Here is a 144,179-nt window from a genome sequence, read left to right on the forward strand (position 1 = left end):
GTGTGTCCATCCCATGGCACTTCTGGTGCTTATTGCTCCCACAGCTTCTCTCTTGGGCTGACTCTCCTCCTTCCTTGCAAGTTTCCTTAGATAATCTATGCTCTGGGGTTCTCCATACTTCTAGGTTCTCCACTGCACTTTTGACTTCACACTCACAGTGTCACACACTGCTCTTCCAGCAGTGCTCTTCTTGGGCACCCAAGCCTTCTGAAATTGAGGTGCAAGCACCTTTACCTCAGAACTCTTGCATCCTGCATGGCCTTAAAACCAGCACTACATGGATGATGTTGAGGTCTGCTATCAGTTGGAGCAGTAACCAGGCTTTCATCTCTCTTGACTAGCAAAGCAAGTCAAGAGACTGGTGGGCACTCTGAAGCCAATTGTGAGGGACAAATTCTCAATGTTGCCATCATTCTGAAACTTGGTACAGCTACTACTGCCATTCTGGAACATGGTTCTTTGTGTCTTTCTCCTCAAAGCAAAGTCTTTCAATTTTGCAGTTTTGAGGCTACAAAGAGTGCAAACTTGCTGCTCCTTGTGATGACCTCAGGCCATCCTTTATTTTTTTTTTTTTCTGTTACTCATCAGCAATTGAGATCTTCTCAGTTCTATATTTGCAGTTCACAGCTTTACTGGAGCTTCTTTTCTGGCCAAATGCAAGTATTAAATTATCCTGCTGGGCTCTTTCTTCTCAATGCACAACACAGTTCTGGCTAAAAGCTCCCAACAGTAATCATACCACCATTTTAACATTTGACTGCTTTGAAATTTCTTCTGCCAGATTAGCTAGCCCATCATCTTTGATCTTAGTCTCAGGCAAAGTCTCAGAACAGGAGCAATTGCAGACAAATTTTCTATCACACCATAATTCCCATCATCTGGAGTTCAATAGCCAATGAAGTCTTTCTTCTCAGCAGAAACCTTCCAACTCTGGTTTTTACTGGCAGGATTTGTAACAAACTTCTGGTCTCCTGAGCTCTGACAAGAATCTCCCTTATAGAACAGCCTAGGGGATTCCAGTATTACTGCTTCAGGAGACATCTCCGTGTCTTTCCAAACTCTTCCCAGAAATTATTCCCAAAGGCTCTTGAACCGTATGGTAAGGTATAGTTACAGCAACAACCCCACTTGGTAGCAAATTCTGTGTTGGTTACTTTTTTTCTTTCATTGTTGAGACAAAATACCCAACACCCAAAATTAAGAAGGAAAGGTTTATTTTTCCCAGAGTTAGTGAAGGTTTCAGGTACTAAGGTAAATGGACTTTCAATGAGTTGATTTATGTGAATATAGTTACGAATAGCACTGTGTTTAATATTTATTATAGTTATGTATAAAAAGCCATCAAACATTTCTAACTTTCTTGTTTTATGTTTCTATCCTTGCCTTTTTCTTGTCTTTATTTCTTTTCCTCTCCATTGCTTGTCATGGAAAATTTGTGGTTTTCAACTGTAGTTCATTTTTAAAATATTGTTGACTTATATGTGTGGTGATATGGTATGAAGAATATTTTGTACTCACTTTCCCATTATGTGCATTTTTTTTTCACTTTGTGGGTGATTTCTTTTGAAGTGCAAAAAAAATTTTAATAAGATAAGGTCCCATTTATTGATTCTTTGAATTAACTCCAATGCAATTTGCATTGTGTTCATGAATTCTCTGCCTACCCTTACATCACCAAGATTTCTAACAACTTTGTCTTCCAGTAGATTTTGTGTTTCTGTTTTAATATTTAGATGTTTGGTTCATCTTACTTTAGTTGAATGCATGGTGATAGACATGTGTCTTATTTCAGTCTTCAGCATGTGGAAAGCCAATTTTTCCAACACCATGAACATGGTTAGCCCCTTTGTCAAATATAAGGTGGGTGAATTTTTTTGTAATTGTGTTTGCATCTTCTAATTTGTTCCACTGATCCTCAGGTCTATTTCTTGGCCAGTACCATTCTGATTTTATCACTTTCACTTTGTAGTATAATTTCAAGACAAGAATTGAGATTCCTCCTGCCTTGCCCTTTTTGCCCAGAATTGCCTTTGCTATTCTAGTTTTCTCCTTTTTCCAAATGAATTTTAGGAATATTTTCTTTAGATCTATAAGGTATATTAATGGTATTCTGATTGGGATTGCATTAAATCTGTGTAACAATTTTGAGAGTATGGCCATTTTCACAATGTTGATTCTTCCAAACGAAGAACAAGGAATATCCTTCCATTTTCTAATATCTTCTTCAATATCCTTTCTTAGAGGAGTATAATTTTCTGCACATAGGTATTTTACATTCCTCGTTATGTTGATTCCTAAATATTTCATTTTTTTTAGATGCTATGGAAAAAGGCAATATTTCCATAATTTCTCTCAGTGAGTTTTTGTCTGTGTACAGGAATGCTATTGATTTTTGAGTGTTGACTTTGTATTGAGCTACACTTCTGAATTTGTTTATTAACTCTAGTGGTCTTTTAATGGAATTTTTGGAGTGTTCTATGTAGAGTATCATGTCATTTGCAAATAGTGATAACTGAAATTCTTCATTTTCTATCTTTATTTATTTTATTTATCCTTCTTGTATGATTGCTCTGCTTAATATTTCCAGAACTATATTGAATAGGATTGGTGATAGTGGACATTTTTGTCTTGTTCCTGATTTTATAGTGAAAAACTTCTGTTTTTTTACATTTATTATAATGTTGGCTGTTAGTACATACCAACTATTCTGAATTTTTGTAGGGACCTTATCATGAATAAATGTTGGAGTCTATCAAAAGCTTTTTCTGCATTTATTGAGATGATCATGTGTTTTTAGTTTTTGACTCTGTTGATACTACATTTATTGATTTGTGTATGTTGAACCATCATGCATTCCTGGGATAAATCCCAGTCAGTCATGATGTATAATCTTCTTGATTTGCTGCATTCAGTTTTCCAGTATTTTATTGAGAATCTTTGCATCACTGTTCATTGGTGAGGTTGGCGTATAGTTCTCCTTTTTGGTTGGGTCGTTCTCTGATTTCAATATCAGAGTAATACTTTCCTCCAGGAATGAGTTAGAAAGCATTGCTTCCCTTTCAATTTCTTTGAAGAGTTTGAGGAGTATTGGTGTTAAACCTTCTCTAAATTTGTTGTAGAATTCAGCTGTGAATCCATCATGACCATCATGACCGTGAATCCATCAAAAAAAATTTTTTTTGTTTGTTTTTGGTAGGCTTTGAATCACATTATCAATGTCAATAGCTGTTAATAGGTTATTTATATTTGTTATATCTTCTTGATTGAGCTTTGGTAGTTCATACATTTCTAGAAATCTGTCCATTTCCTCTGTTTTTTTTTTTTTTTCAACTTATGTGAATAAAGATTTTCAAAGTAGGTGCTCATGTTCTATTGAATTTCCATGGGATCTGTATTAATTTCTCTCCTTTCAGTCCTTATTTCATGAATTTGACTTTTTTTTTCTTTTACTTTATGTTTGGCTAGAGGTTTATCAATTCTGTTTATTCTCTCAAAAACCAGCACTTTGATTCATTTATTCTTTGTATTTTTTGCATTAATTTGTGCTCTGATGTTTATAGTTTCCTTTGTTTAATAAACTTTGGGTTTGACTTGTTCTTCTCGTTCTAGAAGCTTGAGATGTAGCACTATGTTATTTACTTTTGCTCATTCTGTTTCCTTGATATGACAGTTTATTGCTATATACTCCCCTGTTAGAACCACGTTCATTGCATCCCATATGTTTCAGTATTTGTATCTACTTTTTCATTGAATTTTTAGATATTGCTCAATTTCTTTTTTAATTTCACCTGAAACCCACTGATTGTTCAAGTGATTTTTAAAAAAAAATTTTATGTATTTTTTCAGGTTTTGCAATTTCTTTTGCCATTAATTTCAAATTTAAGTGCACTGTGGTCTGCTAATATGCATGGGATAATTTCAATCCCTTTATATTTACCTTAAGAATATTTTATGGACCTGCTTCCTGCAGTGCTTGCTGGACTATGGGGATTTGGGCCTACCAGTGCCCTCAGTTCTGGGAAGCAGGGTGGCCTGGGGTGACTGTCCCCACACCATCCCCCGAACCCCAGGAGTTTAAGATCCTAGCTCCCAACCTGGGCAGGGAACTTCACAGCTTCCTGCTGCACTGGACCAGCTCAGCAGGTCTTGAGCCTGCCTGCACCAACTTCCCAGCCTTCTGGCATGTTTGGTAGACTCCAGGGATTTGGGCCTGCCTGTGCCCTAAATTCTGGAAACTGGGAGCCTGAGGTGAGTTTCACTGCACCATTCCAAACCTGAGAGTTTGGGATCATTGCTCCCACCAGCCAAGGAACTTCACAGCTTCCTGCCACACTCAACCTGCTATGCAGGGCTGGGGCCTGTGTATCCTACCCCCAGTGACCATCTCTCAATAGGAGGAACTGGGCCACCAGAGTCCCAAAAGCTGAGGATATATAGGAAGATTTTCAACAGGCCCTGGGGAAAACTTGGAATAACACTTGAAACAGAGAAATATAGGAAAATGACAAAACAAAAGACAAAATTACAATATCAAAGCTCCAGCCCATCCCAAGAAATCTTAGGAGCTATGTACATAGAAGAAAATATATGCCATACACCTTAAATAATAGCAACTGAAATAAAGAAGTAACTCCGGGAAGCTTTAAAGGAATTCAAACTAGAAATAATCTCCCAGGTAAGAGAAGAAATGATAAAAGAAATGAAAGAGTGAAAGAGATGTTGATCATATCTAAAGAAAACACAGTTTAAAAACTGGACGAACTAAACAAAAATGTACAAACCCTGTATCCTTGGATTCCAGGACAATATAAGAAAGAAACAGAATACATAAAGCAGACACAAAGAGAGATACAGGAAATCTAAAATTCCATTGCAAGCTGTTAAAAAAAAAAGTCTCAATGAAAGTGAAGACTGAATTTCAGACCTCAAAGAAAAGATTGCACCTAGTGAACAGAAAAGGAAAGATCTTTTAAAAATAACAAGGAATCAGGACATAAAATTCAACAGCTGCAAGATAATCCAAAGAAAAACAACATAAGATTGATACGGATAAATGAAAAAGAAGGGGACAAGATAAAGATGTCAAGAGGATATTTAGAGAAGTAATACCTAAAAATTTCCCAAACATGAGATTGTAAACTGACATCAGGATCAGTGAAGCATATAGAACTTCAAATAGCCATAACCAAAATAAAACTACATCCAGACATATAATAATCACCATCCCAGAAATTCAACATAAGAATAGAATATTAAAAGCTGTCAGAGAGAAAAGACAGATCACCTATAAAGGAAAACCTATCAGAATCACAGCAGACTTCTCAACACAAAAAATAAAGTCAAGAAGATCATGGAGGGAAGTATTTCAGATCCTAAAGGAAAATGATTTCCAACCTAGACTGATAACTAACCTGAAAAAAATGTCCTTCAAAATTGATGGAAAAATAAGATTCTTTCATGACGAAGAACACCTGAAGAACTTCATGATCACCAAGTCAACCCTGCAAAGAGTACTGAAAGAGAGTTTAGATACTATTAGGAAAAAGTCACTAAGCAAAGCAGACAAACAGAACAGAAAGATAAAGATGCAGCAGCAGAAAGATAACATGTCAACAATAAACTAACATATAAATGTTATAACCATTTATGTAAATAGTATCAATGCACCAATTAAAAAAAACAGACTGGAAAAATGGATCAAAAAAAAAAAAAAAAGATTCCAAGAATATGCTGTCTAAAAGAAACCCATATAACCCAAAAGAATACTCACAGACTGAAAGTCAAAGCATGGAAAACAATACTTCCTGCAATAGGAACCCTCCCCCCCAAAGTGGGGGTAGCTATTCTGTTTGCAGACAATGTGAACTTCAAAAAAAGAATGATCAGAAGAGATAAAGAAGGTCATTACATACTGGTAAAGGGAAAACTTCAAGAGGAAGATAGAACAATCTCAAATATATATACACCAAATTCTGGAGAACCCAGTTATATAAAACAAGTATTAGCAGAAATGAAAAACAAAATTAGCAGTAACACAATTATAACAGGAGACCTTAACACACCATTAACACCAAGGGACAGATGACCCAGACAGAAAATCAGCAAAGACATAACAGAACTGAATCACACTCTGAACAAATGGACCTGATAGATATATACAGAGTGTTCCATCCAACAACATCAGAATACACATTCTTCTCAGCAGTACATGGATCATTCTCTAAAATATACCATATATTAGCTCACAGAACATACTTAAATAAATGCAAAAGAGGTGAAATTATCCCTTGCATGTTATCGGATCATAGTGCCATGCAGTTAGAAATTTCAAGATAAAAGATACTGCAAAAATCCCACAAACACATGGAAACTGAATAATACATTCTTGAGTAATCATTGGGCCACAGGGGAAATTAAAAAAATACCTACAAGCAAATGAAAACACAAATACAATTTACAGGTATCTGTGGGATACAATGAAAGCTGTCCTCAGAGGACAATTTATTGCACTGACTTCCCAGATGAGGAAAACAGAATGAATACAAATAAATAACCTGATGTTACACCTCAAACATCTAGAAAGAGAAGAACAAGTCAAGGCCAAAGCCAAAAGAAGAGAGGAAATTATGATAATGAGAGCAGAAATTCATGCAATAGAGACTAAGAAAATAATCCAAAGAATCAATGAATCAAAGAGTTGGTTCTTTGAAAGAATAAATAAAATTGATAAGCCCCTAGCCAACCTTATTTGAAAAAGGGAAGAAATAGCTCAATTAATGCAGTAAGAAATGAAAAAGGTGAAATCACTATAGACTCTGTAGAAATACAGAATTTCATCAACACCTATTTCAAAAACCTCTACTCTCATACGCTTGATAACAGAAGAAATAGACAGATTCCTAGAAACATATGAAGTACCAAAGCTAGGTCATGAAGATGTAAAACTGCTGAATAACTCAATTTCTATTAATGAAATTTAAAATGTAATTAAGTCATTACCCACAAGAAGAGCCCAGGCCCAGACAGATTCACGGTAGAATTCTACAAGTACAAAGAAAACTTAATGCCGACACTCCTCAACTTTTCAATGAAATTGAAAGGGAAGCAATCCTTCCTAAGTCATTCTTGGAATCAAATATTACTCCACTACCAAAACCTGGGAAAGACCCAAATAAAAAAGAGAACTACAGATCTCTCTCCCTAATGAAAATAGATGCAAAAATCCTCAATAAAATATTGGCAAACAGGATGCAGCAAATCACCATGAATATTATACATCATGACCAGGTGGGATTTATCCCAGGCATGCAGGGATGGTTCAACATACGTAATCAATAAATGTAATCCACCATATAAATAAAGCCAAAATCATTTCTAAAGATGCAGAAAAAGCTGTTGGTAAGGTCCAACATTCATTCATGGTAAGAGCCTTACAGAAAATTGAAATAGATGGTCTTTACTTCGGTATAAGAAAGGCCATATCTGATAAACCAACTGCCAATATCATACTAAATGGCCAAAAACTGAATGCTCTTACCTTAAAATCAGGCACAAGATAAGGATGTCCCTAATAAGGGACATTTAATATAGTACTGGCAATACTTACTATTTAATATAGTACTGGAAATACTAGACAGAGAAATTAGACAAGCAAGAGAAATAAAAGGGGTAAAGATAGGAAAAGAGGAAGTTAAATTATCATTATTTGCAGATGACATGATAATCTACATAGAAAACCCCCAAAACTCCATTAAAGGACTCTTAGATATAATAAATAAATTCAGTAATGTAGCTGGATACAAAATCAATACTTAGAGATCAATAGCATTCCTATACACTAACAATAAAATCACTAACAGAGAAATAAGAGAAGCCGCACCCTTCACACTAGTAACCAAACATATTAAATATTTAGAAATTATTCTCACAAAAGCTATGAAAGATCTACATAGGGAAAATTATAATATACTGAATAAAGAAATTGCAAAGTATCTTATAAAATGAGACCGGAAGAATAAATATTGAGAAAATGGCCATTCTCCCAAAACTGTTATACAGATTCAATGCAGTCCCAACACCATCAACATATCATCAACATATGACAAAAAATACCATCAACATACGACATAGATCTAGAGAAATCACTCCAAAAATTCATCTGAACCCAGAAGAGACCTAGAATAGCAAAGATAGTTCTAAGCAGCAAAGACAAGGCAGGAGGCATCACAATCCCTGACTTAAAGTTATACTACAAAGCAACTGTAGTAAAATCAACATGGTACTGGAATCAAAACAGAGCCAAAGATCAGTGGAATAGATTAGAAGATACATCCACAACTACAAACACACTCTATCACCTTATCTTTGATAAAGGGGCCCAACAAGTTCACTGAAAGTATGTCAGCCACTTTAATAAATGATGTTGGAAAAACTGGCTCTCCACATAACAAAAACTAAAACTAGACCCATGCCTATCACCATGTACTAAATTAAAATCTAAATGGATTAAAGATCTGAATATTAAAACAGAAACACTAAATGTATTGGATGACAAATTGCAAAAAACCTTGGAGACATAGGGGTAGGGAGAGAATTCATGAACAGGAATCAAACTGCATGGGAAATATTTCCCAGAATCAGTAACTGAGATCACCTCATGTTAAAAGGTTTCTGCATGTCAAAAAAAAAAAAAATCTCCAGCAAAAATGAAAAGAAAACCCACAATATGGGAAAAAATATTATTGAACTGTCCCTCAGACAAAGGACTTCTGTCTAAAACATATAAAGAATTAAAAAAATCAGACCCTCAAAATTCAAAGATCCAATCCAAAAATGGGCATCTGAGATGAATATGTAGCTCTCAGATGAAGAAATACAAATGGCAAATAAATACATGAAAAAAGGTTCATCATCATTACTCTGCAAATTAAACCCACACTGAGATTCCATATCACTCCTGAAATAATGGCCAGGATCAAGAAAACTACCAACAACAAATGCTGGAGAGGCTGTGGGGAAAAAGGAACTACCCTGCACTGTTGCTGGGTGCGTCCAGCATCAGTGCATCTAGCATCCAGCAATGGTGCAGCCTTTGTGGAGGTCAGTCTGGAGATTTCTCAAAATGCTGAGATTGGAAGCCCCATTTTTTCCAGCTATTCTACTTCTAGGCATATTCCTAGAACTGAAAACATCATTCCACAGTGATATATGTGCACCCATATTTATAGCAGCACAATTTGTAATAGCCAAATCTTGGAAACAACCTAAGTGTCCATCAACTGCGGAATGGATAAAAAAGATGTGGTATTTTTATACACTGGAGTACTACTCAGCTATAAAGAATGATCACATTGAAATATTTATAAATAAATGGATGCAGGTTGAGACCATATTCATAAGTGAAACAAATCAGATTCACATGTAAAAATACTGAATAGTTTCCCTAGTGTTAGAAATGGCAAGAATACACAAAAGTATGTGGTAATCATGATTCCCCATTATATTGCTTTGAAGCCTTATAATGTTTGCATTCATTAATTGGAATAGTTTTATTGTGGGTTGTTTGATTTTATTGTCTGTGATGGTATAAACAGCCATTTTGAAGAAAAGAAGACATTATAATAGGTAGTGCTGTTTTAATATCTTGTTTTGAAGTTCCATCAAGCTTTTGTTCTTCTGTCTCCATCGGTTTTATCATGTTTTATCTTATTGTATTTTATTATATGTGATAGTATAAATAAAAATTTTTATAGACAAGGTGATAATATCAAAACCATTGTTCATTTTCTGTTAGTTGGTTCTAAATACCCTGTAATACTTTCATTCTCTTGAATAGTTTTACACTGTCTTGTTATGTTTGATGCTACAGAATACAAAGATATACACAAATATTTCAAGGAAAGAGACACTATGGTAACTACTGTTATGTCGGGTTATCTTGTGGAGAAACACTATATTGCTTAAATTGTTCTGTTCTAATCTGTGTTGTTATGTCCTCTTTTATCTTAATCTCCTTTTATGGTGGCTGCTTCCTGAGGTGGAGGTCCAGGGTCCCAGGGTATGTGGGCATGGGTGGAAGCAGCTGCCCTCTGAGATGGAGTCCATTGTTGAGCGGGGAGGGCAGGCCAAGATTCACATTTATATGTTGCTTCTGGTGGCTTACTCACTGCTATGGTGTTATTGGAACCTAAGCTCTCTAGAATCCTTGGCATCTCCATACTCAGGATCAGGGTGTCCTACCACTTTTATTCTTCCATAGAATCATGAAAAATTATTGACTTTCAGTTTGTAGAACATTTTCTTTTTTTTTTTTTTCCTTTTGGTACCTAGAAATGCTCCATTTTATTCTATATAAGGAACATTTTCTATTCTATATAAAGAACTTCTACATTTAGAGATTAAACTAAAAGTCCTCACACATTCATTTTTGAAAAATTATACATAGATTGGAGTGGGTAAGTCCAAGGTCATTGAAGAGTTATAAGCAGTCATTCTTTCAGCCTGTGTTATGCTGCATAGCACAAATTGACATGAGAGAGGCATCATTTGAAACCTGGCCATGATTATAGCGCTCAGTCTTGTCAGCCAAATACAGCAATTCTTAGAGATGAGAAGACAGGGTGACTGGTCCACTAGGGCTGGGGCTGAGAAATGCAATGGATAGCAGTGTAGAAGCTAAGGATTTGAGGAAGTAACCATTAGTCATTTTAAAATGCTATTAAAAAGATTTACATCTCTCTAAATATTTCATCTAAATAAAAATAATCAAGATATGAATAATATCAGGATTCTAAAATATGTTGCCTTTCCTCTGAATTGTTTGTACCAAATTAAGTAGTTTGATAGAACTACTAAAGTTGTATAGGAAGCAATAATTGAATGGTGATAATGTATTTCTGGCTTCCATCAATCCTGTTATGGGTAAATTGGTTTTGCATTATTTCATAATTAATACCTAGCTTGGTACACCATATTCCATTATTTAGATTAAAATCCTAACCTTCCTTTGAATCCAATGTAATTGTTTCCTTATTATGAACTTGCATGCTCTTCTATAAATACTTGAGAAAGACATTACTAGAGATTCAGTTTTCACCTACAGATGGATTAATTTGAATTTAATAAATTCTCTCATTTGAATTATAATAGTCATAAATTTAGAAATGATTTTACAATGGTATAAAAGTGATGAATTCCACCTTGGAATTTTTATGGTGAAAACTTCCAAAGGAGGAGAAAGCTACAGATAGCAGAATCATACATCTGTCTGTGAATCTAAATAACAGTATCTGCTCCCCCTTCATTCAAGAGTTCCTTTCCAATTCTAATTTTAGTAGTGATTTACCATTATTGTGATGATGTTTATACTTTTTTCCTTTTAAATATATTCAGAGGTAAAGTCTTAGAAACTATGTCATTTAGAAATCAATGTAATTGTCTGCAAAATAAATTATGTATTTCCAGGTTTTATTTCCTTTTGTTTTGAATTGAGCCCAATGTACATCACCTTTTCCTTTCGTATGCTCTTCTTTTACTGGTTTTTGGCACTGGCGAAATCAGAAATGTGTTTGCATATCAGTCAGAAATTTTGGAAAGAAAAATACTTCTCTCAGCCTCTCACACAGGGATTAGGATGAATGTGTTGATTCCATGTCTTTATTCATGTGGGAAAATCATCCAGTGCTGAAATTATTCCATTATTTTCAACCTGTTTTCAGAATAAAGAAAAGAGTTTTGAATTTAAGAAAGAACATTTTATTCATGAAACTCAAAAACTCTATTATGTAAAGAAGAAAGTAAGCTGAATAAATGGAAAATCAGAATTCCAAAGCAGCCTGTCCAGTCTTGTTTAAAATACAGCCTTTACTTCCCACAGTAGGATATGATTTCATAGGATATTGATTATTATTTTTCTAGAACTAGTCTGGATCAAAACTCACTTCCCTATTTCCTATCAGAGCTAATGGGTTTGTAGCTCATTTAGAATGATCTTATTGGCAGGAATTCACTGATATTTTCAAATACTCAATAGGAGGGGTTTTTCTGCTCTCTTGAGAGCCTCTCAAATGCAGGTAAAGAATGTGACAGCTGGATGTGAGAGCTAACTAGAGCCAATTACAGACTGAGTGACCAGCATCAGCATTAAAATATCTGGCAGGAGCTACCTTGTCTTTGCAATACAAAGGTTTTGAGTCTTTACAAAAACATCCTATAGAACATTGAATGTTTTATAGAATTACAGGTAGTAGGCACTTCAATTTAATAATCAAAAGAGGTGCTGCCAAATGAATCCTGAAAGTATGACTGCACCAGATAGAATTTTAAATCATGGCCAAACACATCTGAAAATTAGTAAATTTCAATATGAAAAACAACAAAGATGCACAACCAGTTTGGATAAAACAAATCCAATGACCTGAGTTAAATACACCATTTGTGCATATATGCTTTCACATATGAGATGCACTAGCTCAAGATTTGGTAAGAGACATTTGATAGCTTTATTTTATTTATTTTGCTCAATAGAAGACACCGACACTTTTGTGAATAAGGATACTTTTTTCCACTATCTCCATTCCTATTAACACTATTCACAAAAATATAGGACTTCAACTGACTTTGAAAAATAAGGAAGGGTTTATCATTTGAGTAGAAATGGTGTAGAATTACTCTATTCTTGCTATCTTTTTATAGTTTTTGTTAACAACCACAAGGTTTGATTGTTAATAAAGGTGGAGAATATCATATAATGAATATTAAAATTTTAAAATGACATTAAGGTAACCACAATATTTTCAACATGCAATTTTGCTAAATTTTATGCATATATATATATATATATATATATTTGATCTGTTTATCTCATCTCTCATGAAGAGTTCTCTATTTGAGGACTTAAAATATAAAAATCTAAAATATCTAGGAATTTCAAATGGTGATTGAAAACAGAATGAGTAACACAAGTAAATATTTTAGGCAGTTTTAAAATGAAAAATATAAATAAAAATATAAATATCTCATAGCTATGCTTTGTCTTTGAAAAGTAAATGTTAATCAGGAAATCATAAGAGAAACTACAATTCCTTCATTTTCTTTTTATTTTGTAGGAAAAAGATAAGGCAAAATATCAAAACAGAATAATAGAATAATAAAAAATTAATACTTTGCATTTTGTTATCTACAAAGTAGTTACTCAGAGTACAAGATATAGGCATAAAAAGTTCTCCAGATGATATTATCACAAACCTTTCTTTTCAATGAAGAGAAACTAGTCATGTATCTATCTTGTGTGTTGTTTCCTTTCCCTCAACTTAGTCCCTTTTTCCTTTTCAACAATATCTTCCATTTCACAATCTCTCTTGTGCATTTTGTACTTTATTTACTATTTCATTTCTCACATCAGGAAGACAATTTGACATTTACAAATGTGAATCTGATTTATTTCACTTATGAGTGCGGTCTCAATTTGCACCCATTTACCTATAAAATGCTCAAATCTATCCTTTGTGACTGAATAGTAGTCTATTGAATACAAATGCCATCTATATTTTATCTGTTTCTTGGTTGAAGGTCTTTTAGATCCTTCCCAGGATCTAGGTAGTACAAATTGTGCTGCTATAAACATGGGTGCACACATCACTGTGGTTTGGTATTCTCATTCTTCCAGGAAGATATCCAGAACGGAAACAGCTGGGTTGAACGATACCTCTATGCTAAGTTTTTATGGAACTTCCATACTTTTCACAGTGCTTGCATCAATCTACACTCCCAGCAATAGGGAAGAAGTGTTCCATTTTCCCCTTTATTTGTTATTGGTTGATTTCTTGATGATAGTCATTCTTTCCAGAGAGGAATAGAATCTTGGTGTTATTCAATATGAAACTCTTGAACAGCCATTGATGGGGAACTTTTTTCATGTATTTATATTTCATTTATATTCTTCATCTGAGAAGTGTATATTTATCTCAGATGCCCATTTTTTGACTGGGTCTTTAAATTTGAGGGATCTGTTTTTCTTTATATATTTAGATATCAGTCTTTTGTCTGAGGGACAACTGGCTGAAATTTTTTCACATCCTGTGGGTTGCCGTTTTACTGGGTCAGTGATTTTTTGATGTGCAAAAACTTTTTATTAAGATAAGATCACAATTGTTAATTCTTTTAAGTATTTTCTTTGAGATGTGGTTTTTTTTCATGAAGTTTGTACCTACACATATGTCTTCGAGATTCCTATCTATGTTTTCAGTAGATTTACTGTTTCTGTTTTGCTATCTAGACCTTTGATCCATTTTTACTTTAGTCTTATGCGTGGTCATAGACATGTATCCAGATTCAGTTTTCATCCTGTGTAATTTCAGTTTTTCTAACACCATTTACTAAACAGGCTATCTTTCCTCTAGTGAACACATTTAGCCCCTTTGTCAAAGATAAGGTAGCTCAGTGTGTTGTTTGGAGTTGTGTTTGCATCTTCTAATCCATTCCACAGATCCTCAGGTCTGTTTTTTTTTTTTTTTTTTTTTTTTTTTTGTTTTGTTTTGTTTTGTTTTGTTTTGCCAGTACCAAGCTGATTTTTTTTTTTTTTTTTTTTTGTCTTTTTCGTTTTTATTGGTACCAAGGATTGAACTTGTGACTGCCTGCTTGCAAGGCAGGCGCTTATGCCGCTGAGCTAACTCTCCGGCCCCAGCCCAAGCTGATTTGTATCACAGTAGCATGGTAGTATAATTTCAACTCAGAGATTATGATGCTCTCTGACTTGCCTTTGTTGCTCAAAATTGCTTTTTCTATTCCATGTGTTGTGTTTCTGAAGAAATTTTAGCAATGTTGTCCTTAGTTCTGTGAGATGTGTCAAAGGTATTTTATTTAGGATAGCATTAAATCTGAATAACAATTTTGGAAGTATGGTCATTTTCACTATTTTGATTCTTTCTATCCAAGAGCAAATGATATTTTTTGACTTTCTGATATCATCTTTGATCTTTTTCATAGCACTGTCATTTGCTACCTTGGTTAGATTGATTTCTAATTATTTAATTTTTCAAGATGCTACTGTGAAGCATATGCCTTTCCTAATTTTTTATCAGTGACTTTAGTGCTTATGTACACAAAGTCTCTTGACCTTTGAGTGTTGAGTTTATATCTAGCTACACTACTGAATTTGATTATTATATCTGCGAAACTATGGTGGAGATTTTGGAGTCTTCATTGTAGACTATAATGTCCTCTGCAAATAATGGTAATTTAAATTCTTCCTTTCCTATACTTATTATTTATCTTTCTCTCTTCTAATTGTTCTGGCTTATGTTTCCAGAGCTATATTTAATAGTAGGAGTGATGATCATGAACATCGTTGTCTTGTTCCTGATTTCAGACTGAAAGTTTTTAGTTTCTGATCATGTAGTATGATATTAGCTGTTTTTCATCACTGATGTCTTTTATCAAATTGACAATTGAGATAAGCACCATGTATTTCAATTTACCATTGGATTTTTATCTCAAATGAGTATTGACCTTGTCAAATGCTTTTTATGTATCTATTGAAATGATCATGTAAACTTTGTCTGTTAAGGTGGTATATTATATTTATTGAATTGTGTATATATAGAACCATCCTTGCATCCTTCACCTGAATCATACTTGGACATGACATATAATTTTGTTTGATGCTTTACTGCATTCTGTTTGCCAGTGTCTTGATGAATTTTTGACCTATGTTGTTTAGAGTGATTGGGCTATAGTTGTCTTTTTCGGTTGGGTCCTTCTTTGGTTATGGTGTTATGGATAATACTTGCTTCCAGGAATGATCCTGGCAGTATTGTTTCCCTCTCAATTTCATTAAGTAGTTTCAACATTAGTGGTTTTAATTCTTCTCTGAATTTTTTTTGGAATGTGACAGTGAATCATCAAGACCTGGGTTTTCCTTTGTAGGTAAGTTTGTAATTGCATTTTCAATTTTATTAACTTATATAGGGCTATTTAGAAATTTTATATCTTCTTGAATCAATTTTGGCAACTAAGAAGTGTCTAAAAATCTGCCCATTTCTTCTGTGTTTTCCATCTTATTAGAGTACAAGTTCTCAAAGTACATATTGATGTCCTGGGTTTTTGCAGGATTCATTGTGATTTCCTTCTTTTATTTCTAATCACTTGAATTTGAGTCTTTTCTTTCCTTTTTTGATAATATTGTCTAAGCATTTACCAATTTTGTTTAATTTTCGCTTTGATTCATTAATTCTTTGTATTGTTTTCCTAGTCTGAAGTGAATTACTTTTTGCTCTTATCTTTATAATTTTCACCCTTATACGTGCTTTGGGTTTGTTTTGGTTTTCCTTTTCTAGATGTTTGAGGTTTAACATTAGGATGTTTATTTGAGCCTGCTCTGCTTTCCTGATGTGAGAATTCACTGCTAGCAATTTCCCTCATAAGACTGCTTTTATTGCATCCTTTTGGTTGTATAGTTTCTATCAGTTAGGTGTTGATACTATTTCATTTCTTCTTTAAATTCCTGTGACAACCACTGGTTGTTTAGGAGCAGTTGTTTAATTTCAATGTATTTGTGTAGTTTTTGTAGCCATTGATTTTTAATTTTATTGCATTATTATCAGATAATATACATGGGATATATTTCAATTCCTCTGCATTTAGTGAAGCATGTTTTATTGGCTAATATGTGGTCTATTTTGGAGAATGTCCCATGTGCAGCTGAGAATATGTATTCTGACATGTTTAGGGTGACACACTTTGTACCCACTTACTACGTTCATTTGTTCACCAGATTGGCCTAATTCTAATATTTCCTTGTTGATTTTTTTGTCTAACTGATGTATTTATGAGAGTGGAGTATTACCATCTCCCATTACAATTGTGATTATGTGATTTTTTCATGTCAGTTAATATTTGTTTTATGTAGTTGGGCACAGTGGTATTTGGTACACATATATTTATGATTGTTGTCACCTCTTCTCGAAGTTTTCCGTTACTAAGTATGTAGTGACCTTCTTTGTCTCTTTTGATCAGTATTAAATTAAGCTTCACACTGTCCACAAATGGAATAGCTACTCCTGATTTTTTCTGGTTTCTTGTGGCATGGAGTATTGTTTTTTCATCCTTTGACTTTTACACTATAAATTTCTTTTTAAGTTAAATGTGCTTCTTGACTGCAACATATTATTGATATTGCTTTTAGATCCATTTTGCCAATCAGTTTCTTTTGATTGATGAGTTGAGGCCATTTACATTGATGGTTATAACTAGTATGCATTGTCTTATCTGTTTCGTGTTATATTCTTGTTGTTGTTTTGGATTTTCTCCTCCATTTAATTTCTTGGGGTTCTTGTGCTTGTGGCTTTTTTTTTTTTTCCTAATATATTTCTCAGAGCATCTGAGCTCATTTGGGTCATGAATTTCTTCAGCTGTTTTTATTCATGGAAATACCTTATTTCTCCATTTATTTTGAAAGAGTACATCAAAATGAGTTGAATGTTGTTTTCTTTTAGGTCTTGAAATACCTCACTCCAAGCTCTCCTTGATTTGAGGATTTGTATTCAGAAGTCTGCTGTGATTTTGATGTATTTCCCATTAAAATGATGTTTCTTTACTTTATATACTTTCAATATTCCTTTCTTGTGTTGAATTTCTGGAATCTTATTATGTGCCTTGATATAGACTTATCGTGTTCATGGCTTTTTGGAGTTTTACATGCTTCTTTACTTGTATGTCATATCATTCAACTGTTTGTGAAGTTCTGTGCCATTAGTTCTGTGACAAATTTTTTATAGCTTTTGCACTGTCTCCGGCATTCTCACTAACTTCAGTCAATCCTATGTTGTTCTTCTTTGCTTAATTTTGTAGCTGTTAGACTGATTTTTCATAGTCTTTTGCTGTCTTTAAAATATGAGTTTTTTCATGGTCACTAGCTACAATCCTGTCTTCTAGATCTGATATTCTATCCTCACCTTCATTCAATCGGTTATGTATACTTTCAGTGGGGTTTTAATCTCCCAGATTTCTGTTTGGGCCTGTTTTATGAATTCTGTTTCTTTCCTGAGCACTCGTGTTTTCCTTCATTTTCCTGAGCTTCTGGATTTTTTTTATCTTTATCTGTTTTAATGTTTTCCATTTTGATCATAATTCCTTTTTGCACCTTAGTCTTTCATTTGTTTTTTTCACTTCTTATGCTATCACTTCACAAGGTTCCAGTGACTGGCTTCTGATTTTTCTCTATCTCACTGTGCTCTGTACTTGTCCTTGTTGGGCTGGGTTCTGGGGTTACTGTGTCTTGCAGTCTTCTTTACATTATTTTTATTTAATTTTGTTTTCTGTGTTGAGACTTCCCCAGTAAATGTCTGTACCTCAGCGATGTCTTCTAGCTGTATATGGTTCTTGGTCTTTGTGTTTATCATTAGAGTCTACCTTCCCAATGTGTTAAGGATGAAAAGTTGCTATTTTACTCAGCATCCATTCTTTAGTGCTGGACTATGCTGATGTTTGTGACTCCACATAATCACAGTGTTGTACAGGTGAGAAAAACTGATTGTAAGACACATGATATTATATCTAAAATAATATAGTTACCAATAACATTAGTCTCAAATACAGACTGGCTACTGACAAACATAGTAACTTTAACCTGATACCTTTAACAATAGGAGCAAATTATACCATTCTATAACAGAATCCAACTCATACCAGGAGCTTGTATGCAGTGACTTTCCCCCTTGGTAGAGAGATTATCCCCTGTTGCAGGGGAGTGGATTAAGAGGGATAAGGGGCAAGATAGAAAGATAAGTGAGGGCCTGTATAGTAGGAGCAAGGCTAGAAGGCAAAGCATGGTCACTCCAGTTTTGGGAAACTGGACGACTCAGGAGGAAAAAATGGAACAGAAAGCAAAGGAGTATTAACATAAAGCAGAAAGAGGAGGGATAATGGTTACTCATATGAAAATGTCATAAAATCAAGCACAATAATTAATGAAAGAGAGCAAGAAGATGAATAGAAGAAAACAAGAGGTAATAAATCTAAGACATAAAAGAATGAAATAAGAGAAAAAGAGACAAATGACAAAAACTGAAAATAATCAGAAAAAAACCATGACAAAACAAAACACTTAACTGAACAGAAAAAGGAAAATCAATCAAACAAACCGGGTAAAATAAAAATAGTGAATTACTGTTATTTCTATAGTTCTGCAGTAGGTCCACATTGAATCCTATAAATGTGTTGCATACTCCAGCCAAGTACGCAGTGAAATTTGTGCTGGGTATTGGGCTGATTTTGGCCTCTGAATTTTTGGGTTATAGCTAGTCTTCTGTTGCTGGAGGTCTCCCAGAGCCCTTTGATTAAAAAAACAAAGGCAGCCCTACTCACCTGCTTCTGTTCATCTTGTCTGTGTGCCAAAACACAAGGCTGGTTCGCCTAGTTTACTAACTGCTGACTCATACACTCACTGCTGCTCAGGACGTTTCCATACTGCTGGACCCACCTGCCCGTCATGTGTCCTCACCCACCCCCAGGCCCCTGGTGGATCACCGGGGCTTCCTGCCCTGTCCGGTCCATCATGTGCACCCCCACAGGGGACTTGGAGCATTGCTGGGGAGAGTTTTAAAGTGAAAAACAAAACCTACATCTATTATATTCATTCCCATTAAAAATATGCTATATTTCTGAAACACCTATAGTATGTGGCCATAATTTATAAGGGATTAATCAATATTTTGTGATAGTTTGAACAAAACAAAATCAATTAGAAGCTGCATAAAAACAAAAATGTTTATTCTGGCATGCATTTTCAAACAGTTTTGAGAACTACATGATGAGAATGCACTTCATGGAATTGTTTGTCCTTACTGAAATTCAATTCCAGTTATGACCCTGAGAGATGATTAGTAAACTTGACTTTTTAATTAGCATTTTGCATAATTCATTGAAATTATAATGCACTCATGCATTTGATTGTCAAGTCTCAGATGTGCCAGTGTGAAGGTATAATTTTCTCATCTAAATAACACTTCCAGTAAAACCTCTAATTTCTTAGAATTCTATTGTTTATGACCTATTATTATTCACTTTTTAAAAGTTCAGGAGTGGATTTTGAAGTCAACTTGTATTATAATGGGTTGTTTGAGATTGTGGGAATCAAAGAAAGCTAATATTTTATTTATTTATTTATTTTTGTTACTGGGAATTGAACTCATGACCTCACATTTGCCAGGTAGGCACTTACACCATTGAGCTAAGTCCCCACCCTCAAACTAATATTTTAAAAGAGCATTAATGTTATTTTAGTTAAAGCTACTTGATTACAATTAAGTAATTTTTAAATGCACAAAGTATGATTCTATTTAAAATCACTACAAAATTATATAAAAAATTAGAAATTATAAAGTCAAAAAATTATGGGATCTTCTGTTTTTTGCCTTATTGGCCAAAAGTATTATGAACATAATAGTTATATAGGATTCACCACAGTATATTTAGGTGGTATAGTATAAAGCCAAGCCTGTAGGATAAAGATAAGTAATTGTCATTCTGTGTCTGGATTCATGAGATAAACCCTGGTACTTAAGATATAATAAGTAATAATTTATTGATATCTGTCAAATAGATAACTTCTCACCCCTTCCTCAAAGTTATATTTGCATACTTTCAGGTTCAATACTTTCTTCCATTTAACTGGCAACCCACAATCTAGTAATCAGCCCTGATTCAGCCCTGCTGATGAAAGAAAAGATAACAAAAACAAAATATTGAGTGAGAGATTCAAAGTGATTGATTATTGGGTACTAAATAATAGTTAGATATGTGCAATAAGATCTGGTGTTATACTATTCAGCAGGAAACAGATAGATAACAATATACCAGATATTTAAAATGCTAGAGGAAAAGATTTTGAATGTTTTCACTAAAATATTTGGTAATGTTTGAAAAGATAGATGTGCCTACCTTGATTATATATATATATATATATATATATATATATATATATATAGTACCAATTAATATCTATAAATTTTATGTATAAATATAGAATAAAAAATATGGAATATAGTTGCTCAAAAAAGTGGAAGGTTGCATCTTGTCTTCATTTAAAAGTTATAATGACTTCATTTTCCTTTCTGTGCACCAGACACATTTTTACAATTAATTAAGCATTTCTGAATGAAGTGAGAGCCCTTGCAACTGGGATTGCTGGCCATTGGTCTTGTTTACAAATGAAGTAATTGAGTACCCACACAGGTGGATAGTTGCTGCCTTTTGTGCCAAAATAGATTTTTGTGCTATTGAAGCTGAGAACATTGGCCAGCAAAACTACTATTGCAAACATGTGTGGCCATGCTAACTGAGATTTCTTGAGAACAGTGTGGTGGAGTGAATATTGGTGTGTGGAGTAAATGCTTCCTTGGGACATAATTTAAAAGCACTTCTTACATTTCTACACTCTAACAGAATTTTTATTCCATGGGTAGTTGTGAAAAGATCTCTGTATTGCTCCTGGAAGGCCCCCATTTGTCCCTAGTAGATAATCCTTCACAGCAATTTTACAGCGTCTGGCTTTAGGTAGCTCATAAAGCAAAGTGGAGCATTGCATTCATGGGAATGCTGACGAGCTGAGACTGGCTTATGTTGAGGTTCACTGTTGTTTTTCCAGGAAGCATTATGCTATTTCTCAAAATTCTTTCATGCTAGGCCATTTTTTTGCCCTTAACTTACAAATGGTTGTATAAAATATTGAAGTCACTGTCAGTTGTGTCTGATAATATTTAAATTAACTGTATATTTATAAGCATAAAGGATCTAAAGTTCACAGAAATTGCTAGATATTTGGAAGGCATATTAGAAATAGTAATAATATATTTATTTGCAGTATAACAAAGATACCTTCCAAAGAAGGAAATTGATGAAAAATATTCAACCAAGATTAACTTGTAGACTTTTAAACTGAAATTTACATTAAATTAATCTTCTAATCACATTATTTTTGGCTTCATGTATTGCATGTATTGCTTTTACCATCATTCAATAATTATTTCTAATAACAGTCCTGATTTTCATTAGCAACTTGACTGGATGAAAAATGCAACCAGATAACTGAAGAAACATTATTTTTAGGTGTATCTGTTACATATCTCCATAGAAGACTAGCTAGGGCCTTGGGGTTCTGGATAGGGAAGATAAACCTAGAGTGTTGGTGAGGACCACCGAATTGTTTAGCATCTAAATGGAACAAAAACATGGAAGAATGAACCCTTTGTTTCTGTCTTCTGAAGCCAGAGTGATCATCTTTTCCCAGCCTTGGATATCAGAGCTCTAGTGTCTCCAGTTATTGTGCTCTGGAACTCACTCCAAGGGCTGGGTCTTTGGGTTGTCAGAATGAGAGATCATTAGCTTTCCTTGTTCTGAGACTTTCAGATTTGGATAGAACTAACCTACTATTTTGTCCTGGCTCTCCAGCTTATACAGAACCCATCTGAGATTTCTAGCCTTCCAGTGTGTTAGGGATCACTCCTCTTAGTAAAGGCCCTCTGGTTTATTATGTCTGTATTTACAGCTAATTTGAAGCTCTATCTCTTGTTTGTTGTTTTTAAAGAACCTTGATGTGGTCATGAAATAATAATATTACAATGTCAAATAATGAAGGGCTCAAGGTTCGGAATATGTTTAAAAGAAATATTTCTAAATATCATTCAAATGAAAAGAACAACAACAACAAAAAAACACAACTATTTATAAGGACATCTCAGAAACCTTTGGCTGATGAATGCTCCCAGAAAACTTTCAACCAGGAAGTCACTCATCTTTGTTTTTATTTTTTTTCCAGATTTATTTTCTTTTTTCCTCAGCCCATCTTGGTGATACATAATGAATGTATTCACCTTCGGTCATTGGTCCATAGACATATCTCAGTGTAATTCTTGTTGTTTTCCTCTTTCCCTCCCTTCTCTCTCCTACACTCTGCAGATCCTCTTCCCTTCTCCACAATTTCATCTCCATTTTCTACCATCTTGATTTATTGTGCTCTCTAAATTTTTTATAATTTGTCTTTCTCATATAAGACAATTTGATCTCTAATCTGCTCTCTAAATTATTTATAATTTGTCTTTCTCATATAAGACAAACAATTTGATCTCTAATCTTCTGTGCCTGATTTAAATAAGAATAGTGAGAGGAGAGTAAACCATGCTTGAAGCATATTGTCTTCTCATGTGCAAATCCTGTACTTGGAGATTTCCTTGATTGAGAACGCTGTCCTGGTTCCCCTACTTTGCCAGTAAGCTGACATGTTTAAATCAATGTTGTGGTTTTACATTAACGTATCTAAGAAAAATATCATCCCACAGCCATCTGCACACTGTTCTTTGGTGAAGGCACATAGTTCATTAAACTCTGCTGTGTCTATAGTGCTAGTCTGGGACATTTAAAAGAATTACTTAGCTATCTCAGCTGTGATGCTCAATGTTGTTCACTTTGTACTTCCTTTTTTTTTTTTTTTTTTTTTTTGTTTTGTTTTTGACATGTGGCTCTGAAAGAGACCAATTTTTACCTCAATCAAGAGCAATTTAAAATGAAATATATGGAGAAAAATATGCAAGTTATAGAATCGTTTCCAGAACAAACTCAGAAAGAAGAATGTCAAGGAGTTGATAAAGCATTTCACAGGGAAATGTAGTTAGAAAATTATTCATAGAAAGCATCTTAAATTCTCTATAGCATTGCTTACTCTACCAGATGTTAGAGGAGGTTGATAGGTGTTGTTTTTTGTTTTTTGTTTTTTTTTTCTTGTGATTATTTTGTTTTTTAGTATCGGGATTCAAACTCATGACCTCATATTGCCAGGCAGGCATTTATGCTACTGAACTAAATCCCCTGACGGATAGGTATTGTTTTAACTATTATTAGCATTATTATCATCAATCATACATATATTTTCTATTTGAAAATAGCTTATTTAGGCCTCTTGCTCAGAATGTAAGAGTTAAACATAAGTACATGAGCTAGATATTCAATATGCTTAATACACAAAGTTTGAAGAATTAGTGAGTTATAACACATGCCAGAGAAAAAAATGTAATGAAAGAGAGAGACAAAAATGGAGAAGCTTTAGAGTACTTTCGTCCCTTTCATTATTACAGTATCTATTATACCTTTTGGATCTTATTATTCTTTCAGTTTTTATTATTTTTTATACTAGAGAGACAATGTGATATGTATGTATGTTTAAGGGTGTAAGATAGATAATCAAACTACGAAGTTTTTGTTAGCTCATTAGACAAAACAATTTGTATTGTCATTGTTTGATTGTGGTCCACTTTTTATGATTTGATTTTGTAGCTTGAACAACTATTTCTAAGATATGTGATTTATCAACTAGTGATTGCTTACTATTTTTTGAAATTCACTATTATTTCTATCCTTTTTCTGTTTTGCATTAGTGCTGATTTAGTATCATCTTGTTTTGAAGTCCCATCAAATCTGTATTCTTCAGTCTCCATTGGTCTTAAGGTTGTATTTGTTGGATTTTATTATATATGATAATATAAGCAAAAACTTTTATAGACAAGGAGTTTATATAGAAACCATTGTTCATTTTCTGTTAATTGGTTCTAAATACCCTGTAATAATGTCATTCTCTTGAATGGTTTTATAGTGTCATGATATGTTTGGTGCTACAGTATAAGAAGTTATACTCAAAGACTTCAAGGAAAGAGATACTATGGTAACTATTTCTATGTCAGGATGTCTTGTGGTGAAACACTGGTTTGCTTAAATGGTTATGATTTGACCTTTGCTGTTCTGTTGTTATGCCCTCTTTTATCTCAATTCTCCTTTTTAAAAATTATTTACTTTTTTCTTTTTATTTTTTTAATTAAGGGAAAAATAAAAAAATAGCAGGATACATTACAGTAACTTACTTTGATTTCCTATTAACTTGATTTGAAATCCTGTAATGCCCTCACCATCTTGTTTTGACTAATTTTCCTCTATTCTGCTTTGCTTGATAGTACCAAGATCGAAAGTATAGGCATAACTGTGAAGACAATAAGAATCATTATGACACCCATTCTGATTGACTATTATTTTCTTTTAAAATCCTGTAATGTCTCCAATGTTTTGGTTTTATTCTTTACTGTTTAGTTCAATTTTATTATAACTGCCAATTCTTCTTAAAATAGCAACAGGCAGTATGGTAACCATTGTTGATCACCTTATATTTTGTTTTTACATTATCTATTATGTCCATCCTTTTGATTTGACTGACTCTGTTCTGATATGTCGCATTTGGTTTTACTCTCTTCAAAAAAAAAAAATAATAATAATAAGAACTGTGGAAGTAATAAAACCCAAAATGTGTAATTGTCATTCTACAAAAAAAAAAAAAAAAAAAAAAAAAAGAAAGAAAGAAAGAAAGAAAAGTACTCTAAAGGTTATAACTGCATATTTATTTATGTGTATAAGATAGATAACCATATTACAGAGTGTATTCTTGGATCATTGAATAAAACTGTTTGCACTCTCACTGTTTCAAAGTCCACTTTATGTGCTTCAATTTTGTAACTTGAACAACTATTTCTAAGATGAGAATATGTAATCTATTACCTAGTGATTCTTACTGTTTATTTTTTAAATTTTATATTACTTGTACCCTTTTTCTATTTTTTTCCTTTTTCTCCTTAAATAAAAAAATGGAGAAAATTCTACAAATAGTAAGTATTGCATTAACAGTTAAATGAAGTATACTGAACACAAAACATGATAAACAAGTAATAAATCCAAATCCTATAAGTTCACCAGGTGATCAGGTCACTGCTAACAAATTTCATAACAAATTGGTAATGTAAGGGTATTATCTCACCACAGTGAAGTGCTTTTTGTTTCCAGTGATGCTTTGAATTACATGTATTAAGTTATTATCCTATAATACATTCTTTCATAAAATAAACATTAACTTTTTTCAAGCAAATTCTACTTATTCAGTATTTATTCTTTTGGCACAGGCCTGAAAATATTTATTACATAATGGTTTGTCTTAATAATTTTGTTTATCATTTAAAATGCATTTTCAAGCATAATTAAAATAGTACTCAGGTGTAGTATTCAATCAAGTAGTTGCTTTAGCACACATTCCGTCACTGTTCACATTTCTTCCTGTTTTTATTCAGTTTAGGCTAAGATCCTACGGGTTAGCACTATCCACAGCCGGGGTGAGGCCTCACTCTTCAATAAATTAGTCATCCAGCCATACCCAGAGCTGCTCTAAGGTCATCTAGTCACCGTTTCTCATTCAAGTTGGCCCCATAGTTAACTATCACATGTGCTTTACAAGATTGATACATAACAAGAAGCCAATTCACCCTTCCCATCAGCCTGCTCAAGCCATACTGGGCCTGAGAGGGGTAATAAGAAGCCAGTTTGCCTTTCCTGTGAGCCACTGTAAACCTTCCAGGGTCTTGGAGGTGTAACAAGAAGCCAAATTGCCCCACCCATGAGCTTCTGCAAGCCATGTGAGACACAGAAGCAGAAACAAGCCTATTTGCCCTTCCCATGAGCCAGTCAGTTCACAGGCTGGGAGACAAGAACACCACACTCTCCCATAAGCAACTGGCCAATTCAGAGGAGAGACTGAGTTGATAGCAACTGAGGCATCAAAACAACCTAATGCTTGTGTTGTCTAATTGACCATGTAGGCCTAAGGCCAGTTGTCTGAACATCTATTAAGAGGATAAAAATCAGCTGCATGGCAAAAGTGTGATTTCCTTCTGTCCTGTTTTTGAAATCCAACATTGTTCTCACTGTTTCACTTTGTTCTGTTTTATCATTTTGTTTGAGTCAATATTCTGTTTTGATTAGTTTTATTCTGTTCCATTTTGTCTCATTTTATTATGTCTGATGGTATGAGCAGCAATTTTGAAGATAACAAAGAGCATTCTGGTAGCCATTGTTGATTTTTTGTTATACTGTTTTGAAATCTTGTATCACTTTCACTGTTTTGATTGTCTTTATTGGCTTATTTTGCTTGGTTTTATTCTCTTCAAACCATGTTATCATTCCTTTTGTTGGCAGGTTTTATTTTGTTCTGTTTTGTTTGATTTTATTATGTCTGATGGTATGGTCAGCTATTTTGAAGGAAGCAAGGCACAATATGGTAGCAACTGTTGGTTTTCTATTATCTTATTTTGAAGTTCTGTATCACTTTCGTCGTTCTGTTCAGATAGCTTCATTCTATTTTGTTTGGTTTGGTTTTATTCTCTTTAAAATAAAATTTAAAGATTCATAAGATACTATTTTGTATAATTTATGCTCTGAAAAAGTCTGTTAAAATAGTTAAATAATTCTTTTGTACTGTAAACTTTCTACTGAGGATGGATTGTGCTGCTTTCTTCATGGTAGGATTTATTCATGTTCTTGATGTTTACAGTCTCAGTTTACAGAGTTTTTCCATTTTCTGTGTTTTTCTGCTAATTTAATTTCCAAACTCTATATTAACTTGCCTATTTGTTTTGTGATTAAGTGTACCAAATTCCAACTCTCATAATGTGTGTTGTACTATTTACAACATATCTAACTTGTGTGTTTTGATAACAAACTTGCATCCTTTTAATTTTAACAAACTTGCATCCTTTTAATTTACATATATATATATATAATTTACTCATATATATAATTTATATATATTTATCTATATATATATTATTATATATATTATAATATATTATTATATATACTTTTAATTTACCTATATATAATTTATATATTATAATACATATAAAGTTTATAATACATATATAATGCATATACATATATATTATAATACATATATAATAGTTGGATTCAGTGTGATATTTCTATCTGTGCATGCAGCATGGAGTGACCATATTGTGTTAACCTTCCTCCATCCATGCAAGCCCCAGCCCTCAGCATAAACTGTAGTCTTTACTAATTACTGTTTGAATTTCAGGTTATTCTGGGTTTCCACATATGACTGCAAGAAATATTTCTCCTTCTTTACTTGGCTTATTTTGTTTTACACTGTGTACTATGCTATAGTTATATCTACTTTCCTGAAAATGAAAGGATTTCATTTCTCTTCATGGCCAAATACCTCGTTATGTATCTATACCATGTTTGCCTGTTCAGCTGTGGGCCATCACCTGGATTGATTCCATATCTTGTCTCTTATGAATACTGCTGTAATGCAGATGAGCATGAAAGCACCACTTTTAAAAAAATTTTTATTAAAAAGGAAAAAGAGAAAAAACAGAACAAAACAAAGCAGTGTAAGGGTACAAGTAATACAGAACTACAAAAAAAAAAAAAAAAGCAAGAAATCACCAGTTAATAGATTATATATTATCATCTTAGAGATAGTTGCTCAAATCACAGTATCAAAGCATACAAAGTGGACATTCAAACAGTGAGACTGCAGAGTTGTGTTCAATGATCCAACCAAAAACATTAATATGGTCAGCTATTTAACACCCCTAAACACTCTTGCTGTTGTATCCTTTAGAGCTCTTTTTTTCCCTCTCTTTTTTACAAAAAAATTTACACATTTTGGGTTTATTACTCCTTAGTTCTTATTACTTTTGGGGAGGAGAGAAAAAAGTCAAATAGGGCAAAACAAAGCTGTCAGTCAAAACCAAGGATAGACATAGCACATAATGTAAAACAGAGTACAAAGTTATCAACAATGGTTATCAACAATGTCTCTTGTTTCCTTAAAAAGAATTGTTTATCTCATTAGATATTATAAAGTTGAACAAAACGGTAGAGAACAAGACCAATAAAACTTAGGCATTGTAAACATTACAGGACTTCCAAAGGAGACAATAGTCAAACCAGAATGCGCATCTTAGTGAATCTTATTGTCTTCAAAGTAGTTGCCTATACCCTCAGACTTGATACTATCAAACAGAATGGAACAGAGTCTAATCAGTCAAAACAAGATAGTGGGAGTATTACAGGACTTCAAAACAAGTTAATAGGAACTCAAAAAAAGTTACTATTATATTACCTGCTAATTTTTTAAATTTTTCCCCTTAATTAAAAAAACATAAAAAATAACTAAATAATTTTTTTAATGAATAAGGGAGAGATTGAAATAAAACAGAACATAACAATATAACAATAGAGGTCAAAGCATGACTGTTTCAGCAACCTAGTGCTTCTGACCAAATAACCCGACTTAATAGTAGTTACCATAGTGTCTGTCTTTTTCCTTGAAATATTTGAATAAAACTTCATATACTATAGCTTCAATTATTTCCATATCAAGAAGCCCAGAATAAAGCCTTTCCAATTAATAAGTGAAAATTTTATAAGGCTTCAAGGCCACATGATGAGGAATCATGATTACCACATTTTTTTATATATTTGAATCATTACTTACATTAGGGAAACTATTTGGTATTCACACATGCGAGATTGATTTATTTCACATATGAATATGGTCTCAAGCTGCACTCATTTATTGATAAATATCTCAAGGTGATCCTTTTTTTATAGCTGAATAATACTCCATTGTATAGAAATACCACAACTTTTTTATCCATTCCTCAGTTGTTGGACATTGGGTTGTTTCCAAGATCTGGTGATTACAAATTGTGCTGCTATAAACATAGGTGCACATATATCACTGTGGTATGATGCTTTCAGTTCTTCTGGGAATATGCCTAGAAGTGGAATAGCTAGAATAAATGGGACTTCCAATCCCAGCTTTTTGAGAAATCTCCAGACTGACCTCCACAAAGGTTGTACCAGTTTACATTCCCACCAACAGTGTAGGAGAGTTCCTTTTTCCCCACAGCCTCTCCAGCATTTGTTGTTGTTGGTTTTCTTGATCCTGGCTATTCTTTCAGGAGTGAGATGGTATCTCAGTGTGGTTTTAATTTGCATTTCTCTAATGACCAATGATGATGAACATTTTTTCATGTATTTATTTGCCATTTGCATTTCTTCATCTGAGAAGTACGTATTCACCTCAGATGCCCATTTTTGGATTGGGTCTTTGAATTTTGGGGGTCTGAGTTTTTTCAGTTCTTTATATGTTTTAGACAAGAGTCCCTTGTCTGAGAGAGAGTTCACTAAAATCTTTTCCCAGTTTGTGGGTTTTCTTTTCACTATGCTGGAGATTTCTTTTGACATGCAGAAACTTTTTAATGAGAAGTGGTCCCAGTTATTGATCCTGGGAAGTATTTCCTGTGCGATTGACTCCTGTACATGAATTCTCTACCCGTTCCTATGTCTTCAAGGTTTCTACCCAATTTGTCTTCCAATAGATTTAGTGTTTCTGTTTTAATATTCAGATCTTTGACCCATTTAGATTTTAATTTAACACATGGTGATAGACATGTGTCTAGCTTTAGTTTTCGGCAAATGGAGAGCCAGTTTTTCCAGCACCATTTATTAAAGAGACTATCTTGTTCCAGTGGACCTGCTTGGCTCCTTTATCAAAGATAAGGTGGTTGAATGTGTTTGTAGTTGTGGTTGTATCTTCTAATCTATTCCATTGATCTTCATCTCTGTTTTGATTCTAGTACCATGTTGATTTTACTACTGTTGCTTTGTAGTACAACTTCAAGTCAGGGATTGTGATGCTTCCTGCTTTGTCTTTGCTGCTTAGAATTGCTTTGCTCTTCTAGGTCTCTTCTGGTTCCAGATGAAATTGAGGAGTGATTTCTCTAGATCTATAAGGCATGTTGATGGTATTTTTATTGGGATTGCATTGAATCTGTGTAACAGTTTTGGGAGAATGGCCATTTTCACAATGTTTGTTCTTCCTATCCATGAGCAAGAGATGTCTTTCCATTTTCTGAGATCATCTTCAATTTCTTTTTTCAGTGTATTAAACCCTAACCCTAACCCTAACCCTTTCACTTCTTTTGTAAGAGTAATTCCTAAATATTTCATTTTTTTGCTTGCTAATTTGAAGAGTGTAGTTTCGCTTATTTCCCTCTCTGTGATTTTGTTGTTCATGTATAGGAATGCTATTGATTTCTGAGTATTGATTTTGTATCCAGCCACATTACTGAATTTATTTATTGTATCTAAGAATCTTTCAATGGAGTTTAGGGGGTCTTCTATGTAGAGTATCATGTCATCTGCAAACAATGATAATTAAACTTCTTCTTTTCCTATCTTTACCCCTTTTTTTTCTCTCTCTCTTGGTAAATTGCTCTGGCTAGTACTTCCAGTACTATATTAAATAGGAGTGGTGATAAAGGACATCCTTGTCTTGTGACTGATTTTAAAGTAAAGGCTTTCAATTTTTGGCCATTTAGTATGATGCTGGCTGTTGATTGTCATAAATGGCCTTTATTATATTGAGGTAAAAGCCATCTATTCCAATTTTCTGTAAAGTTCTTATCATGAATAAATGTTGGACCTCATCGAAGGCTTTTTCTGCATCTATAGAAATGATCATGTGATTCTTACTTTTGACTTTATTGATATGGTGGATTACATTTATTGATTTATGTATGTTGAACCATCCTTGCATTCCTGGGATGAATCCCACTTGGTCATGGTGTATAATCTTCTTGATGATTTGCTGCATCCTATTTGCCAATATTTTATTGAGGATTTTTGCATCTGTGTTCATTAGGGAGATCAGTCTATAGTTCTCTTTTTTAGTTGGGTCTTTCTTACATTTTGGTACTAGAGTAATATTTGCTTCCAGGAATGACTTAGGAAGGATTGCTTCCCTTTCAATTTCATTGAATAGTTTGAGGAGTGTCGGCATTAGGTCTTCTTTGTATTTCTTGTAGAATTCTGCAGTGAATCCATCTGGGCCTGGGCTCTTCTTTGTAGGTAAGGACTTAAGCACATTTTCAATTTCAGTAACAGAGATTGGGTTATTCAACAGTTTTACATCGTCTTGATCTAGCTTTGGCACTTCATATGTTTCTAAGAATCTGTCTATTTCTTCTGTGTTATCAAACTTTTGAGAGTAGAGGTTTTCGAAATAGGTGTTGATGAACTTCTGTATTTCTATTGGGTCTGTAGTGATTTCACCTTTTTCATTTCTTATTGCATGAATTTGAGCTTTTTCTTCCCTTTTTAAAATAAGGTTGGCTAGGGGCTTATCGATTTTATTTATTCTTTCAAAGAACTAACTCTTTGATTCTTTGGGTTGTTTTCTTAGTCTCTATTGCATTGATTTCTGCTCTGATTTTTATAATTTCCTCTCTTCTTTTGTCTTTTTGCTTGACTTGCTCTTCTTTTTCTAGCTGTTTGAGGTGTAACATCAAGTTATTTATTTGTATTCGTTGTGTTTTCCTGATGTGGGAACTCAGTGCAATAAATTTTCCTCTCAGGACGGCTTTCATTGCATCCCACAAATTCTGGTAAGTTGTATCTGCATTTTCATTTTCTTTTAGGTATCATTTAATTTCTTCTTTAAATTCTTCTCTGACCCACTGATTACTCAAGAGTGTGTTATTCAGTTTCCATGTGTTTGTGGGATTTTTGCAGTATCTTTTATCATTAATTTCTAATTTCAGAGCACTATGATCCGATAACTTGCAAGGGGTGATTTCAACTCTTTTGCATTTGTTTAAATATGTTCTGTGAGCTAATATATGGTCTATTTTAGAGAATGATCCTTGTACTGCTGAGAAGAATGTGTATTCTGATGTTGTTGGTTGGAACGTTCTGTAAATGTCTATGAAATCCATTTGTTCGCAGGTGTGATTCAGTTCTGTTATTTCTTTGCTCATTTTCTGTCTGGTTGATCTGTCCCTTGGTGTCAATGGAGTATTAAGGTCTCTTGTTACAATTGTGTTACTGACAATTTGAGTTTTCAGTTCTGTTAATAGTTGTTTTGTATAACTGTGTGCTCTGTAGTTTGGTGCATATATATTTAAGATAGTTATCTCTTCCTCTTGGAGTTATCCCCTTATGAGTATGTAGTGGCCTTCTTTGTCCTTTATGGTCATTGTTGGTTTAAAGTTCACCTTGTATGCAAACAGAATGGCTACTCCTGCCTTTTTTTGGATTCCTGCTGTATGAAGTATTGTTTTCCATCCTTTGACTTTCAGTCTGTGAGTATCCTTCTGGGTTAGATGGGTTTCCTGTAAACAGTATTTGGTTGGATTTTGTTTCTTGATCCATTCTGCTAGTCTGTTTCTTTTGATTGGTGCATTGAGACCATTTACATTAATGGTTATTACTGTTAAATGCTAGTTGATTGTTGACATGTTATCTCTCTACTGTTGCATTTTTATCTTTCTGTTCTGTTTAATTATCTGCTTTGCTTAGTGGTTTTTTCCTTTGTGTATCTAAACTGTCTTTCAATATTTTTGGAGGGTTGGTTTGGTGTTCATGAAGTTCTTCAGCTGTTCTTTGTCATGGAAGTATCGTATTTCACCATCAAATTTGAATGATAGTTTTGCAGGGTACATCAGTCTAGGTTGGAAATCATTTTGCTTCAGGATCTGGAATGCTTCACTCCATGCTCTTCTTGACTTTATTGTTTGTACTGAGAAGTCTGCTCTGATTCTGATAGGTTTTCCTTTATAAGGGATCTGTCTTCTCTCTGACAGCTTTTAATAACCTATTCTTGTGTTGGATTTCTGGATGGTGATTATTATATGTCTGGGTGTGGTTTTATTTTGGAGTTCTATATGCTTCACTGATCCTGATGTCGGTTTCTGATCTCATGCTTGGAAAATTTTCAGCAATTACTTCTCTAAATATCCTCTTGACATCCTCTATGTTGTCTCCCTCTTTTTCATTAATCCCTATCATTCTTATGTTATTTTTCTTTGCATCATCTTGCAGTTGTTGAATTGTTGTTTCCTGATTCCTTGTTATTTTTAAAAGATCTTTCCTTTCCTGTTCACTAGCTGCAATCCTGTCTTCAAGGTCTGAAATTCTATATTCACTTTCATTAAGGCGGTTCTTACAACTTTCAGTGGAGTTTTTATTTCCTGTATATCTCTGTGCATCTGCATTATTTATTCTGTTTGTTTCTTATATTACTCGTCTAGGGATTCTATCTTTTTGTTTAGTTCCTCCAATTTTTTATCTGTGTTTTCTTTAGATATATTCAGAATCTCTTTTATTTCTTTTATCATTTCTTCTTTTACCTGGGAGATTATTTCGAATTTGAATTTCTTTAAAGCTTCCTGGAGTTGCTTGTTAATTTCAGTAGCTATTGTGTCCGATATTTGAGGTGAATGGCATATATTTTCTTCTATATACATTGTTCTTAGGGTTTCTTGAGATGGGCTGGAGGTTTGAGGTTGTAATTTGGTCTTTCATTTTGTCATTTTCCTGTATTTCTGTGTTTCAAGTGTTATTTGAAAGCTTCCTCAGGTCTGTTGGAAATCCCCTTCTATATTTGCAGCTCCTGAGACTCTGGCACCCCATTACCCCAAGCCACAGGGCCTGCAGAACCAATGGCCCTCCTCTGCCTGTTCAGAACTCTGCGGTTCCAGATAAGCTCGGCCTCAGGGACACTGTGCACCCACCTGCCCGTTGGAAGCTCCACAGCTCTCCAAGTGCAGCCGGGATGCGAAGTGGGATGTAGATGCCTCAAACCCACCTCTCCACTTCACTGCACCCGGAAGCCTGGAGGGACCCAAACAGTCTGAGCTTTGGGCAGAGTGTGCTGAGCACTCACCACAGGCTGCAGGGTCTCTGGAACCTGTGATGCTCCACTGCCCACTGAGACATCCACAGTCCTCCAGACACACTGGGAGGCTGATGCAGTCGCTCCAGATCGGCTCAGCCCCTCTTCTGCATACCAATGGGTAGGTGCGGGAGTCCCAAACAGGCTGGGCTCCTGGGATAGCATGGGCCCGCCCACCCATTGGAAGCTCCACAGTTCTCCATGTGCAACCAGGATGGGGAAGCGGATGTAGAGACCTCAAACCCACCTCTCCACTTCACTGCACCGGGAAGCCTGGAGGGTCCCAAACAGTCTGGGCTTTGGGCAGAGTGCGCTGAGCACTCACCACAGGCCATGGTGCCTCTGGAACCTGCGATCCTCCCCTGCTTGCTGAGATATCCACAGTCCTCCAGACACATGGGGAGGCTGATGCAGGTGCTCAAGCACAGCCCCATTTTTGTATTGTGACTTCATTTCTTTCACATAGGTACCCTGGAGAGGTATCGCAGAATCATATATTAGTTCTATTTTTTAGGTTTTTGAGGAAGCTACATATGTTTTGCATAATGATTGTAATAATTTACATTTCTACCAACAGTGTATATGGTTTGCTTTTTCTTATCTGTTTACCAGAATTTATTTCTATTTCAGTAGCTATTCAAACTGGATTGAAATGACATCTCACTGTAGTTTTTAATTTGTACACCTCTGATGCTAATGCTATTGAGCATTTCTAAAATACATGTATTGGCTGTTTGTAATTATTTGGAACAGTAGCTGTTCAGATCATTTGCCCATATTTAAGCTGTATTGTTTGTATATTGTTAAGAATTTTTGTTTCCTTGGTGTCCTGGATATTACTTCTCCAGCAAGTGAATACTTGTAAATATTTTTGCTATTGTATATGGCAACTCTTCACTGTGTTGTTTCCTTTGCTGTTAGAAAGATTTTTTGTTTGTTTGTTTGTTTGTTTGTATAAGGTAACCCCACTTATCGTATCTATTTTTGCTTTAGTTTCCCATGCTATTTTGGGATCCTGTGCAGGAAACCATTGCCTATAAACGTACATTCTTGCCTATCCTATGGAGTATCATTCAATGAAAACTGTTCCTCAGTGAGGAAATACCTCATCACTTTCCTGATTCCTGGGATGTTACACAGATTTCAAGCACTTATCGTCCCCTTTAATTATTCCCCTTTCCATTAGAAAGATATCATACCAATGCTCACTTTTCTATTTACATAGTTATTATTTTTGTTTTAGTGAAACAGAATTTCAAGCTAGCCATTTTTATATTATTGCTAGAGACTGCAAACTCACCCTTTCCCAATATGAAAGATAAAGAAATTCCAGATACTAAGTGAAAAATAATGCATTAATATCAGCATCATTAAACTGTAAAATTCTTTGAACATCTTATAGTAACTAGAGTGTAACTAGTAAAAATTAGTTGGAAAGATAAATAAAGGGTAACTAAATTCTAGAACAATATGCATACTCACAAACACACACCTGACAGGAAAGGTCACAAACTAATGAGAAGAAATATTTCAATAAAATAAAATCTAAGTTTAAATCAGGGCCCTTAGATTCTAACTTCTATGTAGTAAAAATATTGTGCATACATTTGTAAAGTGCCATGAAAGAATAATTCGGTAGAAATAAGAAAAAGATATGTAAAAATACATATAAATATAAAAAAAGATGTCTTTTCCAGTGTATTCCAGAACCAGAAATCATGAAAAAATTTATTACAAGATTTGAATATATAAAAGTAAATTCTCATTTGTCATCAAAATTTAATCTAAGTTAATGTGGCATGTAAGTAACATGTCGGTATTTTAGTCACTTCTAATTTTCTGGCCACTCACAAAATTTCATAAAATGCTAGGATCTAAATTAGAAAATTTCAGTTTTAAAACATATAACTCAGCAAAAAACCAACTAAATTAATATTTGAAATGATAAGATTTGACACTAAACCTATCAGAAGTAAAATGAAAATATTAATGTATAATTTATGACTAACAAAATAATATAAAACATGTAATAAATGTGGCAAGGAGTCATTATTAAAACTGCGAAATGCCACATTGTCAGACTATAAATATTTACTGAATTATGTGTATTAAGTAGTGAAATAATTTTACATGTCTCTAATGAAAGAATCTACAAATTAAAAAATCAATTCTCTAAAAGTTATTGAACATCTCTAGTATAGTTTTAATAAAAGATTTTTGGTGTTATAGTTAGGCAGGTAAGACAAAACAATTGTGATGAATGCTTGAAAACTAACAAAAACAATGATTAGATTTTCTTACAGATGAAAACTCTGTCATTGAATATCTGTTATTTCGGCATTTGATACCCCCTTAAAGATAGCAAATGGCAAAACCCATGAAAGAGAGAAATTTTAGATTTACTATGCAAGTTATTCTGTATAAAACTTCTATATACAGAAATTACCATGAAAAAAATAAAATTGGTTTTCCATAACGTTATAAAAATTCAGTAGAATTGTTATGCTAATTTTAACTTTTATGTTAGCAAGATTAGTGTGAAGAGAGCATACAATGTTTACAGTTAGAGAGAAATAGTTATCTGTTGTGAGTTGCTAGCCATAAGAAAATTGGTACCAGCTGTTGGAGAGTTTGCTGATATTGATGTGATCATTTCAGTTTCACTTTTAGGAATTTATCCTAAAAGCACTCCAAAAACAATTATGTGGAAAAGTTTATTGAGATAATTCTCGTCTTACTATATTCTTATTTTAAGAAAACCAGAATTATGGCTTCTTTTGAAATAGAATATCATGAATTCTATTTCATCTGTCTGGGATACTACACATACAAATATGCATAGTATTTTCTTTTACATGTGTGCTATAATTTTGTAGATAATTACTTATCTCAATTTTGCACACTACTTTATTGTCACAATCAGTTTTTATATATTATGTGGCCTATGATTTCATTTTGTTTTTTTTTTCAAAAAATAATTACAGAAAACAGGGTTTGCTGTAAAATGTCAGAAATAGCTACCTAGGCAGATTTGCATTACAAATTTTTGTTATTTGTTCATTAGTTGTTTTTAAAAGTGTATTTTTAGTTTGAAAGTATATAAGTGGACAATTTATCTAAATAAATTTTCACCATGTATAACATTTTGTGATTTGTACACTAATTAAGACACTGTGAGGCCCAGCATGGTGGTGGCACACTCCTGTAATCCCAGCACTTGGAAGACTGAGGCAGGAAGATCATTGTGAGTTAGGAGAGCAGCCTGAGCTACAAAGTGAGCTCAAGGTCAGCATAAACTGCCTAGCTAGACCTGCGTCAAAAAGACAAAAAAAAAAAAAAAAAAAAAAAAAAAAAAAAAAAAAAAAACAAGACACTGTGAAGATTGATTGATTGTGTCAATTTGAATAAGAAATGCCCAACTAAACTGGCTCAAACTGGCTCAGCATAGTTCTGCATGTGGAGACCCACCCTAGGGAGGATTGTCACCAGAATGGTATAAAGGGGAAAGAAGGCAGAAAGGCTTGCTTCTGTCTTCCTCAGAGAAGTTCCCGTCTTCACTCTCACCTTGGACATTGTCTCCCTTAGGTCTTCTAGTGCAGACCCTATGGCATGGGCTCCACCAGACACTGCATCTGGGCCTTTGACTGGGTCCCTTGCCCGCCCCCCTCCTGTGCACAGCCAGACCTTTAGCACTCTTCCACCCCTGACTCTGTGGGCGACCATGATAAGCCATCCTGTAAGGTCTTACAACTTTGTATGTCTTGCATTAAATCTGCTTCTCTTGTCAGCACTGACAAACACAGACACCTAACATTATGAGCACCTCAGAGACCAGAAAGGCACTCGCTGTCATATATTGATCAGTGCAAAGTTGTACAATAATCCTTACTTCTGATACTAGAAATTAGTGTTACACATTTTTGAGCTTTATATATTTAGATAATATACATTTTTGTCACTATTTTTATTTAATTTTATGTAAATTTTCATATATATGTGTATGTGTATATTTAGCCTTCAAATTTATGTTAAAGAGATCATTTTGAGTTGAATGTGGTGAGACATTCCTGTAATCTGGGAGGCTGAGGCAAGAGCACAGCAGGTTCAGGCACAGATTGACTGACTTAATGACTGACAAGACCCTCTCTGAAAACATGATTTTTTAAAAGAGTGCTGAGAATGGTGCTTAATAGGGAAACCTTGAGTTCAATTTCCAAACCAAGCAAATAAACAAGCATCATTTTGTCCTCACTCTGTGAGGTCATAATCTGTAAGATCACACATCAGTTGTTCATTTACAGAACTACATTGACCGACTGCTCTATTTGGCTTTAATTGCACAAAAATGAGACCTGACTTTATGATGATTTTTGTCTTTCATATTTATAAATATAAAATAGTTTGTATTTATAAATATAAAAGCTAAACTTCATTCAAAACTGAATTACTACATTGTTTTCTGTATAAATTTAAAAATCAGATTGACAGTTTCTACAAGAATAAAATCTTTCTAGGATTCATTGCATTCAATTGAACAAACTCATATTAATAATATTGATATTTCTAATCAATAGAATATTCAATAATTTTAAGACTAACTTCTTTCAGAATATTTTACAGTTTTCTATTTGGGTTTCTAGGACAAATTAAATATATTTGGAGGTATTTTATTCATTTTGTAGATTATTTTCACAGTAGTTTTAGATTCACAGTGAAACCGAGCATGAAGGTGAGCTCCTCGGCCCCCTCTGCCATGCACGGCCTCTGCCACTGTGCGCATTCTGCACTGGAGCGGTGCATTTGCTGCCGCTGTTGAACTTACAGTGGCACAGAATTATTTCCAACACCTTGTGTATTACAGTGAACTCTCAGCATTGTACATTTTGTGAGTTTGGACAAATGTTTCCATTGTTACAGCATCACTTGGAAATTTTTAGTCTTAAAAGTGCCCTTTAGTCCACCTGTTTATCTCTATATCCCCCTGACCATGAACAGTGGCTGATCTTTTTCCTGTTTAAATTCATACTTCTGAATGTTCCACAATGTCCTAAAGTTGAAATATAAATGTAGATATACATCTATATATAGACATATATAAAAAACAGATTTCTATATTTAGCAATATGAATCCACAGATCTCATAGCTATTTTATTGATACATAGTGATCATTGTCTGGACATGTCACAGTTTATGTATCCATATTGTTACTAATGGAAATCTTGACTTCTCTTGAATTTCTATAATTATATTAAGCTTCTATAAAAAATTATGCACAGACTTCTTAGTAGAAGTAAGGAAATTATGTAGCCTACTTTATGGCAAAGTGTGTGCAATCAATTGTATAGGAATACCACATTTCTTTTTCCTTACTTCTATTAAGACATATAGCCCTTTTCCAAGATTTAGCTATTATGAGTTGTACGGCTATATTTATAGGTGCTCTTAGTTACTTTTTCTGTGCTGGAAAAATCACCAGACACCCACAAGTTAAAGGAGGAAAGGTTTACTTTGCTAACAGTGTGTAATGGCTTTAGCCTGTAATTGGCTGGGTTGAAGGCAGGGTGACATGGCACATGGGTGTGGTGGAGCTGAAACAGTTCATGGCAGGGCAGACAGGAAGCAGGAAAGAGCAAGCCTGCCTTCTACATTTTATTCTATTGAGGCTACAATCTTGGTGCCAGTCACCTCCAGAGTGGGCCTTTTTTCTTTAATAAATTCATTCAACCACATCCAGAACTACACTAATCCAATCAGTGAGCGAATCCTGTTATCAAACAACCAAGATCCAGTATCACACACTTATGATACGTTTACCTCCAAAATCCCACCAGGCAGCACTTAAGGCCTTGAGGGGAGCATTATAGATCTACAACATAGCAATAGGCACATGTCACTGCAGTATGATGTCTTTAACTCTTTCAGGAAAATACCTACAAGGAAAATAGTTGTGTTGGATGGAATTTCTGTTTTAAATATTTTGAGTAACTTCCATATGACTTCCCACACTGAAATTCCCAACAACATTGTAGAAGGGCCCCTTTTTCCTTGAAGCCCTCCAGAATTTATTATTTGATTTCTTCATGATTGTCATTCTTTGTGAGTAAGAAGGAATCTCAGTGTTACTTTAATATGTATTTCTTTATTGGCCAGAGACAACAAATATTTTTTCATGGATTGTGCATTTGTACCTCTTGTTCTGAGATTTATACATTCATTTCAGTTGTCTCTATTTAATTGTCTTTTATTTTGGATGTCAAGTATTTTTAGAGTTTATATTAGTCCTATATTATGCTTCAGCTGGAAACTCTTTATACAATCTGTAGGATTTCTTATTCTGTTGGTTGTTTCCTTTGCTATGCAGAAGCTTTTAAACTCGACATAATTCCATTTATTTATTCTGATTTTATTTCTTGTACTATTATGGTTCTGTTCAGAAGGACTTTGCCCATATTTTGAAGATTTTTTTTCTATTTTATCATCCAAAAAGATTATTTCTGTTTTAGTACTATGATCTTCAATCCATTTTTATCTTAGTTTAGCACATGGTGAGAGATAGAGGTTTAGATTAAATCCTTTGCATGTGGATAGGTAGATGTCCCAGAACTATTTATTAAAGAAGTTTTCTTTCATCTAGCTTATATTTATGGCTTCTTTCTCAAAGATCAGATAGATGAATGTGCCTAGCGTTGTTTTTGTATCCTCTATTCTGTTCTATTGATCCACATGTATTTTTTATTTCTGTGCACGTGTATGTCTGTACCAAGTTGTTTTTGTCACTGAAGTTTTACAATTTGAAGTCTGGGACTGTAATGTCTCCTGGCATGATGACTCCTTAGATACTTTATTGAATTAACCTGCAGAACCATTTGGACTTAGAATTTTAAACTACCATTGCATTTTTTTAAATGAACAATATTAAACTCATCTATTTCTTCTGTACTACTTTATGAATAGTAGTTACTCAAAAATTATGGTGTGCTAGAATAAAATATTATTTCAGCAAAAGCCAAAATGACATTAGTATTTATGAAAATACTCTCCTTAGTTTCAAACATACCTATCCCATGATTCTGTGTCTTTCTCAGGCAGTTCTTGAAGTCCAATTTCATGATGGTCTCTATGAATTAAAAAATCAATGATGCTGTTGAATACCAGAGGGAAAGCCAGAATCATAAAAATGTGGTTGGTCTGACCACATCCACACTGTGTGGCTTCTGGCTCTTCCCCAAACCCAAACGACAATGAAAATTAAACATTTTAAATCAATTTGGGTCATCAAGGTACCACTGACACCACACATAAAGAGACTGACAAAAGAGGAGCTTAAGGTCTGCTTCAAAAAGTTCAAGAATGATTGGATAAGTAGATTCTAAGCCAGTGGAGATACTTTGAGGGGGGTTAATAGTAATGCATAGTTTACTATAATTTTTAATATAAACACTAAATGTTATGATCACATCTATAAGAATTTTGCAATATTTCAATTTGCTTTCTCTCAACTGGTATGTAATTGTTGTCACACGTTTTACATAAATGCAAATAAGCCACATGCTGCATTGTCACTGTTAATTCTAATGTAAGTAAATTTTTTATAATAACCAATATATCTGATATAATTATGAGTGCAGTCAACATTTCTCTTTCTATACATTATCTGGATCTGATTTATATTTTAGTATGATATCATCTTTCTACTGCCTGAAGAAATCTCTCTTACATTTCTTATGGTATTGGTCTGTAGCACAGGAACTATTATCGCTTTTATATTTAAGACAAATTTTTCTTGAAAAATAGTTTCAACATGATAGAATTCTAAATAGCTCAAATATTCTTTCAATAAATGGTGAAAGAAACTAGCATTTCCACATTGTGCCATTTACTTACTTTGCTTCTAGTAATAAACCTACTAATATCTTTGTTTTTTTTTTTTCCAGTTTAAGTAAAGTGTCTTTTATCTGATTGCACTTGAGAATGTCTCATCATTAGTTTTGAGTAGTTTCCCATGATGTGCCTTGCGATATTGTTCAGGTTTTTCATGATTGGGTTTTATATTTCTTGTGCATGGGTTGCTGGATCTACATGCTTATAAATTTATCAAATTTTGAACATTTTCAACCATCTGTCTCAAATTGTTTTTTATTTTCTTTGTACCTCGGGAATTCTTATTACAGGTGTATTAGATGGCTCATAGCTGTTCCACAGCTTATTCATTCTGTTCTTACTTTTAAAATTAGTTTTCAAGCTCTCTTTAATAGTGGATAAACTCCATTTCTATAGCTAAGGATGATGAATGTTTTCTTCTACAATTTTAATTGGCCATTGATGTCAGATATTATTTTGAAATTCATACTCTCAAAACAAGATAAGTAATATTCAAGGGAAAGTGACCAATACAGCAAAGAATCAGAGTGTCCTATCTTGTTAAGATAAGATGAAGGATCTGGAAAACTTTTTTTTTTAAAAAATCTATTAATAGAAAGACAACTTAGTGTATTTTTGGAATTTTTCATCTTTAAGGTGTAAGAAATAATGCTGAAAAAAGAAACAGGTTTAGAGAAGATTCAGTATATTTAAAAATGCAATAAGGTTTTTGTAACTGAAAGTGTTTAGTCTGCTGAGAGGTTATAGACTAGGTTTTTTTAAACACTGTTTTACTTTATAGGCTTAATTTCAATTTTTCTTACTAAACACAGTAAAACCTCTTTTAAAATTAAAGTTATTCTGGATTCACATGGAATTATAACAAATAGTAAAAATGCACACTACGTGTTTTACTTGATCTTCCTGAAAGATGCAGCACTGAGAACTGGGGTACACTGTGACAGCCCCATGTCTGTACTGAAAGGCTCAGCCTGACTTTCTCACACTTCCTTAGCTTTGCGGGTACTTGCTTGTGTGTCAGTGCACGTGTCTGTTCAGTTCCGTAGTTTTGTCTCCTGTGTAGTTGTATTTACTAGCACAATGAAGGTGAAGAAGTATGCCATCATGACATTTTGTTTATATAGCTTTTATATAATTTCTATAATTCTGTTCAAAAATGCTTCATGGATGGAATCCTGTGTCACCATTTTGGTTTCTGCAGGTTGAGTCTCCACTGAGGCTTCCAAAGTCCCTGACCAAGATATACAGGAAGCAACTGAGAATCCAGAATGTGACCCCTGCATCTCTCTAGTTGGCTTATTCTTTCTTCTTCCTTTTCGTATTCTTGTGCTGATTTATTATTTCCAGAATGTTTTAATGATAACAGGAAGGACTGAGGAATGGGAGACTCCATCTTTTCCTGAACTCACCATCACTATTGTTTTTAATTTGCAGAATTTATGAAAAGAGATTCAGTGTCAATGAAGTAATCACATTAAAATCACTCACTTCTTCCTTTGAATAAAATGAATTACAATTATCATTACTAGAGAATTAGAGGCCCTCTAACTGCGTTTTGTACATGAATTATAAAATATAAAAAACCAAAAAATGTTTTATCACTTTTGTTCCTTTGATAATAAGTTACTCAGCATTTATTTCCATTGTAAAAACTTTCTTTTTAACTAAACTGGCAACATAATCTTTATTATCAACACATCCCTTCATATATGCTGCAGTAAAAATTAGTAAAATTGTAAAAATTTGAACATATGCAAAATTTATTTTTCCTGGTGTCTTTGATTTGTAAACTGACAGCACTTTGCATAATTATATAAAGACACAAAGTCAATTATTTTGTCACAACTGATAGCAACAAAGACTGGAGTATGTATTCCAGAGTTTAAATGAGTCATTAGTTCAAGATTTAAAGATAAACTCTTTACTGGCAGAATGAGTAAGCAGGGTCACAGGATTGCTGTTACTCTAGAGAAGCTTCTGACCTGACTTTTGCCTTGCTCTGTACCTTGAAAACCTAAGCCATTTCCGATTCTTCCTCGGAGTTAATCTTTAACTGTGTTTGGAATTGCTACCATGATTTTGAAAGACAATCATGCCTGACACTTGAGTAAAATTATTCACTATGCCTTCTTTTCTAAATTTTGTTTTCTAGCAAAAGTGAGAAGGTCCTCTGGAAAGTGCTCAGCTGATAGCTTTATCAAAAAATGTGTTTTACTGGCAGAAGTCAAATGCCACTACTAGAGGGTGTTAACAAGATCAAGGAAAAATGTTTTTACAAGAAAATAACAGCATGTACTCGTTGAAAATAGATAGAACCATGTAAAGAAATGGAACTTCATTCATACCATGGTAAATCTTCAATGACAAACTACGAGGAAGAAATTACAGATTGAGTAATATCATTTACTAGAATGGAGATGTTTAAACACATCTAAATTATTAGAGAAGAGTTTGGTTTTGCTTAAGTAGTCATTCTTGTTCTTCAGGTATAATCTACAGATTATATATGAACTTTGTCCCATTTAGTTATTGAAGTTATCTTAATAGACTGATCAGTAAAAATGTATTTGAACATTTTGAATTATATAATAGATGGCCACATAAATTCATTAAAGGTACATTGACTTTTTTATAATTCTATTTCCTATGATGTGCTTTATGGTGAAATAATCATAGCTATTACAACCTAAAACAATTAATAAGACTAATAAGAAATAATTGAAGACTGTGCTGTTAACATACCTCTCACTTCCCTGTAGATAGAAGCACACGTCTTCTTCTCTCAGTTGCTGTTAGGGTTGGCAGCTCAGTGTTCTCACGGTGAGTCCCCGTGGAATTATTGACAAAATGAATACTAACTTTTTCATCCAGATCTCCCTTCCCAAGGACAGTGCAAAGTATTAAGGACTGCCTTTCTTGGTTCAATGCCAGCAATGCCGCAAAATTGTACTGGATCCAGAGCTCCTGGTGGCGTCTACAGAGAACTCTTTGTTTGACTGATTACTCTTGTATTCTTTACAGAGTTTGTACTCATCCTTGTATTAGAGCTCTCTTCAAAGAATTTTTTACAAATGAATCTCTAAAAGTCTGTTTCCTCGTGTTTTCATCATTCTGGAGTGTCCTAGTTCTAAGTGTTGGCAGGTACGTCTAGCAAAGTCAAGACCTAAGCTGAGAGAAATTGGGATACTGACACCTGGTAGTTGAATATCCACACTATTGGATAAAAGATTATTGAAAACCTGGATTTCCCTGAATTCTGAGCCTGCATAAATTTCTGTTTCCACAGTGTCTTCAGAGGCAGCCATAAAGGGTCGTCATTCTTTGTGTTTCATTATTTTTAAATTTTAATTTTTTTTTTTATTTTAAAAAGATTAAGGTGAAATAGAACATAACAACACAGGTCAGAACAGAACAATTTAAGCAACATAGTGTTTCACCACAGGACGATCCGACATAACAGTAGCTACCATAGTGTCTCTTTCCTTGAAATATTTGAGTATACCTTGATATACTATACTATCAAACATAAAAAGACAGTGTAAAACCATTCAAGAGAATGAAAGTATTACAGGGTCGTCATTCTTTAACACTGTTTACTAAGTATCTTAATAAAGTTAAACAGCATGTTTACTTCTGTTTATTTTCTTTGGGCATATTAGGTAAGTCCACCACATATAACTGATGCTATATTCTATATCAAACTTATTCTATAGCTCTTGTGCTCTATAGAGTAGTAAAAGGAATGTGGTCCTGTAAAAAACTGCCTTCATCTGATGGTTAATATTAATCTAATTTAATCAAGACTACAAAAAGTTCTTCTGTCTTCTAGAATTAACAATGTTATCACTATTTGGAATCATAAAAAATTTAGTAAGTCATCTTAACTTTAGTTATCCTTATAAAGCAGAATACATGAAACATGATTTGTGATCAATTTATAATCACTTAAATATTCCAGTTTTATTTCCCTGATTGCTTGATAGATAAAGATGTTTTCGGCCTACAAGGAAGAGGCCAGAAAGCTGTGTGGCAAGATTCAGGTACAAGATGGCAGGGATTCAGAAACTGTTTAACTTTCATTGCTCATCTAAAGGCACCTGGAGACTTTCTTAACTAATTTCATTGTCAGTCTCCTCATCTTGGCCTACAATGAATTTCACTGAACCTGCAGTCTCCTGAGAGGGCAGAGAAGGAGGCTGTAACAGTGATGAGCGGTGGAGTGTCCCTATATGGTGCAATTGGACAGATTGCATGATCTATTTTGAATGTTGGTTGAATAAATGAGTGACTGCATGATAAAGTCTTTCTTGAAACAGAAACTACAGAGGAAAAGCTGGGGGAAGAGAGAGAGAGAGAGAGAGAGGGAGAGAGAGAGAGAGAGAGAGAGAGAGAGAGAGAGAAAAAACATCAGAAAAATTGTGTATGGACACATATGAATGTGTGTACTTTTCTAACATAGAAAAGTCAAATTAAGTACCTTGAAGGCATTATTTCCTTTTTTTGGTGAAACAGACAGAAATACTTGTTTTGCTTCCTGGATTTCATGGGAGAAACAAAATCACAAAACACAAATGAGTACTATGTTTGCACTTATATACTTTTATACATACACTGTATGTATATATGTATGCATGTATGTATGTTTGTATATTTATATGTATATTCGTATTTTTTATTTTTCTTTTAGATGTTTATTCACTTGAACTGTTAGTGTGTACTGATGAATAATATTGCTTAGCAAAAATGCATTTTAGGAGAATTTGTGAGCACACTTTTTATTTACAACTATAAAATATATAATAAATGAATAATGGCTATATAGAATGATTCTTATCTTCAAGGATATGGAAAACTAAAGAAAGGTAAAATAATTTGAACAATATTATTCTGAATATGATAAAAATAAGTAGGTACACAGATATATCTTTAAATAGTAGATACAATTGTTATATTTTCAAGGAGGCATACTTTTAAGGAAGCAATTTCAAGGATAGATCAAGAAACAACATCATGAGAATATTATTTCAAAACGTGTAGTTATTTTTTCAATTTTATTTTCCTTCTTTTGGATCTAGAGACATCATATAAGGGATAAGTGGATGTGATGAGTCTTTCCTGGCAAGAGAAGAGCAAGTCAGAATGCAAATCCGCCAGAATCCTGGAGGGAACAAGGCTGGCCTCCTATGCATGCAAATGGAATTGTCTCCTGGGGAGTAAAAAGATATGAAGGAAGAGGACAAGATCTTGCATGTAATATTTGCTAAAATCTCATTACATAGACTATGAGTTTTCAGTTTTCCCAGAAGAGGCTATTATCCATTTCCTTTAAACTCAGATATAGTGTTCAAAATTATAAGATTTTCTGTCACATTTTTATTGAAAATCTGAGTTGCTAGTTGCCCTAACCATACAGTGCATCATCTTAACAGCTGTATAATTTCAGGATGCTAAGTACCCTGAAATGTACATGTATCAATCATTTTCTTTAACGTATTCTTAAATATTCTCACTTAATGGAAAATAGCTTTGTTCTTTTTTCATATGTGTCACACATCCATGCAGGACTATCACTTGCCAATATTTTTGACATCTTTTAAAGAAATATCACCTAGTTTTTCAAATATACAGAAAGGGTAGGTTTTTGCCTTGACAACTCCAGCTCTTGTTTCTATGGTATAAATAAACACAATGTTATTATATTTTGTTAATTTGGATATGAATTCACTTTGAAGACTTTCATGAAGCTTGATTTAGGATGCTCTGATGAAAAAATTGTTCATTAAAATGTGGGTAAGGCTACTTAGAGAAAATCTAGAGTTAAAATGATTTAGAAATATAATTTTCATAATTTGTCAATAATAAATCTGTGGAGCCTTAAAATGTTTGCTTTCAATCAACAACTGAAAGAGAAGCAAACTTGTTTGGAGTAAATTAGTTTTGAGGGCTTGAGGACTCAAATTTTAATTGAATGCAAATGGTGCTCTCAGTATGCAAGGCACCACCATTTGAACAATCTTGAAAGAGATAAAAAGAAGTCTCTCTGTACAGGAAATAGCACATTAAGAAGCTGTGTGTAGCCTAGTTATGTCAGTAACCAAGATTATGTGTATGTTAGTGGATCACCTCAGTAGATGAAATGTGTTATAATCAGGATGTTTATCATGCATAATTACTGAACAGGAGAAGTATTATATGGTCTTGACAAGTAGGGATCTGTGTTTCTAGATTTATGTTCTTTTAGTCTCTTAAGTGGAGCTAGTTATGTAGTAAAGTAGCACAAGCAGATGGACTGCCCTCCAGAGTATAATAGAATAAGGTAGGATTTTACAGGAGAGAAAGTTTCCTTTAGCAAAAGCACAGAAGCACAAGAAGCTAGAAAGATCAGTTCAACCACTGACCAAAAGTATTGGTCACATGAAAATTCACTTGATATATCTCAACCTCACAACAAATAGGTCACTTATGGAGAGAGAGAGAGAGAGAGAGAGAGAGAGAGAGAGAGAGAGAGAGAGACAGAGACAGAGAGAGAGACAGAGAGACAGAGAGAGAGACACATAGAGAGACAGAGAGAGACAAAGACAGACAGAGAGGGAGAGGGAGATAGAGAAAAAATATTTTTTCAATAGATATTTGTGACTTTAGTTCCATTTGATTATCTTTCTTACGTTTTATTTTCTACAGACAGTGCTATATATTTGATTGTATGAAGATTAAGTGCAGTGAGCATTAAATAGTAAGATCTACACAATTATTATGCTCCTGATTTTATAAATGAGGAAAATCTAAAAGTCAGTGTTGCCCAATAATACCCTGGTAGATAGTGATTAAAGTGCCTCATTTCTCCACAGACATCATATACAAATTGCTCCAAAGGTTAGTGATGAGTAAATGATTATTTTCCATGACTCTCTTTAGTCCACTGGTCTTGGACTCACCTGGCAGCTGCATTTTCCTGGTGGCCAAGTGTGTAAGGGTAAATCTGGAAAAGCTGAGGCGAAGCCTCTTCTTCTAGTACCTGTGTCTATGGCATCCTCACATCTGCATAGATGAAACAAACCACCATCATTAAAGACCTCACTATGTTCCCATTTTCCACATTTGCTAGTTTCACGCTCGCTAGAGCAGGTCATGTGATTATGCCTGTAGTCATCACTGGAGGCCATATCTCATGAGCTTGCACCCAGTGAGGCTGTTTATTGGAAGGGGTCTGAGAAACAGCAATGTACAACTACGTGTGTCAAAGATCCTTCAGTTTGTAACATGTGCACCTTTACTTGACTTCTTTAGCTAAGGACGTGTGTAAAATATGGAATGGTCACATATGAATTATCAGGATGAATGCTCTTTGGTGTTTGTGTGTGTGTGTGTGTGTGTGTGTGTGTGTGTGTGTGTACTTATGTGGGTACTCATGAGTACTCACAGAAGGCAGCACTGTTGAGACTCCTTGAAACTACCGGAAACTATAGCTGTCTACAAGTGAATAGAAACTGTCTGGATAAGCAATATCATAGAAGTTTGTAGGGAAATGTGATAAAATTAATAAAAATTGAAAAGTAGGAATTTAATCAGAAACAGGTAACTAGGAAATTGATACTTGCCTTCCCCAACTGCTAACACATTACTTATTGATGCACCTTTGATGACATCAGTGTGTAAGGAAACAGAAATTTATCACTGAATGGAACATAGCCTAAAGTAATATGTATCCGTATATATTATTTGTGGACAGTTATCTTGAGAAGATTCACTCTTGTGTGATACACATTCATTGGGATCAGGTTTCCATAAATCTTTGAGCTCTTTCTCTCCCAGATATAATTAATAATTCTTCAACCTTCAGTTTTCTATTCCTGGAGTTGGAGCCCCTGTCCTTTAATCTCTCCTAGTGCTAGACACTAAGTAGGCACTTGATAAAACCAGGGATTGCTCCCTTATTGTTTTGTGAATTCCTATAGAAAAAAAAAAAAAAAAGCAAAACAAAGTGAAACAAAACAGACCAGCTCCTCCTGCTCCTGTCCTTCCACCTCCTGCCCTCTTTCTGTTCTTCCTTCTCCTTTCTCCTTCTATCTCCTTTTCTCTTTCCTTTATTCTTTGCTTTGTTTCTTTTTCTCCCTTCGAATTTCCACTGTCCAACTAAGTACAGTCCCAGTAGATATTGGATAAATATTTGTGCATTGAATAAATGTTTTTATAGCTTTTGTTCTAATTACATTAATTAAACAAATTTGCTGGTTAACCTGAAAACTTATAATTACATTAATAGCATAAATATGCCGTATTGTAACTACATATAATTTTGGAATACAAATGTTATATAAAATGTCCTTGTATTGTGGTTCTTTAATACCAAAGAAGTGCTCTCTCAGGCTACTACTTACCTAGTATCTCTTACTAGATAATATTTACAAATAGATTAAAGTTTCACTGTCTTTATTCATATGTCTACCCAGAATATTCAGATATTAAACCTTTTCAAGGACAGATGACAGAATACTAGGCAGTGGGATTAATATGTTTTATATTAATGTTTCTGCTGCACATCTATTCAAATGACATTTCACAGCTCTCTTTTGATACTGAAGAGTCATATTTTTGTTCCATTGATTCCTATCAGGTCATCAACTTGCACATAGCTTAGCCAGGTGGTGGGGGGACAGAGGCAGAAGATTTAAATTCAGGCTGGTCTGTGCGTGTGTGCGCATGCATACTGTGTTTCTCTCCCTCCCTCTACCCTTCCATTCACTCTTGATTCCTTTTGTCTGTCTCTTTTTTTCTATCTTTGATATAGAATATTTTAAGTATTTCTTAACTACAATATTTCCAAGAAGGTTTAGTCATGTGCTTTTTTTTTTTTTTTTTTTTTTTTTTTTGTCTTTTTCATTTTTATCGGTACCGGGGATCGAACTCACGACTGCCTGCTTACAAGGCAGGCGCTTATGCCGCTGAGCTAAATCCCCAGCCCCTCATGTATAGGTTTTACAAGCATATATATGTCAAATTCAGTAAAAATTTACAAGTGATTAAGCATATATCTTCCAAACAACAGCAGTAGCTTTTCTTACATTGTGTTTTCATAGCCAGTTGTCATGAATCTTAATTTAATGTCATTATTATGGACTATTTTATCATTTATTTATACTTCTGTAGGTTTAATAACTTGAACCATGTATGCATTTTTCTACCTTTATACAAACTGTACACATTTTTAAATATACATCTTTACCATGTTGACATAGAATAAACTGTTTACCTTCTTAAACATTACTTTCCAAATGTTTTTGGATGCTACAACATGAATAAAATAGATGCATATTAAATAAATGAAAACTCATGGAAAACTACAAGTTACACAATTGTGTTTTGTTATGGTTTAAAACTGTATCTATCAAAAGTCTCATTTCAGGGGCTGGGGATTTGCTCAGTGGCATAAGCTCCTGCCTGGCAAGTGCAAGGTCATGAGTATGATCCCAGCACCCCCACCCCCGCAAAAAAAGTCTCATTACAAAGGGGAGTACATTGGAATATAAATGGATTGTGGGGTGTTACACTCATCAGGGTTAGTTCATTGAAAAGTTATTGCAAATGGGGCTTGGTTTAGAAGAGGTCGATGGCACATGAGTTGGAAGGGTACTTTCTTCTTCCTTTCTCTCTCTTCTTCTTAGATGCAATTGGATTGTCAAATCTTAACACTTTCTGTCTTGCAGCCAATAAACCATAATTTCAAGACAAAGAAACTATGACCAAAAAAAAAAAAAAAAAAAAAAAAAACAAAAAAAAAAAAAACCTCTCGTCTTTTAAATTGTTGGTGTTATAATACTGTTGACTAATGCAGAAAATTGATACTAGAAAAGCAGCTCTTAGTGTGACTGTATGTACCTGGCCATCTGGTGAAAAATCCTTTGAAAGTAGTATTCAGTAGTATTCAAAGATTTCTTTGCTGGAGAAATTCTGGAAGGTTATATTCAGAAATAGATTGATAGCTCTATTTGGAGTTTGGAAGATCAGCGTCATGATAGAAGAGGGAACAGACAAGGCAGGCCAAGAATAGTTTATTTGGGTATGAGTATTCTTTTGGAGGTTCATTTAGAGGTTGTATATGTTACACTCTGGCCAAAACAACAGTCTACATTTTGCCAGGATTTTTGTGAGCTCACGTGTAGTCCAGGTTGGCCTGGACCTCAGGGCAGTCCTCCTGCCTCAGGCTCCAAAGTGCTGGGATCAGAGGCATGTGCCACCATACCCGGCCTGTTGTCTTATAATAGTTCTAGGGAGTTCATGTTGGGGGGTGAAGATTTCATACTTTGGAAAAGTGACTCGAAAATATATATGAACTAAGTAGACCTAATTATGACAATTATTTTAGGAAATTGTTAATATATAGTTATATAAAATTTTGGCATGTGGATATTGACAGTAGAAATAAGTTTACGTTATTTTGGTGGTATTTTTTGCTATTATTTTGTTTTTTTCTGTTATTGGAGATTGAACCGAAGACAGTCACCACTGAGCTATGTCCACTTCCCTTTCTATTTTTATTCTGAGACAGGCTCTCATCAAGTTGTTACATTTCCTAAGCTAGTCAAACTTGTGATTTCCCTTCCCTGTCCTCCCAATGTGATGGGATTAAAGACATAGTCACCTAGTCTGGTTAGTAAGGGTGTTTATATGTCATTTGTTTTATTTCTTATTGTAGCGCTTTGAGCTCTCTCTTATTTCCTTTGTCTAAATCACGGTTGTTTTATTTTATTTTTTTTCCATTCCTGAGGATTTTTTATCTTAAAAGTTAATATTTTTAAAAATTTCTACAATGATTAAACATTATCTATTTTATTTATTTGTGTCCTAAGTTTTATTATTTCACTTTTTCTCCTTGTTTTACTTTTAACTTGATCTATTTCTTTGTTCCTCAAAGCAGAAATTTAGACTATTGATATGAATTTTTTTCTGCTTTGATATAGATTTTGTATACCATTGTATATTTCCTTCTAAGTATTATTTAAATGTATTCTGTTAGTTTTTGTATGTCTTTGTTTATATTCACCTCAATATATTGTCTAAATTTCATTTAAATTATTGTTTCTCCTGTTATATAGGAATGTGTTGTTTAGCGCATATTGTTATATGCATTTAATATATGTATTTCCAAATTTTCTTTCTTATTGCTTTCAAAATTTAATTATGCTTTAAGCAGAGAAAAAATATAATTTATATTATTGTACTCCTTTAATTGCATTGACTCTAGTGTTATGGCCCAGCATGTTTGTCATGGAGAATTTTCCATATACTCTTGAGATGAACGTGCATCGGGTTGCTGTTGTTTAGTGTGTTGTATTTTGGTCACCTAACACTAGCTGGTCTATATTTTTATTGAAGTATCCTGTAAATTTGTTGATTCCTTGCATAGTTATTATATTCATCTTAAGTGGAAATTTAGTCTCTAATAAATATTTTTGAATTGTCAATTTCTCTTTCCTGTTCAGTTAGATTTTCCTTTGTGCATATATCCATTTCAGATATCTTATATTTATTGTTTAAATGTTTACTTTCATCTTATTTTTATTCTTAGAAGTAAATACACATGCTATGGTAAAGCAATGTAGATTATGTTATTTTTAAAATATATTCTCTCATTCTCTGCTTTTCACTGAAAACTTTTTTCATTTAATATAGTTACTAAAAAGATAGATTCCTTAGATGCTACTTTGTTATTTATTCTTTTATCTTAAACAGACACTTTCTAGTATGACATTTAAATCTTTTGTTGTATTTTGTTATATATGTCAATTATTTATTTAGGTTACCTAAAAGTCTCATGCTGTGTGATGCCATCCTTATAATATTCTAGAGAATGGAAAAACATGAGGACATTAAAAATTCAAAGGAAATCAAGGCTTAAATTTGAAAGAAGAATAAATAGGCAGGGGAGAGGATAATTAAAGCATTGAAGATGTATTCTATGATACTAAAATGGTAGATACTTATCGATACATATTTGTTACAATCTACAGAATGTATAACATTATGAGTGAAACTTCATATAATATCATGTGTTAAGTAAAGGTTTGTTGATTATAGCAAGTGTATTGCTCCATTTAAGGTTCGTTGATTTTAGCAAATGTATTGCTTCATAGTAAAAATATAGGAGGCTGTGTGTGATGGTACGGGATTCTCTGACCTTCTAACTCAGGTTTTTGGGAACCTAAAACTTCTCTAAAATTTGAAATTGATTAAGTTCAACAAATTGAGATGTAGACAGAGATTGGATGCAATTGTGGGATAAAATTATTGCAAGAGGGCACATGAGGGTAAGTTGATGTTGTATCTTGACTGTGGTGATCATTTCACAAAGCTATACCTGAGACAAAACTCCATAGAACTAAATCTGCAAACACAGAGATTATTATATAGTTATACCTAGCTATATGTTAGGGCTTAGCTCCTGAATTCCTTGGAATTATAATTCTACAGATGCTCAATTTCTTAATGTAAAACATCATACAGTTTTTACATATAGCCTCACATATCATCTTACACTTTTAAAATTGTTTTTAGAGCATATTTTAAATTATTTGTAGATTACTTATAATAGTTAATACAATATAAATGCTACATAGATATTTGTCACACTTTATAGTAGTGACAAGAAAAAATCTGCGCAAATGCATCTTTTAAAATTTTTTCCACTATTGGTTGAATCAATGGATAGACATCCATTTAAGATGTGGATCAAGTATACATAAAAATAAATCTGAAGATACTCTTTGGAGCATCTATAATACATATATAATATTTCTTAAATTTATTTATGTACTTCTACTAGTGTTAATTTCTTCATACAAGTCCTGCTATTACCTATTATCTTTTCATTTCCATTATTATTTCTTGTGGGACAAGTATACTAATGAGGAATTCAGTTTGTGTATGTTATAATTATTTCTTAATTTTGGAAGAAAATTCTTCCATGTATAATATTTTTGTTTGTAATTTTTTGACATTATCTAAATTTCTAAAATCATCAGTTTCTGTTGGCAAGTCAGTTATCAGTCTTACTGAAGTTCCCTTTTACTGACCAGTCATTTTATCCAACTAATACTGACCCTCCTGCCTTTGCTTTTTGATGAATTTCTTTATTTTTTTAAAAATAAACTTCATTTTATTTATTTATTTATTGGTACCAGGGATCGAACTCATGACCTCACACTTTCCAGGCAGGCATTTATGCTGCTGAGCTAAATCCTCAGCCCCAATGATGGTTTTCTTTCCATGAAACTGACTTGAAGTTTAAGTATTTTAGTGATAGAAATTAATATCATTCATCAGATGTGCAATTGTAAGAAGACCTCAACAATAATTCAAATATTCTTTGTTTCATTTTTTCTCCTTTTCTTCCGTGACTTCCATTATGCTATTTGTCATGACCCAATGTTATTTGTCATGACCCAAAAGTTCCCCCCTCCAAAAAGATATTTACCTCAAATCCTTGGGACTTATGAATGTTACCTTATTTGGAAAAGAACTCTTTGCAGAGGTAATTAAGCTGATGCTCTTGGAAATGATATCATTCCAGAATATCCAGGTGGGCTTTAAATGAATGAGAGTGTTCCTATCAGGGATGCAAAAGAAAAGCTAACAGATGAGCAGAAGAAAATGGAATCACACATGTAGAGATGAATGGTAACTAAGTAATGCCCACAAACACCAGAAGGTGGAAGAAAAAAAGAGGATTTTCCTCTATACTCCAAAGTAGAGACATGAAGCTCTGTTTTTCGGTACCATGACCTCCAGCAATGTTACATAACAATATTCTGTGATTTGAAATAATCAAATTGTCACAATTTTTATGGCCCTAGACCTCCAGAGATCAGAGCCTGATATTCTGGGAGTGGTCCTGCTCATTGTTAGTCTACATACATAAATAAATCTGCCTTTAAATCTTGGTTGTCCTGTCAGCTTTTCTATTTGCTGTTGCATCTGGTGCACTGACTGGGGAAACTTACCTCTTCAGTCACTGATGGCCCTCATAGAGCAGGAGCCTCTCAGCGCTCAACAGCAAGGTGTGTCCTTGAGATTTCTGAAGTCCCCTTGGATGTCTGGAGGAGGATTCCTGGCTTCCCACTTGAGCAGCACACATCAGACCCCAAAGAGAGGAGGATACAATCTATCTATCTGCCAGTCTGTCTGTCAGGCTGCCTTGCTGTCTGATTCCAGTGGGACTCCAGTAGTGTCTCAGATGGTCATCTGTGAGTCTTGCCCAGTTGGAGCAGAGGAGCTCCTCATAGTTAAGGCCACACTCAAGGGAAGGGGGGCTGGAATGTTTAACCTCAGTGCCTGTTGAATGAATGTGTGAGTGAGTAGAATGGACAGTGTAAGCAATAGGCTGCTCTGCCTGTGCCCCAAGACTGGGAAGCACTGGTTGTGGTGGCTGATTGTGCCCTGACCTTTGTTGTAAGGTGACACACATATGTTATAACAGAGGACCCTGAGTCTGACCTGCATCCTTACATTCATCAACCCTAAGCTGCTTGACCAACCATAACACCACCACAAGTAGTACCATTTCCTACACAACAGCCTCCTACTCTGCTGTCAGCAGCTCCTCCTGACTCTTTTTAGTACTGGAGAATATCACATTATTTTTAGATGGGGCCAGAAGCTCAGTAGTCAAAAGTCCCCATCATGGTTGATCCTGATGCTTGGTGAATACATTCCTATCCCATGAACATCCAAACTGGGACTGCAATGTGACAGAGGGCCATGAAGCCTTAGTTCAGTACTGCACTGCTCTTCTGGTGGACCTTAGAGAAGGAGGTGAGAAGCCTCTGAACATGTCTAAAGTTACTGAAGTTGCCCACTGGAGCCTCCACTGAAAAGAAATTCTGCCAAAGCATATCCTGTGAGGTTGATGGACATTTTATCAAACATAAATTCCTAGACCTGATTGAGTGCACTCTACCTCTCCTGTGATATAACCTGACTCCTTCATGCTCAAGTCCACTGTCCCAGACTTAATATTGAAACTGACTGTACCACAGAAAAAATAGTGCCATTGCAATTGATCTCCATGTATGTTGCCTTAGTTGTCTGCCACCCACGGCCTGCTGGTACACCTATCTGGACCTAAATAAATATCCTCTTCTGACTTTGACTGGCTCTGGTCACCAGCCCCTCTTTGCCTTCAAATATAAAGAACCCAGTTGTGGACTCAAAAGTCAAATTACTTGGTCTCAGCCTCCCAAAGGTTTAATGATGCATACGCAGACTGTCAGTCCCTAGAAGCACCCAGTGGATGCTCCAGCTTTTACCTTTGCCTCTGGCTCTGACAGCTGCTGTCCTTCTGATCACAAAAGCCAACAAGCTCAACCTAGACCAAAACCTAACTGTTCAGGTGCCACATGCTGTGTTGGTTGAACTGTTCTAAAGAAGGGCTCCCTGACAGATGCTGAGAACACCTCAATTACAGATGGAAGTAGCTCTGTTAAGAATGAAGTCCCACAGGTTAGATGTGCTGTGTTCATCTTGGACAAAACTATTTTGGTCAAAACTCTCCTGAAAGGATAATTTGCACAGTAAACTATGGTTTGGAGACCTGATGCCAACAACACAAAATAATCTCGTCCTGAAACCTAAGTCTCTTCTGAGGATCTAATTGACTGAAACATCAACTCCAGCTGGAAAAAATTTTCCCAGTATACCCTAAAGATCAGAGCCAGATCTGCCCCTATCATTTTCTCTACAAACTCAAACTACAGTGCTGACACCCATAGTCCTATAGCCAGCTCAGTCTTCATGGTCTTTCTCATTGGCCGGTCCCGACCTCATGTGTTACAGTACACTCTCCCCATTTAAAGATGTATAGATAGATCACTGAGAAATAAAATATGACCCTGCAGAAATGGCTTGTAATCATTTAAAAGTTCAGGTGTGTCTGTAGACATTTCTGCACACATATATAACAAAGTATATATTAATTGCTTCTGCAAGTTTCAGAAACACAGCCTTAGATCCACCAGAAAATTTAGCTAGATAGCTCTTTCAAGGCTCACTCTGAAGAGACAGTGCATGTATGACTAAAGCCTGCGGACACCATTCACATGACTGCTCCATACCTATTGCTCCTGATTTTTCTTTCTTTTCAGGATGCTTGTCCCAGTCCTTGCTTCCCTGTGCCCTAATAGCTGTTTCTTATTTCTCCTTAAACTCTATGGAGAACAATCAGCCAAACACTTGACCAATATTTGATGGGTGCCTAAGTCACAATGGACACTCCTAGATCAGATTAATTCCATCACTACCTTGCCAAGGCAATGTTACAGAACAGACAGGCCTAAATTATGACTCTCGCTATAGAGCAATTTAGGGAAAGCTCTGTAAAAATACAATCTTGGGGACCTCAACTAGTGTCCATCCTAGGATTACTGACAACCCTAAATTCTAGTTTGGCCTTGTCTCAGAAGATCACATGTTATATTCCCATCAAAAATTTCCAGGGAAACTAAAACAGGCGGTAAATGAAGCAAAAAGGCACTCCTCCCTCCCCCCAACCAGCGTGGTTCAACCAGTGTCTGTTCAAGATGCTCCAGTCTCTTAGAAAATGTTGGTCTCTGTGAAGCACATTGTATAAACCAATCCCCAATTGACAATCCATTTTGCCTCTATATTTCCTGCTTGCTTATTTCATGTAAGTCCTAGACAACTAGAAATCAGGTCCTCATATTTTGGGAGTGATCCCATTATTGCCCTTTGATATAAATAAATCTGCCTCCAAATCCTTGTGTCATTTTGGTGTTTCTGTTTGCCTTTTCAGCCCTTCATTAAGTTAGCTAATTCTTTCTTCTTCTAGCTTAAATTTTCTGTTGATACTAGCAGTTTTTCAATTGTGTAATGACCTTTCAAAATCCTGTAAATTGTTGGATTCATTTTTCAAACTTTTCTATTTTTTCTCTATTTTGAAATTTTATTTGAACAATCCTTCTTGCTATATTTTCTTTTAATTAGTAGATATAATTTTTTTTTCAAATTCGTAATGTTTATTTTAACACTTGTATAGTAAGTTCAACATGTGAGTGTATGAGACAAAGTTTCTATTAGCTATTCTTGTGTATACTCTAACAATCTTACATGTCTCATAATTTTTTGGACATTAGTCAGTTTCACTAATGTAATATCATAGTTATAGAAATAAACTCACTCTATGGGTTTCCTTGGTTTTATTGATAATCCTGTTAAATTTGTTTAATGATTTTCCTTGACCAGTTCAGTAAAGTTAATCCTTCATTGTCAAACCAGTTGCCTTTCTGGTGAGCTAATAAACAGATAGAAATATCCTTAAACTGCTAGAAAAATAATTCCTCAAGAAAGAGTCCACACGTGTGCTGGGATAAATGTTAAATTATTTTGTGAGAACTTTCCAACTTTACCCAACCCCTCACTTTCTCCATGTGTAGAGTTACAAGAGTTACAATATGAGTCAAAGCCATGAATTCAGGTCCTTCTCAGGTTCTCAGGCTTTTCTGTAGACACATACAGCCATGATTACAAGAACAAATTTTTAATTTCTTGAGAATATTATCATATTTTCACAACCCACCATGGACATCTCATCTTTCCAATACCTCTTTTATCTCTTTTGGGCCGATTTATGTAGCACATAGCCTCACGCCCTGGGCTGCTCGTAAGTAAAACAGAAGCCTCTGATTGTTTTTGACAGGGCTTTCCTCACTGAGAGAGTTCTGACTCATGTCAAATAAAATAAAGACGATGGCTGTGACTTTTTAAGAGATATAGCAGGCAAGCTAAACAGTAATTTTTTGTCTTTTATTTTTTGGTACCAGGGATAGAACTCATGACCTTTCAAATGCCAGGTAGGCATCTATACCCCTGGCCTTTGACAATAATTTTTCAGGGACCCCACACTCATCTTGTTGTACCAGTGACTCATCCTGATTTTTTTGGTTACACTGATTCCAAAACTGCTATGTAAGAAGGCTTTCATGATGGCAGCTAGGCAGGAATATGAATTGGATACACTAATATTTTTACCCAGATTTTTCTTTAAAAAGAGTCTTCAAATTGCTATAAGCTTCAGTTATTTACAGAGCTCTAAAACATCAGATTTGTCAAATTTTTGCTAGAGGTTCTGTTTGTCTTTTTGCAAGTTTTATAGAAGACGAGATATGCAAACAACAGCCACTAGAGTTCTGCATCATGCAAGAAAATTGACTCATAATTTAATCTTTTCTGGGGAGAATTTCAGTCACGAGTGTGAAGCAGTATTTAGTTTAAGTATCACTTTTTGAAGGATACAGATAAAGAAATGGATATAGATAATTAGCAACTTTACTATGTTCATTAAGTAAAATGTGAGTCTATGTACTCATAAACTTTGTCTTTACATCTGCAAACTGGATTGAACATTATTGATGATTCCTGCTTCTTGTTAGTATTGTCTAAATTGTGCAGGGTGACCATTTCTCTTAAATCTTCAGCTTTTACTTTAATAGCATTGCTATCTTCATTTTCATAATCACAGAGATACATCCTTCTGACAGTTTCTAGTCATAGACACTTATCCCAACCAGATTTTAGAAAACATACCATTCATTTCCAGTAGTCATTAATGAAACAGGAGTCAAGGCCTTCTATAAGGTTCTGTTTCGTTAATTAAGTCCTAGCATGCACAATTAAATTCAAACATCATATCCCCCAAAACACTGAAGTAGTTATGAATAATAATTTACTAAGAAACAATAAATTCACCCTCAATGAGGAGAATAGAGAAATAATTGAATGTAGAAAATATCCCATGGGTTATAGAGGCCTCATTTAAAATGTTGTACTAGCAAAGAGCATGTTGACAACATGAAAATAGGCATGAGCTACTCTTTAGATCTCAATCTGATTTCTTTAATAGTCACAACCCAGGATAATTTTAACATATGAGATGGAAATTTCTTGTGCTGATTGATCACAAATTACAAAAGTAAACTCAATGTAATCATCATTTTCTTTGTTCTTTGTCATGATGATTTTCTAAATTACTTTTCTCCTATGCTGAAATAATATTGAATATACTACGATATTTAAGTGATGAGAAAATTTTGCTTCTTTATAATTTTTAGAAATAGTTCTTTTTTATAATTTATTTATTTTATGCTTCCTCCCTCTATAAAATTCAAGTGAGCGAGCGTCAAAAGCAGCCATTTTGTTCATATTTCGTTTACCAAAATCTGAGCCCATATTTAACATAATCATTGGGCTAAATAATTTTTAGTAGGTAAATAGAAATTTAATTTGAATTGAAAAATTCAAAATTTTACCTTAATATCAAAATACAGATAATTAGTTTTTTGCATAAGGTAAAATTGCCTTATAAAGGAGTAATATTTTTAACATACACACATGCTGGAAAAGCTGGGAGTTCCATAGTATCTAGAAAGTCATATTCAGAAAGTTTTACTAAAAAAAATTCCAATTCAAAAATTCTTGGCAATTTAGCACAAGACTGAAGGAATCAATGCAAATTGTAACTTATCAGACCAAACAGGGCCACATGACAGTGATACATGTGTAAGCCTGTAAGGTGTACAGGATTTTCCAAATGTTTGAATTTTAGGTCTACAATCTTCTAATCCCAGAAGAACTGGTTTGAAATATGCTTCCTCTAGTAGCTCTATTTTTTTATATAATCTTTGTAATTATTGTGGTTTGCATCTGGACACTATTTATATGTATTTATTGTAGTGTTTCTAAATCTAACCATTGTTTGGATACAGAGTTATGGTATTCTAGCTGACATTGCTGAAGTTATTTTTATAAAATATTTCTGTCTTTTTTTTTAAACTATAGAGAACTGACAATAACTTCTTGTTTAATAGCGGAATGCCATGAATAACTTCTACACAAGAACAAAAAGATAACAGAACATTTCTGAGGATTGAGAGTTCAGGATAATTCCAGAGAATGATTCACATAAATTGTGAAAGTAATCCCTATGTTTAATATGAATTAATAAATTATGAGGGTGATTGAAGATTTGAGTCATATCTTTAGATTCCTCATGGAATACATAACAATAGCTTAGATACTGATCAGTGTAAGTGAAAGGTTTATAAACAATTTATTTATTTATTTATTTATTTATTTATTTTTTACCGGTACCAGGGATCAAACTCACGACCACGCAGTCGCAAGGCAGGCACTTATGCCGCTGAGCTAAATCCCCAGCCCCATTGTTAAACTCAATTTAGATAACTTAGAGTATCAGAAAAAGATGAAAATGCAAAAAAATCAGTTGAAAAAGTTAAGTTGGCTTAACACCAATGATTTTGATATGCTTTAAAAACTTTTTAATGTATTTGTATTTTTTTAATGACAACATAAGGAAAATTTAGAATTGAGTTATTTTGTAAGATGATATACAATATTAACTTGCAGTGATGACTTTATATTTTTGGAAATTGTCTTTTTCCTTTTTATCAGTACCAGGGATCAAACTCATGATTGCCTGCTTGCATGGCAGGCACTTATGCCACTGAGCTAAATCCCCAGCTCCCTTGAAATATGTTTTAAACAAGTAGTGATTCTAACTTCATCTTTCTGATTGTGGTATAGTGAGAAAATGTGAAAATAATGTACAATAACATAAAATATTATCCTTAAATTTTAAGCAGACACATGAAATTGCAAAAGCAAAAACAAAAATCTTAAAAGTAAGAAACTATCAGAATACAGCAGTAAATATCATTTTATTTCTAGCTATGAATTTTGATTCATTAAAATGTAATGATCATTATATATGAATTATTAGACGTAATAGTTAAATTGCCTTTGATCAATGTGAAAATGTAGAATAGCTGAGATTCAAATTGAAGTATTTCAAATTCATTACCATACTACCAGGTTTGTTGATTGTTCTCTAAAATTGTGCAGATTAGAAATGGGCAATATGTTCTGTAATACAGAGGAACTACGTGTGCACACCTGTAATCCCAGCACTGAGGAGGCTGAGGTAGGAGGGTTGCTGTGAGTTAAGGCCAGCCTGGACTACAGCGTAAGTACAAAGCCAGCCTCATAGCAAAGTAATAACAATGAAGGTAGCAACAGTGGAGATCCGTCCTAAAATTTTAAAAGATAAAATATTAATTAGTATTTAATGATAAATTATATATGCACAGCATGTATCCTACTGTAAAACGCACATATGTTTTTATATCTGCACCTGTAGGTATTTATATACAGATATTTATGTATAGATGCTGCATTTCACTTTTATAAGGAATTCATCATAATCAGTTTTAATTTTCTAGTATTTTTACTTATTTTCATATAGTACGATGATGTTTTAAAACTATATGAGTCAGCCTATCTTAGCAGGAGATGAGTCTTTGGTGCTTATTTGGGGTTGTCTAAGCAATAATATGCAGCACTGCATCGCCTAAAATGGATCAATATTGAATCACCATATTGTCGACTCTAACTGTAGTGAATGATTGATACTTTAGAAGTGTCTTGACAATTTTTCAAAAAATTTTAGACATGAATTTTAGAGGGATTTTAACTTTGCTTCACCAAAACCTTTGTAAATCATAATATTTTGGCATTGATTATTGTTCATGAAAAACACTAAGAAAGTAACTAAAAAAAAATAAGGAATCCCAAGCAAAACCAACTAAACATGGTGGAATTGAAATTTTGTTCATGGAATCACTGATTTATTCATTCGGTTAAAAATTATGAATATTACAGAACACTGCTGTACTATTTGCAGTTTCAAGGAAGCTGTACATCTGTAGTCAAGAAATGTCCCATTGAAAAAAATCTTATATTGTGCTTGAAATCTATTTGCACTGATTTTCTTATTTTGTTTTTGTTTTGTTTTTTATTATTATATGTTTGCAGTACGTACTCCTTCCTTGTGTGGAGTTGGGACATCTTAATCCCTCTTTCATTCTCTTTCTCTCCCCTTTTTCTCTCCTCCCTCCATCTCTTGATATCTTTCTTCTTTCAGAATGCCCATGTTTTAATTTGCTCTTTATATTTTGAATATTGATGCTATATGGATGAATTTAAAGTCATGCTAGTATGATTGAGACTTTGTTAATTTTAGGTAAAAAAGTGAAATTCTCAAGGATTTTTTAACCCCACTAACTGCAGTTATAAAAAGGTGTGATTTTTGTTTTGTTTGTAAGCATTACAGAAACACAATCAATACAGCATAATTTAATCAGGTCAATGGAGTGTGAACCATTACACAGGAAGTACATGTCTCCGGGCAATAGGCAGCTTATGTGGAAATTTACAATTATTAAGAGTGTTTGGGTTTTCAGTTTACTAACATTATACAATAGCCAATGGGTTTTAGGAGTCTCATGTAACTTGTTGAGTTCATAAACCATACCAAAGTGCATAATAAGCTTTTCTGTAGGTACAGCTGCACATTCAAATCTGTCGTCCATTGAACTGTATGTAAAAGGATGCCTGCAAATTTGCATATCTATTTCTTTATTGTAGAGTTTCTCCCATTATGTATCAGAACCCAAAAGTTAGTAATTAGCAATAGGTTTCAGTTCATTAAACATGAATGAGCAAGATAACAACTTCACTAGATTTCACTAGGATATAACAGCTCTCCTGACCTCCACCTCGGAGCAAGGTACTCACCCACCCACAGGAGAAAATGAAGATGGTAGCAACTTCCTTCTCTCTGGATGTGCAAACTGTGTTTTACTGCCATTTGTATTAGTGAAGGAAGAAACTCTCGGATTAATTTTATGTATCAGATGTAAGCTACAGTAAATTGTCCTACGAATCTGCACTTTTGTAGTCTGTAGCATGAAGTCAATGATAATATTTTCACCTTTACTTTTATGAATAGAAACTTCAAATATAAAATAAACATTAAAATTGCTTTTTCTCTCAACATGCAGAGAAAAAACAATTTTCTGAAGTTAATAACATCTCTGAAAAGGCTGTGGGGAAATCATGCAAAGCTAAAATACATAGCCCTGCTACACAAAAACTTTTTGGAACTTCTATTACTTGTTTTCTTCATTGTTCCGTGAGATTTAAAGTATGTTTAAAGAGTAACCATTTCCTTAGATGTTCGTGGAGGAGGCATTTTAGTAGTGGTCTATTTTTCTAGCAACGGCATTCAGCAAAGTAAAGAGTTTCTCAAGTATGTTTCCTTTCATTTTTATAAAAATACATGTGAGATTTGTTATTTCTTACCTTATGCTTGAAATGTGTGTAGAAAACATTTCAATAGAGTGTAAGTTATGGATGACTGTATTGGTTTTTTGCATTGTGGTTTGATACCTATGATTTCATGTAATGGAAAAGATACAATATTCTTTTTTTTATATTTGGCACACTTTTAACAAGGAAAAGTCTTCTTAGAGAAAATTATGTGATAGATTTCTGGCACTTTATAAATAACAGAACTTATGTGTCTGAAACTATCTTGTTCTATTCTCTTTCACTCTGGCCAGAAATCACACTGAAGTGAAAATTATTCACCTTATTAGGTTCAACATCTTTAATTGTACAATTCAAATAATGAGTTTCACGTTGACATTGTGAGTTTATTACAGATGACAGCAAATTTTTCTTAGAGGGCCAGAAAATGAATATCCCAGGTTTTGGGAGACCATGTGTTTTCAACAGCAATTACTCAGAAAGTCAAAGCAAGCATAGATGACTGTTTTCCAACAAAATATTTCTTATAGACACTGACATCTGAATCGCATCATAAATTATACCTCTGTTTTTATAATTTTTTCAAGCTTAAAAATAATGTGTGAAGTCTGTTTAAGGATTGCAGCCCCTGCAACGATGAACAGTGATTCAGCTCTGGCCTGTGGGCCACAGTTTGCCGATTGCTGCCTGAACCTGCATACCTTGCAGCATTGGCGAGAATACTTATTTGTACTTAAAACCAGGTGTCTTAAATTGTATATCACTGATTCTTATCTTACCAGAATTCCAATACATTGACATATAAATATAATTCTTGGATTCCTATCTTTCCTAACTGCTAAATTTCCTGCTGTATTTTTTGCCAGTAATTGCCTTGTTTGTACTATTTGCTTTTATTTAAAAAATACAGCGCTAAAATAATTTATAGTCATTTCCTTGGTCAATTATTTATTTGACCGTTTTACTTAATTTTAATGTGTAAGTCCTAAAATGTAGGTAGAAGTATTAGAGGTAACAAGAGAAAGAATAATAAGTGAATCATACAAGGCATATTTTCATGAGCAGGTAAGTGAGCAAAATATACTACATATTAAAAAAGTAGTTTGAATACTAACTATGAAAGTAATACATTATTGACCATAGTCCCCGTAACAACACCTTTGGACTAATGCATACAGGATTCAAACTTTTTTATTACAAATTATATTTGCTACTTGCTATGTGATATAAACAATCTGCTATATTTCAAATGCATGTTTCATAATGCTGCATTGCTGTGTGTGTTCGTGTGTGTGTGTGTGTGTGTGTGCTGATTTCAGCTTCTTGCATTCAAACAAACTCTCATCCAGTCAACTTGGAAAGGAATTACTAGAGCATTCCATGTTATGGTAGTATGTTAGGGAATGAAAACAAAGCACACGTTGTAGGTTTTAGTTTTTTTGCATTAAACTTCACTGTGATCTCAGTTTTCCCAGAAATTTGATTAAAAAATACAAAATTGAGTTTTATAATTTTCAATGAATATAGAAGATAAATTTTATTGACTAAATTTTAGGGAAAGGTAATTGTATTGATCAATAGTAATATTTATTTCTGAATTTTATTCCCAGAAAACCACAACAAATCACCTCTAAAACATTAAAATTTATCTTAACAGCTTTCTTACTGGAAATTAGCTAAACATTCAGTTTTCTCATCTGTCACATGTCAAACAGAATCAAATCACCAACTTACACTAATGGAGAAAAGGAAAGAAAACAGATACGGAAGGAAACAGGTATTAAAAAGGCTGCTAATGTGTGAACCTCGAACTGGAACCTACTTCATCAAATACAACTAGGTCATAAATTGATCATGATTGAAAAGTACAAAACTTGTTAAAATTTTAATTTGTTTCAAAAATGCATTAGTACATCCATGTCATTGAAAGCAAAGAGAAGTTCCTTTATACGCAACCCTTCTTGGAGTAGTCTTTCTACAACTTCTTGAAAGGATGAAGAAAAACTTACATTTCAGGAGAAAAACATTGAAGAGGGATGAAACCAAAGGATAAGGAAAAAAGTAAAGTTTATCTTTTGAAGAGAATGCTATAAAGAAAAATATAAACCAATAATACGTAGAAAATTGAGATTTTTGTTGCTTATAAGAATAATCTGAACATTAACTGTGATTGTCAACTCCACAGTAGAAGTGCCAGGCACAGTCCTGGGTGTGTCTGCGAATGACTGACTTGTAGGCCAGCAATCTGCGGGGAGATCACACGCCCCACACACTAGCCTGGATGGGGTCACAAAGGGAAAGACAAAGGAGGTCCCTCCAGTTTAAAGGGCTCCAGTCTGAATGTTTTCATGATTGGATGTCATCATATTTGTACGTTATCGTTATCGTCGAGGACGCCAGTTCTTTTTTCTTCCAATTCAGTCTCACTCAGTGACTTTGCAGCACTTCTGACTTGGCCCTGCATCCTGTTTCCCTTGTTCTTCTGGAGCTGAGCTCCTTCTGGCTTCTCCAGGCTCCTAAATGTCCAGGAAGCAAGTGTGGATTCCCCATTTCTAATCCCTCTTGGGCCACTGTGGGCCTTTCTGCCTCTGATCTGATAGCCTCATATACTCTCTTGCATATATAATGCATATATTCTCTAATTCTCTCATATATAGAGAATATAATGCATATATTCTCTAACAATTATGTCCCTTAGAAAGTCTTAAATAGCCAATAATGGTAATAGTCTAGAACTGTTCTTAAGAAAGTGATCAATTGTATTGCTCTTATCGAATTTAAAATGTTTTAAAATCATGGTTTCTAATACTACATGAAACTTACAAAGCATCTCCAGGTAATTTGTCCAAAAAGTGCACTCAACATTCATACGATGTCCATTAGCAACTAGCTTTTGAAAAAGAGATATTGACTTCATTTTAGTTTTCTGATAGCATATATTGTAGTTCAGACATTGTTACTGTCACTCTATGATACGAACGTAAATAAAGACTTGGTGGCTGGCTTGGGGAAGCTGCTTTCTGATCTTTGTGGTTAAATTCATTTTCTGCTGTAGGTATTGCAGCAAAATGGTAGATTTCAAAAGGAACACTTTTATCATGTTTTATTTCCTTACATGCAAATTTGTGCTTTAGTTATCTGTAGTTCAGTTCATCAGTAAGCAATAGCTCATCAAGTTGATTTTGCATATTTGTACATTTTTCCATTGCTGAGCAATCAATGGTTCATTAGCAAGCTATTAAAAACTGTCTGAAAATTAAACTAAGTGTTAAAAACAAATTTTAAAACTTAAAATTTTCTTTCACTAGTTTCATTTATGAAGTGCTTATTATATGTTTCCAGTATGTGGACTTGTTCTAACCCTCCCAGTCACAATGCAAGGAAGATATCACTATCCAAATTTTTAAAATGGGGAAACTGGGGCTCGGGAACATCAAATAGTACATATGATATCATGCAGCTGGTAAATGATGCCCTGCTGATGTGCTTGATTTTGTGGTCTATTTTACTACTGATGGTTCAGTATCTTTACAGTTTCTCTCTTATTGTTGGGATTAGTCTGGCCTATAGAGACACTTTTTTTTATAAGCAATAGAATATTTGGAAGTAAGGAATGTAATGTGATAGGAATTTGTGTGCTTGCATCAGGTGCAGGCCGCAAGGTAACTTCTATCAATAGGCTGCATCGCTGTCCTTGTCAGCTCACTGAAGCTGGAAATGATAGACTACATCATTGGCCTGAAAGAGTTAACACAGTTTCAAAACTGTCTGTATGATTTTCGTTGAGCAGCCTGTCTAGCACAGAAGTGTATTGCTATCCAAATGGGTTCATGCCCATAATCTCCAGATTTCTCCTATCTAATAACTGCAAGTTACAGATTTTTCATTTTGATTCTGCAACACAGGTGCATTCTAACAAGCAGAAGAGAATAAAACAAACTGTTTATTGTGTGTCTCCAGCATACACAGACAGTTCTTTCCCTGAATGTGTAATACGGCGATCCAATAGGGTTTCAAACTTCTCAAATTGAGCTCATTCTCTCAAGAGCTACTTCACTGCATTTTGATTTTACACGATCATCTTGTGGTGTCCTTCTGACATACTTTAATAAGATATTGTATTATACTGGCAAAAACTTTCAATTCTGTAAATTATCCATAGATTTTCATTTAGAATAACAGTGACGGTCACATTCTCTGACTTCTATTTTCATTTCTAAGTGACCTCTATGTACATACTTTCACCACTGCAGTTTTCAATTTCCATAACTGTTCTTGTATAGATTTTGATAGACATAGGAACAAACTTCAGTGTTTGAAGGATTCTTTCTTAAAAATTGTATTCCTATGTCTCTGAGTGTGTGATAAATGAGAATAATCTTCCTACTTTAGAAACATTAATTATTGCACAACTGGATATTTTAGCTTTTCAGTAAATACAGACACAGTGTCTAAGTCAGACACGCTCCTCAGAGCTGCTAGGAGGCGAGGCCTTGTGAAGTCAGAGGGCACCGCAGCCTTCACTGGGCACTGACTCCACGGGAGAAGCATGAGAAAAACCGGAATAATAAAATCCCCGGGAAGTGTGCAGTTGAGGAACTGAGCAGCTTGGAATATAAACGAGCAGAGGATGGGGCCGTATTCCACCGCTTTTAGGATATTAGGACAGTAAATTAGATGAACAAAGCCTTCTTATGGGGTGCAGACCAGACTGTGGCTTGTTGCTATTACTATACCTGACAATATTCATTAGAAACCTTGCAAGGGTTATGACAGGAATTTGGGCAGTGTTAGACATATGGGCTACAGAACATTAGAAATCTAGTAACAGCTTGATGGATTGTTTCCATTGGAGCTCAGGAAACCGTGATGCTTACAGGAGAGTGAAGGCCAGGCTTGGAATTTGTGGTTGGAAAAAGGACTCCACTGACAGTCAGACTAGAGAACATGTGTGCTGCACTCTGGCAGAAATGTGTCTGCATTATTCCATGTCCTGATAGTTTTCAGGAAAATGAGTTTAAGGACAGTGAACTAGTTACTTAGGAGGAAAAAATTTCAACACACTTCAATATTCAGGCTGTGGCATGGGCACTGTTGGCTATTTAGCCAGATTTATATTGAGAATCAAGGGCAAAAGGAAGCAAATAATAATTTGAAAAATGTAATTTGTCCCAGAAAAACTGTGTGTAAAGATGATGCCAAATAAGTGTAGGTGATGGAGAGAGCAACACAATTTAAAAAATCAAATACTTGTATACACATAAAAAATACCTTAAAGATATCTCAGAGATCAGAAAGACCCACCCATTCCTGGCTCAATTGGAAAAAAGTATAAAATGTTCATTTTTTTAACAGTCTCTGGAGCACTGCTCAAGAAGGGACTTCTAGGGAATTGGTTCCCAAGGATTCATGTCACTGCACAGCCATCCATGCACCCAGAACCTGCTGCATTCACATCCTAAGAGGTCTTGGCTACTGCTTCCATGACAGCAGGACTTGGGATTATTCACGTGCTGCGTTTCTTACCAGCATGCAGAGTGCATGTATAGGCTCCATTAGGTGTGAGAGGGAAATATGACAAGAGGTGAGAGCGAAGCCAAAGGTATGGGGAGATTGCCAGGAATGTGGAAATTCTGCCAAAGAAAGCCGTGGGATGTGAGGTGACAAAGTCCTAGAGAGGGGCTCTGTTTTGTACAACCTGCCAAGATGACAGGAGTGGGGCTACCCGCACCTTTGGACTTTAGTTTTACCACCAATGCCCCAGAATGCCAGATTTGGAGCTAAAGGAGTTACTGTTTGCTTGCTGGATATCAGATTTGGTTTAGTCCATTTCTACACTGCACCATAATATGTTAACATTTATTTTTACACAGAATCACAGCTAAGAATTTGCCTTGGGTCTCATAAGAAACATGGACTTTGAAAGCTGCTAGAGCTGTTGAGATTTTCAGGAAGGGATTTTACATTTTTGACTGCATGAAGAAGAGTTGTATTATGCTGGTTGAATTTGTGAACTTGATTTTGTCTATATTTGGAGATTACATTTTGTTTAAAGAGATGGATTTTCTGAGAACTTGTTAAAGGGAGATCACTAACCTTAATGTGTCCACTTCATTGGATTAGGAAAAGTTCAGCAGATTAGTAAGGCAAGATCCTACGTGTGCCTCTGCAGGTCGCAGAGGTGTGAGTTTAGATATGACTGTTCCTCTCTGCTGCTGTTTCCCTGATCGACTTTTTGGAAGCAATGAATAAGCAGATCTGCTTTCCCTACCTTCTGCCGTGATGTTTCCTGCCTCGAACCAGCTGATCCTGTACTGAATCTTTGGAAACATGAGCTCCCTTAAACCTTTATACTTTTAATTTGTGAACATCATGTATTGTGTCTCTGCTATGAGAAACTGATAAATACATACATCTTACTCTAAGTACTTAATTGATGAGATTCATCTATCATCAGTGTGATGTGAGACACTATAAAAGTAAAAGTAAATTAATAGTTTTTTTCTTTTTCTTCTTCTTCTTCTTCTTCTTCTTCTTCTTCTTCTTCTTCTTCTTCTTCTTCTTCTTCTTCTTCTTCTTCTTCCCCTTCTCCTTCTTCTTCTTCTCCTCCTCCTCCTCCTTCTCCTCCTCCTTCTCCTTCTTCTTCTTCTTCTTCTTCTTCTTCTTCTTCTTCTTCTTCTTCTTCTTCTTCTTCTTCTTCTTCTTCTTCTTCTTGTCTTTTTTGAAACAAGGTCTCACTATTTGGTTCAGGCTGGCCTTGGGCTCACTTTGTAACCCAGACTGTCCTGAACTTGCAATAATCCACCTGTCTCAGCTTCCCAAATGTTGGGAATACAGGAATGTGCCACCACACCTGACCTAGTTTTTTTTTTTGTTTTTTTTTTTTCTTCTAAACAGCATAATAATCATTAGATGAAGAAGGAAATGGAAGCATAGAGAACTGGTTTTTCAAAGATTCACCTTTAGCAAAAATTTTTAAAATGCAAATTAAGCAGTATTTAATGGCATTAAAAGTAAGTGAATACAAATAAAATCAATCTTTACCTCGAAATTCAGAGAAAACACATGGAAAGAAAATAATTCTTTTAGCAGGAAAATGACTATTTTAGAAGAATATCAGAAAAATTATCACAGTTTTAAAGTCTATATTTTCTAGAAAAATTGATTACCTAATAAATAATACTGGTAGTCATATCCCAGATTCAAAAAATGAAATTAAATAGATTATTATAGTCTTATATGAATTTTTGGTATTAAAAATAAAACTAATTTATTTCAAAAAACTACTCAACAGGAAATTGCTACAATTTACTCAACCTGGACAAGGAACACAAACTAGCTGCCTTAGAGAAACTAAAATATTATCAAAATTTATATTTAGTTATAAACCTAATGAGCTCAAAAATAAATTTTAATAAAGAGTAACAAGACATTAAATATACTATAATACATAAACCACAGAATAATTCTAAACTTAATAAAATAATCATTGAGTTCATAGGGCAAGAAATAGGCATAAACTTGTTTTATCATCCAATTAATAAAGATATCCAACTAAGAAAAGATTTAGATTTACGTCATAAATTTAAATAAAGAAGTCCTAATGGTAATAGTTATTGAAATCAAGCAAAATATTTAAAAACACAATGACCAATTTTATAAATTTAGGAATAAAGGTGATTCATCAGTAAGGATGTGACTTGCATATCTCTGCACAATAATGCATTACGCTAAGGTGTATAATATCAGTAAAGGCTTCAGCCTATTACATACTACATATTATGTATTATTATCCATTTTTGGTTTTAAAAACTATAAACTCTTTACATAATGCCTCTTTCTTAGTGACTTTTATCATTGCTGAAACAAAAATAACACTAAAATTAAGAAGGAAAGGTTTACTTTGGCTCACAGACTGTAGAGGATTCAGTTTATAGTTCACTGGCTCCAGGCTGGGTGTCATGGCAGACAGGCATCAGAGAGGAAAAATAGTCCATGGAAGGCAGAAAAAGCAAAAGCAAAAAGCAGAAAATGATGATAGCAGCTCCCTTTCTGTCGCATCTGTTCTGTCCAGGCTACATGCCATTAAGGCAGAATCAGTCATACGCAGGGTGGCCTTCCCACAATGCACAGCAAACACTGTGCCAAACCCATCAGTGACTAATTTAGTAATTGCACATCCTTAATCCCGCATTACTTGCTCTACATCCAGCTGCCTCTGTAAAGCCGCTTCCCAAGGACTGCACAAGGCTTTGGGAGAACGTCTATACACAGCCATTATGGCCTCTGACAGATTACTTATATTTTAATTAATTGCATAATTTCTACAGAAACAGTAGACTCCATATTAAACAATTACACAAAATTTTCCTTGAAATTAAGACAAATTTCTCAACTATTTAAATTCTTTTGCATATTTCATCCCACACAATAGGACAAAAATTGAAACACTAAGTCTGGAAAAAATGACGTAGGCATTTGAATCAGAACTAGTAAAAGTTTTGTTATACCTGAATCTAATTTGATCTTCTATTTGCCTTGTAAATCTTTCCACATAGAAAAGCAATTTTTTTTTGTCATATTCTGTACCATAGAGCCTGAAAACCTTCAGGGTGTTCCCTCAGCGCCCTCTCTTATCACACTCAAGGATAAGCTTTACCAAATTCTCTCAGAAGAAGAAATGTTCATGTATGAGCTGTATCCAGTCTTTTCCCTTCCATACAACCGACTGTCAGCCACATTCCCACTTTTCACCTTTCCTCTCCTCACATCAAAGAGATCATCTTTTCTCTTGCTGTTAAATTCCTGAGTGATGCTTAGTATCATTATTTTATGACCATAAAAGCTGAAGATATTCATATCCAATATTTGACAGAGAAAAAAATTTGAACAGAACAAGGATGCTAGAGAAAGCTAGAGAGGATGGAATCAAAGGAAGAGACTGTTCTGTTGGAATTCTTGCATGTACCCATGAATTAAAATTAGAACCCGTGTTATTATTCTCTCATAACCCCATATGTTTATCATATCAATAATTGCAATAGTGGTTTTTATTTACCATCTATTGTACTAATTTTCCTGAAAGATAATCTTCATGTTATTATACTCATTATTTTATTTCCTAATTTTGTGTACTTATCAAATCTTCATCATTTATCAAATCTACTACTAAATAGTGGCAATTTGATGCTGAAAAACAAATTACCTTGTCATTCAATAGGAAAGAAATAAAGAAAAAGCTATCTATTTCACATTGAATGAATGCAAAATTACCAAAGTAGCAAGCATAAAGCAAATCAGAAAACGTACCTAATGTTGAGAGATACTATGGTCTGAATGCATGTGTATGCCAACAATTCCTATGTTAAATTCTAATAATCGACATGATTATGTTAGTAGGTGGGGCCTTTGAAGATGAGAGGAGAGTCCTTGTGAATAAAATTAATGCCCATATAAAAGGGACTCCAAAGAGTTACCCTTCTCCATCACCGTCATGTTAGAAAGCAGGTACAAAACATGACCTAGGAACCAGAAATTATCTCTCAGCAGATTTGAACCTATTGATCCCCTGACCTCCGATTTTCCAAGCTGAAGAATTTTGAGCAGCTACCTGAGACCCAGCCTTGTTGGGATTTAGGGTCTTGCACAAGAAGGTAATTTGCCTGCCCTCTTGGTAAGCGCCCCTGGCGCCCCCCCCCCAGAGAGAAGCAGTCAGCTGTTCCCGTGAGCCCCTGGTTCCACCACACCTTCTGAGAATCAAACACCCACACCCCGACCCCGTATCAGCAACTGGGGACAGAGTACTGAGCATCTGTTGGGAAGATGTCATGTGTTGTAATGATTGTTATGTTATATTCAATATTCTCCTTCAATTGGTTTTACAATGTTCTGTTATTGGTTTGATTTCGCTATACCTAATTGGGCAATTATTGAGAAGATAATGAGATATGCTATAGTACCTATTACTACTACCCCAGTATCCTGCTTTGAAGTTCTGGACCAATGTCACTGCATTGTCTAGACTGGCTTTCTTCTTGTCTTGTTCTGTTGTATTTTAACTACATTCAAAAATTTAAAAAAAATTTTTTTTAAGTTTTTGAGAGACACATTTCTGTTACATACATCACACAGTCTGTGATATATCATTACAATGGCCTGTCTTGGTCACCTCCTTGTTGCTGAGACAAAATACCCAACACATGATACTTAAAGGAAGAGAGGCTAATTTTGGGTCATTAGCTCAGTCAACGGTCAGGCAGCTCCAGTAGGTAAACAGCATGGCAGAGATACATACTGGAGGGAAGCTGCTCATGTTATGGAAGAGATGAAGCAGAGAGAGAAAGGCAGAGCTGGGGACAAGATCACTCCTCGGGGCCACAACTCCAGCCAGCCCTCATCTCGTAAAAGCATGTCATCAAGGCTGGGTCCACATCAGTTACTTTGTGCATGAATGAGAATTTTCAGGACATTGTAGATACAAATCCTAAAGCAGCCTGGACAATCTAAGAAAAAAAGGTAACAATGAAAATTTATGACTCAAAACTAAAAGGTGGGATGTGCGACCTTAATGTAAAATATGAAATGAAATTTTAACAAATAAGAGTTACTGGAAATACCTAATAGATTTAGAGATACTCACAGATGCCAATTTAGTATGTGTTCTATTTTTTATCACAAATTGATAATGACAGAAAAATCTATGATTATTCTATGTACTTAGCTGCAACACCAAATATGCTATATAAAGCACATCATTAAATGTTACATAGCATGGGATAATTATGTGTTTTAAATGAATTGACCATGGTTGCCTTTACAATTAAGCATTCATATTGAAACAACAGACAATATGACAATGTACTAAAAAATGTACTAAAATAATTCATCAATTGTTTAAAACAAACTAAAAGAGTAGTATATTCTTAAAATTTTTAAAAATGCAATTACCTTAAGCAAAATAAAGGAACTCAGTAAAGCCAAAGCCCTAAATCGGCTTCTGACTCTGATGAATGCTGACTTCTTCTGTAGTCCTGGCTGTGGAGTCTGACAGTGCCAGCCTGATGGAACTATTTCTTATGAAGATCTGCAGCTCAGAGCTTCTCTTTTGCAAGGTTCCTTGGTTTCTACCCCTTGAGAGCTGTGCACCTGTTAGCAACAGCAAACCCCACTTTAGGCAGAGACTGCGTAGAGGAATCACATTGAATCTCATCACCACCAACAACAAATTAAATGATTTTAAAAAACACGTACATATATAATTTCATCAACCTCTTAAACATCTGACACTAGCAGATGTGTAACATGAGAATGAGAGGGTTTTCTGTTATGATGATATATTAACTTTATGCCTAAACTCAGCATATACTGGGGTGCAGTGAGTAATGGAATGTCACCGCGCATCCAATTAAAATGAAATAAGACCTCTATATTAATTAGCCAGAGCAGTAGTTCTCCCTAAATAGTTAACGCTTCTTTAGAGAGTACAGCCAAGCTGTGACACAGTGGATGCCAATATACAGGAACATCTCATTCATACTTTACTCTATTCCATGAGGTCTTAGTCTTAGCTGATGAGGTATTTGCTGATTTGCAGTTACTATGGTAAACAAAAGAAGCAGCTGCATCTGATCTTGGAAGTGTTAGAATTCTCAGAACAGTCACTGAAAAAATGCCATGTGAGCTTCGAATCTATATTTTGTCAGTAAAGTTTGCTCCCCTAAACTCCTCACTGGATCATACTTTGCTGAAAGGTGGTACCGTTTCCAAGCCTGACTGCAGGGAACTGCAGTGCCAGGAACTGCAAAGGTGTTGTCATCCAACTCAGCAGTGGATTAAGAATTCAAAGAAAAGTGGAAAGAAAAAAAATTTTTAAAGGAAAGAATGAAAGAATAATGACAATAGGAGAACAGAAGTAAAACATGTTTTAAGATATTTGCTCATGGCTTTTCATCCATTATTTCATATTTTTCTTTCTCCAAATAATATTTAACTACTTTCTCCCTTTCCACTCCAATAACCATTTTTTTGCTAAATTCAGAATCATAATAAAAGTCTTTATTAAGGATATCATCATATTTGTCTAAATTTACTATTTTCCATGTGCTTTTTCTCTTAAGTTCTTTGAGAACAGATAACAGATGACAGTAATCTAAGAAAATTTATCAGAGCCTCAGAAATCCAAATCTGCTATAGTCTACAGTACGGACCACAGGTGAAGGCAATATATTATTCCATAGATTCTTAATAAATATGGAGATATGAATTTTAGACTATGTTCTCTGTACCCATAAGGATGAGAAATGGTGTTCAAATTTCCTACTTTTCTTTAAATTTTCTGGGTCCCACTCTTCTATTTTTGTCAAAAAGATGCAAGGAAAGAATATTTACCTAACTGGTCAGCTTCCTGCACGTGATCAAGCTCTTGCTCAAACTAAAGGCAGAAACTGTGACCCAACTTGTTTTCTATTCTCTGTAGACTTTGTCCTTCAGCATGGACTTGTGTCCTGCATGGACTATGAAAACTTTGGAATCTTACTTGATGCAGGGATATAATGTACGTGTTCCAGCAGGCCCACCTAGAATCCCATGCATCGAGAATCTGATCTGCCTGCCTCTTAAGTCTGTTGTTTAAATGTATACAAGCAATGCTGTATAGAACAGTGCCAAGAATAGAGATCACAATCACGTACGCTTGTGCCAATGGACCACAGGTCATAAATGACCACCCTCTCCATCCTTGATTAGCTTTTTCTATGGCAAAATTGCTTCTAAATATTTATAAAACCAACTCTATAAATTTTGTTTGTGAAACAATCTGTTAGTAAGCACAAAATTTGTTTTTCAAATCTAAAGGCACTTTTATCAGAGTGAAGAAAATTCAATTCTTGCCACCATGAGTGTGCTCTTGCATCGTAGTGTTTATGTAAGCTCAAAACTTCTGTAGGGTTTCAAGGGGGAAAAGGAGAAACCAACAGACGATTAGCTAGCTATTCAGTTTTTTATTAGTACATGTTTGCAATACATACTGAATGTATTCATTGTGGGTAACTGGCACGTACATGTGACACATCTTAAATCTTTTTACATCTCTTTCAACTTCTCCCTCAAAATCTCTTAACATTTTTGCAAAAGATCTGTATCCCTGTATTCTGTTTTCTGTCACCTTGATGAATTTATATTTTGAATTTCTCATATATACGATAGTTATAAACATGCCTGATTTATTTCACTTAATAATTTAGATTCAAAGGGCATCCTTTATCCTACAATGAAGCAATCTATCCTTCTTTATAGCAGAATAGTACCCAGTTGTGTATAAATGTCATATTTTTGTTATGCATTCATGTTAACGAATATATAGCCTGCTTCTAAGATTTAGCTATTAAGAGCTTTGCTGCTATAAACATGGATATGAATATATCACTGTGATCTGATGTCTTTAGTTCAGGAAGATAACAAAAGAGGAATAGTTGGATTGAATGAAATTTTTAAGACTTTTGAGAAATCCACACTTATTCCTATAGTGCTTGCACTATATTACATTCTCCCCAGAAATTTTATTTGTGTGTGTGCTGTAGCTTTTCCAGCATTTCTTACCATTGACGCCTTGCTAATGCCATTCTTTCTGGAGTAAGATAGAATCTCAGCAGTTTTAATTTGCATTTCTCTAATGACCAATTCACCACTGTTGAACATTTTTCATTTATTTATTGGCGATTTGCACTTCTTCTTGAGCAGTGTCTAATCAGTTTAGTTTTGTGCGTTAGTCCTTCATTCTGGGGTGGTGTCTAATACTTTAGGAATTCTTTCTATATGCTAGATATTAATCCCCTATCCTAGGTGTAGCTGGTGAAAAAATATCCCATTATGCAGATTGTCTCTTCATTTTATTAGCTGGAAACATTTTACTTTAATATGGTCTTATTCTTGGTATTCTTTCTTGTGCAAATGAGGATCTGTTGATGAAGCAATTGTTTATGCCTATGATTTAAAAGTTTTGCATATCTTATTTTCTAGCTTTAATATTTGGATCTTTGAACCATTTTAATTTTAGTTTAATATATGCTGAATGATATGATTAAACAAAAATTAATAATATAATGCTTTTATTTATTTTAACTCAAACAAGAAATAAATTAACCTTTAATAATATTTAAAGAATGGAGTGATATTGGCATTCTCACTAGGTACACATGTACCTGAAAGTCATGTGTTGTTTATAATGTGAAAGTGTTCCCCCCAATTCCCCATTAATTCTTAAGAGTTAGTAAATGTGACCAGTCTGTGTTCTCTAGTAGAGGATTATAACATTGGTAATCTAGAAGATGTTTCTAGTATGGTTAAATATTTTTGAAAACAGTAACAGTAGATTTTACAATACTTTGTAATGTAGTGAGATTAATTTAATGTGTAACACATTTTTCTTTTGCAAATAGATAACAATATGCTAAATATGTTGAATTTTTCTATGCTATCAAGCAGAAATATTTTAAAATGTCATTTAATCTGTCTGCTCAGTAAAAATCATGGTATTTTAATACTAAGGAAAAAAGTTGATTTTTTTTAGTGCAGTTTTCTTTGGGAGGAAGCTATTAAAAAAGAGATACTTGCAAATGTTTCCAAATTTATGTAATATCATTGTCGAAATCCTGTCATTAATTTGTGACAATTTAAGCATCTTATTATTTTAAATCACATTATATACCTTTTGCTAATGAATTTAGGTTATTACTCATTCCATATGTTACCCTTTTGTCAAACATATAACTCGTGTCCCATTCTATAAACTATCTCATTTTAATAATTTTTCTCTGTTGTGTAGAATAGCTTGTTAAAATCCCATTTATCTATTTTTTACTTTTACTTTCTCTGTTTACAGAATCTTGTCCAAATTTTTTTGTCCATTCCAATATCCAGGAGCATTTCTCATGTTCTCTTTTAATAGTTTAACAGGTTTTGGTCTTATCTTAACATGTCTAATCTACTTTGAGCTGACGTTTATAATGAGAGGTGAGATTCAGTTTCACAATCCTGCAGGTAGATTTGTTACTGACTCCTTGTAATTATGGGCATCCTCTTCATGTCATATTCTTCCAAACATGGGGTTCTCTCTTGGATAAGTTTCTTCCTCTGGTGGCTTCCTAAGTGGCTATTTTAGCTACCCATGGAAATTGTCATTTTAGTTTTTTGTTATTTGATCTCATTTTTCCTCCACAATAATCCTTGAAATGTGGCTCTTAAAATACTGCAATTATGTGTTTTCAGCAATGTGGCACCTGCTTGTTGCTATCAGAATATTTCCAGAGCTTGTCTCCAGACTTAGAACCCTTCCATCACCTGAGGACCTTACTTTTTCTCTAAATAAACATCTCCATCACCTGCAGAAAATAATGATTTGCGAGCATAGTAATAACTTTTGTCCTGGAAAGCTTCTGAGATATGGGGATTAGTGTTCCTGTAACTTAACTCTCCAAATGCTAATTTAGAAAACCTGCCAGGGTCCTGCTTGTACAAATGTATCTAGAAAAACTGCTTCCTCAGCATTTTCTTCCCGTTTTATAGCTGATTTTGCCTTGCAATTTAAGTTTGTATTTCCATGTACATACTCATTTGTACACCTTTCTTTATAGTCTGTAAGTTCCTTAATGATAGGATTCGTGTTTTTGTCTGGCCCAGCCTACAATCTAATTTGTAGCTTATTTATTTATTTGTTTGTTTGTTTGTTTGTTTATTTTTGCTATCGGGGGTTGAACTCACAACTGCACGTTTTCTTTTTTTTTTTTTTTTTTTTTTTTTTTTGTCTTTTTCATTTTTATCGGTACCGGGGATTGAACTCACGACTGCCTGCTTGCAAGGCAGGCGCTTATGCCGCTGAGCTAAATCCCCAGCCCCACAACTGCACGTTTTCAAGGCAGGCGCTTATGCCTCTGAAATAAATCCCCAGCCCCTATAACAATATTTTTTTCAGTGGTTATGAAATGCATGCTAAAGAAATTAAAACTGAGTCAGCTAAAAAGTCAGAAGGGTGAAAGGATGTAATGAGATGAATCTGAAGTAAAAAGGGCAGGAAATATCAGATAAATCATTAAGCATGCTGTCTTATATGTTCAAGGTGCTCCCTATACCTCTAATATCAAAGTAATTTTAAGCATATTTATTGTTTACCTATATCCTTCTAATTAAAATATTTATAGTCTTCATGTAGTGATAGTTTCTCATTTTTCATGAACTATTATATAAATTTATTTAGTTTTTATTATGTGCCTTTTATCAAAGGAGACCCTTGATTTGAATAAATGGAAAAACAACTCATTAAGACAATGTTGGGTAGAAAAAACTAAATATTAAGACAATCTTTGTTAATGAATGAATTAGATAATAAGCTGAGTACTCTTATTGAGAAGTAGCATAACAAAATATTTCTACTAGAAAAGACTATTGTATCATACTTGAATTAATTCTGAATTCACTATAAAACAAAATGTTTATTAGTCATATTATTAAGATGAAAATAGAATTATGCATTAAGAAGTCCAATCTATTTCAATGACCCCATTTGCGTGTGTGTGTGTGTGTGTGTGTGTGTGTGTGTGTGTGTGTATCTGTGTGTCTGTATGTAGGTGTGGACATACACAGCAGTATTTGGATTGTACATACCATAAATATTGGAATATACAAGGGGCTGGGGATTTAGCTCAGCGGCATAAGCGCCTGCCTTGTAAGCAGGCAGTCATGAGTTCAATCCCTGGTACCGATAAAAATGAAGAAGACAAAAAAAATTGGAATATACTTATATATAATATGTATACATATGAAGAAAGCTATATTAAAGCAAACATTCACTAATACTTTCACTAAGCTCCCAATAAATGTTATGTCACTACTCCTGACAGCAGTCAGGTGAGCTAGTTTCTCTTTTGAGGGAATAGAGATACAGGGATGTTATACATCATTCTCAAGTAGACACAGTCAAGAAATAATGAGCAGAATTCATTCAAACTAAGAGTTGTTTGAAATCAGTAACAATGGTTTTTCTACTGATATATACCCAAAGATAGTAGTGGTATAGAGTTTGTCTGACTATGGGATAGAAAATGAAGAGAGATCAAGCCATAATACTGTCTTTAAAGTTGAGTAGACTGAAATACAGAAGATAAAGTAACAAAGGACTTTGCAATATGAAATATTTGCCCTTAACACTGAGATTGGGGTCTTGGTGAGAACTGGCCATGCTAGTACCAAATTTACTCAGAAAATATTCCTAGAGCAGGACAGCAGATGTCAGGACCTTCAGGCAGAAGAATAGCTCTGGACCTGTCAGAGGCCCAGATGGACATGTGCCCTTTTGAGGGGAACCTGGGTTCAGTTCTTTGTGATCTCAGAAGCAGAAATACAAGTTCTGGGTACAGAGCTTTTCCTACTGAGATTCCAGAGCATAGATTTGGAGAGAAAGTATCTCACATCATGAGACCTTTTTGGATCCTCTATCTATTGAATTTCAGATTATTCACCTTTAAAATAATAGGAATAAAGTAAAGCTTGTAATATTGTTGCAACATTTTATTGTTTTTGACATTAAGTAAACAGGATATATTGGATGGAAAGGTCAAAATTTAACCAAATTTTGTTTGGTCAAAATACCATGCTGATGAGAAACTGCTTCATTTGTCTAATTATTTAAAACATTTTTTCTATGAAACCATGACTATATTTTCCTTTGGTATTCTTGAAAGTCTTGAAAACATTACAGTGAATCACTAACAAGTTAATAGAAAATACTTTTGTAGGCATTTTCTCATACTTGGTAAATGCAGTTTATGGAGATAATCCTTATCTACCTCAGAAATAAAATTGCTTCATACATTTGAGAAAGAAAATGTATTGTGAAACTTTATGTTGTTTCTTAAATTATTTTAAATAGTTACAAATTTTGTATTGATTTAAATGCCAGTAACCAAACTTAACAAATAATGATTCAAATGTTTTGTACTTTCTAACAACATAAGAATATCTGAAGTTACATAAGGTAGGTCCTGGAATAGCAGACATATTTGCATTTTCTTGACTAAAATTTAATTTGTTAACCACTTTATGTCCTTAGAAAATGACATATTTTGGAAGTTTTGAAGGTTTTTCATTTAGATCTTACTAATGGAAAATAATTTAAGATGAAGTTTCAGTTGGAAAATGTACCAATGAAATACATACTAAAAGGGCATTAAAAAAAGTTTTATGTGAATATCCAGAAAGAAAACAGGTCACACACAGAGGGGGGATAATGAGCATCTTTCATTATTAATAAGTCTGTCATTTTCACGCATTCTTTCTATCTCAGGTAACCTAGGTCCCTGGGTTTAGAATGCACTTTACAGTTATTTTCCTTCCCACTCTTCTCAACTGTTGTCTGATTGATCTCTTTTTACTTTATAATGGAAATAAATATGCAGAGATACATCTCTGTTTCTTTACAATCTCCTTATAGGTATCACTGAAAATGCTTTAATGTTATATTAAGTGTTTTGAAATAAAACAATGAAATTTTCAAAAATAGCTATATGTCTGTATGCATGAGTTTACATTCATCTCAGGAATAGATATATGTACTTAGCATATAATTTAATCTGCCTTATATTTTACATATTTATCATATTTCTTCAATAGAAAGCACTGTTTTGGGATAATAAGAGTTATATCCTTAATACCTTGCATTCTGGCCTAGAAATGGTATAGCAAAGAATCTTGAATTGGTAGTCAGGACACTTTTCTTAATACTTGAAAATATTAATCACCTATTATTATTATCAATTATATTTTTTCAAAAGAAGAAAATTAAATTCCATTGTCTGTAATGCTCTCAGATTTTTTTTGGAGATTTATTTTGAAAATCAGATATTGCCTGATTTTATAAAAATTCATTTTACAGATATGGACTTTTTGGTTTAAACTTCTTAGTTGATCTTCATCCAAAATTTTGGAATTACAATATTTTATCATTATTAAGTATACTCATTAATAATATTAAATATACTCAATCATAATGATACATCTCTGAGTCATACGGTCCATATATAAGTATCTCAGCTAATAAGTTTTCTGTTTCACTACTAAACTTAGAGTATAGTAAGGATATAAGCCCTGTCTAATTCATTTTGTCTTTCCATAATACATTAGGCAATTGCCTTTACTAGGGCCTTAGAAAATGTATATTAAATAAAGGAAACAAAACAACAAGATGTCTACCGTGGTCTACACTGAAAATAAATTGTGTGAAATTCTCACTTTAGATCAGTTTCATGATGGATATTGAAACTTAATCCTGGGTCATAATGATATATTATCAATTATATATCATTTTATCATGATTTTATTAGGGAAATTTAAATTTTATACCTAGAAAAGAAGACAATAAAATTACAATTGGAGAAACGCAGCTATAGTAAATGTGGGAGATGATATAGACCACATGTGCGAGATTCCAAACCATTTGTTCCACCGTTAAAAACTAATGTTTAAGACATTTCACTTGTAGCATTATCCTAGGAGTTTGCCTTTCCCATTTCATTCACACAGATGATACTTCCAGCTCTCCATTTAAAGTCACGGTGCAGGGGTGCCCTGTTTCCTTTCCCCACAGCTCCTGCCTGCCCTGTCTATCACCCGGGTGATGATGCTAGGAATGATGCTGCCGGGTCTCCCCAGTCTCCTCCTCCACCTCCTGTCGCTCCCACAAGCACGCTGCAGGTGGGATCTCAGGTGGGAGGCACCTACCCCTGCTGTGAGAAAATATCTGCAGCAGGCAAGTAAGGCAGGTGAGTCCTCCATAAAGATTTGTCATAAAAGCTTGACAGTGTCGTTCACGCACATTCTACTGATTTGTGCTGTGCCTAATTTACCTTTGCCTTCCTGAAGATAAAACAGAACATATTCTTTCACTTTATTTTCATAAAATAAATTGTTGTATACTAGACTTGTTTTTTAGCCATCCTTACAATGTTATAGGGTTTATTTTATAAGTCCAGTATTGATATGTTTTGGAAGACTTTCATGCATTTTATCACAGAGGGATTTTCAAGATTATAAAGTGGGAGCCTTATTTAACAAGCAAAAGAAAGGCTGGTGCCGGTGGGGTTTTCTGCTCGGTGCTCATAGTTGTCGTTTCCAATCCAGAGCACAAAGACTTCAAAAAGAAGCAGCTGCACCTGCTCCGTCTTCTGCCTGCACCATATAGAAGCACGTTCACAAAGGTGCTGCGGGGCTGGAGACTGCCCAGAGCTGCAGAAAATGCTGCTTTTCTAGGCTCTGCTGCACTCTAAAATCATTTGTGACCAAGAAAAGGAAAGTTCCCGGGGGAAACGCAACATTGTTACTATCTTTACTTTCAAATATATCCCCTTTAGAAAATGGACAGCCCAGAATGGAAGAATCGTGAGTTATGAATCTTCTCAGTTTTTTCATCAGTGGTGGGGGAGTGTTTGGAGAGAAACAAAAATGAAAGATGTTAGCTAACCAAACAACTATGTCTGAGTGTGTTTCCATGTGCCCAGAAAACAAATGATCTTTATTATTTAGAGCTCTGTATTTTCAACCTATGTTTTTGGAAACATGCAATTTCCTCAAACATGCATATTTATAGTTGGCTTGGGGAAGTTTTTCTATCTCCATTATGTTAAGTATTTTTTTAATAAACACTCATTCATTACTCGTGTTGTAGAAATAGAAGAAAAAGAAGTCCATGCACTTTTCAGTTAAATGATAAAATTTTAGTAGTTTCATTGCTTATGTTAATTTTCTTTATCTCAATGGGTACCTTTCAGTAGTCCAGAAAAACCTCAAGATTTACATGAAATCTAATTGTATGTATCCATGCAAAACTTTTCTAAATCATGACACAATATCCAGATATTAAAATTAATCGGAGAGGGAGGTGTCACTGTACTTGGAGAAAGTGCCAGGCATTCTGTGCCTGCACATTTTCTTAGCACTTACCTGTCTGTAGCTCATATTTAGGAGCGATGATAAGGGCGCCTTATAAAAGGGCGCCTCCTGTGTCCGGTGTGTACATCAGCAGGGTTATGTGTATCTTTTTAATACTTCCATGTTTTGTGTTACTGGAGGGACATATAAGACTTCTGGGATTATGAAATTTACCTAAATAAAAAGCCACTTAAATTTTTTGATAGCTGGGTGTTATTTCATGGCTTGCATTATATAATAATCTGTAGTATAGCTATACATATTAGCTGTTTATATGTTTATTCTGCATAATGTTTTCTGATAAAAACAATAATATTAAATTCTCACATTTAATTTTTAACTAAGCTGAATTCAGTAGAAGTGGAATTTATATTTCCAGTTATTTCTTACCCTAAGAGTAGTTGTTTTCCTGCTAATGTAAGTCATAGAGCTTTCTATCTCTCTAAAAATTATATGCTGTAATACTACAAACTGAGCTATTTCCAGTAAATAGCATGGAGGAAGTATTTTTGGTGACTACTGCATTTTCTTCTAAATTTCCACAATTTTGAGACTGAGATTCAATGTTTATTTTTTGAATATATTTTATAAAATTTCTAAAGTTGAGCTTACCAGGAAAACAAAACACCAAAATGCAAAAAACTAAACAAATCATTGATGTAAATGGAATAGCATCAATGTCATAGAAGTTAATTTTACATAATTGAATGTATAGTAAAATTCTTGGGCTGGTGATTTAGCTCAGTAGCTCACGTGCTTGCCCGGTAAGCATGAGGTCATGAGTTCAATATCCAGTACCAAAAAAAAAAAAAAAAAAAAAAAAAAAAAAACTTCAGCAATTTTTATAAAATATACTTAAATATACATTTTGGAGGGAGGTGGGGTACTGGGAATTGAACTCAGAACTTAATACTTGCCAAGCAGGTGCTGTACCACTGAGCTAAACCCTTGGGCAATTTAAATAGACATTTTTATAACGATTTATATTCTATTTATAGCTTTCTCAAAGTTACTATTCAGATTTTAAAATGCCAGCAAGAGGGAAGGATGATTTAGGGATCCATGCTGATATCGTCATCAGTACTGCAAATGATTCCCTCAGTGGCACCTGGTCAGATCCTTTAGCTCATTACGGATTTCACAGACTGCAGTTATGTCTTCCACAATGCAGTCCCACTCAGACTTGATTCTAGGCACTGTAAGGTAAGGATCATCATGAAGACAGAGCAAAACTGTTATATTTTGCCTAAAATCTCAAATAAATTTTCTATTTAGTGATGGGATCAAACCCAGGGCCTCCCATAGGTTAGGCAAGCACTTTAGCACTGAGCTGTACGCTCAGTATCAAACTAAAAGCTTTAAAAGTGATTGATTTTTTTATGAGACTCTGACTTTCAACATTTGGTCTTTTGCAATTGATATAGAGAAACTATTTAGAATTTAGATGATACTAGAAAAAATCAGAAATTCTGTATGTTGGAATTTCTGTTTAGGAACCATTGTTTGTTTTGGTTCCGTATCTTGCCTATTGTGAATAGTCCTACATGAGAAGTGAACATGGAAGGCAGATATCTTTGAGAAAGTGGTTTCATTTCCTTTGAACATAAACCCAGCAGTGAGTGTGCTATGTTATACAGCAGGTCTATTTTTAGCTTTTGAAGGGAATTTTCATACTGTTTTCCATGATGGTCATATTGACATACCCCAGACAATGTACATTGTTCCTTTATCCCAAAAGACATTGCAATGTGTATAAATTAAAAACCACAGAGACAATTAAATTAATGGGTATTTATTATACACCCATAAGCAATTAAGTACATTGTGCTATGAACACGCAGCTGGTCATGACAGAAATGGAAAACTTTCTTTAAGCAGGTGATGTTTTAAATCAATATGCCTCTATTGCATGTATCCTCCTTACAATAAAATGTGCTCTTTGAAATTCAGGAGGATAGCTATTTAAGTGATACTTGTCCACATGACCTCTTCCTGAGACAGTAGTAATGCAACTAAATTTTCCAATCTAAAATCACTTTTTCTGCTCCCAGAAATGTGACCACAAATTGACAGTTGACTTCTCGTATCTTTGATTTTCTTACTTAGTCATGAAGCCTTTCAGTCATTAAGAAATGACTTGAGAATTTGTAGATAAGAGAGTATTCATTGGCACAAGTGCCTGCCTGGCAAACGCAATATCATGAGTTTGATCCTTATTACAAAAAGAAAAGAGTATTATTTAATAAATAATACAGTGGTATAAGAAGAATTACCTATTTCCAGTTCTAATTTCCAATCTTGTGATAAATGTCAGGATATCATGATAATTACTATGCCTGGATTTCATGATAATTAATGTTATCTTTCTCCCCATATTCAGAAAGAAAGTTTAAACCTAATATTCAAATTTTAACAGAGGTCCTAAGATATCTGGTGTCTTAAATTTTGTATTTATACTTATATAAATACAATTTCTGTTAGAAATTGATTTATTTAATTTCAAGAGGAAAACTATTAGCTTCTTATTATTTAGATCTGTAAAAATAAACGTTTTAATATATACTTTAAAAGTTCTTCATAACTTTTAAAAAAATAAGCAACAAGAAGAGATTTAAAAGTGTTATGATATTTACTCAATATAACCTAATGTTCATTAGATGACAAATCACTAGACAATATTTTGAAGACTACCGCATAACCAAAAATATAACTTGATTTAAAATATCACAAGATTTTGAAACACCTTGAAATACACTTGAATCTTTCATGAAATTATCTTTATGTTTTCAGATATCAGTCAAGTGCTCAATACATCAAACTTCATTGTATATGCATTTTCAAAGAGATATTATCTGTATTAATAATAGATATTGATATAGAATCTACTCAAGTAACTAAAATACTGATTATCTGTTTGGCATTTTCTGAACTAAAATTTATAAACATATACACAAAGAAGAAATAATAATGTCTATCACCTGTGTTACTATTAAATATTGACCTCTCATTTGAGAGGTCAATTTTATAGGCATTCTGAATTTTATAATTTTATAGGCATTCTGAAGTAATTTTTTCTAGATTTAAAGTAAGTGGGAAAGTAACACTGGAGTATAAATAATTTAACTAAACAAAATATATTATTGCCATGTACAACAACAGCTAAAGGTGTCTGCGTCCATAAGCGATAGTGCAACAACTAATATTCACGTGTTATCTTGGAGGACTGAGCAGGGAGCAGGTGGGGAAACCCACAGTGAACCAAGGGGTGTGCTGTGTTTAAAAACTCCCGCAGCACAGCGGGAAGAGAGCAGAGGCACTCATGCTAAGACTTCAAATTCAGGGCTCCCCCTGACCCCCCTCAAAACTGTGAAAATGGAATACAACCTAAGAAATTACAAATGAATGAAAATTTCCAAAAGCAAGCTGTACTTTAGAGTTGCAGCTAGTGTTTTGCTCTTGACCAAAAAAGCATCCTTGGGGGGAGGTTTAGTAAAGAAAAAACACACCATTTCTGTCACCCTAAAAGTCGGGGTGAATCTGAAAGCATAGAGCACAGCATATGCCAGAGTGACTGTACTATGTTGGAAGTAAGTTTCAAGAAGCAACTTGACAGGTGTCATCCTTTAGGGTGGAGAGATTTTATTGCTTTCTTAAACTTTTAATTTGCCACCTTTTACCACTATTCAAAAGAAATGTAGCTTGACTTCAAAAAATGTATGCTCACATAAAATATAACTAATGGTTTACAAAGGTAAGCAGAGTGTCCCAAATTATTTTTACTGAAACAGACTAACACTGAATGCAATACTGAACATTTTTCATTCATAATTTCTTTTTTTTCCAAATTATTTGGGTTTGAGAATAAACAGTATGACGTCTGACCATATGCAAAAATATCACAATTATACAAGGAAAAACAGGAATAAAGTTCTATGTTCCTCATCCTAAGCTGAGTGACTGGTTGTCTCATTAATAGAACCATAAAATGAACTGTCATTCTGTAATACAACATGATTTAGCTGATACTGGGCATGCTGATTTTAATAGAAATACGCATCCAATAACTACCCAGGAATGTTTTTTCTCTTCAAAGAAATAAATGTAAACAAAAGGAAACCCTAGATAAAACAAACTACATGATAAATACATACTTACTGTTAACGTGTTATTCTTGGATTTTCTCAACTTTTTGCCTATTTGGAATGAAAACTAACAAAACGTTTCCAGACACAGTTGGAAAACTCATCAGAAGAAAGTACTCTGCTGGAGTTCATTCTGCTGTGTGTTTGTTTAAACTTCTACTTGGACTGTGAGAAGCACAGGACGTGCATTCATATATTTTAAGTTATATTGGAATCATGTCATGTGTACAAATTGGTAAGTGCACCTGCAAAAGTGTCAGCGTGAATGTGAAGAGACATCGCACAGTATGTCGACCATTGGGAGTTGGCTTTACCGTTTGACTCTGTTTCTTCTCACTGCATTGCAAACATAATTTTGAGAAATGCCTCAGCAAACAAAAGACTTGAAGGAAAACAAGATCAACAGACACAGATTTTTCTTGTCCCACTGTCCACCAACTCACATCCATTCTGACAAAATTACTCCATTTATTAGAATAGCTAAGATAAATGACTTGCTGTGCATTTCTTTATCCACTTTGTACGTAATCACACGCAAAAAATATCTTCTGCACAGAACTTCTTGGAGTTCATTAGGTTGCTCTAATTCCTTCCCCCAAAGGCTGGCCTTGTCTATGTGTTTAGAATATCATTAAGTCAACATTGAACTAGTAATCATCAAACATATCTCCAGGGCAGTGAGTTTAAATGGACTCTCATTTCAGATACAGTATATATGCCCTTCTAGTGCAAAACAATATTATTTTTTAAAATTACCTATTTGACAAGCGCTTATTGCCTAAGTATTTTAGATTGTCCAGGAACCAAATTATTTTGACACATCTTCTGACAAATAGAATACCTAGTTCTTTAAATGCTGTTACCACATAAATTATTATGTTTTCCTTGGAATGCTTGGTCATTTTTCAAATGTACCTATTCTACATTTTGTGGTTATTATAGTGAAATTTAAGAAATTATATCCAAGCAGTCATCATAATAATTTTTCTGCATATTTGAAAGAAAAGGTTAAAATCAAATTGAAAACTTTAAATGTTATTACATGATTTTTACTGAAATATATTTGATGAGTACAATGTATCAGTAGAATAAAATTGGTCCTATAAATAAATTTGGTCCACCTCTGAATGCTTCATAAATTGTGTTATTCCTCACTATTTTCCATCCTGTGATATGTAAGATCTCTTATCATGTATATAATTAAGCATAATAATCTAATTTAGAGCTTCTATTTATGTAAATGTATCAGATTATTTTCCTTTTGTCTGAGAGTTTCTTGAAGATGTATTTACTTTTCAGAATTTATCTAATGCTGCTCAGAATTTTGAGTTTTGAGAACAAAAGATGTTTAAAAAAGAGAAAGAATGTATTCTCCTTTAACTTTTACTTTAAACGACCTTACGGTGTGCACAGGTTTTTTGCCTTGAGAAAAATTTATATAAGACTTGTGAATGGATCTCTGTTATCCTGTCTATTTTGTATACAGTATTATAAAATCAGTAGAAATCTTTAAAATATTTTATGGTTATTGAGCTTGGAATTTTGAAAGTCACATTTATTTTTGACAGAAATTTGATAAACAGTTGTCAAAAGTAATTTTTTTTAATTTTCCATTTACTTTATGGAATATCTGATAATAAATAGTGATACAATTTAAAGACATAGAGCTCAGATTTATTATATATTTATATCCTAAACTTTTTATTTCCTTGAATAACCTCTATATCTTTGTATAGTTTATGTAATTGCAAAGCAGTTCACTGCATATTTTTAACTCCAAGAGTTCAACTTTTTGAAATATATTTCAATTTTTTTTTTCTTTTTCTTTTTTATCGGTACCAGGGATCAAACTCAGGACTGCCTGCTTGCAAGGCAGGCGCTTATGCCACTGAGCTAAATCCCCAGCCCCCTATCTTTGAATTATAAAACAAAATGATGTTTTGAGTTTGCAATGATCAGAAGTTTGGTAGAATAATTAAAGAATATTATCTAGCTGTTCTATAAAAATAGCTTTTATTAAAAAAGAATTAGGGTCATGATTTCGGACACATGTGTGTAAATATTGCACTGTCTTTCTGGTGTGAGAAACTGAAAGTCTAAATAAGGACCAAAATATATAATAGATATCGTGAAACAGGAAGCAAATGTTCAAATTGGAAGGGGAACTAGGATGGGAAGAGGAGAAAAGGAAGGAATGAATAAGAAAGTGTGAGAAAAGCAGGCTAAAAGGGAACAAAGCTTTTATAGGTAAGAAGGGAAGAGAGATTGAAGGAAGGAGAGAAAAAGAAAAGAAAAGCGAAAGATTATAAATAGATACACAAATACAAGATAGATAATGACACTGCTAGTGTCTGTTAGGTCATCAAAAGGAACAGTTTGTGCCTTCATTGACCATTTTTTCATGACTATATCTTGTAATCTGAGCAACTAATTTGAAGATAATAATATAAAATATATTAGCTATTGTTAATCTCCTATTATTTTGCTTTGAAATTGTGTATCATTGTTTTTATTCTTTTTCATTTTAAAATAAGAAGGAACCAAGATATACCATGAACAGGTAAAAATGTCCTATGATGAGTGTTATTATTGTGTACATCTAAAATGTACCAACAAAGTGAATTGAGAAAATTAAAAGTTAAAGTCTGCTTACTACTTTTAATGGCATTTTCTACTGATGTTTCCCTCTTTTTAGTAAAGTCTAAAAGAAAATCTGTTGTTGAATAGAAGTGAGAAAAACAAACTTATGAAATGAAAACCATGTTATGATTTAAATGGATAGAAGTAGCCTCTTATTTGAAAGATCATTATTAATAAATATTAAGCTTGTTGCATGATCACCCTGTACCCAAAACTACTGTAAATTTTATATTATTCACACTCCCCCAAAACCTAATGAGTAAAATACAATTTTATATCTATTTTGTAACTTAACTGAACTACTTAAGGTAACACAGTAGTGAATGAGCTATGAAAGGAATTCGCTCCCTCCTGCCTCACTACCTATGCTTTTATAGTGGAAAAACTTGTTGGATCCTTTTTACGAAATTAATAAAAATTATCTCATCACCGAGACGAGCTAACCATGGAAAGCCTAGCATTAAGTTACACGTAAAAGTATTAAAGTAACAAAAAAAAAAGGATTAAACAAATTGAGGAATGTAACCATATTATTTCTGGAGTAAGATTGTGGATGAAGCACACACCCATGCCCTTTGACTTTCCATTCCTAATTAAATGTAACTAAACATGTCCAAAATAAAGTCAAATCATACCACTCAGGGACTATATTCCTTATAATTTTGTGCAGAATTTTGAGATATAGAAAGTGCAAGGAAAGGAATGAGTGAGGAATTGGAGAGACAAGATAGGCAAAGGTGAGCACGAGGTGAAGCTGTGTTGAAGTCTGCAGTTGTCTACCACACGGAACTGCGGGCATTCCAAACTGTGTGTTACAATCCATGCAAAATGTAAAGAATAGGGAGAAAGGTTTAAGACTTACAGTTCTGCAGTAAGCAATGATTTCTCAGTCCTGCCCATATGCCTCCTATGTAAACATTTAACCAGTGACAATCTTTACCATTGTAAGCAGAGTCCATCAGACCTTTAAGGAGATGGCTAATCTGCCATTGAATTCCTAAATCAAGCCCTCTGTGTCTGTCACGTATGATAAATAGTTTGACTTGTCTCCCAACATTCTGACCAATTATAAAATGAAAAGTGCCAGGACTCATGTGAACATTAGTAATTACTTTAGGAAAATGCTTACATTTGACAATTAAATCCAGCATCAGCTCTGTGTAATAATTAAATGAGTTCTTTGTGTTAATAAAAATGGAAAGCCGGAGTTCATTAGGTATTTAAAGGAAAGTAAAGAGATAAACATCACACTAAAAACATACTACACAAAGAAATAATTCTAGAAATACATGGCTTTTTTTGTTTGTTTGCTCTGTTTTTGCAGTTTTTGCTGTGTAATAAGGTAGCAGTAAATTCTCTATGTCCTGACTGGCCTTGAACTTGCAATCTTACAAATTCCCAAATGCTGTGTTGCCTAGTTTACAAAAGCATTTGAGAAAAAGCTAATTAGTAATATTGGAGAATATGTGAAATATTTATTTGATAGCTCAATCTATATAAATATTACATTCAGGCCACCACATTGATATTTTTAGAATTTTAAATGCATGATGAATGCAAAATTCAATAGATTTAAAGATTATACATAGAAAAACATGAAGAATAATGAACATAATATCAAAAATAATAGGCAGAAGATTTAATATGTGCAGAGATGCAATTCTATAGCCAAATCAAACAGCAGGGGGAAAAATGCAAAGTCTATAGTCAATTAATAAGTAAATGTTAGGGGAAATCACACAGGTGTAGGGCAATTAAAGTTAACTTTAACTTTAAAGTTAAAAGCTCACAGTAGCTGTTCATTTCTAATTTTCATAACACTCTATTTTTAAATTTTTAACTGTGCTTTAGAAGTATTAACAAAGTTCATTAATTTCCACACTAATAATTATAATGAAACAGTTGTAGAAATTTCCATAACATATAAACAGAAGAATGAATCAAAAATTTTGAATGTTAAGAGTCATAACATTTGGGCTGGTAGAAGTGGGTGGAGTTGGGGAGAATGGTAGACTTCCCTGTGCTTAGTTAGTCCTCAGTTTTGAACCACGGCGCAAGAAAAGAAAACAAAAAAAAGAATCATAACAACTGCTGAGTTAACTTGCTCTGTAAGTTAAAATGGTACAGATACAAGTAATTATTAAAGTGCAGTTTTTTGTAGTGCTATTTAATAGATCTTCCTCTGATTACATATTTAGCATATTGATTTTTCCTTGTTAAAACCTGAAATTAATATATACTCTTCAGAAAAAATGGCAGGTTCTGATATTTTCTATTTTTCTTTTACTTTGTATTTCTGAGGAATTTTAGGTAGGTGATCTTGTCAACAAGGTAAAACATGGAATCTGTGGATATACAAAAGTTTCTATTATGCGAAAAGCTCCAAATTCTGACTCAGCAAATGACATTAACATATTTTTATTTCTAACATACAAAACATTTCTTGGCTTCTTCCAGATACCTCTTTGTTAGAAATGTTCTACGTTCTAGGTTCTAGGATGTGTACTAGTTGATAACCATCCGAAGCTCTCTATAAAGACATGTCTTCATGTCAATTTGTGTTAGTTTACTCCTGGTAAAACACATGGAGACTATTTAATGAACTTGAGGTTTATACAACTTAAACTGAGAGAAGAGTTGCTCAGTTTTATCATTACACATCAATATTTTCATCTTATTTTAGTAATAAGTATCTTAAATCACTTTATACACTCTATAAATGATTTCTTGAAGATAAAACATTTCATTACTTAAGAAAATTTTAACACAGTTTGGCAATGGTTGTATCAGTAATGGATTACTTGTTTTATAGAAAGTGCTGCAAAAATACAGAGGTGAAAAGTATAGTCATTTATTTTTCCTTTAGCAAGGCAGACTAAGTATTTTTGAACATAGATCAATCCTCTGGCATTTTTAGTTAATTTATATACCTTGTTCATTTTACCTGAAAAGCAATTCATATTTTCTGTCTTACTCTGGTATGATATAACATTAAAACAAAATATTATTATAAGGCTCTCCACACTTGCTCTAGAGTTCAGAGTGTAAAATGTATGTAAAACTTGGATGTCATAGTAAAGAGAAAAATCTGAAAGTGATAACTTTTTTTTTTTTTTTTTTTTTTAACCAGAGATCAAAGACACAACCTTGCACTTGCCTGGCAGGCCTTATGCCACTGAGCTAAACCCCAATCTGGAAAAATCCAAAAGTGATTGTGAGTGTGTATATAGTTGATGCATGCATTCATAGAGTAACATAAAACTTTCAGTAGCCAATCTAACATCTCAGATTTCTGTAGTTTTTCTGTTTTTTGTGGATGAGGAAATAATGGATAGAAATTTAACTAACACACTGAAATATTTGACATTAGCTTGTAGCAAGAAAATTGAACATATTCCATTTTGTGCATATAAAGAAGTAGTCTTGGAGGTGAGCATTAATCTATTCATGTGGCAAATATGCCCCGAATGCCCGCTGTGTGCCAGGCAGTGTTCTACAAAAGATGGACAAAGATGTCTCCCACAGTGGAGATCTCGGCTGCTGATTTAAATAAGCAGGCACAGCGACCTGTGTGACAACCACAAACACTTGAGGAGAGGAGCAAGGACACAGGCAAAGCTGGGAGGCACAGGGGCAGTGGGCAGTTTCCAGTGAGGTTTAAGAAGAATTTTAAAAGATCTTTGAAGCTTCTTCAAGGCAAATCTCACACAGTGTTGTCACGCCAGCTTCGCTGAGTGCCGCCTGCCTTCATCTCCATCAGACATTGCTTCCTTTTCGCCTTCTCGATTATTGCCCACTTAAAATTATAATTCTCCACGCTTACCTTTCATTATGCTATTTTAGTACACTAACCTGAGTTTATTTTTCTCCACTTCCCACTTTGTGATGATGAAACAGAGTTATATCTCTTATATGCATGAGTTGTGAATTACAAGATGCCACCTAGACACTGGCATCTCTAGATTTTCCAGTCCCTCGTGTAAAACGGATTAATATTTGTATGTATTGCACTTGATGCTCTTAAACTATTACACTTTCTCTAGATTATTTATCATATCTAGTATTATATAAATAATATGTAAATAAGTGTCACATATTGTTGAAGAAAAATGACAATAAAAATCTGTACATATTTTGCATGGATCCAGTATTTTTCCAAATATTCCCCACCCATATATACAGTCATGGAACCTGCAGTGTGGAATGTTCACTGTAGTTTACTTCCTAGTTATTTTACTGTCTGTCTTCTCAATCTCCACTATAAATTTTATCAAGGCAGACTTCATTTTTTCCATATTCTGTCCCTTAAGTGCAATTTAGACTTGCTAGGCACTTCACAAGTACTTGTTGAATATGCAATTAAATAATCATGCTATCATCCTTGACACCTCCATTTTCTTCAACTTTTATATGAAGGAAACAGCTGCATCTTCTTTATTTTTCCTCCTAAATATTGCTTTAAATGAGACACATATCTCCCGTGTATTCTAATATTTTATCATTTTTATATTTGTTATTATAACCATCAATACTGTCCTGAGTGTCTACCATTGCACTTCCCAGATCCACTGCATTTAATTTATCCAGAAGGAACTTGGTAAAATACGTATCTGATTAACTCATTTCCATTTTAAGAATTCCTCAATGAAATTTATAGTTCTTAAAATGAAGTGTCAAATCCAGTATAATGTAACTATGCCAATTCCAGCCTCAAGTTCTCTTATTTCCTATTCTTTCCTGATACTGAATTCCATGGTCACTCTCACATTACTAAAATCACAATGCGTTTCATTCTTTATAATTAGTCTTGCAAATAAACAATTCCTTCCTGGTCTATTTCATCAATTCTCTGTTTTTTGGTCAAAAATTTTGTGAGGAAAGACTTCTCATATTCCTGGAAATGTATAATTGTGCATAAATTTCTCACCTTTTCATTCATAGCCCTAATTCAAATTGGAAATTCATACATAAGAAATTAATTATTTTTGTCCTGAATTAGATTGTGAGCCCAATGAAAATGTAAATCATTCATATATTTGTTTTGGACACCATTTCACCCTTGGCATCCTTTTTCCCATTTTTTTATTTTATGGAAATAAAACACAAAATTTCATAAATAGTAAGAATAGTTATTACATTATACCTTCAAGGTGGTTATTCTGAGTAACAGGCATAAACCAAAATTGCCTTTCAAGAAAGGAACAGATAAAACAAACTCTTTCTTTTCAGTGAACTAAGATAAAGTGACAGTGTAAATGAAACCAGAAAGCATATATATTGAAATATATTTTAATCAATGATATTTGTAGTTTGAGGAAATGATTGAACTTCTGCCTTTCCCCCCTTTATGTCATCTCTCTTTAATTTTGTTCTTTGTGTTTCTCATGAAGGATAAACCATGTGATATTTGAGCTTTTGCATCTGACTTATCTCACTTAGAATTGTGTTCTCAAGTTGCATCCTCTTACCTGTGAATGCCTCAAATTTATCTTTCTTAATGACAGCATAGTACCCCACATTCTACAAATACCACATTTTCCTTACCCATTCATCTGCTGATGGACATTTATGCTGATTCCATTTGCTGATTCCTTGTATTATTTCTTATGTCATGGAGTACGATTCAGAAATTCCCTCCTTAATGCCTACGTCTTCACGAATTGTATCTATTTTATCTTCTAGTAGATTGTGTCTGTTTTAATACGTAAATATTTTTTTCATTTTGATTTTAGTTTGAATATATGGGTTTCAACTCAATTTTATGCATGTGCATATTCAATTTCTCCAGCACCATGTATTGAGGTGTATGTTTTGGTTCCTTTGTCAAATGTCAAATAGCTCTATGGGCCTGGGGTTATTTCTGCTTCTTCTATTCTTTTCCAGTGATCCACTTGCCTGTTGTTACACCAATACCCTGCTGTTTTAATCAGTGTAGCTTCATAATATAATTTCATGTCTGGAATTGTGATGGTATTTGCGTTGCCTTTGTTACACAGGATTGCTTCTGCTATTCTGGTTCCTTTTGATTACAAATAAATTTTAGGATTTTTTTCTTTAGCTCTATGAGAAATAACATTGTTATTTTAATTGAGATTGGGTTAAATCTGCATGTCAATTTTGGAAGCCTATCCATTTTATCTATGTTTGTTCTGCCTAATCAAGAACAGGGAATATTTTTGTTTTCCTGTGTTTTCCTTGATTTCCATTTTCAGTCTGATGTAATTTTCATTGTTGAGGCTTCTCCCTTCTCACTACAATAGTATTTTTTATGCTGTTGGGAATGGTATTGCTTTTGGAATTTGTTTTTCAGTGACTGCAGTATTAATGTATAGAAATGCTATTTATTATTGTATGTCTATTTTGCAACCTGCTACACTGCTGAATTTGGTTATCAATGCTATAATTCTTTTGATGGAACTTTGTGTCTGGTAAGTAAAGGATCATTTAATCTGCATGAAATGATTGTTTTGCTTTATCTTTTTCTGAATGTATCCCACTTGTTTTTTTTTTGTTTGTTTGTTTTGTTTTGTTTTTGTTTTTGTTTTTGTTTTTGTTTTTCCTTGCCTGGCTTCTCTGCCTAATGCTTTGAGGATGATGTTGTACAAGGGTGGTGACAATGGGCACCTTTGTCCTGTTCCCTTCCTGAGTGTTGGTCTCTTTACTTAGGTTGGTTTCTTGATTGTTGACTCTGCTAGTCTGTGCTCAGCAGAACTCAGCACCTGGGGGCTGGCACTCAATTCTAAAATCCCCCAGGCTCTGGTTTAGGTCTTTGGAGGGCCAGTGTGTCAACTTGGGGTGTGTGGGGACTTCCTGAATCCTGGCGTGGGTCCTAGGCAGACTGTCACTTTGGATGGGAGCTTCCTGAGTTCTCCTGTCCCTGGCATCTTGTACACAATAGATACTCAACATATATTTAAAAAAATAGAACAATGGCTAATCATCTTTGTTTCCCCTTAACAGGTTTATAAGAAAGAAGAACTGGGCCTAATTAAGACCAGCAAACCTAAGAATAAATATACAGTTGAATCAATATTTTTGATAGTGCTTAATTCATCACATTGTATCAATTTAAATGGGCTGAATAATAGTCAAATTCTAGGACTCCTTGCAATAACTTGGTAAGCAAAGTTCATGAGACTCACGTAAATCTAAATCCAAAGAATATATAAATCCAGATAAAGACATTTATTTTTGCTATTTCTGTTTTCATTATGCTTGTCAATATAAAAAGAGTTTTATTATAATCCACTGGCCTATTATTGTGTGCTCTGATAAATGATAAAATTGCACTGAGATTCATTATATAATATTTTTCAGCACGGACAATGGAAATTCCCAAGTAGCATAGGAACTGTGTGCTGTGGAGATTGGTTCAGTTTAGCCTTGAATTCAAGTTTGTCAGCAGGTAACTTGTGATGGAATGAGATGAAATTGCTGTCCAATCATTGGAGAAAGTTGTAATGATATATGAAATGAAGATTCCTCACTTACACAGTGCACAGAGAATACCAAACCTCCACTGCAATCACCACTCTGCTGTTTTCTTTAAAGTAACATTGCACTGCAGACAACGGAAAGTCCATGTAATAAACAAAACTTGCAGTTGATCAGAGAAAATGAGAAAGGATTATTTTTGGGATTTGGGGAAATGAAGAATGAGGAATCCTATATTATGGAAGGCTTATTTTTATCACGAACATTATCTCCTCTGAAACAAGCGTCAATGTTGATGCAATGTGAGTGTGCAGGAGCACAGAAACATGCACACACATGTACTTGCTCTGTTGAATTAAACTACTCAGAAGTAATTCTTTGAGAAAATGTATGTTAAAATCCCAAGTGGATATTTAACCCAATTTTGTGTTATTTTCTAGTGCTTGAGAATAGCCTATGATAAGAAAAGTTATTCACTCACCAATTAATAAGCTGTTATCAACATGACTACATTTTATGCATCCTCAACACTGAGTCGATTGATGAGAAAATAAGAAAATAACACTGTTACACTAAAATTATTATCCAAATTCTGACAATAGAAGAAATATGAAAAGCACGCAGTGCACTTTCAGTGGAGTAATGTGAAGGAAAGAGAAATATAAAGTTTTTATTACAAGTATGTTGACAAAAGAATTTCACACTGGGAAGCCCTTCACAAAAATGTCTTGTAAGAATCAGAGGACAAACTGCTATTGGAAATAAGGATATTTTAGCCACCGGGGGAAGCAGAGTGTTTGGGAGCCTAACCTGAATACTCCAGAAACACCTGTGTTAGTGAGAAAGTGCAAACACAGAAACAAAACAGAGGGGGGAGCCAGAGAGTCGATGGCCGGAGGCAGCAGTGTGGGTGGAGATTTTCACATTCTTCCGAACTGTGCTTGACATCCAAGTGGAAACCATTGGAAGGGTTAGAATCAGACGGTAACTGGTCAGAATGTCACTGTGGTTGCTTTACGGAAGGACAAAGATCGTTAAGCATTTCTACATTAATGGAGGAGAGGAGGAATGATGTCTTTCACTAGGATAGAAGCCCTAAAGACAAGAGATTGGTGAGCTTAGAAGGGAAGAAAGAGAAAAAACTACAGCCAGCCCAGATAAGTAATATAACTAGATCAGAGAGAGGGAGATAGACGGAGAGGGCGTAAGTTTGTGGATATTGTTTTTTACTGTACTAGTTTGAGATTCTGAATCAGCATTCATTATCTTATATGAATAAAATAGTATGTTCATACACTAAAGAAGATATCATAGAAATCAACTTTCTCATTTTTAATGAAGGCTGTTACAAACACAAATTTGGAGTGTCTGAAGTGAACTGTGTGATACTGGGTTGGAACGAGACCTATCAGCATAGATGAAAATGAAAGGAATAGAAATAGATGTGCAGATCAACAAATATGGGTATTTGCTGGATTTTTTCACTCCCTGGAGAGCAAGGAAACAGGTATCTTGATGTGCAAATATTACTTGTTACTAAATCTAGGAATGAGTCCAGTGTTGGGTGATAAAAAGAACCGATGAGAACATGTTAAAGGACACAGGGGCCAGTTTGAATTGGTTCTTACTCACCAAATCAAGTTGACCCTGAGAATTATGATGGTAATATATCATAACCTTAAAAGTAGAGACATCTATTCTGTAACATATATATATATATTATATATATATATATATATATATATATATGAACTTAATAGAGGAAAGGAAAAAATAATTTCTTTAGAGTCGATTTACAAATAATGAAACAAATGTAGAAGACAGGATATAGTGAATTAATGACTTTTTGCTAATCATAAAAATTTGACCCAATTAATAACCAAAAATAAAAGATAAAAAATTAATGAATCAAAGTTTGATGGAGAACAGAGTATTCAGAGTCTCAAAGTATGTCCTTACCTTTACTAAATAAGGAATTGTATTAATTCCAAAGGGGAAAATAGTAACGTCACAGTGGAAAACACTAACAAAACTCTCTTAAAATCAGCGGGCAAAACCAGCATAACTGAAGATGTGACAAATTAACATGCTCACACAATACATCTGTCAGCCCACAAAATCACTTAATAGAACTTGGGCCCAAGACAGGTAATCTGAAGTTCAGTGAGGAAATATTGTTGAAAATTTACAAAATAACCAGTCTTTACTCTTAAAGTTCAAGACTTTGAAGGATTTGTTTCCATTGTAGGATACCCAAAATAATCTGGTCATGATGTGAAATGAACAATTTCTAATTTTAAGAATTATATTTTGAAAATGTCAAAAATAATGATCTTTCTTGGAAAGCACACATTGAAGTATTTAAAATTAATATCTGTAATGTCTACAATTTACTCTCAAAGGAATTGCTAGCCAAAAAATAAATAAATAAATAAATAAATAAATAAATAAATAAATAAATATCTGCAGGACTGATAGAGAAAAAGACAAATAGGGCAAATTTTTACAAATGTTTAAATCATGAGAATGAGTTGATAACAGTTCTAACCCCTTGCATCTTTTTGAAGTTTGAAATTAAATCAGAATAAAATTTAAAGACTTCAATGAAAATTTTGATTATTTTAGTAAGAAATAAAATCTCAATATTGAATCCTCCAATGAAGGAAAGTCTACTTACTGGATCTATTTCTTCTTTTACGTATTTCTTTGCCTCTCAGTGAAATGTTATCATTCTGTTTTTCTTCTCTACTTGTTAAGTTAATTTTAAAAATGTAGAACAGTTCACCAGATAGAAACTAGGAAAAATCTATTCCACTTGTCATCTTAATTAGACAAATCAAATATTTATTTTTAAACCTGATCATATATTGACTAATATTCACATTTTATCAGATGATATAATCATAAATTAATGATACTATTTTACTAGATTTGTCAGACGACACAATAAAATAAAGACAGATTTTCATTAATGTTTATGGAATTATTTTATGGTTTCTTTTCCTTATAAATAGATTATTCTAATTTTTCAACTTTGATTTTGACTGTATTTTATTATAAAATGTATATACATTTTAGTCACCTATTTTACTTTTCAGAGCTACATGTTTAAGCAAATCTTTCAGTTCATCAACATTAAAAATTCTTTTTATTTTATGTAAGATAAAGATGTTGAGCTCATAATATGCTACTTTTCTGCTCTGAATGGCTTGCAGAGCTCAGTAGGTCAATGGTTATGTAAACCAATGTTTCTTTTGAAGCATCAGTGGCAGATGGGGACTAAAGGCAGCATGTGCTTTTCTGATAGGAAGGCCCAGGGGGAGGGTCTCAATAAAAGCGCTGAAACGTGGCCCAGGGTTGAGATTGCAGGACTGACATACTTTCTTTCCAACTGCTAGCCCTGATGTTTGAACTGTTCCTGTGATAGAATTATGGAAATAATTTTCTTTCTGATAAAAAATGGTAAAAAGGAAAACAAAAACAAAACTTTAAAATGGAGCCATTCTTTACTGCTTAGCAAATACACATTTTAAAATCTTACTGAAAGTTACTCTAGGCATTAGGGGTCTGTGAATAAAAAGAAAATTGTGGAAATTCCAGCGTATTATTCTAATGCAATTGAACTTTTGTATAACTATCTCCATATTCTGAATTGGTAGAACTAACATATATTCTCTTGCTACAAGCAGAACACAACCTACCTGATTGGTATCTTCACCAACAAACTAATTAGAGATTCAAGGCTGTGAAATCCCAGTCAACACAGTCTCCAGCAAGGCAGCCACATCTACACTGAGCAGGGGAACCCAAAAATCATAGGAACAACTTTGGCCAGCATTGGAGAATATTTATAATAATCTAGAGAAGATTTCCAGCGTCACAGAAGATTACATAGGTTGTATGACCTATGTAATACTATGCCATATTCAAGGGGACTTGAGTAACTGCAGATTTAGATACCTGTGTGATTCTTGAAAAATCCCACATGCATACTAAGGAATAATTACATGGGGAGATCTTAAATTGGCATATTTACTTTTATTTACAAGTTAGTTTCATTTTCATTGTATTGTACACTCACTAAAGGTATTGTCTTTACTGTAATTCGTATAGACCTAGAAAGAAGAGTAAAAATCAATGCAAGTAGATAGATAAAATCACACGCTATATTTAATTTTTCTAGTCATGTTATAAGACACCTGTCACAGCAATTTAACCTGTTCACAGTTACTTGGCAAATCTGCTAAGAAAAGGATTTCTTTTTAATATTCCTCAGGCTCTGGGCAAGTTGTGAAGGGCATTTGCACTTGGATGCCTCAAATTGTTTGCTCATTTTACTTGTTTTATTTGCTCAGCTCCTGCTTCTGATTTCTTCTCACTGATGTGTGATTTTAGGTGCTTCTCTACTATCTGATCCGCAGCTGGTGTGTACCCAAGTACGTGCTCAGAGAACTGACCTAGAAGTGCCCAGAGGATGCTGGCTGAATATACAACAAACACACTTCCAAAGGGCTCCTAGTTTGGGAGAGTTGGCTGATTCTTCAGGGTCTTCCAATGCTTCAAGTCTGATTAGAATCCCTGTGCAGTTATCCGTGCTGTTTGCCTCTGTCAAGGTAGCAACTCCATTTCTGCTTTGTCTCTTTAAACCTCTATGATAATTAAATAAAAAGAAGAACATAAATAAAGGAATGCGCCCCAGAACTTTTCATTATTAATGTTCCTTGACTAAATTAGAAATCTGCTAGTGTACCCCAAGGGGGTGATTAATTTAGCAGACAAGGAGTTTTGATTAAAAAGGAATGAAATGCCTGACATGTAGTCTATTTATCAGTTATTATGATATTAAAACATTCTAATCATTGTGGTGCCTAAATTAAGACTTCACAGCCTAAATGTCACTTCACTTTGTTGCTTTTGATTCAGCGATGTTTTATGGGCTCATTATCTGGGAATGTGTGTGCATATGCGTATGAGAGTGACACACACCCTCACTCATTTTTGAAAATGAATTAGGCAGCAAGAAAGTTCCTGACCCCTGCCTTGTCCCCGTTTCTCCAGGTCTCAGGAGAGATGAAGATACGGAGAATCTTAAAGTTGTTGAGTTACTTGATGACTGTCAAAGTTCAGATGCAATTAAGACATATATTTTGTTAGTACTTACCACTGAAAAATAAGTTGTTAGAATATTTAATTAAAGGCTTTGTTTTAATAGAAGATTTATTCTACTAGGTCCAAATAATAAGTTATACCCTGTCAATTTCAATCTTGTCTGTACTTTACAGATAAACAACATAGGGAAAGGAAAAAAATAGATATAGAGCTGTACACATTCAATGGACATAAATTCAATTGCTTATACTAATCCTATAAAATATTTCAATGTAAATACTTTTGCTTGACATAATATTTTGGGGTTATTATTTTTATATCCTGAAGCATTTCTCTTTTTTTGTGTGTGTATAAGGATTCCTTATACTCTAGCTATTTTGAAATGCACAAAACATTATTGTAGATTGTAGTAACTTTATGTGATGTAAAACACCATGGCACATACTTCTCATCTAACAATCTTTGCACCTCTCCTCTAGCCTCTCTGTATCCTCCCTTCCCATTAGTGATGACTATTGCACCCTCTACTGCTGTGATGCAACTTATGTAGTGTCCACAAGTGACAACATGCAGTATTGACCTTTTATTACCTAACTTATTCACTTAGTCTCACATCCTCCTGTTCTGTTCATCTTGCCATAGATGACAATATTCATCCCTTTGTGGCCAAATAATATTCCAGTGTATAGCTTACCACATTGTCTTCATGCATTCACTTGCAGATCAACAAAATGATGCACAATTGTGGATATTGTTCCAATTACTGTGGAAGTATGACATTGTTTGAAATGACGATTTAATTTCTCTCTGCCCTATATACCTAATGGTGGATTGTACTGTAACCTTAATTTAATGTTCTTTAGAAACAGCCATGCTGATTGTGGCTCAAATGCGAGGCATCAGGCATGTAAGGAAAGTGCTAACCAGCTCCCCCTGGCCATTTCTCGTCGTCTGAAAATTGTTCCTGCACATCAGTTGCTCATTTCTAAGTAAGATATTTGGGGTTTTACTGCGGATTTGTGCTTCTTGTTTATCTAGATATTAATCGATTGTCCAATGAGCAAGATAGCAAACATTTTCTCACATTCTTCCACTTGTGTCTTTGTTACTTTTCTTTGTATAAAGGAGGCTCTTATGTTTTCTTAATGTTTATTTTTTGAATTTTAACAATTTATTTTATTTTTATTTTAGTTTACTAGCCGGTGTGTAGTACATAATGTTGACATTCCTTGTGTGAAGTTGTTACATTTACATGACACATCTTCAGGACTTTTTTCATCCTTTTCCCTTCCCTCCGTCCCCTTGACAACCTTCCTTTTTACTTTCGTCCTTCCTTTTGTCCTTCCTTCTTTCCTTTCTTTCTCTTTCTTTCTTTCTTTCTTTCTTTCTTTCTTTCTTTCTTTCTTTCTTTCTTTCTTTTTTTCTTCCTTTCTTTCTTTCTTTCCTTCTTTCTTTCTTTCCTTCCCTCTCTTCCTTCTTTTCTTCTGCTTCTTTTATTTATTTTTTTCTTTCTATTATACATGTTAGTTTTGAAGTCAAGAATTGTGATATCTCTAGCTTTATTCTTCTGGCTTAGGAATACTGTAATTATTTGGTGTCTTTTAAGACTCTATATGAATTTTGTCATTTTTTTCCTGTTTCCAGGAACAATAACCTTGGTACTCTGATGGAGATTATTTGGGGAGTGTGGACATTTTACCAATATTAATTCTCCTAACCTATGAACATGGAATCCCATTCCCCAGTTCCCCTTATCATTGTTTTATATTTTTTACTGTAGAAATATCTAACTTGTATGGTTAAGTTTATTTTTAGGTTAAATTTTCTAGGACGCTATTATGAATACAATTATTTTCTTCGTTTCTTTTTATGAAGGTTGGTATTATATGAAAATGCTACTTGTTGATTTGATGTTCTGCAGCTTTACTACGTGTTGATAAGCTTTAATTTGTATTTTTGGTGGATTTTTTATGAATTAGTATTTAAAATTTTATGTCATCTGAAAAGAGAAATAATTTGACTTTGCCCTTTACAATTTACATGCCCTTTATTTCTATCACTGTTCAATAGTCCTGTCTAAGACTTCCTACAAGCACTAGTTTGATTAAGAATGGTGATAATGAACACTCTTGTCCTATTTCAGATCTTAAAGAATATTCTTTGTAATTTTTCCTGTTCTGTGGACTGACTGAATTTATTTGCTGTCCATAATTTCATTGTTAAGAGCTTTTGTTATGAAAACATGGTGAAATTTATTGAATATTTTTGCTTACTCTATTGAGATAACTTTTTTCATTTTGATCCTACAACATAGGACTTTTTTATTTGTGTATGTATATTGAACCATCTTTACATCTGTCAAATAATCCCACCTAATAATTTTGTGTAATATCTTTGATGTACTCTTGCAATTGTTTTCCAGTAAATTGTTGAGGAAATTTGAGTCTATTTTAAACAGAAATATTGGTCTTAATTTTTTTGTTTTGTTATGTTTTTATCTGGTTTTGGAAACACACTAATGTTCTCTTGCAAATGAATTAAACAGAGTTCTATTTTAATAATCCGGTCTTTAATGTCAATTTGGATACCTAAAATATTTTTAATTGTGTTTTGTGAGATTTCTTTTTCTTACTTATATCATGGCTATTTTTAAAGATTCAAAACAAATAGATATGAAACAGGACATGATATTTTTGAAAGAATAATTATTTAAATCATGTTTTTTCCACAACTGATAGATTCAAAATTATTTTTTATTTGGGACAGGAAGAAATGAAAAAATCACTGAGTTACTGGACTTGAAATAATATCTATAGGGAATAAAACCCAATTCCTTTATCCGAGGTCTGGCTGAACTCCTGACTCCAATCTCAAAAGCTCCAGTTACTAAAAGTGCAAGAATGAAAACGGATTGCTGTGCTCAAATACTGAAATCGTTAAAATTGTGCACAGGAAACTCCCCAGAATCGACACATAATCTCTTACAAATCCAATGCCGAAACTGAAATCAACTCCTATTCACTTCCTACCTCCACACAGTGAAAAGTAGAGGAGACTGTGTTAAGTATGCATAAATGTGACATAGTAATATTCAATATTTGTTATTGTTTCACCACAGTACATCAGGCACAGTGAAAAATTGTTTATATTCTTCAAATTTTATCAATACCAAATGAGACAGGTGATCAATTGTCCTTTTCTTATAGCTTTGTGGCCTTTGATGAGTAACATCCAAAAGCAGATAATAAGTGAGAGAGAAATTAGACTGCAATCACCAAAACCTAGGGCCCTACTACTAAAAATACATATTGTGATTACTGGTAGCACTTCCCTCAAGTGTTTCTTTGGATGGAAAATCTAATCTGTACTTACTCCGTGGTACAAAACTCGTGGAGCAAATTCTAAGTGTCAGGGAACTGTTCTTACATCGTGCTTGGTGTCTGCTCTGCTTGTTTTCCATGCCCACTTAGTTTTAAGCAATTTTCACCAGTTTAAGACAGTGTTGGAGATGGGAGAGAGCACAGACTACAGAGCTGAGATACCCGAAGGTACATCAGAGTGAAGTCACTAACACTGACGGGTAACGTGAGGCTTTAACCATCATTGATTTTTGAATTTCAATTTTCTCATCATTAAAATGAAGATGTAAGTAACATCTTCTAGGTTTATCCAAAACCATATAAAATAATGAATGTGACATGTCTAGTGTATGACTGACACATTATGTTATCAACAATCATAGACACATAACTGAAGATCACCAACTTGTGAGTGGATGGTATGAACCACTTTGCTGCTGTGTTATCTTACTCTGATTCTGACTAGAATTGTAGTCTAGCTTCCACTTGCATGTCTTCTAATCTTCAATTAAGTTATATATCAGGTAGAATAAGGACTGACTCTTAGAGAATTGATGCCAATAAGTTGAAACTTAAAGGCCCTAAATCTGTTCTCTGTCTGTTCAGAATATATTTCTCAGATCCTTATTACTATTCACCATATGTCACCTTCTCTAAAATATCCACTGAAAGCAAAGTCCCCAGTTCCTGTGACTGCTGCTGGGAGAGAGGTTTCTAAACTGCTAATCCAGGTCTCGAGTGTCCTAAAAGGTTAGCTCTTAGGGACAGTTTCAACATCACTATTCTACCAGACAGAAAGGAGGAACAACTTTGTCTCGTGATAGTCCATTTGTCCTTAATTTGGCATGGATGACACTTGCACTTAGACAGAAAACTTTTCCAAGCAAGATGTTTGTCTATTCCTTCCCTTCCCTTCCCTTTCCTTCCTTCCCTTTGTTTCCCTTTAGACTCTGCCTTCCTTTCTTTTTTTAACCTGGAAATTTGTAGGGAAAGTAAATGACACTGAATAATTAAGACATACACAAACTATTATGGCCTAGTCAAGAACAAATTAAAAAGAAATAATTTGTGAGAAAAAGAGAACCAACTACATCATGTACTATTGCCAGTCTCTAACGCTCAGGAAAAGTGAAGATTTCAGAGAGCAGCTTCCACTTTTGGGGGCTCAAGCTACATAGAAGAAGTTGGCAAAAACTAAGTGGGCCCCATGAAGCTGCCCCTGACCTTGGGAGGTGTGAGGGAAGGGCATATGTAAGCTGTAACTTTTTCTGTAAGAAAGGGATGAGAACACTTCTCTGCCATGGACAAACAGAGGGGGAATACTTTTCTACAGTGGGCTTTTTGTTTTAGTCTTATAAGAAAACGTCTTTGGATAATTCCATTGTTCCCTAAAATTGCATTCATTATTATCAAGCACCAGGAAGCTGTAGTTTCTGCTCTGAAAAGCCCAGTGAAATGTCATTTCCCCTCTTTGCCCCTCTTCCACCTTACCGCAGCCCACAGGGACTGATAATGGTCTTGCTGTATTTCTTCTCTCCTGGATTTAAACTTGAGATGAAGCCAAGAGTGGCAATGCTTTGCATTAAATTAAGCAGAAATGTGAATTCTGCAGGCATGCTTCCATTCCATGTTTAATGCACAAAAAGTTTCGGCATTCGAAATGCAGGGTTGAAGTAGTGAAGCATGCATCATGCGAATGCCCGTCCTCTCCGATTCTTGTGTTCAAAGGAGACACAGAGCGTCCATCTGGGATTTTCACTGAGCTGTTTTGTTTTATGGAGTTCTTGCTTTTTTTCTTCTACTAACGGCAGTTTTTCAGAGAAAAGAGACATGGTTAGTCTCAAAACGTATTAGTAGACATTTGATTGGAAATACATTTGGAATGAAATGAAAGTAAAGTTACTTAGCGTGTTCAACTGAAAACAATAAGCAAGTGTGTCACACAAAATTGTGTGTGATAGCACTAACAGGAGTGAGGGATGGAGGTCTGGAATAGAGAAATGAAGTTGTTTCTGGCTCTAAATTCAATCATTATTTGAGTACACAAAGATAAAAATGATGTTGAGTTGGAGAGCACTATTGTTATGACTTCTGTCCCAAATCCATGGCAAGCTTAAACTGCTCTGAAAATGTCATTTTCAGCTCCTCTTGGAAATGACATGGGGACATGAGAGTGCCATGGTCTCATTTTTGTTTTTTGATCATAGTGACTTTTAAGAAGCGCTGTTTCTGTCCTCTGAGACACTCTGCAGGAAGTAATGAGAGCTTTGGCAATCTCTGTTCTCTGGGGCAGCTAAAGATATAGGTAGCTATTTGTCCTTCTCATACCTGTTTAAATTTGAAGTTGTTAGATGTAGAATCTATAGAGCTACAGTCTAAAACTTCTTTATCTAATGATCATTCCATTCTTAAAAGTTATTAGGGTTAGGGCTGGGGTTAGAGTTTGTTCCACATTTTCCCCTGCAGAATCATTGTGTTGTTTGTATTTTGCTTAAATATAATAGACAGAATAGACATTTTGGCAGTTTGTCAATGAGACTGATTTCTTATGTGGAAGACAATATCATAACAAGCAACAATGAGGGTATTTTCTTGCATGAGAATTAAAAACCTACTAAGAAACCCAAGGATATGAGCATTTGGGGAAGGTTTTATTAGAAAGGAATGTTCCCCTTCACCACGATTCACTATGATCTGCTAATCAGAAGTATGCATTTGACCTGATGCCCACCCAGCTGCAGTCTGCTGCAAGGGATTCTGCCTTCAGTGGGAGACACATTGGATACACCAGACAGGCTCCCATGTGCCACTGTAGCCACGCTGCCTTCGATTAGTGCACAAGGTTCTCAAATGAGTGCTAAAAGTAATTTGAAATCTGTGTGAGCCTTTGGAGCCATAGGCTGCAAACTGGATCCAGAGAGATACGACTATTTGTACCAGGCTTTCAAATTTAAAAGAGTATTTTCAAAACTTATAAAAGGAATTTCTGGATTTTCTGCATATCTAGAAAACAAAATAATTGCTAAAAGCACTCATCACATTTTTCTATACACATCTCGAAACTAACAGGCATTTTTCAAAAGAACAGGAAAGTTTTTCATAATTTTTGCATTCAGAATACAATCTATACACAACGTATGTCTAACACATAAGTATTGAATATTAGTGTCTATTAATATCTTTATTGATTATTATTAGAATTCAACAGAGAATACTTTTTCTGAGCCTTGGGAACATGCATGTGTACTTTCTCACAGCATCTTTGATCCTCTTAATATGAAAGCTAGATAGATAATTAGATAGATATATAGACACGATGATCAAATTCATTTTAGATCTCATTGAGAAATGTGCCTGTACTTAAGATTGTTCAGTGGTCACACAGTGGGATAATTGTTCATCCCCAAAGAGACTGCATAATCTTTTAACCAAATGACAAGGTATTTTTAAGATTCCTCCCATTTTTAATGTTAATAGAATTTAGACACAGTTAACTATTGCATATTTTCTCTTGTATAAGAAAACTATGCTATAAATAAATAAGATGAAGAAACAGTAGGAAGCAGAAAAGAAGATTTCTTGGAGATAAGGAGAGAGTGTGAAGTAGGCTAGAGAAAGGCTGAAGGCATGTGGAACGCTCAGGATCTGTCACGTACATGCTCAGTTCCCCCAAAGCAATGGAACCATGATGTACTGAAGCAATACGGTATTTTTTTAAAATTCTCATTTTCCCTGTACAATTACTTCCTCATTCTTTACCCAGTATTAACTGCCTCTCATTACTGATAATCTTTGCCCATGGTGACCTAATGTTTTAAATGAGCTACTTTAGTAGGGATAAGTATTATTTAATCATTTTTTTTTTTACTTATTTGGAGATTTTTTTTTAACTAGAGTACCCCGATCCTTGCACTTTCTTCTTGGCAAATAGTCTCTGTTTTGTTTCTTCATCTACGTACACTCTCAGTATGTCACAGAAGTCAACTCAAGTCAAATTTAAAAACCAAACTCTGTTTAATGCAATAAAACACTTTATGATGTTTCTATCATTCACTCGAGGTCCTCTATCAGCTGTCCTTGAGATTTGCTTGAAGAATATAGAGTCTTCTCAAACTGCATTCCAGTCCTAGTCATGCCCCACGATTAGCAAATCATTTTTCTCTTTTTCTTAGAGCCAATATTACATCTTTGGTTAGAGTCATTGAAAGGACTCCATGAGCCCTTCACTCAGCAACCTCACTTGAACTACGGTCTGCATGCATCATTTACTCATTTGAAGAAAGCTCTGTTATTTTTACAAGAACTGTATCTGGGACTTATAAAGGAATCAATAATGGTTAGACACTTCGCAATGGAAACCTATCTTCTTCATGAGGAAAAAAATTAATATGCATGGTACATAATTTAAAAGCAACGTTTTCCTGTCTTTGGTTTTGTCTACTTGTAAGCCTCAATTTGCTAAGACACCCTTGGCTTTTATCTTTCTGAATTATACTGCCAACTTTTATGCCTAATTTTCTCAATTGTATAACTTGATAAATCTTCATTTTGCATTGTCTTTGTTATTTGTGGACCTTTTTGACAAAACTGTATATTTAACTACAGCCTTACAAAATGAAAGAAAAAAAAATTAAATGTGGAATAACCAATCTAACTTGATTGGTATGCTGATATCTCCAAGTAATACTGAGGAAAATCTGAACATGTTTGACCTAAATGGAAGATTTCTGGACTAAAGTGAAAGAGAAAATACCCCCAAATGATCTCTCTGACTGTTTCTTATTTATTACTCATTTCTATAGTTTCTATACTGTATAAAAATATCTTCACCACCATTTGTCATTAGCTCAACATTAAAAAGATGATCTGACCTCTAACACCTCTTTGTAAGTGAACAAATCAAAACCCCAAAGAATTTCCCATCATCATGGTATGATGGGTGAGTATGGTGCATTCCTCAGCTATAAAGGAAGAAAACTTCAAGCTTTAATAGGTAAATGAATGCAAATTGAGACTATACTTAAAAGTGAAATAAATCAGACTCACATGTGCAAATATTATATTGTTTCCCCAGTATAAAAAAAGAATAAATAAGATCCAAAAGATACAATAGACATTGTGAAAGTTAAAGGGAAAGAAACCACTCAAAAGAAAGAACAACTGGGCTAGTAGAAAGGAAAAAAACGAAGGGAAAAGATTATATGCCTGTATATATATTCATCAAGATAAATAACTATACTACTAATGTTGATTAGTTCACCAAAAAGAACAGTTTGCTCTTTCATTGTTCGACTGTTTGATCATTTTTTAAATTCTTTATCTTGTAATATAAACTACTCCTTGGAGGATAATAATGTGCAATATATTAACCATCATTAGTCTCATTATTTTGTTTTGAAATTCTGTATCATTGTTTATGTTTTCTAAATAAAAAAGTCTCAAAACAAAAAATGTTTTAATTCATAGAGCTAGTCAATCACAAGCAAGTTAAATTAAAGGCAATGTTTAATTGGTGAACTTTCAGCTTTACAGTCATATTCTGTCATATTCAAGAGTGATATTTTGTCATTTTTTGTTCATCTGAATTTTATCTCATATGTAATTATCTATTCTTTCCATATGCAGGGTACTTGCCCTAGGCAGGTGTAGCACTCACACCCTAATTCCTGCTTTGGACCATGAACTAATCACAAGCGCCAGATTCATCCACCTCTGAAAAGCCCATTCCTCATAACCTCATGAGGTTTTGAGGGGACATACAGTCACAAAGAACACTGCTCATCTTGTTTTCTGGATAGTCTGTAACTGTTTGCACTCACATGGGAAACTCTACAGTATATAGGGATACAGATTCATTGTTTACTATTTCAAATTTACTAGGAATATATATGTATATAATCTTTTGTTTTTGCTTTATGAAAACATAGGGACTTTCTATAGCATTTCCATGTGATGATATGCATACAAACTTTTTTCTTTTTCCTGAGCAAAAAGACTTATAAACATATTTGCCATGCTTATTATATTATTGACCCAAACAGATTATTATGAATTTGACCTAACAAAAGGATCACAATATCAGTCTGACTTGAATGGACAAATATTTAAAAGTAGCAAGTAGCTACTTTATGACTATTTTAAGAATAAATATCAAGCAAAAAATTACATGAAAGATTAAAGTCATTTACGGAACTCTGTGGGTTCTTTCATGTTGGAGATGAATCTCTTAATCACATGTAGATAATATTTTTAAAGTTAGGTTTGTGGGGTTCTTTATAGAATATTAACATTTAATATATTTAAAAATTTGTTTTCACTTGCTATACCAGTGTGTTGTGCATCTTATGTGAAAGTCTTCATGCAGCTAAGCCTAGAGAGTGGCCTTTATGTTGTCAATTTTCATCTTGTTTGAAAACTAAAAACCAGAAAATTAGAAATTAGTTTATGGGTCCCAAGTTCAGTTGACAAGAAAATTAAACAGGATAGCTGGTCTTCTTCCTTCTCCCGGTGGATAGACATATCTTTAATAAAATGAGGAGACTGCAAGTCAGCAAATACAACCTCTTCTTTTCAGTCTTCTGTATAAAACTCTAAATTTCAGCAAAAGTTAATGTATTACCTAAATGTGACTTCTTATGGAACATTCAGGCATTCGATGTTGAAATGAAGTTTCCAAAACTTTTTCAAATCCATCAATTCATAGGATCCCTGGAATAATTTAAGTACTTTGGGCCATGCATTCTAGAACTTTCAGATATTTCACAACAACTTTATGATCTAAAATTGATACTAAATATAACCATGAAATAAGCTTCTATGTCCTATAAATTTGACTAAAAATAGTGAATTCTCTAACCTTAAGCACATAACAAAGAGACCTATGAGTTAGTAGTGTTTATGTAACCACCTGCCCACATCAGAAACTCACCGCCTCCCAAGCTTCTCCTTTGAAAGATGTCATCTAAAGACCAACAGTATCTTTGAATGGAGTTTTGGTGAACCCTCAACTTAATAGTACCACATATACTGTCATCTTCAGGAGTAATTTTTTGCCATTTTGGTGTTCATCTAAATTTTATCTTATACATAATTATCTATTGCTGTAACTTTCCATAACACTAGTCAATTCACCTAAGAAGACATCCTCATGTCACACAGTTTATATCAGAGTCCCTAACTAATGTTTTAGTTTAGTTTTCGTTTTAGTTTCAGTCACTGACAACCAAGTTATATTTATGTTCATGTGCTATGTTTAAATTTGATTTAGTAGTATTTAATGTTAGATATGTTCTTTTCTTCCCAAAGAATTTATAAAATTCAAATCCCATCATATGTACAATCATTCTACATAGCCAAGGACGTACCAGAAATTTCAAATTGGTAAACAATAACATACAAATGGTACATATTCATATATATATATATATATATATATATATATATATATATATATAAGTGTTAATAGTAGCAAAGAAATATCATCTGAGAGTCCAACAAAATAAATGGATGTTAGGCATATATTATTAACCAGACAAGTAGCCATAATTAATATTTAAAAGCCACAATCAGAAAATATAGTTAATGAGATGAAAATATACCTGTATCATCACAGTCACTACTGAGAAGCACTACCTATGCTGTGTCAATAATTAAACAAAAACAATGATCTGTAGGAGATTGGAGAATCTAGATCCCAAATGTATAAAAAGTTTTAGGGAAAATTTGTCACTATCAGTCCATAAATGTGTTTTTATGAAAAGCTCAAATAAAACTATGCCATTTCCTTATGCAATATTTTTTTAAAAAGATATTACAGTGACTTAATCCTTATGTTGAAGACTCAAGATTAATATATCCTGATACAACATAAAAGTGCATGTGTGAATTTTCTCTTTTGTCTTATTTAATCTTACTAGACATAGATACAGATACAGATATAGACATAGATGTAGACATGAATATAGATATATATCACCTTACTCTCAATAAGAAGTAAACGCTGAAGAATTTTTGATATGTATGTATTATTTTTACTTATTCTTTGTACTATAGGAGAAAAATTATCATAACTATAAAAATGCTTCTTTATGAAAAAGTTAACCAGCTCTCCCATTTTGTTCCTATGTATCTCAAGTCCAGTGTTTTCCAAAACAAATATTCAGCAAGTTATACATGGGGTTGCAGATGCAATTTATACTTTTAAGTAACCATATTTCAATAAGTTTAAAGAAACAAGGAAAGTAAAACGTAAGTATATTTGACTGACTCCAGTTCATCAAATATATTGTCTATTATAGCATTAAGAATGAGATAGTATCATTGTTCTAGTCTGTTTTTAAAATCTATTGTGTATGTTGGACTTATTGGACCTCCAGTTGTGACTGGCCATATTTCAAGTGCTCAATATTTGTTTGTGATAACTTGCTACTTATTTGATATTACATTATTGTTAAATTTTCCCAAAACTTTTTCTCATGCCACCAACTTCTAAGTAAATACAGCTACTATGCTATACAGTAAGGAAAAGTATCCCACTGTAATATTGCAAAACAATTTAAAATAAAATATGGTCACAAGTTAATAGAACTATCCTCTAATAGGATATTGTGCGATTTTGTGAAAATACATAAAATTCACTGCATTTTAACTGAGCAACTATTCACAAAATTCTGAGAATTCATAAAGCATTAGGTATTTATTTATTTATTGGATGCCTATTAAGTGAAATGTATTTTTCTGTTATCATATTATAAGCAGAGAATAAACAGTTTGGCAAGAAAAGCTTCTATAACAGAGGAATTGCTGAAAGAGAGGTAGAGGCAGAGAGAGAGACAGAAAGAGGCAGAGAGATAAAGGCAGAGAAATAGAGTCAGATTCAGAGACAGAGAGAGAGAGAGAGAGTCTCCAAGCATGCACTGAAGTTACTCTTTACTTAAAGACAGTGCAGAACTGTCTCAAAATAGTGTGGAATGTCACAAAGCTCAGATCACATAGTGTTTGAAAATAGAATGTCGGGCAGATAAAAAGTGCAGGGAAGGAAAATAAAAAGTGGTTCAATTGTTAGTTAATGACGTGGTGCACTTTTATAGAGAAGTAATTCTTATAAAATATATAAATGAAAGATGAGCCATAAATTTCTAACATAAATAACCTGAAAAGATGTTACTCTTCTCCAAACTTTATGCAATTACTTTTCTACTTTAGAGAAACAACAAAGACAGTAGAATACATTAATAAATTTGAAAACTTATGTAAGTGCCAGGAGCCAAATCACTCAGGTATATCATGATATTAAGGACAGGATTTTTGTCATTTTTTAATGTGACAGAAGCTACTGGAACATTATAATAATAGAACATTATGATACCAGTTATACTTGAAAAAATAGAAAGTGAAACAATAGAAATGTTACACAGCTGGTTGTTAATAGCCTGCTGTAATTGTTTATATTAAGTATGATATTTCTTTAAAATGCTTTTTTTTTTCTTCGTACCAGGGATCAAACTCACAACCTCGCGCTTGCCAATTAGGCACTTACGCCACTGAGCTAAATTCCCAGCCCCTAAGTATAATATTTCTTTGTCTATTGGACTGTTGATAACAAAACAGTAGACTTAGGATATATTTGTGAGACAGAAAAATATTAAGTGGTTGAAAACAATAAACTCATAGAACATCAAATGATAGTAATAGTATGATTATCAAATCATTTACATTTAGTTTTAAAAGCCAAACCAAACTTGAATTCCTGGAATGAATTCCTCTTGGTAACAGTACATTTTATTTGTAGGACTTCATTTGCTAAGACCTTCGTAAAATATTTTGAAGCTTCATTCATGAGTTTTTAAATAGATTTAGCCTCTTGGACAAATGAGTTTGACATTGTGGCATTACGATCTAACAGATGCACAATTGTCTGAAGTATTTGCAGCAGATAAGGAATCCCCCTAGCACCGACAACAAGATAGACCCTGAGGATTTGAAAGAAAATCGTGCCATTTATTGCTGATAGCTCTTTTGCTCTGAAACAGTTTCTGATTCACTAATGGTCTTTAATGGAGACTAAAGACTTGAACATGATCCCGTTTCCATGTAATATGAACAGCCTATTAGGAGTCAGGTATTATATAACCAGCACGCCATCAACTTGGGCCTCGCTGCAGCACTGCACAAAAAGGAACACAAGAATAGGAAGAGCCAACCAGATCCGAACATGTCTGAAAGGCACAAGTAGCCTGAATAACGGGCACAGTCTCATGAGCTTTTATTCTTGCTATATTAGCATTTCCTGCAATCCAAAATCACAGTCACCCAAGGAGATTATTCATAGCAAAGTGATCGAAGAAGAACAAATCATGGAATGATGTAGCTGTAGCACAAAATTTGAATTAATTAGCCCTACTTATCAAGAAAAAGTAGAGATGTCATAAAACACTGATTATGCTGCAAAGGAAGGGGATCTCTGACCTTGCAGGTAGTTTGCCTTTGCCCAGTGTCACGATTTAATGGAATTCTGCACTAACAAAGACTGACTGTAGCACCACCCTGTGCAAGGAGAGGTTTGAGTTACAGTTTTAAGTGAAAAGTCATGACAATTTCTTTGGGTGTTCACACCTTCAAAAGCACCATTCTCTACCTGTGATATAATCACTCCTCGAATTTTATTTTTTTCATACTACTTTTGAGTCTGGTGTGTCTTGATGCACATTTTGGAAATGATAGCCCTTCTTAGGATACATACAAAGTAATTTGAGTAGGTAATGACCATACTGTACCAACTTTAGAAAGATTAAAATCCAAAGGGTAGTTTTGCTACAGGCCATGCTGGGGAGCTCATAATCTAGGCAGAGAAACTGGGGACCCTAGGCATCATGAAACATTTCCTGTCACTGTCATGGCTTGAAAGGCAACATATACCATGATGTCAAAAGAAAACAATGTTCTAAGTATCTCCCACCTTATTGTCAGTGATTGCTTACACACTGTTTATTCTTAGAAAAAGCAAATCTACCTTTGAAGAATTTCCTCAACCAAGAATTAGGAAGACGTGTACCCCTGTAATCTCAGCACTTGAAAGGCTGCGGCAGCAGGATTGCCATGAGTTTGAGGCCAGTCTGGGCTACAAAGATAGTTCAAGATCAGCCTTAACTGCCCAGCAAGACTGTGTCTCAAAAATCAACAAACATAAAATTCTGAAGACTAAAAGAATCTTATAATCCCATGTACTTAATGTTGTTTATGCTGGGTTAATTTTCCAATTTTCTTTTTTTAAAATTAGCTTTGGTGAGATAGAATTTTATTTTCTGATTTCATTTTGCTTAAATGAAAAAATATATCAAAGTAATATATTTATATGTTTATCTTTCTAAAATGCATGGGTAAGAAAAAGCAAAAGAAATTGAACGGGAAGATTCTGCTATTAGAGAAATGTCCACTATTCACTGAGCCATTTGTTTTAAATGAGAGAACACTGAGGAATAATAAAAAATAGAATTTACCATTAGAAGGTGCACATTATTTCAGTAAGCAAGGTAACAAATCCTGTCATTTCACTGTTTTTTAATCTTATATATCATTTGACAGATCGAGGGATAAAGTTAGATTAAACAATTTAAGATAAATTTAATTAGGTTTGTGCATTCCTTTCGATCACTTTCAATCTTTTTATTAACTATCATGTTCATTTGTTCAGATTTTCTTCCAATTAGTGTATTTCTTGGCATTAGGAAATAGAAATTAAATAAAATACTTTTAAATTTCACAAGTACAATACCCAAGATGAAAAATTGTAAAATTTAATTCATCATTTCATTCCGATGAGCAACACTGTTGTGTTCAGTATGTTTTCTAACTGATAAAAAGTATAAGAATCCAAATAATCCTAAATATTTGTGAGGAACTATAAGGAGTTAAGAAATGCACAGCTGGTGGGAGGACACACACTTGCAATGCCGGCACTTGGGCCTGCGGAAAGGAGAGAGGGCTTCCAGGCAGCCTGGGTTTGGTTAGAGCAGTGAGTTCCAGACCAGTCTGAATTACGTAGGGAGACAAAAAACATAAAAAGCAAAAAATTATAGGCTCAGGAGACCTGAATTCTAAAATTTGTTCTCTTATCATTTACCAAAATTTTATGTACTTTAAATTCTTCATATATACATTGAGGAAACTAAATAGTTTTAATCCTGAGTCTTCTTCAAGAGTAAAATGATTTATTATTGCCCATTTCAAGAGAGGTGACAATCAAGAACCCAAATGAGTTCCATCCAATGAGCAGAAGCATTAAATAAATCTGGCAGAGGGAAGAACACCCATAAAAACAAAATTCATGAAAAGTATTAGAAATTAACTAATATTTATAAAATACTTAATAATGGAATAAAACTGTTTAAGAGAAAAATTGCCTAATTTGATGTATTCATTTTTAATCATATTGACAAATTTTAAAAATGCAATTATACAAAGTCCCACAAAATGTTTACGGACTTGCTAAATGGCCTGAAAATTAATATAACATATTATATATGTGGAGATGGCCACCACAACATTCAAAAATTAAGGAAAAGAATAACAAAGAAGCAATTTGTCCCAGCCAATCAAGTGTACATACATAAAAACAAGAGATAATTGAAAAAATATAAACAAATAGTTCCAAGCATTAAAATTTAAAATAGATTCTTTTATATGTAGAAAAGATAGAGATGACTAAGTGTTATAATCATAGTCAATTATTTGAAAATAAATATGTTTGTAAGATACAGTTTATATAATGGAGCCTGAGATAAAATACTAACTTAAGATTGTAATAGGAGCATTAAGAATTATATGAAGATTTCATACTTTTCACAAACCAAAATTATGTTTAATAACTCATGCAACCATTTCAAGAGAAAAATAGTGAAATACAATGTTACCAAATTCTGTACTGATGAAATGGTTTATATGAAGGGGATACAGTTTGTTATTGTATGTCAGGAAAATGAATTGCTACCAACTAAAAAGAAACTATTATAGACCAAATGATTTACTAAAGTTAAATTTAGGAAATTAATATAAAAATCCATCATGTCTTATTAAATTTCATAACCAGACTAGTAGGAATGAATATCACATCTGCAATAGTAAAGTGCTCAAGTATCAAAGCATAAACTTCATAAGAAATCAGTTAAATTTCTATGACTATGTGATTTTAAATATTAAAATATCCTAAAAGCAAACAAAAGAAACAACAAAAAATGAAAAACATGAGTCCAGTTTAGCTCAGTGGCACAAGTGCCTGCAAATGTGACATTATGAATTTGATCGCGTGAACCCCCCCCCATGAAAAACATATCATATCCTCGTAGAAGCTATAAATTCTGGAAATTTCATTTTTAACTTATTTTAAAAGTGTATAATGCTCACAATAAAAACGGTTACATTTTCATTTTTGTCTGGAGAAAAAAAGGTAGTTATAAAATTTTGATGGAAAATTAAACAATAATTATTAATCAAAAAGGCAAAGGAAAAACCAGAGTAGACATAGCAGAAAATGAGACTTTTTATAAGCTCTCTATTATTATGACCACATGGAATTATTTTGTAAATAAAAGGAAAATCAGTAAATCAGAACAAAGAATAAAGTAATACGGATCTATAACTGTAAAATGTATGTAAATTTGTTATTTCTTAAAAGTGGCATCTAAGATCACTGGTGAAAGTATAAATAATATAGAAACAATATGAGTAACAAACAACAATTAATTTGGCAATGAACTATAAAACAAAACATAAATGCAACAAAATCAAAAGAAAGTGTAAAAATGGCAAAATTAATGCAATAATTAAAGTGGGATGGCTTGAATAATACAAAGGTCTGTGAAAGCTAAATAGCAATAAGAAACATGAAATAAAAATGGCTAAAATGAAGGAATAATCAAATAATGAGAAATAAACGTTTAATATCCATAGATATAGAATTATAGTATATTCTGGCATCTTTGGGAGAGAAAATGTCATTATTCCACTGTTCTTATATCAGTTCTACTTTTACTTAAGAGGGGAAAAGAAAAATTTTCCTTTGTAGTTTAGTTTACAAAAGCAATTAATTTACAGCTCAATGAATTCTTTTGTGATGTGATGAATCTCTGGGCTTTGATGGGGAAAGGTAAGTGTGCATTTCTGTTCAACTCTAACCAAACCAGAAAACATTTAAGGCAACAAGTAGGAGGAATTAGTGTCTCTTGCAGCAATTGGGACTCAGTGGAGTGCTGTATAATTTCTCTAAAAAATCTAAAGCACAAGCAACTCAAAAAAGAAAGTAAAGAAATGCTTTCCCCAATTTAGAATTCACCAACACTCGTATGAGTTTTAAAGGCAAATTATAAAGAATTTTGTGTAGACAAAATATGGTGTCTATATACATGATGGCTGGATGACTAGACTCTAAAACTGAAAGTACAGAGCTTTAGGTATTAGATCCCAGAAACAGAAGTCTGAGAGAAGACTTACAGATGCAAAAAGGAAAGTGTGCATATACTTCAAGGCAAAATGATGACGGGACACAGCCATTTCGAAAGAATTTACAAAAAGCTCCTTTGAGAGAGATGAATTTGTACTTCCAAGGAAAGAAAGTACAAACCAGTGCACAAAATCATGTAGTAAAGAAAACAAATTGAGACACTTCTATTTCTTTCCTTGCCCTTGAACTCTAACCCTGAAAACATCAGAAACTAATAGCACATAGGATGAAAAAGAAGGAAAATATTCCAAATGTCTCAAGAAAGTTAAACTGATTGAGAAACTAATTGACTGAATTTTATGAAATTTTCTTTAATAGAGAAATAGAACAATTAGATTTAATTGATTGCTTTCAGTTTTTAGTGACATGTGACATACATTTATAAGCATAGATGATCTTTCTTTAAGAAAAAAATTGCCTATGAGTTAAAGCATGAATAAAATGAAATTTGGATTTTGCCAAAAAATAGCCTTCTGTAGTGGACAACACACTAATTCTTCATATTCAAGACAAATAATCATTTAGATTCAGCATTTTATTAATGAGCATTATGCTTTATGTCATTTTCAATCTATATTAGTGTCCAACTAATAAAGACAATCCCTACCATGTCTGTCAATTTTCCCTCCAGTGAGAGTACCACAATTACATAGCTAGAAGTTGTATTGTAAATTTGAAGACTAATGTGATTCAAATTCCTATAAAGCTAATGCTATCACATTCAGAATGAGAAATTTATTAATTTTTAAGAAATCTAACCACTATTGGATTTCTAGTAAGGTTACTATTCCTTAAAGCCATAAGTGGAGGTAATCAAACAGTCTCTGTTCATATTCCATCTCAAGGACATAATTTATTCCACAAATTACCATGTGAAAATGATACATTGCAGTTAGCTATTGCAAGCCCAGATGCTCAGGATCTTAAATTGAGTTGCTACACAGCTGCTCACTTGAAAATCCTAGGATATAAAACAAGAAAATAAATTGAAGGAGAGTGCAAAATGTGGTTTGTTCCTAGTAGTAATTTTTTTCTTTGCCACTGTATTACATAGTAGAGCTTGTGTGTGGCACATAGAACTTGTAGCTTCATTCCATTATCAAAGACGTATTTGTTAAAACATGCATATAAAAGGATTTGTAATTGAAGCAAGGCTTTAATATATTTAATAGGACGTAAAACTGCCATCTGATTTTAATAGGCAATGTTTTATGTGCATTAGCAGTAATCTAATAATGCCTCTTCCGTGTGCTCTTGCCATTAGCACTTTTTCCTCCCTTTCTTTTAGTTAATCTTAAAACTTTAATGTAATCCAAACACATTAACATCTTTTTCTCCCCTCACTGTTCTTGAGCAGAAGGGAGCTGTGAAATAAAGTTTCCGTAATTGAACAGCAGTTACACAACATGATCATCGGTATTTTTCCCCAAACCGTCCATGCAGTTGACCCCTGTACACCCTTTCCAGTCTGAAAGACTTACAGTTGCTGAAGGTGTTGGACAGAAGTAATGAAGCAGATTAAAAGAGCCACAGTGACAAAACCTGGCAGGGAGAGAAGTGGCATACATTTAAGAGAAACTCCAATCAGTTAAAACATGAAAGCACGGGACACTCTACTGATGAATTAACAAAAGCAAAATTACCAGTATCATAAGAAACAATGGAATCATCTCATGTCTTTTTGCTCTCTTTCAGAAGTGTCAGAATATCTTACTTTTCTTTGCAATATCTCAGTACTCTTCCTAACATTGTCTTTGGAAAGCACACCATATAGGGATATTTCAAGAAAAAACTAATCAAGTAAATGTGAACCACCTCTCTCTATGTACATTCTACAATGACAATACAAAAGAAAAATATCTACCCTTCAAACAATAGAGAAGTTTATATGCCATAAAGATCTTCAATTTGGGACTTTAAAAAACTACATCCCATATTTAGTAATTTTCTCTTATACGAATCTTTATATTAATTTAATTATTGCCATTATGGATAAATCAGAGATGCTGAACTTAAGATGGTTTCACCAATTTAGCTCTGTCAAAAGTTAGATTATGGGGTTTCTAGGACCATGTGATTATTTCATGAATGAAGCAAGATCTTACATCTGAATGGACTAATCCAGTATAAGGTGACCCAATAGTGTAGTTGGAATCCTCTGAACCCTCGAAGGGTTTTGCTATTCTATAAGCTTTTTACATCCAGAACATATTATATCTTAATGTACATATTTGACCATAGCTTTGTAGCTCTTGCATTTTTTTTAAATCCATTACTTTCCCCATTGATGGGAGAGGATACCTGACACCTACACCTGGAAAAGGGGCCTTATTTTGGCCTACAGTTTAGAGGCTGGAGCCAGTAGCTTATGGCTCTAAGCCAGAAACATAATGACACAATGGGGTGAAGCTGCTGAGACTCTGGCAACTGAAAGGGGGTTCCGGTGAGATATATACCCCTCAAAGGCTCACTCAGTGCTCCACCTCCTGCAAGAGGCCCAGTTCCTGACAGTACATTGAGTTATAAATGCCAGTAGATTGATCCAGTGACAGTACAGGAAGCCCATTACACAGTGACCTCAACAATATTCTCTTATTCCGGTCAAGTTGACAATGGTTAAGAGACAGGTACAATTTTCTACCGTATTTTCATTGCACCATTTTGCTTCTCAGTAGCAAATACAGTATTATCTTATGCAAAACTGAAAGTTTAAAGATGCTTTGTACCTTATGTTATGTAAGCTTTAAGAAACAAGAATCAAGTTTAAATCATTTATTATTAAATAAAAATTGAAAATTTGTTGCACATATTACTTATATCCACATTTCAAGCATTTACAAAACAGGAAAAAAACAGTTTTAATATGAAAGTCTGTTGCAAATTATTTTTAAAGACATATCACAAACTCAGTAGATTAATATGGGCTTTTAATCAATAAGTTCCTCTACAAGGCACTTATCTTTATTTCAGAGCTTAAAAACTAAAATAACTATTCACTTATTTCATTAACTTCACAATAAGTAAAAGGTAGTTTGTTTCCCTTATGCAATAAACACAGTGCCCTTTGTACAATTTAATGTCCAGGAGATATGCATATTACATGAAAATGCAAAAGTGGATAGATAATATATTTATAAAGGATGGATGGATGGATTGGCAGAAACATTTGTGCATCAGTGTCTAGAAAGATTACTTGTGGAAAGTTTGGAAGGTGAGAGTTAGGTATTACATGAAAATCTTGGTTTTTTTTCTGCAGAATGCATGTGTTTAAAAAAGCTTTCTTAAAAAATGAAAATACTGTATCCTGCATTCTTTTGCATGACCCAAGTATGGTAGAAAAGATTTTGTGAACTGTTGATACTCATAATTTTGAATTTTTTGTGTATGCCCATTATTTAAAAAGAAAAAGGTATTGAAATGCACAGAGGAAAAGTCATCAAATACATAATGCCCAACTTCAAAGTTTAGCTTTTGTAAGAAATAACCAGCATTATACACATCCCTTGTCCTTAACCTTTCAATTATTTAACAAGCACAAGTTAAACTTCATTATAGACAAATCAAGTGTTTTAAAATAAATCTAGCAGTATAGAAGCATGTCTGATCAAATCCAGAAATATCTAAACATTATAATATACCATGTGAAGAAAACATTATTTCAACAAAAATAGGGTTTTCTGATATCCAACAATTAAATTTAGAAATTTACCATATTAAAGACTAGAAGAAAACTTAATGAAAATCTCCCAAAACACAAAAAAGAATTTGGTAAATGAAAGGAAATCAGGTAAATGAAAGGAAATATAAAAAAGATCTTCAGCTGACATCTTCCATCATGATGAAATACTAAATGCTTTCTTGCTCAGATATCTTTTATTATTTAAAGAGAAAAAAAGAAAAAAACAAAACAGAAAAGGGGTACAAATAATACACAATTTCAAAAAATAAACAGGAAAAAGTCATTAGTTTATAAATAACATATTGTCATTCCTGTGGGTCAGTAAGTCCAGCAGAGGTGTGGAACTCTCCTCTTGGTCTGGGGGCCAGGCTGCAGCTCTCTGTTGGTCCAGTAAGACCAGGGGAGGCAGGGAACCCTGCCCTAGGCCGGCGAACTGTTTTATTTGCCTGGGGCCAAGGATCCAGCTTCCTGTCAAAATCAGTGAGTGAGGAGGGGGCAAGGAATTCTGTTCCAGCCTGGCTGACCTCTCTACTTGACTTGGAACAACACTTGAAGCTCAAAAAACATAGGAAAATGACAAAATAAAAGATCAAAATGCTATCTCAAACATCCAGCCTATCCCAAGAAAGCCTAGGAGCCATGTGCATAGAAGAAATATGCCACATACCTGAAATACCTGAAATAATAGTAACTGAAATAAAGAAGCAACTCTGGGAAGCCTTAAAGGAAATCAAGCAAGAAATAATGTCTCAGGTAAAAGAAGAAATGAAGGAGATGCTGAACATATCTAAAGAAGACACAGTTTAAAAATTTGAGGAGATAAACAAAAATATAGAATCCCTAGATGAACAATATAAGAAACAAGCAGAATATATAAAGCAGATGCAAAGAGATATACAGGAAATCAAAAATTGTAAAAACCACCTCAATGAATGTGAAGATAGAATTTCAGACCTTGAAGACAAGATTGCAGCCAGTGAACAGGAAAGGAAAGATCTTTTAAAAATAACAAGAAATCAGGAAATAACAATTCAACACCTGCAAGATGATGCAAAGAGGAACAACATAAGGTTAATATGGATAAATGAAAAAGAAGGGAACAACCTAAAGGATGTCAAGAGGATATTTAGAGAAGTAATAGCTGAAAATTTCCCAAACATGAGATTGGAAACCGATATCAACATCAATGAAACATATAGAACTCTAAATAGCCATAACCAAAATAAAACTACACCCAGACACATAGTAATGGCCATCTCAGAAATCAAACAAAAGAATAGAATATTAAAAGCTGTAAGAGAGAAAAGACAGATCACCTATAAAGGAAAACCTATCAGAATCAGATCAGACTTCTCAGCACAAACAATAAAGTCAAGAAGAGCATGGAGTGAAGTATTTCAGATCCTAAAGGAAAATGATTTCCAACCTAGGCTGATGTATCCTGTAAAACTGTCCTTAAAAATGGATGGAGAAATAAGACACTTCCATGACAAAGAACAGCTGAAAAACTACATGACCACCAAGCCAACCCTGCAAAAATACTGAAAGACAGCCTCGATGCTTCTAGGAAAAAGCCACTAAACAAAGCAGACAATTACACACAACAGAAGAACAAAGATGCAACAGCAGAAAGATAACATGTCAACAATAAACCAATATATAATAGTTTTAACCATTAATGTAAATGGTCTCAATGCACCAATTAAAAGAAACAGACTGGCAAAATGGATCAAGAAACAAAATCCAACCATATGTTGTCTACAAGAAACCCATCTAACCCAAAAGGATAACCACAGACTGAAAGTCTAAGGATGGAAAACAATACTTCATGAAACATTAACCCAAAAAAAGCAGGGGTAGCTATTCTGTTTGCAGACAATGTGAACTTCAAGCCAATAATGATCAGAAGGGATAAAGAAGGTCACTACATACTGGTTAGGGGAAAATTCCAAGAGGAAGAGATAACTATCTTAAATATATATGCACCAAATTCCAAACCACCCAGTTATATAAAACAAGTACTAACAGAAATACAAAGTTAACAGTGACACAATTCTAATAGGAGATCTTAACACACCATTGACACCAATGGACAGATCAACCAGACAGAAAATAGGCAAAGAAATAAAAGAACTGAATTGCACTTGTGAACAAATGGACTTAAAAGACATATACAGAGTATTCTGCCCAACAACAATTAATACACATTCTTCTCAGCAGTTCATGGGTCATTTTCTAAAAAGACCATATATTAATTCACAAAACATATCTAAATAAACCCAAAAGGGTTGAAATCATCCCTTGCATGCTATCAGACCATAGCACTATGAAATTAGAAGTTAATGATAAAAGATACTATGAAATTCCCACAAACACATGGAAACTAAATAACACACTCTTGAGTAATCAGTGGGTGACAGAGGAAATCAAAGAAGAAATTAAATACTACCTACAAGAAAATAAAAACACAAATACAACTTACTGGAATCTGAGGGATGCAATAAAAGCTGTCCTCAGATGAAAATTTATTGCACTGAGTTCATACATCAGGAAAACAGAATGAATACAAGTAAATAACCTGATGTTACACCTCAAACATCTAGAAAAAGAAGAGAAGGCAAGCTGAAAGCCAAAAGAAAACAGGAAATAATAAAAATCAGAACAGAAATCAATGCAACAGAGACTAAGAAAACAATGCAATAAATCAATGAGTCACAGAGTTAGTTCTTTGAAAGAATAAATAAAATTGATAAGCCCCTAGCCAACCTTATTTAAAAAGGGAAGAAAGACCTCAAATTCATGCAATAAGGAATGAAAAAGGTGAAATCACTACAGACCCAATAGAAATACAGAAGATCATCAACACCTATTTCAAAAACCTCTACTCTCAAAGGTTTGATAACACAGAGGAAATAGACAGAGTCCTAGAAGCATAGGAAGTACCAAAGTGAGGTCATGAAGATGTAAAACTACTGAATAATCCAATTTCTATTGATGAAATCGAAAATGTAATTAAATCCTTACCTACAAAGAAGAGCCCTGGCCAGATGGATTCACTGCAGAATTCTACAAGAAATACAAAGATGACTTAATGCCTATAATCCGCAAACTATTCAATGAAATTGAAACGGAAGCAATCCTCCCTAAGTCATTCCTGGAAGCAAATATTACTCTAGTACCAAAACCTGAGAAAGACCCAACTAAAAAAGAGAACTATAGACCAATCTCCCTAATGAACACAGATGCAAAAATCCTCAATAAAATTTGGCAAATAGGATGCAGCAAATCATCAAGATGATCATACACCATAACCAAGTGGGATTCATCCCAGGCATGCAGGGATGGTTCAACATACATAAATCAATAAATGTAATACACCATATCAATAGAGCCAAAAGTAAGAACTACATGATCATTTCCAAAAATGCAGAAAAAGCTTTTGATAAGGTCCAACATTCATTCATGATAAGAACCCTGCAGAAAATTGGAGTAGATGGTCTTTACCTCAATATAATAAAGGCCATTTATGAAAATCCAAAAGCTAATATCATACTAAATGGCCAAAAATTGAAGACCTTTACTTTAAAATCAGGCACAAGACAAGGATGTCCCTTATCACCATTCCTATTTAATATAGTACTGGAAATACTAGCCAGAACAATTAGACAAGAGAGAGAAATAAAAGGCATAAAGATTGGAAAAGAAGAAGTTAAGCTATCATTATTTGCAGATGACATGATACTCTATATAGAAGATGCCCAAAACTCCATTGAAAGACTGCTAGATATAATAAATAAATTTAGTAAAAGCATTCTTATACACTAACAACAAAGTCACAGAAAGAGAAATAAGAGAAGCCACACCCTTCACACTAGCAAATGTGAATGAAATATCACAGGAATTACTATGAAATGAAATATCTAGGAATTACTCTCACAAAAGAAGTGAAAGACCTGTACAGGGAAAATTATAATACACTGAAAAATGAAATTGAAGGTGATCTCAGAAAGTGGAAAAACAACCCTTGCTCATGGATAGGAAGAATAAATATCATGAAAATGGCCATTCTCCCAAAACTTTTATACAGATTTAATGCAATCCCAAAAAAATACCATCAACATACCTCATAGAACTCGAGAAATCACTCCTAAAATTCATCTGGAGTGAGAAGAGACCTGGAAGAGCAAGGACAGTCCTAAGCAGCAAAGACAAGACAGGAGGTATCACAATCCCTGACTTGAAGTTATACTACAAAGCAACCATAGTAAAATCGACATGTTACTGGAACCAAAACAGAGCTGAAGATCAGTGGAATCGATTAGAAGATACAACCACAACTCAAACACACTCAACCACCTTATCTTCGATAAAGGGGCCAATCATGTTCACTTGGGAGAACGACAGTCTCTTAATAAATGGTGCTGGAAAAACTGGCTCTCCATTTGTCAAAAACTAAAACTAGACTCATGTCTACCACCATGTACTAAATTAAAATCTAAATGGATCAAGTATCTGAATATTAAAACAGAAACACTAAATCTATTGGAAGACAAATTGGGTAGAAACCTTGAATACATAGGGGTAGGTAGAGAATTCATGAACAGGACTCAAACTGCACAGGAAATACTTCCCAAAATCAATAACTGGGATCACCTCTTATTAAAAAGTTTCTGCATGTCAAAAGAAATCCCTAACAGAGTGAAAACAAACCCCACAAAGTGGGAAAAAATCTTAGTGAACTGTCCCTCAGACAAAGGACTTCTGTCTAAAATATATAAAGTATTAAAAAAAGTCAGACCCCCAAAATTGAAATACCCAATCCAAAAATGGGCATCTGAGATGAATAAATAATTCTCAGATGAAGAAATACAAATGACAAATAAATATATGAAAAAATGTTCATCATTGGTCATTAGAGAAATGCAAATCAAAACCACACTGAGATTCCATCTCACTCCTGAAAGAATGGCCAGTATCAAGAAAAGCACCAATAACAAATGCTAAAGAGGCTGTGGAGAAAAAGGAACTCTCCTGCACTGTTGGTGGGAGTGTAGACTAGTGCAACCATTGTGGATGTCAGTCTGGAAATTTCTCAGAAAACTAAGACTGGAAGCCCCATATGACCCAGTTGTACCACTTCTGGGCATATTCCCAGAAGAACTGAGAGCATCACACCACAGTGATATATGTGCACCCATGTTTATAGCAGCACAATTTGTAATAACCAGATCTTGGAAACAACCTAAGTGTCCATCGACTGACGAATAGATAAAAAAGTTGTGGTATTTTTATATAATGGAGTACTATTCAGCTATAAAGAATGACCTCATTGAGAGATTTATAAATAAATGGATGCAGCTTGAGACCATACTCATAAGTGAAATAAATCAAACTCATGTGTATAAATACGGAATAGTTTCTCTAGTGTAAGAAATGGTAAAAATACATAGAAGTATGTGGTAATCATGATTCCCAATCATATTTGTTTGAAGCCATTTAATGTCTTCACTCATTAACCACAATGGTTTTAACCTGGGTTGTTTGATTTTAGTATCTATAATAGCACAAATAGCTATTTTGAAGAAAGCAACACAACATAAAAGCTAGTGCTGATTTAATGTTATCTTGTTTTGAAGTCCCATCAAGCTATAGCACATCTGTTTCCACTGGTTTTAACATGTTGTATCTTACTATATTTCACTATATGCAACAGTATAAACAAAATTCTTTATAGGCAAAGAGATAATATAGAAACGGTTGTTCATTTTCTATTAGCAGGTTCTAAATACACTGTAATTCTTGCATTCTCTCGAAAGGCTTCACACTGTCTTGATATGCTTGATATTATGGCATACAAAGTTACACTCAAATAATTTAAGGAAAGAGGCACTATGGCGACTACTACTATGTTAGATTATCTGGTGGTGAAACACAATGGTGCTTGAATTGCTTGGTTCTGCCCTGCATTGTTCTATTACAATGTCCTCTCTTATCTCAATCCCCCCCTTTTTAGATTAATCTATTTTCTCTCAGTTTTTTAATTAAGTGAGAACTAAATTAAAAATAATGGGACATATTATAGTAACTTTTTTGTTGTCCTCTTAACCTGACTTGAACCCCAGTATTGCTCTCCCCATCTTGTTCTGTCTGATTATTCTATATTCTATTTTGTTTGATAGTATCAAGTTTGAGGGTATAGGCAACCACTTTGAAGGCAATAAGATATACTATGATGCCCAATATGGATGGACTATTGTCCTTTTTTTGAAGTCCTGTAAGATCTTCAGTGTAGATTTTATTGGTTTTGTTTTGTACTGTTTTGATCAATTTTATTACACCTGATGATATAGACAACTCAATTTAAAAATAGCAAGAGGCACAATGGTAACCACTATTGATCACCCGCTATTCTATTTTTGCATCATGTGCTATGTCCACCCTTCTGTTCTGACTCTGTTTTGCTTAGTCACATTTGGTTGTATTCTCTTCAAAAGAGTAATAAGAACCGTGAGAGTAATAAAACCCTAAAAGTCTAAATGTTACTGTAAAAATAAAGGAAAGTAAGATGAACTAAGGGATATCACCACAGGTATGTTCGAGTGTGTAGGATGGAAAACCATGTAACTGAGCTTTTGTTGGATCATTGAATGGAACTGTCTCCAATTTCACTGTATGAATGTCCACTTTATATGCTTCATTCAGTAATACAGGCAACTGTTTCTGGGAAGATAATATGTAACCTCTTAACTGGTGATTTCGTACTGTATATATTTTTTTCTTGAAATACTGTAATATTTGAACCCTTTTACTGCATTGTTTTTGATGTCCTTTCTTTTTTTTTCTTTCTTCTCTCTTTAAATAAAAAAAATAAATTACATATTGTCCTCTTAGAAATAGTTGTTCAAGTTACAAAAGTAAAAAGCATACAAAGTGGACATTCAAACAGCGAGACTGTAAACAGTTCTGTTCAATGATCCAACAAAAACTTAGTAATATGGTTATCAATCCTACACACTTAAACATATATGCAGGTATATCCTTTAGAGCACTTTCTTTTCTTCTCTTTTTTACAAAGCAAATACACATTTAGGGTTATGTTACTCCGACATTTCTTATTACTTTTTACAATAGAGATACAATATGATATTTATAAATATGATTTTTACTTATTTCACTTATGAGGATAGTCTACAGTTGTCTCCATTTACCTATAAAGGCCTCAGGATCATCCTTTTTCATAGCTGAGTAATATTCCATTATATAAAAATACCACATCATTTTCATCCACTCTGTGGTTTGTAGGCACCTTGGTTGTTTACAAGATTTAGCTACTACAAATTGTGATGCTATGAACATGGGTGCCCATACATCAATGTAATATGATCTTTTCAATTTTTCTGGGAAAATACCCAGGTGGGGAATAGCTGGATTGAATGGAACTTCCAATCTTAGTCTTCTGACAAATCTTCATACTGATTTTTATATTGGTTGCACCAGTCTATACTTCCACCAACAGTGGAGCAGTGTTCCTTTTTCCCTGCAGCCTTGCCAACATTTGTTATCAGTTGATAGCTTGATGGCAGCTGTTCTTTCCAGAGTAAGCTGAAATCTCAATGTTGTTTTAATTTATATTTCTCAGACGACTAGTGATGGTGAATGTTTCTTCAAGTATTTATTTGTCATTTGTATATCTCCATCTGAGAACTGTGTGTTCATCTCAGATGTTCATTTCTGGAAAGGGTCTTTGAATTTGGGGGACTTGACGTTCTTTAATCCTTTCTATGTTCTGAATATAAGTCCTTTGTCTGAGGGGTTGTTGGCTAAAATTCTTTCCTATTCTGTGAGTTTTCCTTTGTCTATGCTGGTGATTTCTTTTGAAGTGCAGAAACTTTTCAATAATATGAAATCCTAGTTGTTGATTCTTTGAAGTGTTTCCCATGCAGTTTGCGTTTTGTTCATAAATTCTTTTCCTACCCCTATGTCTCCAAGACTTCTACCTACCTTGTCTTCCATTAGATTTAGTGTTCCTCTTTTAATGTTTAGATTTTTTTTTGTCTTTTTTCCTTTTTATCAGTACCAGGGATCGAACTCACGACTGCCTGCTTGCAAGGCAGGCGCTTATGCTGCTGAGCTAAATCCCCAGCCCCTTAATGTTTAGATCTTTGATCCATTTAGAATTTAGTTTTGTGCATGGTAATAGGCATGGATCTAGTTTCAGTCTTTGGCATGTGGAGAGCCAATTTTTCCAACATCAATTATTAAAGAGACTATCCTTCTTCCAGAGAACACGTTTAACCCTTTGTCAAATATCAGGTGGCTGAGTGTCTTTGTGGTTGTTCTTGCATCTTCTAATCTGTTCCATTGATCTACAGGTCTATTTCTTTGCCAGGACCATGTTGATTTTATCACTGTGGCTTTGTAGTATAGTTTCAAGTCTGGAATTCAGATGCTTCCTGCTTTGCCTTTGTTGCCCAGAAAATAGCCTTTGCTATTCTAGGGTGCTACTGTTTCCAAATGAATTTTAGGAGTGTTTTCTCTAGTTCTGTGAGGTATGTTAATGGTATTTTGATTGGGATTGTGTTAAATCTGTATGACTGTTTTTGGAGTATGGCCATTTTCACAATGTTGGTTATTCCTGGCCAAGAGCAAGGAATATCCTTCCATTTTTTAATATCCTCTTCAATCTTTTTTAGAGCAGCATAATATTCAGCATATAGGTCTTTTACATTCTTAGGTTGATTCCTAAGTATTTCACTTTTTAGATGCTACTGTGAAGGGTGATATTTCCATAATTTCTCTCTCACTGAGTTTTTTGTTTGTGTACAGGAACGCTATTGATTTTTAAGTCTTGACTTTGAATCCAGTTACACTGCTGAATTTGTTGATTACCTCTAGTAGTCTTTCAATGGAGATTTTTGGGTCTCCTGCATAGAGTATCATGTTATCTGCAAATAATGATAATTTAATTTCTTCCTTTCTTATCTTTATTTCTTTCATTTCTCTGTCTTGTCTAATTACCCTGGCTAATGTTTCTAGAACTCTATTGAATAGGAGTGGTGATAGTGAACATTCTTGTGTTGTTCCTGATTTTAAAGTGAAAGCTTTCAATTTTTATCCATTTAGTATAATGTTGGCTGTTGGTTTGTCATAGATGGCCTTTATAAGATTGAGGTAGATACAGTGTATTGTGAGTATCTGAAGAGTTTTTATCATGAACAGATGTTGGACTTTATCAAAAGCTTTTATGCATCTATTGAGATGACCATGTGGTTTTTGTTTTTGGCTCTGTGGATGTGATGTATTGCATTTATTAATTTCCATATCTTAAACCATCCTTGCATTACTGGAATGAGTCCTACTTGGTCATGATGTATTATCTTCTTGATGATTTGCTACGTTCTATTTGCCAGTATATTATTGAGAATCTTTGCATAAATGTTCATTAGTGAGATTTGCCTACAGTTCTCATTTTTGGTTAGGTCTTTCTCTGGTTCTGGTGTGAGAGTGGTACTTGCCTCCAGGAATGATGTAGGGAGGAATGCTTCCTTTTCAATTTCATTGAAGAGTGTAAGGATCATTGGCATCAAAATGTCTTTACATTTCTTGTAGAATTCAGCTGTGAATCCATCAGGACCTGGGCTTTTCTTTATCGGTAAGTTTTTAATTATGTTTTCAATTTCAATAGTTTATATTAGGTTATTTAAAATTGCTATATCTTCTTGATTGAGCTTTGGTAGTTCACATATTTCTAGAAATCTGTCTATTTCCTCTGTGTTTTCCTTTCTATGTGAGTAGAGGTTTTCAAAGTAGGTGTTTATGATCTTTTGCATTTCGGTGGGATCTGTAGTAATTTCCCACTTTTTAGTCCTGATTGAGTGAGTTTAGGTTTTTTCTTTCTTTTTTTCTATGAGATTAGCTAGAGGTTTCTCAATTTTGTTTATTCTCTTTTAAAAAACAGCTTTTTGGCTCATTAACTTTTGTTGTTGTTGTTGTTGTTTCAATTGCATTGATTTCTGCTCTAATCTTTACAATTTCCTCTCTTCTATGAGCTTTGGGTTTAACTTGCTTTTCTTTTTCTAGAAGCTTGAGATGAAGCATTGGGTTGTTTATTTGTGCTCATTCTGTTTTTTTGATATGACTATTTCTGGCTATATATTTCCCCCTTAAGACTACTTTCATTTCATTCCACAGGTTACAGTACATTGTTTCTGTATTTTCATTGAATTGTAGGTATTGATTTATTACTTCTTTAATTTCATCTGTAGCCTACTGGTTTTTCAAAAGGTTATTTAATTTCCATGTATTTATGAAGGTTTTGCAATTTGTTTTGCCATTAATTTCCAATTTCAGTGTGCTATGGTCAGATAGTGTGCATGGGGTAATTTCAATAACTTTGCAGTTACTTAAGAATGTTTTATAGGATAATATATGATCTATTTTCGAGAATGTCCCTTGAGCAGCTGAGAAGAATGTGTATTCTGATGTGGTCTAGTGGAACACTCTGTAAACATCTACTAAGTCCAATTGCTCCCAGGTATGACGCAGTTCTATTATTTCTTTGGTGACTTTTTGTCTAGTTAATCTATTTCTTTGTGACAATGAGCTGTTAAGGTCCCCTTATAATTGTGTCCTTGTGTATTTAGTTTTTCATATCCATTAGTATCTGTCTCATAGAGTTGGGTGCTCCTGCATATGGTGCATATATTTATAATTGTTAGGTCTTCCTCTTGAATTTTTCCACTAATGAATAAGTAGTGACTTTATCTCTTTTAATCATTTTAGGTTTGAAGTTTTCATTGTCTGCAAATAGAACAGTTACTCCTGCTTTTTTCTGGATTCATCTTGCATGAAACACTGTTTTCCATCCTTTGACTTTTAATCTATGAGTTTCCTTTTGGATCAGATATGTTTCTTGTATACAGAATATTGTGGGATCATGTTTCTTGATCCATTCTGTTAACCTGTTTCTTTTGATGGGTGAATTGAAACCACTTACATTTATGGATATCACTGATTTGTACTGGCTCGACTTTGCCATGTTATGTTCCAGCTGTTTGCTTTCTGTTTTTCCCTCTTGTTTAATTGCTTGTCTTACCTGGTGGCTTCTTTCTATTGTTCTTCTGGGGACTGTGATCATTTTTATCTCTATCTAGCATATCTTTCAATATTCTTTTTAGGGTTGGCTTGGTGGACTTGAATCTCTTCTGTTCTTTGTCATGGAAGTATGTTGTTTCTCCATTAAACTTGAATGAAAGTTTTGCTGGGTACAAAGTTGTTGAAAGTTCTTTTGTTTCAAGGCTTGAAATACCTCACTCCAAGCCTATCTTGACTTGAGAGTTTGTACTGAAAAGTCTGCTGTGTAAATTGGCTTTCCTTGATAGGTGAGTTGTGTCTGTCATCTAACAGCTTTTAGTATTCTGTTTTTATGCTGTATGTATGAGATCTTAATTATTATATGTCTGGGTGTAGATTTATGTTGGTTCTGACTGTTTGACATTTTTTATGCCTCACTTATCTGCATATCAGATTTTTGCCCACATTTGCAAAATCTTCTTCTATTACTTCTGTGAGTATTTTAGATATGTCATTTGCATTGACTCCTGCATCTTCACTAATGGCTAATAATCTTATATTTTTTCTCTTGGCATCATCTCGAAGCTGCTGGATTGTCACTTATTGCTGCTTTGTTATTTTTTAAATTCTATCCTTTCATGATCACTAATTGTGATCCTTTCCTCAAGGTCTGAATTCCTATCCTCAGCTTCATTTAAACAGTTTCTCCAGCTTTGAATAGAATATTTTGTTTCTTAGATTTCTCTTTGAGTTTGTTTCTTGAATTCTGCATGTTTTCTATATTGTTCATTCAAAGTTTCAATCAGCTTCCCACGCTCCTGTACTTTTTTCTCTATTTCTTCTTTATGTGCACTCAGCAACTCCTTTACTAAGATTGTTATTTCTATTTTTAAATGGGAGAGAACTTCTAATTTGATTTCCTCTATGGACTCATGATTTTTTTTTATTTCATTCGCTATCTTCTCAGTGATTTCCTGTGCATTACTTTTGAAGTCCTCTATTTAGTGTCTCCTGTACTTACTCCTGGTATACTAGATGTCTGAGATTGTATTTGCTTTTTCATTTTGCCATTTTTCCCTTTTGAGTTAATATTTGGTCCTTCAATCCCACTAGTGTCCACTGTTGGTAGTGTGTATCTTGGGGCCCTGATGTAAGGTTGATGTTTGTCCAATTGATGGGCCCCTCAATGAAGAGGTGGGCCAGTCACCTGACTTCCCACTGCAGAGCCTGCTCGGTGAGTCCTATATTCTTCCTGGGCTGAGAAGCCTAGTAGTATTGATGTAGGTCAACTTTTAGTTTCTGCTGTTACTTTGTCTTCAGGTTATTCCACATCACCAAATCTCCCTTTCTATAGTGTTTGTGTTGGCTGAGGCCCTACTGTGTCCCTGTGTGTCTCATAAGCAGTTTGATTTTCTCCAAATTGGGGTAGTCATTATTGGCACATCCTCACTCTACCTGATGTTTTCTGTGTGCAGGAAGAGGTCACCCACACTCTTGCTAGACTCACCACGGTTCTACAGTTATTTGCAGGGATCGTTATTACTGGCTCTATTTTGACCGGAGCCGTGGGAGACAGGAGACCAAACTCGAGCAGGATCAGCTCTCAAACTTTATTGCGTACAGCGAACCGGACCTAACAAGGTCCGCCACCCTCAACGTTGGTTCCTCTTCCGCCCGTTGGGGCAGGAACAACCTCTTATAAGGGGAAGCAGTATCCAATCACAGAGAAGCGCGTCTAACAAGCTGATAGGCTAGCGTCACGGGTAACTGGGCAGACATGACAATTTGGCGGGCTTGTTCAGGCCGGGAAGAACCCGGAAGCAGGAAATGGGTGCCATCATAGGCGGCTTCCCACATCTCCCCCTTTTTTATTTATTAAAATAGGATGGTCTGTGGGTCCCTCCAAGGTGTCTATGACCTTGTTGCTGTTAGACACCTAGGAGTGGGCCTACCTTGTAGGCCGAGGCATGAGAGAATGTAGAGGTCTATACCCTGCTGTGCATCACCCTGTTTTGTGCATATCCTTGCGCCAGGACCATGCTCAAGGTGAGTGGTTCATTTTTTTGCAGGGCCAGGCTTTTGTGAACCAAACCTGGATGCATATAGACATTCATTCCTTCCTTCCCCCCAACCTTTGGGGCGGATGGCACTGCAGTACCCTTGGTCTCGCATCTCAATGCCAATAATTTGACTCCGGGAGGGACCCCTGGCCTTATAGGCCATGTATATCTGAGTGGAGCCTGTCTTAGGTTGACCGGGAGGGCTTTTCCCGTCTTACCCGTCATTGGCTTGCCCACTCAGCTCTTATTGCTGATGTTCTGCAATGTGAAGGAGATATGCAGCGGCCTGCTGGCCTGATGGGCCACCTGCTGCCATTTGCATGGCTGCCATGGCTGTGATCTTAACCTGCTGCTGAGTTTGTATGAGGCGATCTAACAAGCATTTAATAACCACAAGCCCCACTAAGATGGCCACGGCAATCAGGATCCAAGTAGTCAGGTTGGGCCAGGAGAACCCCTGACTGGACCTAGTTGGATACCGTCCATATTGTCAAATTCCTGACCAACTATGAGGGACAAATTGTGAAACTTAGGTAGGTAGGTGTCTTGCAGCCAAGCTGTCATATTTTTAACAGTGTTGGTCAAATTTGTGCGAACAGGGGTGATTAATAGGAACCCACAGAATAGAAAAAGCTCCAAACCAGACATTTTAGTTTGTAGATGGTCTCGGGCGCTGAGCGTCGGTCCCAGAAGGGTCGAGTTGACTTGTGTCCGTGGGCTTATCCTCCTGTGCTTTATCAGGAACTGGTGGGGAGTTTACTGCTCGCGTCAATCTTTCTGGGACCCACAGCGGCTCGCGACCTGGTTCCTGTGGGAAGACACAAACCGCACCTCGGGTCCAACTAACCACTGGATCCGGACCCATCCATTGTCCTGTAAGGACATCTTTCCATCTAACCAGCCCTTTGTCGGTTGGGGACGGATTGCTATGTTCCATGGCAGGGGAATGATTATTGTGGTTTAAATTGAGAAAATTTATGGTAAAGAGTGCCAATGATATTCTTCCTTTGGGCGTTAGGCCGTGGCCTATTCCCTCCGTTTGTTTTTGTAAGACACCCTTGAGTGTCCGATGGGATCGTTTAATGATGCCTTGTCCTTGGGGGTTGTAAGGAATGCCATGTTTAAGAGTGACCTCCATTTGTTGACAAAATGTCATAAAAATTTTGTTGGTATAGGCAGGACCATTGTCTGTTTTTAATATATTGGGCTTTCCCCAAGCAGCCCAGGCTGCCAGGCAATGATTAATAGCGTGGGTGGCCCTTTCTCCGGGTTCTGCCAAAGCAAACATAACCTGAGAAGCGGTGTCAACCGAAACATGTACATATTTGAGTTTTCCGAATTCTGGGATGTGTGTAACATCCATTTGCCAAATATGATTGGGGTGCAGTCCTCTTGGGTTAACACCAATAGATTGTTGAGGTGAAGAGATCACACAGACCTGCCAATGCCTCTAAAAGCACCATGGTAAATGGCGCATTGGGCCCATAAGCTGAAACTGCGTCCTTGATAGCTTTAAGTTGTTTAATTTCTAAGGGCTACGGGGAATGCATGGAGACCGGAACACTCAAAGGGAAGCCGTGACCATACCCTCTGGTGGAAGGAACGTCCTCCTCCCTCCCCAGATGGGGGCGCAGAAGGCAACCCAGGAAGTAGCTCTCCCTCTAACCAGGGCGGTGCCATGGATTGTGGGCGCCCTCCGGCGGCCACGGGCGGAGGTGGCAGCCCAGGGAGCAACTCCTCTTCCGGCCACGGCGGTGCAGTAGGGCCTGGCGCCCTGAAGGGGGCGACCATGGGTCGCGAGCTTCGGAGCCCTTGTGTTTCTCTGGAGGCCCAAAGTCAGGTGTGACTTCGGGCTCCTCCGAGCACTCGGATCGAGCTTTGTCAAGAGCCTGTCGGGCTGAACAAAGCCCAGGGGTTTGTTCGTCCGTCAGACAAGCCCTAATCAGTTCCCACAGGGGTAAAACCATGGGATCCAAGCGTCCCTCTTCTCGGGCGCATCTAAGATCCCCTCCTAACTTCTCCCATGACGGGAGGGTTAGAGAGCCCGTGGGCCAAAACCAGGCCAGAAATCTCGAAAGGGTGACCCGGTTTATGTAGATGCCTCGGGTCCGCAGCAGGACTCTTAGGGAGTCAGCGAGGGGTTTGCGAGCAGCGTTGCCCACAATGGCGAAACGAAAGCGAAACAAATGCAAAGAAAAAAAAGACCGGCGTCCACCCGTGTGGCGCTCAAAATCTGTTAGGTGCTTCCACCCAACCCAGGCGATCCAGTACTCACCTGTCCTGGGAACCGCTGTATCTCACGTAGCTGATCAGGGTGAAGAGAAGAGGCGCTCGGGGCCTTCCGTTGTTATTGGGCCAGGTCCTCCGTCGTACCGCAGGCGACAGCAATCGCACCTCCCGGCCGAAGAGGCACGTCGCTGAGTCTTTTACCTTTTTCCCCGTACGGGCCACCAGATGACCGGAGCCGCGGGAGACAGGAGACCAAACTCGAGCAGGATCAGCTCTCAAACTTTATTGCGTACAGCGAACCGGACCTAACAAGGTCCGCCACCCTCAACGTTGGTTCCTCTTCCGCCCGTTGGGGCAGGAACAACCTCTTATAAGGGGAAGCAGTATCCAATCACAGAGAAGCACGTCTAACAAGCTGATAGGCTAGCGTCACGGGTAACTGGGCAGACATGACAATTTGGCGGGCTTGTTCAGGCCGGGAAGAACCCGGAAGCAGGAAATGGGCGCCATCATAGGCGGCTTCCCACACTATTTACCCCCACTTCACCTCTATTTTAGGGGCATACTCACCACACTGACTGGAGCCTGCTGAGATTTTCCTTTTGGGTGAGACAGTCACTGAATCTCCTGTCAAACTAGCACAGTTAATCTGCTGTAGTCCAAGGTTCTTGGAGAAAGGCTGGGAGCTCTGTCTGGAGTTCTCTCATCCCACAAAGTTGACTGCAGAGATGGTGGGAGTCGCAGGAGGGGCCCGGGGCTAGGCTGGCCACATGCGCACCTCTGGCTGGTGTTCAGGGTGCAGCAAGGTGGTCTGTGGAGAAAGCGGAGTTGCAGGAGAGGGCCAGATCTAGGCCGGCTCCTGGGCACCTCTGGCTGGAGTTCCAGGGTGCTGCAAGGTGCTCTTGCTCCAATTTCAAATGAAGGACATGTGAAAATCAAATGCTGATTTTCAATATCATGGAGGAGGCCGAACTCAGAGCAAAAAATATAAGCTAAATACATAGGTATAGATTGGAAAAGAAGTACTGAACTTTTTTCTGGAGCATGTGATCATTTATGTAGAAAATTATAACAAACTCACAAAAAATTTATTAGAATAAAAAGACGAGGCCAAATTCATAGGAAACAAAGTCATTACATAAAAATTAACTATATTTCTGTATGCTGGCATGAATGATTAGAAGTTACATTTCTAAAACACAACTTACAATATAATAAAACATGACAGAATGACTTTTAAAAAGAATACATAAAACTGCATGTTACAAAAATGTAAGAGAATTAA

At 34.4% G+C, this 144,179-nt stretch overlaps 1 long non-coding RNA gene across 2 annotated transcripts; it reads right to left on the minus strand.

Annotated features, from left to right (window-relative positions):
* Window positions 1-2,390: 2,390 nt before the first annotated feature.
* On the minus strand, window positions 2,391-45,387 carry LOC134474064 (uncharacterized). Of its 2 annotated transcripts, XR_010044653.1 has the most exons (4): window positions 45,249-45,387; window positions 41,683-41,742; window positions 11,507-11,707; window positions 2,391-10,674 (listed from the first exon to the last, which is right to left on the minus strand). It is a non-coding gene; the product is annotated as an uncharacterized LOC134474064 (long non-coding RNA). The 2 variants fall into 2 exon arrangements; XR_010044652.1 differs by lacking the exon at window positions 2,391-10,674 and having other exon boundaries at window positions 11,446-11,707.
* Between the last annotated feature and the right edge of the window lie 98,792 nt (window positions 45,388-144,179).

This window comes from Cavia porcellus, unplaced genomic scaffold (assembly GCF_034190915.1).
Source record: "Cavia porcellus strain 051 isolate PalLab524CR breed Dunkin Hartley unplaced genomic scaffold, mCavPor4.1 scaffold_30, whole genome shotgun sequence".
NCBI classification, from domain to species: domain Eukaryota; kingdom Metazoa; phylum Chordata; class Mammalia; order Rodentia; family Caviidae; genus Cavia; species Cavia porcellus.